The sequence below is a fragment of the Trichosurus vulpecula genome, chromosome 7 (genome assembly GCF_011100635.1).
Source record: "Trichosurus vulpecula isolate mTriVul1 chromosome 7, mTriVul1.pri, whole genome shotgun sequence".
Taxonomy (NCBI): Eukaryota; Metazoa; Chordata; class Mammalia; order Diprotodontia; family Phalangeridae; genus Trichosurus; species Trichosurus vulpecula.
Window position 1 is genome coordinate 136,693,252 of NC_050579.1, and position 117,251 is coordinate 136,810,502.

Sequence of the window (117,251 nt, forward strand, 5' to 3'; positions counted from 1 at the left end):
ATTTAAGATGTGCAAAATAGCTTATTAGATCCTCCTTTGACGTAGACATTGCCAGTATTAGAATTCCTATTTTAAAGATGAAGAAATTGATTTTCGATGAAATTAAGTCACTTGCTGAAGGTCACAAAACAATTAAATGGAAGAGCTGGGACTTGAACTCAAATCTTCCTGACTCCAAGTTCAGGGATATTTCTATCACTGAACTTCCTCATACTTTCAAGTGATCTAGCACGAGGCAAATTTGCTTGGACTGCTTTGGAAAGGGAGAAAAGTTGTAGACAAAGTCAATCCTTGATTAAGTCCCTTCTAAAGAGATTTTCTAAGGTATTACCAAAAATAAAAGTCCATACAATATACAAATAATAAATATGATAATCCATTATTAAGCAAAACACAATGATAGGTTCAGAGCAGGGTTCAACGTTTAGATAAAGTACAGTATCTACCTTCATGGAATTTACAATCTAACAGAATCATAGACGTATATCAGGAAGGTCTCAAGGTCATCTAGTCCAAACCCCTTGTAGAAGTAGCAATATCTATTAGGAAACTCTATCATGTAGACTAAGCTCATTTTTTCCCCTAAAAATCAAAAAGATTGTTGCTGAGATTTTAAATTTTTAAACAATTTTTTATTCATGTCCTTTGTTTTTTTACATCATCATAGTTTTCCCCAGTATCTTTAACTTTTTCTCCCAGAGAGTCACCCCTTATGACAATAACATTTTTAAATGAGAGAGAGAGAGAGAGAGAGAAAGATCAACACAACTAGTCATTAGATTGAAAGTGTATGAAAACATGTGTGATTGTAACACCTATGGACCTCCCACCTCCACGAAGGGGTGGAGTAGGAACATCATCATATATTTTTTTCTTTTAAGTCCTGTTTGTTCTTTAGAATTTTGCAACATTCACTTTTGCTTATGTGTATGCAGTTGTTCTTTCCATTTTCATTGTTGTAGTCATTGTATATATTGTTTTCTTGGCTCTGCTTACTTCCTTTGCATCAGTTCATGTAGATCTTCCTAGGATTCTCTGTATTCATCGTATTCATCATTTCCTATAGCACATTAATATTCCATTACATTCATGTACCACCATTTGTTTATCCCCCAAGGAGTGGTGGAAAACTTTTTTTTTATTCTTTTCTCTTACAAAAAGTGCTCCTAAAAATATTTTGCTGTGTATGGGGATTTTCTTCATATCAATGGCTTTCCTGGAGTATAAAGCCAGGAATAGAATCTCTGGGTCAAAGGGTATGGACATATTCATCACTTTATTTGCATAATTCCAAACTGTTTTCCAAAAAGGTTGCACCAATTCACAATTCTCCCAACAACATAGTAGCGCCTCTATCTTGTCACGACTTCTCCAGCATTGACTATTGACATCTTTTGCCAATTTTTCCAAACAGCAGGGTGTGAAGTGAAATCTCAAGGCTGTTTTGATTTGCATTTTCTTTAATATTAATGACTTGGAGACGGCTTTCATGTGGTTGTGAATATTTTGCAATTCTTCTTTTGAGAAATGTTTGCTCATATTCTTTGACTACTAATCTATTGGAGAAAAGCTTATTCCTGAGATTTGATTGGCCTAGTTGGGGCTAAAGTTCTAGCCATTGATTTGTCTTCCTAATCACCTAAGGGCATAAAAGAAGCTAACCCATAAGGAATCGGTACTTTTCAAACCTGGCATTTCCCACTACCATACAATTCACCACATTCTAACCTGTAGGCCAGATGAGTTTCTGCTTAAAGAAAGGAAGGGCTTCCTCTACCAGTAATCACTCAGTATCCTTTCCATGCTAGGTAAATAATCCTCCTTCTGTTAGATGCAGATAATCTATGAGTGCCTCATTTCATTCCAGTCTCAAGCCTGAAGTATCAGACCAGGCTGAATCAAACCTGACCTACAACACCCCACCCTGATTTTATAGATAAAACTGAGGCTTAAAGAGATTAAGAAACTTGCCCAAGGTCATGCAAGGTAGCAGGTAGCAATGTTGGGACTCGAATCCAAGTCCTCTGCCTAAAACCGTGCTGCCAATACAGGTAACCATAACATACTATATCACATGACGAGTGCCTAGAAGCCATTTTTCAATGGAATTCGAATCCTGTCCATAGTTAAGTCAGGTGTCCCTATCACAAACCAGGACACATAGCACTACCTGCAGTCTCTCAGGAGGTAAATGGGCAAGGAATCAGAGCCACTATCTCCCCTGGAAGTGGTCTTTCCAAGGCGACTCTCAGACATGTGGCAGTCAAAATTATCTCTGTGCCTTCCTGCATATCTTCTGTGGATAGAGTGAGGGCCTCGGTCTCCTGAGCTATCAGTCTAGCACCTCTTCACACATGCCCATGTAATTATGCATCTGATTCTGCATTCCTTCCCAAAGCAAAATTTCTTCTGAAGTGCAAGGCCATTTTGCCTCGGGAAGGATGACAAGATCAGGCCTATAAAAAGGGTTTTGTTAGCACTCTGTATCTTTTTCTCCAGACCAAGGTTTAAAGTGTCATTTCTGTTTTCTTTTTTTTTCCCTTGCGTGGAAAGGCCACTCCCTCCTAGACAAACCAAGAGGGAATGGAGTACCCCAGGAAATCACACACAAAGCTACTGTTGACCCCAGAGGTGACAGATCAACTCCATAGAAAGTGAGCAACATTCTTTCCTGAGGTCTGCACCTCAAAGACCTGAGGACTTCCAGCTAGCTAATGGGAGAATCATGGAGAGGATTTGAAAACTGACAGGAAGTAATTCCACCTTTTGTCCTGCCCTAACCCCCTAAGTCTGTGTGCTAGGAGCTTTGAAACATGTGAAAAGGTTCCTAAGGAAAAAGCATTCTAATTCAATTCTTCCTCACCATAAATATAACCAGTAGGGTTTGGGTTTTTTTTTTTTTTAACTCTCTGACATATATTTTTGTTATATATTTTCTTATATAATTTTCTAATCTTTTATAATAATATTTTTTGTTTTTCAATTGCATCCAACTCTTCATGACCCCATTTGGGGTTTTCTTGGCAAAGATACTGGAGTGGTTTGCCATTTCCTTCTCCAGCTCATTTTACAGATAAAGAAACTGAGACAAACAGGGTTAAGTGACTTGCCCAGAGTGACACAGCTAGTAAGCGTCTGAGGCCCGGTGCTTTGGTCACTGCACCATTTAGCTGCCTCGTAATAATGCTTTAAGTCTATGTAGTGCTTTGTGTGCTTCAATATATTCCCATAAAATTTTCACAGGAGATCCTTCTAGACCGTTTACAGGGTAGGGTAGATATACTTGGGCAGACACTGTGATCTCCATTCTATGGCTAATAAAATAGACCCACTTCATGCTTTATAGCTAAAGAAATATAGCCAAATATAGCTAACAGACACACGAGTCAGTCAGGGCTAGTGTTTCTCAGGCTGTGCTACATGCATCCCAACAATATCATGCTGGTGCCGTAGTCACAATTTCGTCACTTTTGAGTCCTCTCAGATACATGGCACTGAACCAAGAGGTTCAAAAAAAAAAAACCTTACAAAACTCAGAGTACATGTGATAATAAAGGGGAATGAATTCAACCTTCAACAGATCAGGTTGCAAAAGTTGCCGGTTAAGCATAATGCAGAGAGCAGTGGACTTGGAGGGAAGGAAGGAGGTCTGTGTTCAAATCCTCCTCAGACATTTTTTTACTTGCTGGATACACTGGGTAAAATTACTAAATCACTTAAACCACCCCATGCCTTAATTTCTCTTCATCTGTAAAAAGAAGAGATTGGATTCAGTAGTTCTAAGGTTCCTTCCAGCTCTAAGTCCATGATTCTATGACTGGGATTTTAACTTTCAATGATTTGAAGTCAGTAAGCTTTGAAACTTAGATTCAAACCTCAATGCTCTGATTCCAACCCTGGCTTTCTTTCTGATACATCAACTTTGCATTTTGTGTGTATCTGAGAATATAGCTCCTTGGATCTTGGGGACAACTTTCAATATGTATTGCATGCTCTAGGGTGACTTATCTCAAACTTCCTTCCCATTCATATTAGCAGGCTGGACCCCCTGAGTGGGGCTGCATTTTTCCCTAATGTTCCTAAGGGTATCTCTGAAAATTTGGGGAGAGGTGGTTTTCTAATGCTGTTCCTCCACCATAGCACTCCATCTCTTCACTTTGACTGTTTCTACCAGCTGTCTCCCATTCCTGGAATGCTCTCCCTGCTCATCTCTGCCTCCTAGCTGCCCTGGGTTCCTTCAAGGCTGAGCTGAATTCCCATCTTCTGCAAGAAGCCTTTCCCGGTCCCCTTTAATCTTAGTGCCTTCTGTCTGAGACTACCCTAATTTTACACACACACACACACACACACACACACACACATATATATTTATTTTATTTATACATAACTGTATTTTTGTTTCCCCCATTTGACTGTGAGCTCCTTGTGAACAGGGGAAAAGTACCTGGCACAAAGTAAGCGCTTAATAAATGTTTATTCCTTTCTCTTCCCCTCATCTCTTACTTCTAACTTCCCTGACTTCCTTCAAGTCTCAGCTTAAAGCCCCACCTTTTACAAGAAGCCTTTCTTAGTCCTCTTTAATCTTAGTGCCTTCCCTCTGAGACTACTCTAATTTATCATCTCTCTCTCTCTGTGTCTCTCGGTCCCTCTATTTCTCTCTCCCTGTCTCTCTGTCTCTTTCCCTCTCTCTATCCCTATCTATCTAGCTAGCTATCTATCTATCTACCTCTATCTAGTTTGTATATAGCTTTGTGTATTATCTCCCCATTAAAAGGTGAGCTCCTCGTGAACAGGGGCTGGTTTTTGGGCCTTTGTATCCTCCATGCTTAGCACAGTACATGGTACATGCACTAATAGGTGCTCAACAAATGTAAGATGATGATTTGACTTGCTATTGCCCAGAGCCCCCCGGTGTACTTCTCCATGAATTTCAGTTGATATCAATTAACCAGCCAGGTTAAATTTGCTTTTAAAATGAGTATTTGCTATGGCGGTATAGTTAACACAAAATAATCCTCCTTGCCTCCCCTGTCTGCAACAACACGGGTTGCAGGTGAGGGACTCATACAAACTTCCTGGATATATTAGCCTTTTCACACTAAAGGAGGATGCCCAATGGTGGTCTTGAAATTCATTCTTGCCTGAGTGAGAAGAACGAAAGGATACAGCCGTGGATCCAGTGAAGCCAGCACTGTGAGTGGTGATAATGATGTATCTTTTGAACTCACCATCAGCATTCTAAGTACACAAAGAGTTGAAGAGGAAATGGGCTCCAGCTTAGAGCCCATGTGACACAGCTCCTAGAAGTCCTTTTGGCTGAGTCCTCAAGATGTCCTCCTTGGGTATGCTGTAGCTTTTTTGCTGGGCTCCTCATAGAACCATGAATCCACCTTTCCTCATCACCTTCAGTTTTCCCTCTCTTCCTGATACAGACACTTCTGCCAGTTACCCCTGTACCAGGGATACTGCTAAGATGCCAATAAAAAAATCCAAATCCTTCAGTTCTCTGAAGTTCATGAGGTCCTTCTCTGGCCAAGGAGGAACAGATATTCAAATCCTTCCGTTCTAAACTGGCTCAGTAGTTTGTAAACGATCCATAGGGTACGACCAAGTTCTCTCAACCAATTCAAACATATTTCTGGTGCAATATCACTCCAGCTGATGCAACAGCTTTGAAATACATCTAAATCAATCAAGGATTTTTCCCACATAATCTAAAGCCTCTAACTGATTGATTAAATGGAGGTGTCCACACCTCATTCACACCTAGTGAACAATCAAGATGTGTTCTTCCCTACTTAAGGAATGAGAGTACAACATGCTTTAAGTGAGATGGGAACAATTGTCTAGACCATACGACCCTATAACACACCCTTACAAATACATGAAATAGCATTTGAAACATGAAACATTTCTATTTAAAATATAGCAAGGGTGGACAGTTTTCCCCTGATACATTATGGGATATTGTGGTCAGTCTAGACAACGAACCTCCATAGAGGTAGCCCCCGGTTCCTGATTGGTCTTTATGTATCCTTGATTGAGAGCTGTGCCAAAGAAGACTGGTGAATCAGCCAGGGCTATTATAGCTCCAAAAGTAAGTAGCTCAGTATGTCTAGGTCCACAGGAGGTGCTCTGGACCAACCATCAGATCAGGGGTCTCCCCTGTTCACCTCCTGTTACCCAAACATGTCATATGCCATGGGATGATCAAAAAAATTTCATTTTCTGAAAATTTTTTACATTTCAAAATTGTGATCCTTTCACAGGGAATTTTTTAGATGGTTTCCAACAACACTTAACACTCATGGTGCCCTTAATAAAAAGGACAAAAATATACTAGCTTATATTTTTATTTTTACCAGCCTGTTCTTCCCCAAGTCTACAGCATCAATCTTACATAGATAGTGAAATCGATAGAATAACTTTCCTAGTTACTGGCTGGCCTGCTACAGACCATTCCTAGGTACATTGGCAGGAGAATCTCTGTTGGGGAGATTTCTATACAATTTTTATGTGAAATAACTTAAAGTGCATTAGGTAGAACTAATAACAACTTATATTTCACAGATAGATCAATAGAAAAGCTATCATTAGTCTAGGGTCACAATAATACAGTAGAAGTTCTACATTTCTGTAGATAAACACAGGCAACTTGAGAAATTATATATGTTGATTCTATCATCTCCAGCAAATTGAAGTGGAGAACTGCCCAAAAGCCATGGTAAGACAGGTGGTGGGCATGAGGAGACCAAAACACATTACAAATGTGGAACCATGTGGGAGAAATGACATAAAGGATACATATATATATGTATATGTATATATTCAGAGAGACACATGATTAGGGAAAAAGTTGGACCAGTTGTACAGTGAAAGTAAACAAGAGATAATTAATAAAAGAGCTCATGCATTCCATTGGTACCACAAAACGTCAAGATATCTAAAGCGAGGCCCCTAGGACTTAGTGGCAGATTTGCTGAAGACATGGACAAAAGTCAGATAGGAAAGACAAGCAAGGATGGGTGTGATCAGCCTTGTTGGAAGGAATAGCCTCTTTCATGATATCACAGGACAAGCTAAGTGTTGAAGCAAGGTTTTTAAGGATAGCAACACAACAGATCTATTCCTAAACCTTTCCTGTTTCCTCCACATGCCTCTTAAAAGTTTTCATGGCCTTAGAATGCCAGGTATAGAACTAAGAGGCCTAGAAGCATGGAAGAAAGGCAGAGTTATAAGGCCTTTCTTCACAAGGCACAGTGTGCTTAGGAAGGGAGTCTAGATCTTGAGTTAGTTCAACCGTTCCTAACCGTGGAAAAGTGCTCACTTGGGAATCAAGGAGATGTCCCTTCAAATGCTGGCATTACCACTAACTTCCCATGCACCTTTGGGCAAGTGATTTCACCTTTCTCGGCCTCCATTTCATCATTTTTAAAATAAGAGGCCTGCATCTTTAAAGTTTAATCTTTAAGGTTGCTTCCAGCTGGAATATTCTATGATTCTACTTTTCTTTACCACAGCTTTGCTATCCAGAGGGGAAAGGGGAGAAAGAGCAGGAACCAGTGAAATGCCCAAGACAAGTGAATGAGAGGCACCATTGCTCGATGTATACCCTCTCATCAAAGAATCTGGGCAAATCGTGAAATGGGAAACATGAGGGACAATATGGTAGCAACCAGCTTGGAGACTATGGGTAGGGACTTGGGATTTATTACATGACTTTGTAGATTGAATACTTATCATAGGATTAAAGATTAGAGCTGGAAAGAAACTCAGAGGTCATCTCTAGTCCAGGGGTGGATAACCTACAGTCTCAAGGCCACATGTAGCCCTCTAGATCCTCAAGTGCAGTCCTTTGACTGAATCCAAACTTCAAGATTTGTTCTGTGAAGTTTGGATTCAGTCAACGGGCTGCACTTGAGGACCTAGAGGGTCACATGTGGCCTCGAGGACACAGGTTCCCCATCCCTGACCGAATCTAACATTCATTCCCATGTTAGACTTATCCCCATACAGATGGGAAATTTAAGTGACTTACCCAAAATCACACAAGTGGTAATCATTAGAGACAGAATTTGAACCCAAGTCCACTCAAGTCCAAAATCAGGGCTTCTTCCACTGTACCAATCTGCCTCCTTTGCAAAAAATGGCAGCTAATTTGTTCTAATCTGAAGCTTTCATCATATACTCTACTTATAGTTCAGCAAAGTTGCCTTTTCCTTTCATCAGACTCTCACTGGGGTCACGATCATTGCTCTAGAAGGGATCTTAGACCATCAACTTCAGCTCCCTCATTGTATTCATGAGGAGACTGAAGTCTTTGAAAGTGGAGTGACTTGCCCATGTATCCACAGGTCATAAGATCAAAGGTGGGATTTGAACACAGATCCTCTGCACAGAGCCAGTGTTCTTTCCACTGTACCACATTGCCTCCAGTGATAGAAGCCCTCTTCTCCTACTGTGGGACACTAAATAGTAAAAAGAGGTGAAAAAGCAAAATATCTTTTCAAAAGACCTCTGTTGTTTTAAGCCCTGAGCTGTATTTGTATTCCCCAAAGTCAAAGAAAGAAGCTAACAAATAGAGGATTAAGAAATTATATTTTCCTAATTTATTTTGCCTCCAAAGATAAGAACAGTTTGGAGAATTAAATGCCAAGGGACCTCGGCATATCTACTGCCAGGATTTGCTACATGAGATTTTCTACTGGCTAGCTTAATCCAAATTAGTAGGAGCTTCAGAAAAGGCTTTTGGCTGATCCACAGCTGGAAAGGGTTTTGTCATGAACTCTGCCAAGTCCATAAGGATATACAGAAAAAAAAGGAGGAGGGTAAAAGTGAAGAAAGATTGGGGGAAGCAGATTTTGTTCTTTTAGAATAAAATTTTTTAAAAAAAGAATGAAACCTCAGATTTAACTAAAATTCTCTCAATATTTCTGGCCTACCCCACAATTTTTATGTAACTCCCCAAAGTTATTAAATGCTTATTAAACAACAGAAAGAATGGGGAAATATTTTAAATTTTAGAATAATGGGAAAGGAAACAAATACAATTTTGAACTTTTCTTTGTCAACCTCAGGACCAACAATGGCAACCTGTGTTATGTATTTTTGGGGGCTGGGGGGTACTGCAGGGCCAGTCCTGCACCTCGTAAAAGTAGTTTATCAGCTCTTCTGCATATAATTCAGCAGAACACAGCTGGTCTATCATCAGCTGACAGATGTAAGGAACAATGAGAAGCCAACCACCCATCCAATTCAGGAAGATAGGACTGTGTTGTACAACTGGGTTCCTTTCATCTTGAGTAACATTTTAGAGTTGTAAATTGCTTTCAATTAACTTGAAATTATCTAACTGAATCTCATGAGGATTGTGTCATGCCAGACCTCTTTGCCAAAGATTCTTGTGATCTGTGAAAAGGAAACAATATTGCAAAATCAATCCTGGAGCATGACAGTAGATTTCAAATCTGCGTATATCTGCCCTTACAGCCTGGTCTTTCTGTCACCTTCCATTTCCAAATGATCATCAGTTTCAGCTTTAGAATGTCTCTACCCTCTTTTCCATTCCTAAAGCTCCCATGGTACAATGGATTTGGAGTAATAGGACGAGGAGGGTTAAAGTCCCAACTCTGTCACTTACTCCCTGTAGGCAAGTCACTTACCTCTCTAGACCTCAGAGTGTTCTATAAAATCAGGTAGTTGAATGAGATTGCATCAAAGCTCCCATCAGGTCTAAATGTATGATCTTATAATCCACAGTAATTTAGACCCTGAAAGAGCACTCTAATAAGATCATTTAAAACTGGAAGGGACCTTAAAAATCATCATGTCCAACTAACTCCCTCACTTGATTGATGAGGAAATGAGCCCCAGGGAGGGTAAATAGAAGAGCCAGGTCCTCTAACTCCAAATGCAATGCTCTTCCCACCATTCTATCCCCATGTTCATAAATTTTTGATGTTTCCCCACTGCCTATGGGATAAAAAAATCAAATGCCTGAGCCTGGCATTCAAAGCCTTCCACAATCTGACTCCAACCTACCTTTCTTATCTCAGCTATCATGACTCCTCCACACTCAAGCCATACTGGCCTAACCAACAATCCCTATAACATTAACATCTCTACTCTTTTGTACCTGTCATTTTTTTCATGCAGAATACCCCTCCTCTCTACACCTGGAACCAACCAATCATCAATGGTTTAACTCAACTGGCCCCCCCTACAGAGAGTGACCATTCTATTTATTGTCAATACCATTCACTTGGCACTCATATACTACCATATGTTGTCATCCTTTGGTGCATCTGTTTTGCCTGCTCAATCAAATTATAAATCTCTTAAGGGCAGTGACTTTGTCATCCATTTCTTTAGCCACCAAGGGTAACTGCTGACCAATTGCCTGACTCTTTTCCATTAAAAGGGACTAAGCGCTGTCAAAGCAACTCATCTCCAACAGTTTTGTGGATCACTCAACACCAGAGGGCACTCTAGGGTAAAATCAAGCTCTTTTTGGCTCTCAGAGAGTTGACTACCTCCCCATCTGCTCCATCCCTTTGTGGATGGCAACATTTCTCTTAGTAGAGAATAGTAGAGTAAGTATGAACTATTCAATCAGATTCTTAGCTCAGCCCCCATTCTTAGACCAAGAAAACTCCCTACCCTGTGTTCCCTGTTGCATTTTAATTGAGGCTATGTATAAAAGTACAATGTATGTTTATACAGATCTCTAATCATAGTACTATTATATCGCCATTTCTTTTTTCAATTTTTATTGATTTTTAATTTATGAAATAAAACAAACACTTCCATAACAGTCTTATTTAAAAAAAAAAGGTGATTGCACATGAAACTGCAACTCTATTATGTACAATTTGCTATTCCTTTTAAATATACAAACAAGTTATAGTGTAAATTTCTTTTTTTTTCTCTTTTTTCTTCCCTCTCCCCTACCCCCACCCCAGGATTTAAATGATTGAAGAAATATTAATTTTATTGCCATTTCAATTGGCCTATGGGGGCCAGCTCAGGGAATCAACACATAAAACTCCCTTGAAACTTCAAAAGAATCCAGGGACATGGTGAGCCTTTGTGGGATGAACTTTGTGGCTCTTTCTAGACATATGGTGGCCCAGCACTTAAAAGAATTTGACAGTCTGGGTGACATAGGAAATGTGGTGCCCCACTTTCCCCCCCATACCCTACCAGATGACAATGACAAGGTAGAGGAGAAGAGGGGGGACAAAATTAAAAGAAAATACAGCTTTTGTACAGCTCTCTTCCTTTGAATCTCCAGGTGGCATTTCTGAGATTTACAGTGAATGGTGGAAGATGAGCTGACCCTTCCCTACCCCAATATCACAGGGATACTTTTCATATGAGCTAGAGTAAGGGTACTCCATTAGGTAAGCTTGTACCTGGGCCCCTGGACATTTTCTACTATTGTGTTTCTTTTTCTGAGTAGGTGACCAAGCATGGAGCTTGAAGTAGAAACTTCCAGGCTTGGAGGTAACTTCGTGAGTTCCAGAGTCCAGAAGTCCTGGATCCATTAAGTGAGGCTGACTATAGGAAAGGGAAGTTTCTTCATCAGAGAGAATGACCACTGAAAAGAGAACAAGCCCTTGTCCTAGCTTATCATCCAACACAGAGTTTTTGGGGCAGTACCAAGCAGGGGTGAAATATAAAATGCCTAATTAACGGTCCTGCAAACTGCTTAATGTCCTGATTAAGTTTTAAATATCACTTTCCAGCAAACTGTAATGGTAGGATTAAGTTAAGTTACTAAATCTTACTTTAAATTGCTCTATCAGCATTTGCTTTTCATGTTTAGCATTTCTCTTTTTCTGTGTGAAATATATACTTGATCCATACCTGACATATTGGACAGTGAGAACTTTTTTATTTTCCACTTTGGGGAGACCTAGTCATGAGCCAAAATGTCCTCTGAGTGCTGGGATAAGGAGTATATGAGCTGAGGAGTGTGGGAAAAGAGAGCCTAACCCAGGCACTCCTAGGATTGAAACAAGTCAGATCGCCTGCTTGGGTCCGGACCAGAGGGGTCCTTAGTGGAGAAAGGATAGGGATAAATAGCCCTGCCCCTTGTGCTCTGTGGCAATTTTTATTGTTATGTTAGAAATAGAAATATTCAAGCAACCAACAAAGAGCCCACAGTCTTCTCTCACCAGGTGGCCAACCCTCCACCCCCATGCATTTGAGCCAAAAAACAAAAAGCACAAGAAGAATGTTCAGATGGTTAGATTCTGACCTCTTCTTCCCACTGCTACAGAGAGGGAAAGACATTGTTAGCTTCTTAACGTCCCAAGACTAGACGAAACACTAGAGTTCCTGGTTTATCCTGATGAGCTTCTGTTCTTCCTAATTTGCTTCCCATCCAGTTTAACTCTGTTTTCTGCTGGTTATTGATTGCCCTCCTTTAGCCACACCTTTCCCTTCCCCCTTAATTTTAAATGCTATGTACTCTCTGCTCACCCCTGGGCCTGGCTCATACAAAAAGAATATGTGGTTTTCTTATTAAAGTCATATCTCAGGAAATCAACCAATCAACCAATAAGAATTTATTAACAAAATATCCTAGGCAGGGGAGATACAAATCGTGGACAAGGGAATAAGCATTTACATAGCACCTTCTGTGTGCCAGGCACTATGCTGCGACCTTTACAAATATTATCTCTTTGTATATAAAGATACAAATACAAAAATGAAAAAGTCCTTACACTTACATTCTATAAGAGGAAGCAACATGGATACTTAAAAGTATATACAACATATATACAGAGTGAAGAAAATGGTACTTGGGAGAGAGGAGGCATTGGAAGGTGGAAGGATCAGCAAAACCCTTATGTAGGAGGTGGTACTCTAGGTGATTTTTGAAAGAAACTAAAGGTTCTAAGAGGCAGAGATGAGGAAGGAATATATGGGGGGCAAACTGCAAAAGCATGCAGATGAGAAGTGGAATGTAGTGTATGAGGAACAGCAAAAAAAAATGCCATTTGGCTGGAACATAGAGTACGTGTTGGGGAGTAAAGTGTAATAAGTCAGGAAAAGGATGAGATGCAGGTTTCGAAGGACTTCACAATTCAAACAAATAAGTTTGTACTTGATCCCAAAAGTAATAGGAAGCCACTACAACCGCTTACTGAGAGCGGTGACATACTCAAACCTGTGCCTTAGGAATATTAATTTAGCAGCTATGTAGAAGAGACACTGGAGGAGGGAGAGACAAATGAAGAGACCAATTAAGAGGCAACTGCAATAGCCTAGGGCAGGTTCCATGCCAATTCCCATTTTATTTCTGTGTCTTTGCCCCAATTTATATTGATATTAATTGTGATATCAAATTGATACTAAATTGTGAACTCCTTGAAGGCAGGGATAATTTTTTGTCCCTTTCTTTGTATCCCCAGAACGTAGCACAGTGCCTAGCACACAACTTGACTCTGTCCCTCTTCCCCTTGTGAAAACCTCACGCTGCCCCAGCTGATGTGAAGTTCACTTCATTCTTCCCCATGTAGATGAGTGTTTTGTGTACTGTCATCAAGGCTTACCACCTAGGGGAAGGAAACATAACCACACTAATGCAACACATCCACTACCCTTTGTTCAGTCTACAAACATTTGTAAAATACTTACTATGTGTAAGGCAGTTTGGAGTGGTGGATAAAGAGTCAACCCTAAGTTAGGAAAACATGGGCTCTGAGTCCTGCTTCTGTGACATACTGTGTGAGTCAGTGACTAGGTAAGTCACCCAACCTTTGGGTACTCTAAGAAATTCTCTAAAACTCTAAGATGCAGCAAAGGTACCTTCCTCCATTGGTAGAGGGAGTTTCCTCATGTGGGAATTCCCTATACTAATGGAATCACAGGTCCATTTCCAATCTCTCTATATAAGGATCCATGCTGGTGGATAAAATAAATAGGACATAGTTCTTGTTTTTAAAATAGGAACTTGTACTTTGGTCCCCTTCACCTACACAATACATTATACTTACTAGGCATTTTTCTGACAGAAGGATTGGTTAAGGCTAATTGGAGTTCTATGGCTCTGAGGATTTTAATCATAAGGTAATCTTCAACCCTCATCTGCTCATTCACGGGGAATAACCACAGACTTATGACAGGTAATAAAGAATGCTAAATTCACTTGTTTCCCTACATGTCACCCTCTCGTAGAAAGTCAGTTAAGTAGATGTTTTTATACAATTAAGTAATTTTTAATTACACAATTTTCACAAAATTAAATTTTATACAATTGTATAAAAATGTCATACAATTTTTTACACAACTTAAGACGTAATCTGTGTCACACACAGAGGTGGCTTTTGATCTAACAACCAGAGTGACCAAACCTCTAATAAAGTGCTGTGACTTTCCCTCTTGGGTGCCCTGCTCAATGTGCCAACAGGAAAAAGAAAAAAATGGCCCTTTCTCCTCACCACTTTCTCCAACAACAGGTGTTCATTGGACTAAAATGTCTAGCCAGGAAGAAGAGAGAGGAGAAAAGAGGAAAACAAAGAACACACAGTCCTGTTTTACACAAAGCTACTGAAAGAAATAGATTATACATATGTGTGTGTGTATATATATATTTGCTTTATTTTCAGCTATGACTTAGCCCAAAAATGGAGAAGAGACAAGAAACCTCCTCCTTCACCTCCTCCCTTCCTGGGGTAAAAATGATGCCATACAAAACACTAAGAGTCAAGGTGTGACCAGTGCATATTTCCCACTATAAACAAGGACAAAGAGGTAGCGATAACATGGCAGCAATTTGTGAAAGATGTCCAAAATTATGGAGACCTGTTTTTTATCCACACCGTGGCCTGTCATCATTCCACCATACCTTGCTTTCCCAATCCATCATCCTTGCTCTGGCCTTCGTTTTCCTCCCTTCATAATCCTGGCCCCATAGTTAATAAATTTATTTTTATGCTGTGTTTTACCCTTACATCCCTTTTCCCCTTATTGTACCACTGCTCTTCCCTTTCCAAACTCTATCCTGGGTCACCTCCACCTTCTCTGACTCCTACTTGCAGGCTGCCAAATACTGCTGGAGGAAGTCACATAAGTCAAGTCAATAAGTATTTATTATACATAATTATATTGACCAGATGCCCTGCAAATTTATGCCATTTAATCTCAACTCGCTTCTTGTTGCTACATCTAGATCCTTTTACTCTTCCCTGACTAACTCTATCAAAGCTACAACAGTCTATTTAAAATCCTCTCTCAAGTCACCAACACAACTATTCCACTGTCCATCTAAGCAGAGGTCTACTCTTCATACTTTATTAAGAAAAAACAGAGGCCATTCATTCACTGTGAGCTCTCTCTTCTCCCAATCAAATGTTATACCTCAAATCCCATCAACATTATCCCTCCCTAATTCTCTTCTCAGACGTTCCAGTCTCAGTGAAAGAGGTGGCTCTTCTCCTTGCCAAGGTCTACTACTCTATTTATGCCCTGGACCCATCGCCTTCTATCTCCTCTGCGAGATTGACAATCCAATTACTCTCTCTCTCTCCCTCTCCCTCTGTCTCTCATTTTTACTCTTTCTTTTATGCACTGAATCCTTCACTGTTGACTAAGAATATGCCCAGATCTCCCCCATCCTTTAAAAAAAAACCTCCTTCATTTGACCCTAGTTTCTAACTCTAGCACTTGACTGAAATGACTCTCTCCAAAATTGCCAGTGATCTTCTAGTTATGAAATCCAAAGGCCTTCCCTTTGTCCTCATCCTTCTTGATTTCTCTGCATTATCTGACACTGTTAAATACACTCTGCTCTTGGATATTCCCTCCTCCCTGGGTTTACCTGGGACTTTTTCCTGGTGGTGCTCCAGCCTGACTACTCCTCAGTCTCCTTTGCTGGATCTTCATCCATGATGTTTAGCATAAACTTGAGCTCTGTCCTGAGCACTTTTTTCTTTCCTTTCTATACACTCTCACAATGACCTTATGGGTTCACGTTATTTTTATAGATATAATGACTCCTAAGGCTCTCTGCTGTCTTCTGTCTCCTGAGTTCTAGTCTCTTATCTTCAGCTGCCTCCTACTCAATATCTTCACTTGAACGTCCCATAGGTATTACAAACTTCACATTTCCAAATGCTGACACATTCTCCTTCTGCCTAAAGCCAACCTCTTCCTAACTTTCCATTCTTTCCAGGGCACCACCAACCTTCGCCCAGATTTGCAGCCTCAGTCACCCATGACTCTTCACAAGTACTGTTTATTCTATTTCTGCACCATTTCTCATGTGCTTCCCCTTCTCTTCATGCACACAGCCACTACCCAAGTTCAAGCTCCTTTACCACTTTTGATCTGTGATATTACAATAGTTCTCTCTGCTTCCGGTCTCCCTTCATCAACCCATCCTGCACACAACTCCCAAAATGGTTTTCCTAAAACACATACCTGGCCACATCACTCCCCTGAACAAGAAGCTTCAATGGTTCCCCTCCCCAGCCTCTAGAATTAGATACTAACTTCTCCATTTGGCAGTTAAAGTATTTCACAATCAGTTTACATCATCCTTCCAGACTTATTTTCGCATCACTCCTTCACTCATGTTCTATATTCCAGTCCAGGGGTGGGGAACCTGCAGCCTCAAGGCCACATGTGGCCCTCTAGGTCCTCAAGTGTGGCTGATTCAAAGGGCCACACTTGGGGACTTAGAGGATCACATGTGACCTCAAGGTTACAGGTTCCCCGCCCCTGTTCTAGCGAAACTTGCCCACTTTATGTTCCTCATACACAATTAATGAAATTCCTTCTCCTACCTCTCTTTGAAGAGGCTGTCTCTAGCCCCGTATCTGGAAGGCTTTCCTCTCCCCATATCTGCCTCTTGGAGTCTCTAGCTCTCATCAAGGCTTAGCTCCAGTGCTACCTTGTCCATTAGGCCTTTCCTGATGCCCTCCCTAGCTGTTACTGCTCTACACCCCCACCTTGAAGTTATCTTGTATTTACTTATCTGTGTACACATTGCTCCTCCTTTCCCCCACTATCCCAAATAAATTATAAGCTCCTTGAGGATTGAGACCATTTTTTTTGTCTTTGCACACCCAGCACCAAACATAGTACCTTTACACGAATGTGTATTCTTTTAAGAATACTTATTGAATGAATGAATAAATGAAGTACGGCTTGCAAGACTTAGAGGTAGCATCTTCTAGAACTGAGTGTAGCATTTAAATAACAACCTGAGGTCCAGTTCTCAGTTGGATGACACCTGTGAAAGCATGAGCAAATCACAATATTTCTAACCCTCTATTCTCATCAATGAAATGGGGGAAGGTAGTGCTGACACTACCTATTTTGCTCTGTTTTTGTAACTTACCACCCTGAGTCTTTTCAATTCTATTTCTTTCACATAGTCTGCTTTCTTTTAAACCTGAACTAACTTTTGGGATGAGCCCATGATTCCATGCTAAATTGCACTATTGGTACTCTGCCAATATTGAGCTCCCTTCTTAATAATTACCCAGGAGAGTCAGAGAGGATGTTTGAAGGAGAAATTTCTAAATTATTGAGCTCAAAGCAGAGTCCTTTTTTGGCAATTTAAACTCTGGCATTATTGCAATGTGACTGTCTTTGTAAGAACATTCAGATACCAGAAGAAAAATGTACTGAGTACATTCTAATACCCTGTGATGTAGGGCTAAGGGTTTAAAGTTGCATAAAGGCAGCTGGCTCATCTTCACATTCATCTAGCAAAGCCTGATTTTTATCTGGGGCCCAGGTTACCTAAAAGATTGCTGAGACAGTTTAACTTCTATCCCCCTAAGGCCTTATCACGGATAGTACTGATGGAGGGCAAGAGCCAAACGCCAAGTTGGCCTCAGTTACAACAAAATGTCAATTGGCTTACCTAGCTCGGTGAAACAGATGAACATCTTCATGAAGACCCTTACAGAGAGAATAGGGTCAGGTTCCTTAATGAATTATCTCACCCCAGTGTAGACAGGAATGTGCTGCATCTGTGACTCTGTGGCTAGAAATGTTTATCCTTCTACTGCAATACTTGACACTCTAGACCTTCTGTTCCCAGACCACTCTGGTATTAAGGAAGATCTAAAATGTTTTAATGAAGTGCAAACACCCTTAGCTTAAGTTTATTGTGTCCATATATATATATACACATCACGGATTAAGGGATCAGGTTGTGGGTTTTTTGGGAAGTGGGGGGGAGGATATGGGGGAGCAAGGGGTTGGAGAGAAAACTGTAGCACTTGACAAATGACAGAGAAAAATGTCAGTGGAAAAGTCTAAAGTGGAGAGTCTTTCGGGGTGCACCTGGATTCAAATCTATCCTCTAATGTTTAATACCTCTATAATGTTGAACAAGTGACTTAACTGCTCTGGGCCTCAGTCTCCTCACCTGTAAAACGAAGGGGGTGGATAAAATGGTTGGAGGAAAGAACTCTTCCAGTTCTAATTCTATCATCCTATGAAGAGAGGAAACAATCTGCTCGCACAAGTAATTGGCTCTACTTAATTAATTTGTTAAGAGTATTGCCCTACTCTTATCTTCCCTGATGACCCAAGGTACTTAATCTGACACCAGTAATAAAGAAAATCAAGTCCCCAGCTCTTGCCAGCATCAATCTATTATCAGTCAACAGACAAGAAGATACAAAGGCTATGGCTAAGAGGAGGCTGCTGCTGCTGCTGCCGCCACACAATCTTCAGGTCAGAAATCAATTCAACTAACTAAATAAATGTCTAGGTGAAAAGTCCTCCCAAGACTCATCCTGGTGTGCAGCTTTGAGTGTGAGTCCTACCAAATGGGAAAAGCTTCATGACTGTTATATGAGGACTACCCCGGTTAACTTTGGAAAAGTTCATCACAAAAAATCAGGCCTAAGGGTGCTGAATTTTTTTTTTTTAACATAGCATTCACTAAGAGAGAAACAGAGTAGAGTATTGTCTAGACTGTGGGTCACAATCCTATTGGTCACAGTAAAAAGTTTCCGAGTATGCAGCAACCAAAAATTAATTCAAAATCAAATGCGTAATGAATCCAAGGCGTTTCTGGCCCCGCTTGCCCATGTTGCTTTGAGCAACTTCACTGGAGCCTTGGTTCTGAACACAAAGCATGTCCATTTTGCACTGCACATGCCCTTAGGCCACAAACACCACCAACTCAAAAAGAGGTTATGAGTGGGAAAATTTTAAGAAGCCCTGGTCTAGAGGACCAGTGTGAGGGTCAGAAAGAATCAGTTTAAGTCTCATTTCAGAGACCCTAGAAAAGTTATCTAACCTCTCAAGGTCACAGAAGACTCTCTGAAACCATAAGTTACAAATGCATTGTTAATCTTCATCATGGAGGAAATTTCTGGAGGTAAGTAGATAAGGCTGAGTCTTGAAGACTGTGAGAGACAAAAATAAGGAAGAAGTGCATTCCTAGCATGGAGGACAGCGGCAGCTTACCCCAATTTGGGCAGGCAATAGATAGGATGTTGAATTCTGGAACAGTTAGCATTTCTCTCCAATTCTCTCAGCTGACTGCTCCCACTGGCAACCAGATCACTCCATCTTAAAGTCTTATTTCCTGGATTTTAAAAATAACATCCTTGCTTCTTTCATTTACATTTTAATAAGGGTATAAAAAACACATGAGTCAAAAGCTATTTCCATGTCTCCATAAAGCATGTGCTTAGAGACTTTTAAAGCATATTTTTCACCCAATAATATAAACACGTTCACTTTAATGAATCCAATTATGCTACCTCGGGCTGTACTTCCCTCCAAGCACAAAGCTTGGAATAAGATTCTTTTCAGTTGTAATATCCACTCCTCTCAAGTGTATAGAGAATGGCCAACTTTATGAGCGCACATTTCCTTAGTATATTTCCTTAACAAGGAAACTATGATAAGATTGCCTTACCTCCCAGAGCCAGCAAACACTTCGAAAATGTCACATTACTAAATCCCTGTCTTTAGAAGGTTCGTCATGGGTAGGTTGGCCTAATGCAGAAGTCACACCCAGGGTGGGAAGCTTCTGAGAAAATATAGCAGCAAAGAGTTCTTGAACTTTTTGTCTGCTGGTTACTTGGGCAAAAAGACCTTTAAGACCACCTACTCTACTTATTCCTCCTGCTTGCCACCAGACACACACACAAAAATGCTCACCAGAATTAACAAGGGTGTTATTACCTTTGATGAAATATCACTCAGGTGGTCTGGTTTTTATTATATGTAAAATAAATTAATTTATACCAGAAACAAAACTACAGACTTTTTGTCATATTATAAACATTAAAGAGACTGGTCCAGAGACCACCTGGGGGACCCTTACAGACCATATTTTGAATCACAGAGCTCCAGGGCTGTTAAGTGGATTAGTGTTTAGTTAACTGGCTGGGTGATATTCCTGCTGCTAAATACATAAAGAAATGAGCCAGCATCCACACATAAAATTGAAACAACATTCTTTGAAGTGCTGTTGTAATTGCTACAAAATAGTACAAAATATATAATAGGATAAATTATGTATTCCAATGATTGGTTCCCAAGCTGCTGACAAATTAGGAGTTTAAGGGTGGTCCCACTGACAAAAACTCCAAATAAATTCCATGGAGCTTCTGTAGACTCAAAGTTTAATAGACTTTTAAATTACTGATTTTAATAATTAGCTCAATTAAAAGGATAACTTGGAATCTGAAGTTCATTTGTAAGTTATATGGCTTTTATTTTGCTGTTGTTTTAAATGGTGACCAAGTTAAAATTCATTTTTAAATGCTGCAAATCTCTAAACTAAGACTAATTTTTGTTTGCAAGAAGGGAAAAAAAATCACAAGGCTCAAATCTCTCATTCCAAAATTTGCCAGTTAGAAAAATTCAAATTTACTCCTAAACAACCTCCAAATTTTTAAAAAATAAAATACAGAAGTTTATAATAGAAATACTGAGAATAAATCACTGTTGGATACTTTTAGATTTTCCCCTAGTGTACCACAAATCACATCCAGAAGCCCAAACAAAACAATCACTGAAATTTCTGAGACCTTCCTGCTGAGATTCAGAACCATAGCAGAAGAGGACTAACAGAAGACTCCACCGAAGCAGGGAGCCTTCTGCATGGGCTACACTGGTCTTTGGAAACTAATGATCATGGACCCACTAATAAGTGACCACAATTACCAAAGGTAACATTAAACAAACAAACAAACAAAAAACCTTTTAAATCCAGCAGCATCTGGATGGATTGAAAGACTCCACTTTACCACCACCCTGCTGAGGTACATTTGACCACCAAAGGCAATGAAAGCCATTAACATCCTGAATTAATGGGGTTAGTGGTTTGCCAATGAGATACTTTCATGACACAATGTGGATTCAGCAAAGTTTCCCCTTCAAGAAAAATAAAGCTTCAATTTCAAAGAGCACTGATTAGACTTAATACCATTAGGGGACTATTATGGCATTTTTTGTTGTTGTTGTTAACTGTGCTTCAGTTGCTGAACCAAAAATTGTGGGCAATTGTCTTTACCAAAAGTCAAGGTTTAGGAATGTGACAGCAAATCCAAGGTACAGATGAGCTTCAGATGTGAATAGGCTTCAGACAGTTGGAGAGCCTTTTTCAGTTTTAACAGGTCCTAGGGTTTTTATTATCACTACCAGAAGAACAAGAAAACTTCACCAAGAAAATAACAAAAAAAACACTGAATGTGTTACATGATGTTTAAGAAGCTGCTTAAGTTTTATTGGTTGCAATGAATATTTGTTACAAATAAAAATTAAATAGCTAAACAAATCTACTAAAGAAATAATTCTTGATCACCTCCAACAGGTCCTAAAATATACAGGAGACCCCAAATACCAAATACTAAAATACCAATAGAACTATTTCCTTTTGCAAGTTAATGGTAAAAAAATATAACTTTAAAGTCAATCTTCATTAACATTTGAAAATACAAATATAAATTAAATAAGGTTGGCAAAAGACACATACAAAAAATCTGCTATAAACAAGCCCACTTTCAAAAGAATTGCTCAATTTACTTTGTCGTATTTGTTTTGTTTTTCTATTTTTAAAAAAGTTTAAAACAGTACATGTTCTCTGGATCATCCATGAATATCCAGATGTCTTTTGTCTTCAAACCCCAAATCTTCATTTTTAGTTCATTTGTTGCAAACTTAATTTTCACTCCTGGCTGGATTTTTCTTCCTTGGCAATTCTTTTTGTTACCCCACTAAAATACTTTTCACGAAATGAATTAAGACCTTTGTATGGCAGAAACTGATTATCTAATAGGTGGGAATACTGGTCCTGGTCCTGATGGATGAGAAGATAGAGAAAAAAAATACCGTTCATTAAATTGTTTATATATGACATAGCAAAAACTCTATCAAGCAAACTCTTTGTCTCTTTTTTATTCTCTCATTACAGAACATGAATATTAATAAAAGGATTGTGTCCTGAGAGTGCTTCTGCATAAATAACTCAATCAATAAGAATTTATTAAGTGCCCATTATGTGCCAGGTACTAGGGGTGCAAAGTGAAAGATGGAACCAGAGAAGAACGGTCACAAAGGGTTGCACTCATATAATATCCGACAAGTAAATGAAGCTTTTGGTTTACCCCTATATTCAGGCATTAAAGTGGATGGTAGACTACCGCAGTGAGCGCCATTTTAAAGTGGTTAAGTAGGCCAGACTACTGAGAAATGGTGTGCCAAGATGAAATATGTTGTTGCTGTTGTTTAGTAGTTCCGTTGTATCTGACTCTCTGTGACCCCATTTGGGGTTTTCGAGGCAGAAATAGTGAAGTTGTTTGCCATTTCCTTCCCCAGTTCATTTTACAGATATGGAAACTGAGGCCAACAAAGTTTGCCCAGGCTCACAGAGCTAATAAGTGTCTGAAGCCAGATTTGAACTCAAGAAGATGAGTCTTCCTGACTCCAAGCCTAGCACTCTATCCCCTATGACACTTAGCTGCCCAGGATGAGATAAATCTATACCTGACAGTGAACAATGCTGCTAATTCAACTACTTTTCAACTAGACCTAGTCTTGTATAAATCTATGTACCAATCATATAAAAACTGGGGGGAGGGTAACCATTAGGATCCACTTAGAAAAAGGGTCTTACTACCTACTTAAACAGATCTATGTTGATACGCACATGAATTAATGTGTTTTTCATATAGATAAAGAGAATCAACTAGAAAGCAGAAACCTAACCTCTCCACCCTTAATTTTAATATCAAAATGGTAGCTACAAATGCATCTGGAATATATCAGCTGTCAGAATGTTTTCCTATTTCTGCTTATTTCATAAGAAATTAATATCTTTGTCCTACTTCATTGCTAGAGTTTATAAATACCCAGAAGCTTTAGCTAATATGAAATTTCATTTTTTATACTGCTAGCCCATATGTTTTCCTAGGAACCATTTTAGTCACAACTAAATAATCCAAATTGTGCAATAAATATTTCATAGATATGTCTAGCTTTACTATTGCATTAAGCATAAACAGGCAGCTACTTCAATTTTAAGATAACACAGTGTTCATGTGTCCTAGAAGTTTATCAAATTTTCTGAAGAACACCAATGAATAATTCAGTCAATAATACAAAAGCATAATTAACATATCAAAGAGTCAACAACTTCTGGGAATATGCAATCCAAGAAAGATAAGTTTGTTCCTAGCCACTTGGGGGATACTCAATACATAAACATTTTATCTTATTGTTCTCTTCTCCTCACCAAAATAAATAGGACTAATTGAGGCACAAGGTGGGGGTGGGGGGTGGGGGGAGGGATGGATGTGAAGTATGGTGAAGGGACCTGCATGAGGTCGCCTCAAAACTGGAAGGCAGAACTGGATCATAAATATAATAATATGAACGGGAACCTGTGGACGTGTGATTTCATTGGTTTTGGAAATTCCCTGTTAAAGAAACTCCCCCTGTCAATGCAGGTTGGTATCTTTTCTGTAATTTGTAGTCTTAAAACAATGAGAGGTTAAATGACTTGTCCAGGGTAACAAAGCCAGTATGTGTAAAAGGATGCATGCCAACAATACACTCTGAGGTTGCAAATACTTGTCAAATACAGGTGTAATATACAAAATATGGAAAGTGTTCTAAGATAACATTAATAATAGATAACATTTATATAGCATTTTATATTTCACAAAGTGCTTTAGATATATGATCTCACTTGATCTTCACAATAACCCCATGACCTAGGAGCTATTATTATCCCCATTTTCTGATGAGAAAAATGAGGCTGAGAGAGATTACATGACTTGCTTAGAATCACATAGCTAGGAAGTATCTGAGTCAAACCCTACCCACTATGCCAAGCTACCTCCCATATAGTGATTTTCTAAGATGCCAGGCTTCAGCTGACAGTCAATCAATACACATTTTTAAGCATCTACTATGTGCCAGGCACTGGGCTAAGTGCTGGGGATACAAAGAAAGGTAAAAGACAAACCCTGTTCTCTATAAGTCTTCTCTTCATCTCCTATGTACCAGACAGGTATAACTCCATTGGGAAAGGAAGGAACCCAAGTAATATCTTCCTAATTCTCAAGTAACTAGCCCCAGGACCTGAACTGGATGACAGAAAGAGCTACTGACCCATTTTTCTCATCCACTACTGCTGCTGAACCAGTCCTAAAGAGATGGAAAATTTTCCCTTGCACCAGGCCCACTTTGTGGAAAGTAGCTCTGTTCTCTGAGAATGTGTTATTTAAGATATCACTATAGACAACTACCTTAAAAGACAATTAATGAATAATGAAAGTGTTAAAGGCTTATCTTATTTGATATACAGGAGTACCCAGAAGAAAGAAAAGTCTAGTTGAGGAATTTCTGTAAGCCAAGACCACCATAATGCACCAGATGACTGATTACAAATTGGACAATTTCTACCTAAACCTGAAGTGATGAGGTCTTAACAAAAACAAAAAAACTTCCTTTGAGGCTAAAAAGTGACTAAAGGAAATAATGTGGTCTTTAAAATAAGGTGAATTTAAAGAAAGGAACCAGTGACTGAAGGTAAAACAGGGAAATCCCTGAAAATGCAAAAGTAACACTTTCACCCCACGCTAAATGAAGGAACATGAAATTACACGCTATAACTTGCATCCTATGTGTAGTTTATATCCCCAAAATCTCCTTACAAAATCTTAAAATTTGTGCACTACAACATAATGTAATAAGTTTTATACTGACAAGACAGAGAAGGGGGAGGGGTGCTGCTAGACAAGACAAGAAAAACCATTAAGTCACATATAAATGGCAACAACAAATTACATATATGTGTGCCAGTCTATATGAAGAGCTTATAAATTCTAACATTTACATGGTGCTTTAAGGTTTACAGAGTTCTTTCTTTTAACGACAACGCTGTGAGATGGACAATGTTGTTATCCTCATTTTCCAGATCAGGAAACTAGTCCTCGGCAAAGTTAACCCATATCTCTCGACTTCAAGTCTAGCACTCTAGCGCATGTGCGCACACACACACACACACACCTCTATGAAACTATTTATGACAGTAAGAATTTATAGTGCCTCACTTCAGATAAATTCAGTTCTCAATCTTCTGCTCCTCTCCATCTCCTATCTTTTGTTAATGCCAGAGTAAACACTTAAGATGTTGATATTTAACTCTACATATCTTTCAACACCTTCAATGACTCTTCTCTATTCACATTCCCTGTCCATTCTGACCAAGTATATCTGTGGCTTTGTTTCAACTCTCATCAGTTAAACATCTCCAAGACAAAAGTGTTTCCTTTAAAGAGGAGGAGGACACAAACTCCTATCTCTTTCTCCTTGACTCAGGATTGCTATTTGCTTGGACTCTGTATTTTGCTTCTCCAATGTCTTTAATATTCATGAAACTGCCTACAAGCCTAAACTACAATACCATCTCAATATTACGAAGCCTTCATTCAAATTAGCTTCTTCTTCTTTAGGGTCACCAATTTTCAGTGACAAAGGAAAGTGGAGGGAAAATAAAGATACCCAGAAAACTAAAGACTACTAAGAAAGGAAGGGTTATAGAAAAAGATTACATCTGCCCTGGTTTGCTGTTTCGCACTTGGATCTTTTAAGTATTAGATGAACAGGGGCTGAGTAGCAAGAAAGATAATTTGTCAAACTAAGTTCTATTCTCAGAACAGAGAAGCAACATAGTATAGTGAATAAATTCAAAAAGACTTGGGTTCATATCCTGAACACACCGTATGCCCACAATTGCAGACTAGATGATAATTTGCATTGGTGGAAGGAGTTTCCATACTGGTAATTCCTGAAATTAATCCCACCCCACCCTGAAAAAAAAAAAAGCTGACAAGGGAGAGGGGAAAGAGGATAAAACACAAACATAACTATCACACATGTTACATGAGAAATGCATTAGAGATGTATAGGATAAATGCTATATGATTGGTAGGAGGGGTTCACTTCATCATTCTGAGAGGAGCCAACATTTGAAAAGGACTTTAAAGCAATTCAACAGGTAAAGGGAGACAGTGAAACCACTTCAGGCATAGTAAACAGCATGATGATGAATGGCATGGAGGCAGTAGAATACAATGTATATTCATGGGACAAAGCGTAGTCAAGTTTGGCAAGAATAGAGAATACCTGAAGGGAAGCAATAGGAACCAAATCTGTAAATGTAGTCTGGTCCTAGATTGTAGAGGGCCTGTAATGCCAGGCAAAAAAAAAAAAAATGGAAACCTTACTCTTTAGATGACAGAGAAACACTGAAGATTTTTGAACAGAGGCATGACATAGTCAAATCTTGCATAAAAAAGGTTTCTGGCATAAGAAAATTTGCACAAGACTGGAAGAAGTGAAGACGGAGGACAAGAGGTAAGAAAATCTGTTGAGGCTATGTAAGATAATCAGAACATGCAGTAATGAGGACATTTACTAGGATAGAACAGTGAGAATAGAGAGAAGGGGATTAGTGTGTTGTAGATAAGAAATCAATATGAGTTGGCATCTGACTGGGCATGAGTAAGGGAGAGGGAAGAATCTATATAATTCCAAAGTTATGAACAAAGGTGATGAATCAGACAAATTATAACTAGAATGCTTCTAAAAGAAAAAGTATGCTCACCCAAATTACTCCATAATGGAAATGAAAATATCTTAACCTTGCAAATTTGTAGGTAATTTTACATAGCATGGGAAATAAGCCACTTCAGAGTCTATAAAACCAACACAACTGAATAATATTCAATTCCAATCTGTACAAATAATTGCTGGATGGGGTTCTATAAAGAGAGCTAGACTTTGAGTGTGACCTAGGTGACTTTAGGTAAATCATTTCATGTGTCTAGGTCTCAGTTTGCCCATCTTTAAAGTAAGAGTGCTGGACTAGATGATTTCTAAAGTACTAAACTCTAAAGCTGATGAGTATGTGGTTAATTTTTCTAAACAAAAGATTGGTGGGGTTTTCAAAACAAAATAAGATTTAAAATCTATTAAATAGCAAAAAAATCTTAGACCCAAACTTTTAGACAGCATCCTGTTAACACAAGTCAATTTCCTGCACCATCAATATTGCTAATTCCAAACATAACCCATATAGAGAAGTGAAGCACAATCCCTAAAGTAGAAATGGAATTCCAATACTTTTATGTGTACCACTGCCCTCTGCTGGCTAAGATCAGAGAATCCTTCTTTATGCTCCCTTACCCCACAGGTTAGAATAACAGTTTAAACCAGAACTGCCCACATATGCTGGGGCCTAAGACCTAAGGTCAGGAGCTCTTCTGGTCCAAACAATATTTTCCCCACTGGAAGGACCTGTCATTATTCATATCAACTCATTTCTTAAATATACAAATACAGCAATTGCAAGAGATTTCTACTAATCTCCATCTGTGACCAACCAAGAAATGACAAATTCACTTTAAAACAAGAGCAAAGAATGGGCCTCATATACAAATGAATCCTTAACTGTTTATATACCTAACTATCCAGCAAAGAGTAAAATGGGATGTCCAAAATAAAAGGATAAAAGGCACTAAAAAAAACTGACCTCTTCAATTCCCAAGGCATACATACATACATACATACTCCACGATGTAATAAATATTAACATAAAGGTTCATAAATGCCAAATTAAAAGAAACCTCATGGAATATTTTGTGTATATACAATCAAAATAGGCACTTAACCCAGGGCTACTAAAGTTAATTGGTTATTGCTTGAGGATGAGTGTACAGATGCATTTGTCAACCTGAGGATCAGAAACTTCTGCCAATTAGAGAGAGGACTTGGGACAGTGGGGGCTAGAGCAAGAGGTCACAAAGAATAAATCCAAATAACCCCTTTTTAATCATATCTGTTCCTAAAATCTATTACCCACCCCCACCCCTTATCACCTAGTCCTCAGAGAAACAAAGGTGTTTCTACAGTTCTTGACAGTATGGTGATTCTGCCACCTTGCTGTTGTCAGCTAGAGAAAAGTGAAGTGAAGTTATCGGAGTCACTGGTTGAAAAAGTTTGAGAACTCTAGCTTAAGAGAGTGGCTCCACCTCATTTTGATATTAAAATACTGAAATTAAGTGAATTACAAAACAGAAAATTCTGGACTCTAGCTCTTGATCATATTGATATGATCACACACACACACACACACACACACACACACGCCCTCTAAACGCCTTTTCATAAACAAGTGGCACTCTTTAATCAAGCAAGCAATAAATAAGTGTATACTATGTGCAAGATACCAGGTGCTATGAGGAATACACAATAGTTTTATAAAACCTAGTCCATGCATAAACCAATTCCTATCGAACAGCCCTAACTCTTCCTAGTACTTATTTCCTTTTGATTTCACTTCTACTGGATCCCTTGGAACTTCCATTCAAATAGAAACAGACTCCTCTTCACTCTCAGTCTCCTCCTCTTCTAATACAATCTGTTTGCATTAAATTAAACTTGACTTTTTGCCCAAGGACCTCACAGCCCTCTCCATAACTGACCACTCCTCGTTTCGTTCCTCCCCACACCAATTCACTCCACAAACTGGTTGGGGTCAACAGCCTTGTTATCCTCCTTATTCTCTACTACCATTCTGGACTCTTGTCCTGCCACCATCAAACAGTAACCCTCATCCTGGGAAGCCCATGCCACTCTTCGTTCAGCCACACACTTGATGAGGTGGTCATGCTTTATAAGTCACCATTACTTGGAAGAGTTCTATCTCCAAGAACTTCAATTCATAAAAGTCCCTCTAAAACCACAATCTCATCTTTCCACTTCTTCCACATCATCATTTCTAAGCTATCTCATCCTTCTCATCGTGACTACCTATCTCTTGATTCTTCTCTATTTTCTCAGACTATCATCAACATTTTGGCATCAAGAAACTAAAAGTTGGAAGATGCCAGAGAGGTTCTCTGGCCCAACCTATACCTGACTGAATTCCTTATGCCTCACCACAGACAAGTGATCATCCATCCTCTGCCTGGAGAATTCCAATGACAGAGAATACACTGACTACTAAGGTAATGAATTCCATTTCTAAACAGCAATCATTGCTAGGAAATTTTCCCCTTATGACAAGCCTAAAATCTGCCATAACAATTTCCACTCCCTTGCTTCTAGTTGTGTAATCTGGGGCCAAACAAAAAAAAATCCCCATATGACAGTCCTTTAAATACTTTAAGACTGTTATTATGTCTTCCTTCTACTCTCTCTAAGTCTTCTTTACTGCAAGCTAGGTAGGCCCAGTTCCTTCAACCAATCCTCTTATAACAAGAGTTCTTTTCCTTTTTTATACAATGCCACCCTTTGGCAGTCTGGGTAAAGTCTATGGATTCCTCAGAATAATGTTTCAAAATATATGATACATAGGATGACAAAGGAAACCAATCACATTTGATTATCAAGACACTTAAAAAAAAAAAAGCTGCCAGACCCCAAGTTAATAATACCTATTTTACAGCATGGATTCCAGTACTCTTACCATCTTAGTCATAATCAAACCTAAGTCCTTTCTAAAACGTGGCACCTAGAACTGAACAGAATACTCCAGATGCAGTATACCTACAGCTAAAGTTTTCCATTCCTTTTCCTGGACACTATGCCTCTCAAAGTCTCCTTATAGCACTTTGGGCACTGCCGTATATCACCGTTGACTCATGTACTGAGGCTATAGTTCATTAATTTTCCTCTTCCCCTAGTTTATTTTTTCAGGAATCATTATCTAGCTATACTTCTCCCATCCTATACTTGTAAAGTTAATTTTTTTTAACTCAAGTGTAAAACTTTGCATCTATCCCTATTAAATCCCACCTTCCATGATTTGGCTGGTTGTTCTGGGCTATTAACAGCTTTTTGGATCCTGATTTTGTCATTCAACATTCTAGCTATCCCTTCTAGCTTTATGAAATCTGCAAATTTGGTAAGCAAGCCATCTAGGGCCTCATCCAAATTACTTCCCTACCTATGGAGTATTAAATCCAAAGTAGGCCATCTCAACAGTGTTTTATCATAAACCCTTAAATGTTACCTTTTGGCTAAGAGCTTTTTCTATTCCTACTCCCCAAGTACTATGTGTTGCCACCCTAAGTCACAATACCATACTGAATCCTTCTATTCATCTTTTATTGAGTCTCCATCATGTTCAAGAAGTTTGGCAAAGAAAGATGAGATGTTATCAGGTCAAGGCAAGTTTTCTTGTAAGATGAACTGAGCTAAATATTTTTGTAATCAGAGACAGAGGAGCCATCAGAGACTAAAACTGGTTGACATAGGGAATGATTGATGAATCGAGGTCCTGGAGGGAATTGGGAGTGGGATCTGGGGGAAAGGTGTCAAGGCACAAATGGAAGTTATACTTAGCAGTAAGAAGAGGGTAGGTGAAGTGAGAAAGTCATTGAGGAGCAGGAAGGAGTTGGGGGAGCTTGTCACATGCACGTTTGTATTAAGAAAAAAAAAAGTATGGAATTGACCATTGATTGGATATGAAGAAGGAGAGAAAATAAGGAGACAAGAATAACAACTACATTGTGAGCCTAGGGAAGTAGGAGGATGGTAATACCCTCGACAGTAACTGAATCTAATGCCTCCTTTAGGATCATAATGTAAACAGACTGGGTTAAAGCGTATATTACTTCTAGTCTGAACTACTACAACAGCTTCCCAACTGATCCCTTTAACACTGGCCTTTCCGCTCTTCAATCTATTCTTCTAGCCACCACTAGAGTAATATTCCTAAAACAAACATTTAACCATGTCACTTTCATACTTAAAAAAAAAATTAAATGGATATCTACCGCCTGCTGATTTGGTCTTGTAATTCAAGCCCCTCCACAACTGGGCTATAATTTACCTTCCAGGCTTATCACAGATTAATCCTAGTCACAGACTCTATGATCTAGCCAAACTTCCCATTATTCTCCAATCCCATTCTAACCTTTCTTGCCTTGATAATACCTTTAAAAGCCTAATACATACACACAGACACACAGACACAGACACACAGACACACAGACACACAGACACACACACACACACACACACACCTTTGTTCAAAGCTCAGCCCAGGTACCATCTCCTGGACAATGACTTCTTTGATTCCTCCTATTTATAAGTAATCTCCCCCTCCTCAAATGTCTCATAATTCCATTCTATTCAGACCTCTCAGGCATTTCTTGGACACTTATCCTGCATCACACTTACCTTTATATTTATTTTAGTATTATTCCTATTAGTCAATAAATACCTTGAAGTAAGAACTATATACCATTTCATTACTGTATTTCTCTGTGCCTAGTGCAGTATAGTGTAGGCACTTGGTAAGTGACTGTTGAACTGTTAAATGTACAATTTTTTAACAGCATCATCTCATTTAGCCCATGTATAAACTACCTTGATAATTAAGTCTTTTATCAAACTATAAATTCCATGAAGGAACTGCCTCTATTTTAAAATTCATCTCATGGTCCGAAAATGAAATATACTTACTCAACATTTAGTTGTCAAATACTGAAAATTCCTAGATGGCAGATGGCTACACCTATTTAGTTTGCTTTATGTAATTAGCATTTGAAACTGTTTATCCAGTATAATCCTCCCTGAAATTAAAATCCAATCTTTCTGGTAAATTCTCTACTACAAAAACAGAGAACAATGACATTTGTTAATTTTGCCACATAATCATAACATTAGTGACAATTCTCAAGGACAATTTTCAAGTTATAATACGGTTATTTGTAGAGAATAGGTAATTGTCCCAAAAAGGCATCATTTGGGACATGGATAATCAAAGACTCAATGATGCTAACCTAGGTACATCTATAAAGATACTAGAGGAAACCAAATGACTTTTACTTTATTTATGGGTCAGGTTAAAATCGTTTCTTTACTCACTGTCACCCCTTGATAATAAGATAATGATTTCTTCCATGTCACTGGCATAAACTTCAGATCATTTATATTTTCCTAAGTGACAGCAGTTTATATAAAACAGCAGTTTCCACTGCACACTTCTGAATACAAATAGCTTATGAAGCATCTTATGACAAGTGAAAGCCAGTGATGCCGATAGCAAAGTGAAAACCACCTAATGTAATACTTATCTAATTTTGTCAGCTAACATTAAGAAAAGACTCTTTAATTACAATGGAGACTGGAGGTATGTGATATATTCTTAGAGAAATATTAAAGTGAGAGCAACAAGGGGAAAAAAGATGAGGAAGGGAGAGAAGGAAAGCAACAGGTAGTTTTTCTTTTTTAAATTAATAGAGAAATGAAACATAAATGATGTTGTTGAATTCAGTGGGCCTCAGTTCAGCTTCAGGGTAATTACCCATGTCCGGCTTTTGTTTAAAAATCCTGCTACCCTTATCAAAGCTTCCCACTGTTCGACATCTGGTACTGGACAGTAGCTATAGAAACCACTTGTGCTGAAGTTATACAACTATAAACAGCACTAAGCAATTTCCAAACCAAGGACAAGCAGGTCAAAAGTCTGGCACCCAATACTGGTAAATAGAAACTCCCAACATTAATCTTAATGAGAACCTGAATGTCACAAGGTGAGATTGGAAATCTTTATTTAGTAAGCCTAATGCTTATATATTTGCAAATTTGTTCTCTTCAAAAGTTCTTTTTTCAATTGCTCTCACTTATATCTTTTATGGAATTTTTTTTAACATCCTCAGTCCCAGAATACCTTAAGCAATACTCCCAACAAAGTATTAAACTTTAATGCCCGGGACTCTTAGCATCAACTATAGGAATCAACTCTAACAATGACAGCTCATAGTTCTATAGTTCAAGGTTCATTCACAATGAAATTCAGGTACTTCAGGTATTGTCTTAATTTTACTGATCAAAGAATTGAGACTGTGAGAAGTACCCAAGGTCACATGGCTAGTAAGTGCTGGAAGCAAGGTTCAAACCTGGGCCTCTCCATCCTTTTCATTATATCAAGCTGCCTCTCTGAAGAGGCTCCGAATGAGACTTGATAGATTTCTAACGAAAGGCTCTCTACTCCTTGATGTACCATAGGGGCACCCTACTCAGACATCTATAGCTTTACATAAAAACTCAACAATCAAACTTGAGGCCTGAAACAGCACCACGCACGAGTTTACTGCCAACTTAACACACTTGCTAGGATTAAAGTTTAATTTTATCAAAGAAAATGTCTTGCTTACCTTCACTTCAAACCAACAAAATACAGTATATATTTTTAGGCCATATATATTAATAGATTTCAAGAAATTGGAAATACTGACAACCCATATGAATTTTAGGAAATGCCTATATATGCCAACAGAAACAAAGTATTATAAACAGAAATCAGAATTATACTGGATTTTTATGATTCGGGATTTTGTGGGAGTAGCGTGATGGTCCATATACGATTTAAGAAAAATGCTAGGAAGACTATGCTGAATTAAATACTGAATAAGGAACAATAGAAAATGCTACAACACAAAGAAAACATTATTCAAGTAATTATACAGTGGACAAAGTACTGGTATTTCTATTTCAGCTTAGAATGCTTTTGACTACAGGATAATGTTTGTTAAACAGAATTGGAATTCACCTCCATATCCACAATCATGATACTACATATAGTTCTTCAATTTCTCTTGTTCAAAACTCATTTCCATTTCTATTTTATCGAACTATAAGACAGACTCATACCTAGGATTCTACCATCACTGGTCCATGATGAAAGAATATTCTAAAGACTCTTTAAGTAGAAGAGAATATTATTCATAATGACTGACCCTCTATTTCCCTTCAGAGAAACAAATGATCCTATAAATAAGATTGAATAATAACCAAATTATGTCATATATACTGGGATCCAAGTAACTCAAAGGAAAAACAAACTGACCATTAATAAAATAAAAATGGTTGTCACACTTGTCCTTGGCTTGAATAGGAATCAGAGATTATAACCCAATGTAAAGTAATATAAACTATATTCATCTGTATCTCTCTCTGTTACATATATCACATATACGTATACAAATATATTTCTCCTAGGCAAATATCTCCCAAGGAAATTGTACATCGCTCTAAAATGTAATGTTTAATGCAAACTCATCACCATAAGGTTTAATTTACTGCCCTCCAAGACATTCTTAAGTCATCTCTGTCTCAGGGGATGCCGCCATCTTGCAAACACATGACCTCGAGGTCGTCCTTGATCCCTCTCTCTCTTCTCCCGTGTCCAAATAACTGTTACAATCCGGACAGCCCTCTCTCCACAGTTTTAAAATAGGATCCCTTTCTCCAGAGCACAATCCCTCATCATCGGCCACATTCCACTCAGATTTATTACAATCGTCTCCTCACTCTCTCCATTTATGAGAGTCTTCTTCCCAAAGCCAAAATAGAGAAACTAGCAGCTTTTGCTAGTCCATATAATTTTCTTCATCAGGGCCTCTGAACTAGCATATTAACCTATATGTGAGAAGAATCACAACATACTGTACAATACACAGGTAACATTTTTCTGGAATACAGGTAAAAATATTTATAACAAATACAGATGCTTAAAAAAAAGGTAAAGAAATAGATCCCTGCTGAATGATGCTTTTAATGAGCAGGGCATTTTAAAATAATAATTAGCACAGCACACAGAATATAACTGTTCACATTTTCGCGACTTTCTTAGATTTACTAGAAATAAAACTGAGACTAGTACTTTGATATGTGCTAAACAAACTTGTGATGCTTCAGCATTTTCCTCATACTAATTGTAGATGGTGAAGACTACATAAGGAAAGCAAAGTGCTAATCTACTGATAATCATCGCAAAATGAATAGCACTTTAGCTCCAGCATGGAATAATGACGGCACCAGCTCTTCAAAAATAAAAGCATGAATAACCAGAGGCTGTATAAGCTAAGAGAACAAAACTCCTTAATGTCCATTAAGAGCTAACTGAATTTCACTGTGCCCCTGAGACAAAGATATTTACACAGCACCTGAAGTTTTATGCGTTTTCTCCAAGACAAGTATTATTCTCATTTTCCAAATAAGAAACTCGATGTTCAGAGACTGATTCGATTACAGTGATACAACTTAATGTGAAAACTCAAGTCTTTCAACTCCAACTGCTGTTGGTCCTTGCCCATAAAGAGTTCACAATCTAGTTGAGGGAAGCAAGGTAACTACACTGAAAGAAAAGGTAATATAATTTAGAATACAAGTATACAAAATGACAACAGTATGGTAAAGACAAACAACTTTAAGAGAATTAGGATGTGGTCAGTGTAATGACCAACTAGGATTTGAGAAGGCTAATGATGAAACATACTTTTGATAGACTATACATGTTTGTAATAGGGGTTTTGCTTTTCTTCTGTTCTCAACTGGGGAGAGGACGATTGGGGTAGGAGAGTGAGAAGAAAGATTCTTGCTGACTAAAAAAATTTAAAATAATTTCTAAAGGAATATTAGTATATAAGAAAAAATCATAAACCAGATCAATAATCTCCAAGGGCACTTACAAGATTATTCTTGTAGCGACTATCTTTGTAGATCTTTAGTGGGAGAAGATGTGAGAAAATAGATACATTATTAATTTATCATTAAGACATATATCACTGGGGAAGAACAGATTACTCAATATGTTTTTGGATCTGTAATGGACCTTTATTGAGTTATCAAGGAAACACTTTTTACTACTGAGACCCAGTGGTCTAGTATAAATAGTCTATCCAATAACATACCACAAATACATTTTTTATAATCCACATTTTCACCAACTATTAGTTACAATACTAAATCTTCTCAAATTTAAAAACAGAAATTTCGAAAGGGTAAAAGGAACAATTTATATCAACATAACACTCAAGCTGTATTGATGTTAAACATGTCCAACATATTACAACCCAGAAATGGAGAGAAAATACACAAAAGTATAAAAATTTATAATTAATGGCATTCTGTAGCCAAAGTCAATAGCGCTGGACAAGCACAAGTGCAATTTGTTAGAGAAATGAGAACTGTTTGACAGTTTTATGTCATCTCTTGCATTATAAAGGACTAGGACCTTAACAGTTACATACATTCCTCTTTATAAAGTGAAGGTAAAAATAAAGCAATATATTTCCAACTAAGCACCATTACTTAACATAACAAACTAAAGAATAGTCTTAATGAATTGTAGAAGACTCTAAAAGAAGCAATAATGAAAACAGGAAATTCAGTTCTTAGAAAGCAAAGATCATGTTACAGGGGACAGCTACAGGATGCTCCTTGGCAAAATGGCATGAGGCAGCTAACCAATTATTAACGCTAATGCCTATAAAGTACCCTGGAAAGCTTCTCTTTACATCTTTGGTATGTGGTTAAAAAAAAAATTAAAAGGTACCTCAACTTTATCCCCACCTTTTCTTTTTAGTCCCAAATGAATTTGCCCAGAGGGAGATTATAACTTTAAAAAGAGGATGAAATACACTGAAATAAATTAAGTTCCAGAAGGGAAAACAAAGGTAAAAGGTCCACAATGGATCTTATTTCTGCCATAAAAACAGAAATAATGGTCTTATTTTGCTGGTCAACTAGGCTTGAAAAAGTCCTATAAATTATTTCTGTTATGTCTCATTTTCCATTTCTTTGGAACAATGTTTTAAATAACCATCTTCATCCAGAGTTAAGGGACAATTTATATTGTCCAAACAACAACAACAAAAAATGTTCATTTGATTTGTTTTACTTCTAGCACAGTCCTAGCAGTAAGATTACACCTCTGCTCCTCCCCAAAGTACTGTATGTCATTTATACAAATTGTATAGTTAAAAAAAAATCAAACATGCCAAATTTATACATCTAAACAAATGCTGCCCTCTTCAACATAATCACTAAAGGAGAGTATTTGCTTATTCCAATGGTGCTACCATTGCTCAAAACACTTTGGGAGGAACTCCTTGTTTGGAATTGCCTTCAGAGATAGCATCACATTCTTCTGAATATGCTTAATGATAGCAAATATTAACTTTTGACATTAAAAGTCACTTGAAGCCAAGTACAGGTGAGTGATCAAACCAAATAATACTTTGGGAGGCAAAAAAAAAAGGTGATGCAGATAAAGTAATAAGACCAGTAAGTTTGGTTTTTATTTTTTCATGTCTCAAAAAATGACTTTGAAAGTCATCTGTTAGGACAGGCAACCTATGAACATTGTCATGGAGTAGGGTCAGGCTCTATGACACAGGAAATAGAGTATCTCTCACCACACCACGGTGTCCCTCTCATGAATTAAAATCTTAAAGGTTGATGTTCATCAGAAAAAGGCCCCTCAAAAAACAAACTAAACAAACAATAAGTTGGAGAAAGAAAGAATAGGGTGATCTGTGATCACTAAGAGATGACTGATACACAGCAAAACAAAGCCTTTCTCCTTTAAAAGCCCTTCCTTGAATGAGTTATATAGAATGAACAAATCATATATGTGTGTGCCAATAATGAAAGACTAGGTTTCAGAAAAGCCTAAAAGGTTAAAGAATTAAAGAGAGAGTAGAGGCAAATTAACAGTTCTTAGAAAAGGGCATCGCAAATGAGAGTTCAAATTAAAAAGATAGCTCAAGGGAGGGAGTAGGACAATGAGAATTCAGATAATTTCATTATCTGAGCTAGAAGATGGGTAGATAGATAGATGGCCAGATAGACACAGACAAAAAGATATATACGCACACACATACATAAAAAGGAAAAAAGATAGTAACAATTTAAACATACTCAAATAACTTGGGATAGGAAAGGAAAACAAGGCAGAGGAGTAAGTCTATAGGTTAACACCGGGATCAAATTAGTGCAAGCAAAACTAACTGCAAGAAACAAGTGCTGATTTAAGGGAGGAGGGAAACCACTAAGTTGAATGTACTTTTGGAAAAATTAGATTTTAAAGGCCTAACAGTTATGGCATATGAAGAAAATAGAATATTACTGCACTATAATAAAATTTAAAAGGGACAGTTTCAGGGAAAGCTAGAAGGACTTCTATGAACTGATGTAAAGTGAAGTCAGTAGAACTAGGAGAGCAATTTATAGAAAACAATACTGTAAAGAAAAAAAAACTCTGAAAGACATAAAATCTCAGATCAATGCAATGACTATTGGGGGACTAATGATAAAGCTGGCTACGAGAAAGGTGATGGACTCAAGATGCAGAATAAGTTATACATTTTTGGACACATAGAAGGTGCTCATTAATGCTTGCTGAAACAACTAATATGGGAATTTGTTTTGCTTAACTACACATATTTGCTATAAGGAGTTCCCCCCACCCCAGCTATGAGGGTAAGAGCTGGGATAGAGAAATGATCTAGGGATAGGGTAGCCAAAAAAAAAAAAAGAAAAAGAAAAACAAGAGAAAAGAGTTGATGAAGCACATTTTTTAAATGAATGAAAGAAAACAGAAGGCCAGAAAAAAATCACTGACAATCAGAACAACTTTGAAAGTTACATGCTGAATATATTACATATTTTAAAAGATAAACAAGCCTTACATAATATAGATTCACAGTTTCATTTACAATTCTCTTCCACTATGATACTGTGTAGATGTAAATATACTTAGTGTTAGTTAATTTCAGAATAAAAATAAATTTTTCGAAAGAGAAAACTTATGCTCCACTAGGTCTGGCTCTGGGTATACATACACATGGAGATATTGCTTTATTTATCTTCATTCTGTTATTTCTAAATTTATATATTCTTCTTCTCCTTTTAAATATGTCCCAGAAAACACATACACACATACTTACATCATGGTCTGATTGGGAAAATTATAATATAGATATATTTCTTAGTATCCCATAATACCTTTATCAAAACTAATAATGAACCAAAGCCCAAAGTCATTCCCTAGTAGCTAAGTGATCAAAATATATCAAAAAATATGATCAAAAAATAATAGCTAAGTGCTAAAAACTTCCAAAAGAATGGTAAATTATCAAAAATCATAGGAAAGAATGTTCCAAATAACTAGTAAGAGAAATTAAAATGAAAAGAATTCTGAGCTTTCATCTCACAACCCTCAAAGTAGCAAAAATCACAAAAAGACAAAAACAGTCAATGTTGAATAGGGCAGCTAAGTAGCACAATGGATAGAATACTAAGCTTGGAGTCAGGAAGACTTATCTTCCAGAGTTCAAGTCTGGCCTAGTTGTGTGACCCTGGCCAAGTCACTTAACCCTGTTTACCTCAGTTTTCTCATCTATAAAATGAGCTGGAGATGGAAATGGCAAACCACTCCCGCATCTCTGCCAAGAAAACCCCAAAAGGAGTCACAAAGAGCCCCACATGACTGGAACATGACTAATCAACAACAAGTCAGTGTTGAAAGGGCCACAGAGAGGCAGGAGAGTCAATATCCTTGCTAGTGAAACCGAAATGGTTTAGGTGAGAATATGTGAGAAATACGGGAGAAAAGTGACTAAACTATTAAGACTGTCCTGACCCAGTGGGTCCACTACGGAAACTCTCGAAGAGACCAAAAGAGAGGGAAAGGTGTAACATACACCAAAATACTTATGGCAGCATTATTTATGGCAGCAAAAGATGAGAAACTATATGAGTACCTACCCACTGGAAAATGGCTGAACAAATCATAATACTGAAATGTACTTGAATATTATTGCAACACAAGAAATGATGAATGTGAGGAATTCAAAGAAACAAAGGAGAGCTTGTACAAACTTATACAGGGCACAGGAAGCAGAAGTAAGAGAACGACATTCACACTGACTAAGATAATGTTAATAAAAACAATACTAAAGGGCAGCTGAATTCGGCCTAATTGTAATGGCCACTCTTACATCGGGGGGTATGATGATGAAACACCGTTCCCTCCTGACATGGAATATAGCATGCGCTATCAGAAACAATGGTTGCATCATCTGGTTTTACTTAAATGTCTTTCTTTGTTATAAGGGAGGGCTGAATGGGGGAGAGAGTATTTGAGGAGAGATGACTGTGCTATGAAAAAAAAAGTGCAATGATATTACTTTTTAAAAAAATCTATATTTCTTCTGAAAAGACCAGACCTATTTACCTCAAAGTCTTTCACCTTTTCCATTGTTATCAAACGCCTCGCTGTGTGACTGGAAAGCCTCTGCTCACAGTTGCTAATAAGTTTCAGGCAGGGGTGGCGTGGTACTATCTCCTCCATGTATCTGGAAAGAATAAAGCCACTGAAATAAGTTCAGAACATGTGTGCCCCACACTGAAAAATTGGGATTATTCAGCTGTATTTATTTTACATACTCCCACCACAGCCTATACTACTTACTTTCCTAAAGTAGCATATGCTAATTGCTTTCAAAATTCATGACAAAAGTATACACATTTATTTAAAGTAACAGTATTAATAATAATAATACAGAAGATAAACTCAAAAAAACTTATTTGTGATATATAAAGAAAATGGCTTTTTTTATACAAGCACTATAAGATATTCACTGAACCAGAAATATGTAAATAGTAGTTTCTTCATTACAATTTACTTAAAATGGGAAAATGCTTTTAAAAATTTTTAGTTCAGACAATGAGCAAAATATAACTAGCCTCTTGGTAACATTCACTCAGTTCTGATAAAGTACTAGATTGTGAGACAGAAGATCAATGTTTTGACTCTTTTGCTTCACTAACAGCAAAAACTTGGGTAAGTTGCTTAAAAGATCCTTCTATAAAACAAGGCCAAGTTGAACTACATGATGGCTAAGACCCATTCCAGTCCTAACATTCTATGATGCCTTCTTATATGAACCCTTGGCTTCACCGAATGATAAGTCTCCCTACACTTTCTTTATGTAACTTTAACTAGCAATCAGAATTCAACAATACAAAATACACCAAGAATAGTACTATCATGTTCAAATAAATAAAAAGAACAAATGCTGCCAGCGTATTTTTACTTAAGTTGTGCTTAAGTATAAATTTTAAACAACTTAAGTCTCCAAAATTAACTATTCCAAAGTAACTTGGCTAAAATCTATTTCTTCCCCTGCTAGACATCTTTAGAGATAACATAGCATACCTAATTCCAAAGTGGTCATGTTTGGATAAGGTTTACAAGAAAATTATTATATCTTTTAATAAACTGAATAAATTCGAAAAAGTCTAGGTAAAAGACTAAAGATATAGAATCACATATGATTCTATACCTCAGACACAATCACTATCTTGATTTGTATTATCACATGATTTTATTATTTTATATATATATATATATCTGTCATAAAGGAGGATTTTTACTGGGTGGGAAAGAAGGTGGTTAGCTATGTTAGCTATGAGAGGAAAGAGCTTCGATAAAACACCTTTAAAGCTGCACCGAGGGCAGAGAGGAAAAGTGCAAAAAGAGAACAATTTTTTATTACCTGGTTAAACATATACTTTTAAAAAGAAAGCAAAAGGGAGGCAGAGCCAAGATGGAGGCTGGAAAACAGGCACTCGCTTAGGCTCTCCCTCAAATCCCTCCAAACACCTGTGAAAAATGGCTCGGAACAAATTCTAGAGCTGCGAAACCCATGAAATAACAGAAGAAAGCAGGTCTCCAGCCCAGGACAGCATGCATAGTCACTGGGAAGGGTCTATCGCACCATGCTGCGAGCAGAGCGCAACCCAGCATGGGACGAGCCAGGACAGACCAGGGCGGAGGAGATGTGGCAAGCAGGCCTTAGGGCCAGGAATCACTGAGCTGTAGCAGTTCACCAGACTTCTCAACCCATAAACGTCAAAGACCATTTAGCAGATCAGTGGGAAAACTGCTGGATCTGGGTGAGAAGTGCATGGTCCAGCCCTAGCCCCGGGGGCGGTGGAAGTGGTGCAGCAACAAGGGCAGGAAGCTCTGGCAGCTACTTCCAGAGCTCTAGCTGTGGCTGCTTCCAGAGTCCCTGGCCCACCGGTGGGAGTAATTAAGTGGTGGATCAGAGCGGGAGTGCAGGGAGTGCTTTGGTGGCCCTGAGGCAGGGTTCTCTTGCTTTGCCCTGCTTGGATCTGAGTTGCAATCCTGGTTGGCAGTTCTTGGGGGAGGAGGAGCAATGGTGTGGCAGAGCTTGTGGTGGCTTAGAAGTAGCTCTGAAAACAGCAGTACAAGGCCCCTGAAGCTTGGGACAAAGCATTCTCCACTCTGAAAGCAGGCATAACCTGACCAAAAGCACAAGAGTCAAGTAGCTGGCTGGGAACATGAGCAACAGGCAGCATAAAAGGACTCAGACTATAGAATCTTTTTTTGGTGACAAAGGAGATCAAAACATAAAGCCAGAAGTCAACAAAGTCAAAGAGCCTACATCAAAAGTCTCCAAGAAAAATAGGAATTGGTCTCAGGCCATGGAAGAGCTCAAAAAGGATATGGAAAAGCAAGTAAGAGAAGTAGAGGAAAAACTGGGAAGAGAAATGAGAGTGATACAAGAAAATCATGAAAAACAAGTCAATGACTTGCTAAAGGAGATCCAAAAAAATACTGAAGAAAATAACACCTTAAAAAATAGACTAACTCAAATGGCAAAAGAGCTCCAAAAAGCCAATGAGGAGAAGAATGCCTTGAAAGGCAGAATTAGCCAAATGGAAAAGGAGGTCCAAAAGACCACTGAAAAAAAATATTACCTTAAAAATTAGAATGGAGCAAGTGGAAGCTAGTGACTTTATGAGAAATCAAGAAATTATAAAACAGAACCAAAAGAATGAGAAAATGGAAGACAATGTGAAATATCTCACTGGAAAAACCACTAACCTGGAAAAGAGATCCAGGAGAGATAATTTAAAAATTATTGGACTACCTGAAAGCCATGATCAAAAAAAGAGCCTACATATCATCTTTCAAGAAATTATCAAGGAAAATTACCTTGATATTCTAGGGCCAGAGGGTAAAATAGAAATTGAAAGAATCCACTGATCACCTCCTCAAAAAGATCCCAAAAAGAAAACTCCTAGGAATATTGTCACCAAATTCCAGAGATCCCAGACCAAGGAGAAAATATTACAAGCAGCCAGAAAGAAACAATTTCAGTATTGTGGAAACACAATCAGGATAACACAAAATCTAGCAGCTTCTACATTAAGGGATAGAAGGGCTTGGAATATGATATTCCAGAGGTTAAAGGAGCTAGGATTAAAACCAAGAATCACCTACCCAGCAAAACTGAGTATCATGCTCCAAGGCAAAATATGGACTTTTAATAAAATAGAGGACTTCCAAGCTTTCTCAGTGAAAAGACCAGAGCTGAATAGAAAAAATTTGACTTTCAAACACAAGAATCAAGAGAAGCATGAAAAGGTAAACAATAAAGAGAAATCTAAGGGACTTACTAAAGTTTAATTGTCTTCTTTACATTCCTACACAGAAAGATGATATTTGTAACTCACGAAACCTTACTCAGTATTAGGGTAGTTGAAGGGAATATACACATATATAGACAGAGGGCACAGGGTGGGTTGAATATGAAGGGATGATATCTTAAAAAAAAAACAAAATTAAGGGGTGAGAAATGAATATATTGGGAGAAGGAGAAAGGGAGAGATAGAATGGGGTAAACTGGCTCACATAAAAGTGGCAAGAAAAAACAGCTCTATTGAAAGGGAAGAGGGGGCAGGTAAAAGGGAATGAGTGAATCTTGCTCTCAATGGATTTGACTTTAGGAGGGAATAACATACACTGTCAATTTGTTATCTTACCCCAAAGGAAAGTAGGGGCAAAGAGGATAAGAGAGGGGGGATGATAGAAAGGAGGGCAGATTGGGGGAGGTGGTAATCAAAAGTAAACACTTTTGAAATGGGACAGGGTCAAGGGAGAAAACTGAATAAAGAGGGACAGGAATAGGATGCAGGGAAATACAGGTAGTCTTTCACAACATGACTGTCATGGAAGTGTTTTGCATAATGATACATGTGTGACCTATGTTGAATTGCTTGCCTTCTCAAGGAGGGTGGGTGGGGAGGGAAGAAGGGAAAGAATTTGGAACTCAAAGTTCTAAAAACAAATGCTCAAAAAAAGTTGTTTTTATATGAAACTGGGAAATAAGATATACAGGCAATGAGGTATAGAAATCTTTCTTGCCCTACAAAAAAGGGGAAAGAGGATGGGGGGGACTGGGGTGACAGAAGGGAGGGCTGCCTGGGGAAAGGGGCAATCAAAATACATGCCATCTTGGGGTGGGGGCGAAGGTAGAAATGGGGAGAAAATTTGTACCTCAAAATCTCATGGAAATCAACGTTGAAAACTAAAAATATTAAATAATAAAAGATATGAAAAAAAGAAATAGAAAAAAAGAAACAAAATAAACAAGCAAACAAACCTATGTTGTAGAAGTTCACAGTTTCATGTTCATCTTCTTCCCTCTCCTTCATTTCTTGAGATGTGTGTGATTGCTCATGATTGTTAAAATCGCAATAAAACAGAGTACAATAAGATCTAAGTTTCTAAATTTTTGGAGCACTATTTTTTGTAGTAGCAAAGAAAGAGAAGCAAAGTAGATGCCCATCAATACAGGAACAGTTAAAAGAAATGCAAAATACAAATGTAATCAAATATTACTCCACTGTAAGAATCTATGAGAATATGAGAAGTATAGGAAGACACATAAACTGACACAATATTAAGTAATCTACACCAGGAAAACAATTTGTTGTTGTATAGATACACTTTTGTGTACACAGGTATATATGTGTGTGTGTGTGTGTGTGTGTGTATAGATATAGTAGATATATACATTTTCTGTACATAGATACATACCAACACATACACAGAGATACACTTACTTATATACCTATTGGATGAGTGGGTTTGTTTTTGCCTTCATATCCACAGTATTTAGCTCCGGGTTTTTCACATAGTAGGAGCTTAATAAATGCTTGTTGACTTGAATTGCTGAATTCATGCATTCCGTGTTTTAGCCAAAATAGACTACTGTCTGTTCTCCATTCTCATACTGTCCCTGTCCACCTTTAAGTCTTTCATCGGAGAGATGACTGAAATCTACCTCTTCTTTCAAGGCCCATCTGGCAGATCACCTGAACTGAGATCTTGTCTGTATCTTTGAAAGATCTTAGAATGGAAGAAGCATTGTGGGATCAGAGAAAGGCATTTGTCCCTGTTTTTCAAATAAGAAAACAACATGGATTCTGCAGGCTAGAGGCCACTGAGCTTGACCTTACTTTTTGGCAAAACTTTTTTTAAAAAAATGGTTAGTGGACACATCAAAAAGGAAACTGTGATCACAAAGGTTCAGCATGACTTCCTCAAGAGTGGGTCATGCGAGACTGAAGCTCTAGGAAGAGAATGGAAGTGGAGATACAGGATTTGGACAATATCTGCAGACAGGTAATAAGTAAAGCTAAAAGAGCCAGTGAAATCAACCAGAAAACATATAAAGAAGGGGGGAAAAGAAGACAATGAAGAGAGAAGTTACACATATTTAGAAAGGGACACCTTGTCAAAAATTATTAAACTAAGAAGCCTGTAGACAAAAAATATCCAAAATACATCCTTTACTGTCTTGGAAATACTATAAGCAATTAAGACAGCCTCTAGTTTCACTTTTGCAAAGGTGAAAAAAACTAGCATAAGGATTCCAAACTACTGCTTTACCAGACAGAACTTCAAGCATAATTAAATGCTGAAAAATAAACCAAGGAAATGTAGGGTCATGTATTTACTGCTAAAATTTATCCCTATAGAAAAAGACTATATGGATAAAAACTATAGAAAAAAGACATCTAATTCCCTTTTAAAACTCAGTTTGCCTAAGCCAGAAGGAAAACCCTTCCACATACATATGTGCCAATAAGCTCTTTCTCTGACAGATGGTATATACACAAACCCACCTGTCATTTCAGACATCAGCAGACCCCAAGAAATGATTTTGATCTTGAGTCTCTTTGTGTTGCCTATTAGCTACCCAGATACATACTCAGAAAAATAAGATCAGTCTGGACAAGGAAGTCTGTGGTCTCATTAGCTATCACATCAGAAGCTGAGCAAAAATAACTTTCAATAACCTAACCCACTCTAAAAAATTCATTAATCTCAATGTATGTTGCTTCTAATACGTAATGGGCTTCATATGATTCCAACAAAGGCAGACTCCATGCCACTGTTCTCTAAAACCTCGTTTATGATCTTGATTATGAGAGGCATAATATGTGGCAGAGCAAAAAGGGCAACGGACATGGGGTGAGAAGAGCTGACTTTGATTCCCTCCCCCTCCCTCTGCTACACACTTACTAGCTGTATGACCACAGGGTAATGAGTTATCTTTTCAGACACTAAGTTTCCATATCTGCAAAACAGATAATACTTGCATACCTACCTCACAAAGGATTGTTGTGGGAAAAGCACTTTGGAAATATTATAACACCATATAAATGTAAGTGCACAAGTTGACAGGAAAAGAATGATAAGCATTCTAAAATAACAATTATTTCTAGTTCAGTTTGAAAAAATAAACTTCTTTGGTGCTTGAGGTTGATGATGAAAGATGATTCTCATTACTTATACAAACACTTTATTACCTCTAATCATTAACATACATATTATTTTTCTACAAATTATGATTATTTATAAAAGCAAGAAAAGCCCGTAGAACCCTGGGAGAACCCTAGGTACGAAAATCATGGCAGAACACAGACAAAAGTTGAGCAGGATAAAAAGGCACAGATGTATGGCAGTTTGGATTGTTGGAGGGAATACCCACACCGGCAAGATGACAGATCCATCTGAGTACGACTGAACCGATGCTAATGACAAAGTACATAATGAGGGTTTTCACAAATAAAACTCCCATTTCAGTTTTAGCTTTTTTTTTTTTTTCAAAAAGCTTTAATGCACTCAAGACAATGACCAAGATTCTGAGAATACCATCTAAAGAATTCAGCCTGATTGGTACTTTGTAAAGTGACTGACAAGCAGGCTTTGGTAGAGTAAGAAATTAGAACTCTGAAACAAAGTAAAGTGAAAAGGGCCCAAGAGTCAGTGTTTTAATTAGCCTTCACTGGGTACCCAGAGACCTTCCCAAGGGTCTCTGGAATGAAAGCAACCCAAAAAGTAGGAAGTAGTGAACACGAGCAGTAGCGAAGAGGCACTAAGTGTCTCTGGATCTCTAGCAGTAGGATGTACGCTCCTTGATGAGGAGGAAATTTGTTTTGTTGTTGCTTTTGGATCTGCTGAACCTAACACAGCTTCTGTACATCATAAGCACTTAAATGTGCATGGAGTTGAATAGCCACAAACATATCTATGCAAGTCCAGGCTTTCCATGTGAAATTACTTTTGAATTGATGCATTTTATTTTTATATTATAAATATTTACAGATTACTCCCACTTCATGAGAGATCTCTTGTAGCAAAGTAAAACTAATAACACAATGACTTTATCTGAAAGTCCATGCAGCATTTCACATCTGTAACATCACACCCCCCTCTCTTTTTTTAAATTAACTGACATCTATTTTCTCTCCCTCTCATCCCTCACCCCATTAGGAGGGAAAAAAAGAAAAATATTTCTTGTAACAAATACGCATCATTAAGCAAAACAAGGTCTCTCAATGGATGTAAATATATAATTATGCCCTTCAATCAGTTACTTCTCCATAAGAGATAGTATGTTCTATCACTGGTCCTCTGGAATCATGAATGGTAATTGTATTGACCAAAATTCTTACAGCTTTCAAAAATATTTGTTTTTACCATGTTGTTGCTATTGTATAAAACATTCTCCTAGTTCTACTCATTTCATTCTTCATCGGTTTATAAAAGTCCTCAAAATGGCTCATTAAAAATTGAGGGAAGCCACAAAAGAAGGGGGGAAAAGCACAAGGGTGAGAAGGAACATGACAGAGAAGAAAGGGAGTAAGGAAGAAGTAAAGTGAGAAAGGGAAGAAGGGAGAAGTAAAGCTAGAGAAGATGGAAGAAAGCAATGAAAATCAGCAACACCATCAGAAAATAGCAGATTCTAAAAGCAGTAAAGATGAGATCCAGGAACAAAGACAAGAAAAATTACGAGAAGTAACGAGAGAATAGCCTAGATAAGTAGTGCAGTCAGTGGTAGTGATTACAAGTAGTGACAGAGGCAATGAGTACCAGACACTGTGAACCTGGAGAAGGAAGCCTTCTAGACATAGAAGCTACTGCAGCTCTGTAGTTTGCAAATGGCATCAGTGAAACACCTCAAAACTATAGCTTTGAAGGTCAAAAAACTCTCTACTTTATGTGTATCTAGGGAGAGGGGAAGGGAGTACCAGAGCAAATGTTTTCTTATACCTTATCAGTCCCTAAAGCTATAGAAAAGGAATACTAAGTGGCATAGAATTCAGCAGCTAGAGGTATGAATATATTGTATAAACAGTATAGTGACATATTAGGTCATTCAGGTCCATCCCATATCATTTATGGATGCATCTATAGTGAGTTACAGCACAGTACAATAACAAGGTTTACTTGGAGCCACAAGAAAAAGCTCAATTTTGTATGCCATATTTTGAGGGTTATACATTATAGTTCATCCTACAAAATTTCTCTCAGCTACTTAAAGAAACAAAGGCATCCAGAATAATTCCCTCTCTAATAGTTTCAAACAGATAAGAATTTATTGTACTACTAATTAGTGGTTTCCCCAAAAAACAAATCCCTGAGAAATAAAGTACAATATCCATTTTCCTCCTGAGGAAATACATACAGATGTAAAATGTGAATCCAAGTATGACTCTTACAATAAAAAAAAAACTATAATTTGGAAATTTCTGGGTTCCCCTGATAAACTAAAATCACACTATACACTATGTAGTAGGATGAGTTTTTCTTTTAGCTAAAGTACTGAGAGTGATATAAAAATCATCTATCCACCTTGATGTTTTCGCTGATGGAGGTACTAAGGATGTGGGTTGCCTTCTGTGATGTCACCTCCAAAGAATGCACAGTAATCCAAACATCCCTAGCATCCTTTAACTTATTATGGTTCTATCATACAGAAATTTATCAACCCCCTTTCAAAATTTTTATAATTTCAGCCTAGAATATTTCTTAGGCTAAAGAGTTCTATCTGTCACCCACTCTGAGAAGCAGCGTTATCCTTTTATTTGTCCGTCTATCTCTTCCTTTAATCCAGTCTCTGAGAAAGAGTAGCTCCTCTTCTCTCCAAGACCAGGCCTACAGGTACCCTTGATCTCATCCCCTCCTATCTTCTTCAGTAGATTTCCCCCATCACTATCCTGTCTCTCTCTAATCTTTAATCTCCCTCTATATATTAATTCTTTCCCTGATGCCTATAAATATTCCTTAGTCTCTACTGTCTCTGTTAGTCATTTTCCCTTTCTCAACTAAAGTCTTGGGAAAAGTCACCTGCATTGCTTCTCCACTTCCTCTACTCTCACTCTCTTCTAAACCCTCTTCAGTCTGGCATCTGACTTCAGCACTCAGCTGAAACTTTTGTCTCTAAAATTATTGATGACTTTTTGACTGTCAAATCTAGTGTCCTTTTCTCAACCCTCATTCTTTTTACCTATCTGCCACATCTGACACTGTTAACTATCCTCTCCTCCTAGATGCTCTGTCCTGGGCCCTCTTCTCTTTGCTCCCAACATCCTCTGAATTAGGGATCTCAACAGCTCTGATGGTGATGAACTCTATTCTGAGGATTCCAAGATCCATACACTGAACCCTCATCTTTCTCTTGAGCTCCAGTGCCACATCATCGACAGCCCACTGGACATTTTGAACTGGATGTCTGAGAGGAATCTCAAACTCAACATACTCAAAAGAGTACTCATTACCTTTCCCCCAAAACTTACCCTCTTAGAGTTCTCCTATCACTGCTGAGGCACCACCATCTTTCTAGTACCTCAGGTTTGCAGCCTCAGTGTCATCCTTGATTCTTCACTCTCATTGACTCCACAGATACAATCAGTTACCTAATCTTGTCACTCCTATCTCCACATTTCTCATACACATCTTCTACTCTCCACTCAGACCACTACCATTAAGCCAGCTCAGGCCCTCATCACTTTTGGACTGAACAAAACAAGAGCCTCCATATTGCCCTACACGTCCAAGTGTCTCCCCACTCCAATCCATCCAACATACAGCTACCAAAGTGATTTTTCCAAAGTGCAAGTCTGACCATGTCACTCCCCTACTCTGATGGCTCCTTGTTACCTGAAGGATCAAATACAACTCCTGTTTGGCATTTAAAGCTCTTTACAACCTGGCCCTTTCCTAACTTTCCAGTCTTCTTATACACTATTGCCCCTCCTGATTTCCTTCAAAACTCAGCTCAAGTGCCACCTTTTGCTGAAGGCCATTCCTAGACCCCTAATTGCTAGTGCCTCCTCCTATATGGTATCTTGTATATGTATTTTATATGTCTATACATGTACATGTTGTTTCCCCATTAGACTGTGAGCCCAGAGAGGGCAGATCTTCACTTTTGTCTTTGTATCCCCAACACTTAGCACAGTACCTATCATACAGCTGGAGCCTTATAAATGCTTCCTGATTACTTAATTTGTTAAAAATACTCTTTCAGGCAGAGCCAAGATGGCGGCTGGAAAGCAAGGACTTGCTTAAGCTCCCCGCCATGTCCCTCCAAACTCCTATAAAAAATGGCTCTGAACAAATTCCGGAACTGCAGAACCCAAGAAATACCAAAGGGAAGCAGGGCTCCAGCACAGGACAGCCTGGATGGTTGCTGGGAAGGGTCTATCACATGGAGCTGGGAGTAGGGTGGAGCAGAGCCCAGCGTGGGCCACGGCAGGACCAACCAGATTGGGAGCCAGGAAGAACAGGCGTAGAGCCCTGAATCAATGAGCTGTGGCAGTACCAGACTTCTCAACCTACAAATGCCAAAGACAACAGAGAAGGGTAGTGGGAAAAGCTGCTGGAACAGAGTGAAAGGAGTTCGTGGTAGGCCACTGCCCCAGGGGTGGGGGAGGTGGTCCAGCTCTGAGGTTGCTTCCAGAGCTACAGCTGCAGTTGCTTCCAGCCCCAGGCCCACCTGGTGGGAGGAATTAAGCGGCTGATTAGAGTAAGAGTGCAAAGCCTGCTTTGCCCTGCCTGGATCTGGGCTGCAATCCTGGTTGGAAGTTCTTGGGGGAGGAGGAACACCGGCGTGACAAAGCTTGCTGTGTAGAAGTAGCTCTAAAAATAGCAGTGCAGCCCCTCAAACTTGGGACAAAGTGCTCTCTACAAGCAGTCATACCCCGACAAAAAGCTCAAGGGTCAAGTAGTTGGCTGGGAACATGAACAGGCAGCAAAAACAGTCTCAGATTCAGACTCCGACTTTGGAATCTTTCTTAGGTGACAAAGAAGACCAAAACATACAGCCAGAAGAAGTCAACAAAGTCAAAGAGTTTATATCAAAAGCCTCCAAGAAAAATACGAATTTGTCTCAGGCCATGGAAGAGCTCAAAAAGGATTTGGAAAAGCAAGTAAGAGAAGTAGAGGAAAAATTGGGAAGAGAAATGAGAGTGATGTGAGAAAACCATGAAAAACAAGTCAATGACTTGCTAAAGGAGATTCAAAAAAATACTGAAGAAAACAACACCTTAAAAAATAGACTAACTCAAATGGCAAAAGAGCTCCAAAAAGCCAATGAGGAGAAGAATGCCTTGAAAGGCAGAATTAGCCAAATGGAAAAGGAGGGCCAAAAGATCACTGAAAAAATACTACCTTAAAAATTAGATTGGAGCAAGTGGAAGCTAGTGACTTTATGAGAAATCAAGATATTATAAAACAGAACCAAAGGAATGAAAAAATGGAAGATGATGTGAAATATCTCATTGGAAAAATCACTGACCTGGAAAAGAGATCCAGGAGAGATAATTTAAAAATTACTGGACTACCTGAAAGCCATGATCAAAAAAAGAACCTACATATCATCTTTCCAGAAATTATCAAGGAGAACTGCCCTGATATTCTAGAGCCAGAGGGTAAAATAGAAATCGAAAGAATCCACCGATCATCTCCTGAAAAAGATCCCAAAAAGAAAACTCCTAGGAACATTGTCACCAAAATCCAGAGCTCCCAGATCAAGGAGAAGATACTGCAAGCGGCCAGAAAGAAACAATTTCAGCACTGTGGAAACACAATCAGAATAACACAAAATCTAGCAGCTTCCACGTTAAGGGATTGAAGGGATTGGAATATGATATTCCAGAGGTCAAAGGAGTTAGGATTAAAACCAAGAATCACCCACCCAGCAAAACTGAGTATCATGCTCCAAGGCAAAATACGGATTTTCAATAAAATAGAGGACTTTCAAGCTTTCTCAGTGAAAAGACCAGAGCTGAATAGAAAATCTGACTTTCAAACACAAGAATCAAGGGAAGCATGAAAAGGTAAACAAGAAAGAGGAATCATAAGAAACTTACTAAAGTTTAACTGTCTTCTTTACATTCCTACATGGAAAGATGATGTGTATAATTCATGAGACCTCAGTGTTAGGGTAGTTGAAGGGAATATGCATACATACATATATACATATGTGTGTATATATATGTATACATACATATATGTGTGTGTGTGTGTGTATATATACATACATATATATGTGTGTATATGTATACACACACACACACACACACACACACACACACACACACACATATATATATATAGACAGAGGGCACAGGGTGAGTTGAATATGAAGGGATGATATCTAAAGAAAAATAAAATTAAGGGATGAGAGAGGAATATATTAAGAGAGGGAGAAAAGGAGAGAAGAATGGGGTAAATTATCTCACATAAAAGTGGCAAGAAAAAGCAGTTCATTGGAAGGGAACAGGGGGCAGGTGAGGGGGAATGAGTGAATCTTGCTCTCATCAGATTTGACTTGAGGAGGGAATAACATACACACTCAAATGGGTATCTTACCCCACAGGAAAGAAGGAGGAAGGGGATAAAAAAGGGGGGACGATAGAAGGCAGGGCAGATGGGGGAGGAGGTAATCAATAGCAAACACTTTTGAAAAGGGACAGGGTCAAGGGATAAAACTGAACAAAGGGGGACAGGATAGGAGGGAGCAAAATATAGTTAGTCTTTCACAACTTGAGTATTGTGGAAGGGTTTTGCATAATGATACAAGTGTGGCCTATGTTAAATTGCTTGCCTTCTTAGGGAGGGTGGGTGGGGAAGGAAGGAAGAGGGGAGAGAATTTGGAACACAAAGTCTTAAAAGCAGATGTTCAAAAAAAAATAAGTTGTTTTTGCATGCAACTGGAAAATAAGACATACAGGCAATGGGACATAGAAATCTATCTTGCCCTACAAGAAAGTAATGGAAAAGGGGATGGCGGGGAGTGGGGAATGAGGCAATCAGAATATATGCCATCTTGTAGTCGGGGGGAGGGTAGAAATGGGTAGAAAATTCGTAATTCAAAATCTTGTGGAAATCAATGCTGAAAATTAAAAATATTAAATAATAATAAAAAATACTCTTTCAAATCCCAAGTTCTAATATTCTGAAATTTTCACCTTCTGCCCTTTTATCCTTCAGTTTTTCAGACTGAATCTTACTTTTTTTGTTTTTTCTTATATGAAAGCCCCTTCCTCCTTGGGTTCCCTAACTCTGTACCTTTCCAGACCCATTTCATTAGGTGGAGCAAAAAGAAATTTAATTAGTGTTCTATAAATTCCTATAACTTTTATCTAAATACTTTACTATGGACAACAACACACATCTCTTAAAACTGTAGTTTTTTAAGTAATATTAAAAAATAAGCTGAATAACAAAAATAAGTCAAAACAAATAAAACAAAAACAATGGATGCTGAGGATTTATAAAAGAAAATGAAACTTAGGGGCAGCTAGGTGGTGCAGTGAGTAGAGCACCAGCCCTGGAGTCAGGAGGACCTGAGTTCAAATCCAGCCTCAGACACCTGACACACTTACTAGGTGTGTGACTTTGGGCAAGTCACTTAACCCCAATTGCCCTGCCTTCCCCCCTCCAAAAAAAAAAAAAGCCAGAAAATGAAACTTACACAGTAAATACTATGTCCATGTCATTAGTATTTTTAAGAAGCTAATACAAAATAAAGAAGCCTAGTGCTGAAATTAAAATAGTATTGACATGTGTCAGAAGGAAAGTATAAAGAAACAAACAGACGTAACTTTTAGCTTAAAGTATTCTGAGCATGATAGAATACTACACGCTAATCAGGACTACCAAGAAAACAATGCTAAGAGTACTACTGGCTATGGGTTTCAGGAAGAGCGGGCAATGAGAGCAACCCATCTGTTGTAGCTTCTCCCCCAACAACAACGTTCAGTCTAACTGCTCGCACTTGTCTGGCAATCTCTATTTCCTTACGTCATACCTCTACGCTGCCACAATACTTTGTTTTATGCTCCAGAATCCTTCCCGTTTTTAGAAAAAATAACAAGCTCTGTCTTAATAAGTAATTAATAGGGTAATTCTAGGGGCATCTCTTAAGGCTCCAGACTCTCTTCTCTTTGCTCCCTATACTGTATGACTTGGTAATCTCATCAGCTCTGTGTATCCCTGCCCTGGTCTGTGTAATTATTTTTCAATTTTTTTTTCTTTTCAAAAAGACCTCATTTGGGGATATAGCGTATATTCAGAGCAATGATGTATGCAAATGATTAGACAGGCAGGACCCAAAAATAAAAATGTCTGAAGAGCCTAAAATTAAGAGAGAAGCTACAGTGAGTCGCATGCTGCTAAGCTTTGTATAACAAAGCATTCATTCAACAAATATTTATCAAGTCTAAATAAACCAAAGAGCTAGAGAGACAAGGGCCAAATAAACAAGATTGTGCTGTGTATAGAAACTAAAGACTTTCACTCCACTTGAAATACCAAGACTCTTATTCCAGACACAACTAAAATTAAGAAAAAAAAATCAAAAATACAAAATAATCTAAGAACGTAGATATACTAGAAATAGAATAAAAAAACAAGGTTCTCCAAAGGATACATACTCTGGTGTATACACTGGCAGCCAATAGACTAGTCTTCCACCAAGTACAAGAGTTTCTGCAGCAAAATTTAGAAGGTCTACAAACATATCACTCAGATGATAGTTGAAAGAAACAGGGATGTGGCTTTCTGGGCTAAACAAAAAATAACAAAATGATAAACTTAGTGAAATTCTGTGAAGATTTTTTTAAAGATGAAGTTAAATAAAGAAAAGCAACGAGCAACCCAAAGTTGCAAGAGCTTAAATTACATAGTTACCTAAAATTTACTTACCATTTTTCTATTCCTTTTGGTATTTCTTTCTGTGAACCAGTTTTTCTAGTAGATTCTCTGATACCATAGGGAGCTAAGCAGAAAACACAGGTAACACTGACAGCCAGAATTCATCCTTATAATTTCAAAAAACATACCTACATTGAAATAATGATGTCTGGACAATTTTTCTGCACCCGTTAGCAACAGTAATTCATTTAAGTGACTAACTTAAAAAACATTTATTAAACCTCTGTTATGTAGAAAATACTGCTTGATACTGGGAATACCAAGATTTTAAAAGCCTCTTAAGAAGCTTACATTTTATTGGGAGGTGGGGAAGGTGGTAAGGGGGAGAAAGGGTGGTATTATAGCACAGACATAGCTAATTATAATAAAGCTAACAGAATAATTGTGGAAAAAGAGACATCAGTATAATGCTTTCTGAGAACATGTGAGAAAAACATTTCAGTAAGAAACTGAAGGAATGGAAAAAATATGCAAGGCGGCCAATGAATGAAGACTTGATAGGTGCCACAATGAAAAGGCAAATCTGGTTCATTAACTATAACAGTGAAGAATATCACCACTTTCATAACATGGGAAAATGGATTTCCTTCTCTAAGCATGTATTAAGAATCAACTATATGCCAGACAATGTAGTGACTTTGGGAGGGTACAAAGATAGAAGCAAAACAGACTCTGAGCTCAAGAAGTTTATATTCTATGAGGGTAAACAACTTGCATATTAAGTATATACAAAATAAGCAGAAGGAGGTGGGGGGATGGGTAGCTCTAACCACTGGAAGATCAGGAAGATACTCTTTCAGGAAGTTATATGTGAGATGACCTTTGCAGGCAACTAGGGATTTTGAGAAATAGAAGTGAGGAAGGAATGCATTCCAGTAAAGGGAGACAGCATGTACAAAGACATGGCTTCAGAATGAATAAAGGAAAAGGCATTTATTAAGCACTTACTATGTGCCAAGTAATGTATTAAGTACTGGAAGATGGAGCGGTGGCCCTGCCTAAAGTAATTCATAATAAGGATGAGAAGATAGATGAAAAGGTAGAAACAGTTAAAGTGCCAACAGCAGAGCCCGTAATAGGGAGTAAATAGGGAGTAACTAGAGTTTCCATAACAGAGAACTGTGCTCTAGGAATATCACTTTGGCAATTATGTAGAAGGCAGATTGGAGAGGCAAGGAGACTAATTGGAAGATTACGGAAACAGTCCAGGAGAAAGGTGATAAGGGGCAGTAGGCAAGGTAAATTCGAAGAAGGGGATACATGTACATAATGTCATGGGGGCAGAATCAACCAAACCTGTAACTGCTTGAAGGGAAGGGAAGTGACGAGCTGGAGAGAACCAGGGGGTTGCGAACGTTGGGTGAATGGAAGCACAGGGCTTCCCTGGAAAGTTTCTGGGAAGTTCAGAAGAGGGTGGGTTTGGTGGCAGGAGCTAGGTGGTACCTCAGACAGAGTACTGAACTTAGAGTCAGGAAGTTCAAATCCTACCTCAGACACTTGTTAACTGTGTGACCTCTGTGAGCCTCAGCTTCCTCTTATGTAAAATGGGAATAACACCACCTGCCTCCCAGCTTTGTTGTGAGAAACAAATGAAATATCTGTAAAAGGCTTGGTACAGAGCCTGGCACACAGTAGATATTTAATAAATGCTTATTTCCTTCCTTCCTATATCAAAGGACTGTGGTGAAGACCAAACGAGAAAACATATTTAAAGTACTTTGCAAACCTTAAAGCACCATCTAAGTGCTGGTTATTGTAGAAATGCTAGTTATTATTGAGATACTTATGGGTTAGCCAGTTCAAAATATCTACTAAACAATGGGTGATGTATGATTAGAATTCAAGAAAGAGGCTAAGAAGAAAGTAAGAACCAAGGGAATAAGTCCATCAGCATCTATGGTATAATGGAAAGAAAACTGAATCTGGAGTTAGGTGAGGTGGATTCTTTTCCTGGTTTGGCTATTTATTAGATATTCCTAAGAAAGTCACTTAAATTCACTCAGTCTCTACTTCCTCATCTATAAAATGGAGTTAATAATATAAGCCCTAATCACTTCGCAGGATTATGGTGAAGATCGAAGTAGTAAAAAGAAGTAAACCGCTTTATAACAACAATAAACATTTATCATATTCTTATATGTTCCAAGCAGTCCACTGTGTGCTAAGGATACAAAGATAAAAACAAAACAAAACTTCTTCACCTTCGAGAAACTTGTATCCAAATGGAGGCCCCCACACATAAACAGGTAAGTAAATATAAGGTAATCTAAGGAGTAGGAGAACATTAATAACACAGGGGACCAAGGAAAGCTCCCCAAAAGAGGTGAGTCAGATAAAATATTTTTTTTACCTTGCAAATATTTATTCTGTTACACATCAATCTCTTTGCAGCTTTTTTCCCATTTTGTTTATTTCTTTTTTTGTTTTAATAGAATATTTTTATTGCCATCTTCATTTTCACCTAGTCTACATTTCCCCCTGTATCTTTCTCCCTCTGCCTAGGATTATTACTTTTACCAACAGTTGTATCATCAAATTATCCCAGATCTGTGGGAATTTAGTTTTCCTCTAAACTGCATAGCATAAGATATCCTGAGAACTTTTTTTTTTTGGAGGGGGGAAGGCAGGGCAACTGGGATTAAGTGACTTGCCCAAGGTCACACAGCTAGTAAGTGTGTCAAGTGTCTGAGGCCGGATTTGAACTCAGGGTCTCCTGACTCCAGGGCCAGTGCTCTACTCACTGCCCCACCTAATCCCAAATTTCTACCTACTTATGTCTCCATTCAGCATGCATGAAACAACACTTCATCTCCCTCACTGTGCCACCCAGCTGCCCTGAGCACTTTCTTTAGGTCACAATAAGTGCTACAGAAATACAAAGACTTCTATTTAGAAAACATGCAATATTTGCATGTTGTCTTATTAAAAATCTCAGATTATAATTGTAAATGAACATCTTGCCTCTAGTTTTTTCTGAAGACACATGAATTATCCTAACCATGAAAACAAGTGCATATGTACATACCTAGAGCCAAAAAGAAATTAGGCTAAGAGAAATTAGAAACTAAACCATGAATCATGCTGTTAAAGTCTGCAATCCTCTTCAATCAACTACTTGTGCTACTTCCCCGTTTTTCCCCCTCACTACTAAATGAAGAAGTTTGGTAGAAATGTCACTGATAAGTTGCGTACCCTGGTAAATGTTTTCCCCAATACATAAAGACTACTTTGCATAATTCTAATTGTATACCTACTATGGTATAGAAAGATACTTACGATCAGTGATAATTGCATCAAAAAATAATCCCTTCCTCCAGGAAGGCTTAGATGCATCTGCAACGAGGACATCAAGGTAATATTTCTCTAAACCATACTGTCGAAGATTTGCCTTAATATTTTCATCGGGACCTCTCCATTTCTGATTTTTCCTACTAGCCTTTCCTAATGAGTAAAAGGAATGGGAGGAGAAAGAAAATCAAGTGTGACATCAATATTAGCCAAATCATTCCTATTCCTTATCATGTAACTCACAGCAGCACTTTTAATTCTTTGTTCCTCAAAGAAAAGCTACTGATAATTTCATTTACATTTTATTTATCCAAGTAAACAGTTACTTTCATTCAACTTATTATGAAACTACTTCAGTACAATAAGATACATTGTACACTGGGTTCCTGCAATGATTCTATCCTTAGGCAACAAAATACGGAGCCTATTTTCATGCAAAACTGCCTTCCTAGATACTTTTCATACATTAGAAACTAAGTCACTTTGGATAAAGGATAAAACAGGCCAAACCATGAAACAAATCCTGCCCTTTAACACAGTGCACTACAGAACAAAGAAAAAAATTTTAAAGAACTTCTGGGATATTTTCCCTAAAGGAAATCTACCTGCTATATAAAAGAATAAGAAGATAATAATTCACCTGAACACTTTATCTCAGTACTTCAAGAATCTGTAATTTCATTAGCATGGGTATCCCCTCCACAGCACTACTGCTGTGACACAGTAGCCAGTCTTCGAGAGTTGCTGTGGGCTCTTTTTGTAGTACCAAAGAACTAGGAACCAAGGGGGTGACTATCAACTCAGAAAGGGCTAAATAAATCACGGTATATGACTGTAACGGAATACTACTGTGACTTTAGAAAAGATGAAAGGGACAACCTGGAAAAGAGAAACCTGAAAGCACTTATATGAACTGATACAGAATGAAGTGAGCAGAACCAGAACAACTTTGACAAATAATGATAGCATATTAAAGACAAACAATTTGAAAAACTTAAGAACTCTGATCAATGGAATGACCAACAACAATTCCAGAGGACCACTGATGAGTAGTGCCACCCACCTCATGACAGAATGCTGATGAACTTAAGATGTAGAATAAAATGTACATTTCTTGAAATGACCAATGTGAGAATCTATTTGCTTAACTATGCATATTTATTAAATGTTGTGTTTTTCTTTTCTTTTTTCCCCCCAATGTGGGGAGAGGTAGTGAGGAAGAAGAGGAAGCTAATGCTTGTTAATTAAAAAATTAAATTAAATTTAAATTATAAAAAAAAACTTTTGCTATAGTCAAAAAAACTCATTACTCTAAGAACAACCTGATGATAAACCTCTCTGAACTTAGCAAGAGTGATCTTCAGACAAAAGGTATGCTGTCTTTCACCAAGTCTATATTCAGTGGCACTTTTTCTACCCTAAATTTTCCTTATGATTATATCCTTTCTATATTAATAATATATAAACATAAATATGACAATAACATAACAAGAAAAGCTACAAAATCTATTCAATGAAGCAAAAAAGACAAGTTATCAAGTAGGGGCATTTAACTCTGGCTTGCTCTAACAAGAGAAAAAGAAGTGGCATAAGAAAATCTCCTCCCATACATTATACATAAGGCTAACTGACTACCATCCTCTATAATAGACTCCCATTTCTTCACATAACAAAGTAAATCACAAAGAATACCTCTTTCCTAGGAAGTAGTTGATGGAATAACTTGTTTCTCCTTACAAATTGTTGGAGAAACAAAACAAAGACAAAATACTGCTACAATTCATTCTGTCAAATTTACTGTACTGAACAGTTCCTTAAGGCTAGTTCTACATTTAGCGCCTCAATTGAGGAATTTTGGTTTCATTGTAGGAAATGCTTTAATCAACAGCTGCCAACCTTTGACTAGTTGTACTAAATATGCCATGGCAAGATTTATAATACTGCTTCAATCTGTCAAGTAAAAGAAAGCTATGAAGGTCACCTAGGAAAGATGATTATTGTTATATTTATTCATATATGGCATCCCTCTCATGAACATTTGAAAGAAAAAAATCAGGAAGGCTAAGAGTGAGAGAAGGTAAGAGAAAGGAAAAAAATATTTTTCTTGTTGTGGAGTACCTGTCACCTACTTTAGCACTAGTAATATAAAGATGACTATATCACAATAACACCAAGAAATTTCTTTAACATTCTATTACCTACAAAAAGAAACTTTTAACATAATAGTAATGTATATTAAATTATTTGGAACCACAACTTACCCAATCCATGAACTGTATTATAATCTATGTCTGTTCCACATACATAGGCCCCAAAATGAGCAGAGGGTATCAAGAGGCCACCTGAAAATTAAAGAAATGATAACAGTGCATGACTTATTAGGAAGAAAGCTGCCTATTCCCCCCCCTTCCTCTGCTTCACTTAATAAGTTCCAGAGAGCCTTAAAATATAGCTGTATGAAAGGTATGCCAGATTTATTAATCCTTACTAGTAAATTAATCTGAGCTCATCAGAAAGTAGGGTATAAATTAGTATGTTATTATCATTACTGAAAGGTATTGCTGATATGCAATTACTTCTTCAACACTTTTTTTTTGTATTTCCATTCTATTCAAAGGGGCCCCTACAGACACAACCCCCTCATTTCTGAAAAATTAGCTCATAGTTTGCTACACAACCACAGTTGGCATCCTGCCCCCACATAAAAAAGGACTAACTTCTGACATTTGGGCTTAATTCTCAATGAAGTCACAAAACTATAAATAAGCATCAGAGGGCAGAATTTATGCCACTCATGTGCCAACCCTACCAAAACAAGAGGAGACATGTTAGAACAAGTTACAGCTTCTCAAGTAGATCATTATTCAATTTCTCTTCATATTTTAAAATAATTCCATTTTTCAAAGTTAAATATTAGCTCAAAAATCAAAAACAAAAATAAACACAATAAATAAATCTGAAACTTTATATATGTCTCAGCCCAAAGCAGGATAATCTGTCAAACTACACATTTGCCTGGCCTATCAACAATTTGATTTAGGCTATAAAATATACACTGGCTTGGAAAGGAAAAGATATGGATCTTCAGCCCCAGAGCCTTCTCAAATGTGGTCTCTCAAGATAAAATGGGTAGTTCTTCCAGAGAGTCAAAAACATTACGCCTGTACTACATGCATGTATACACATACACACATGCACAGAGAGTTATCCTTTAAACCCTACTTAGAATAAAGTATTATAGGATTTGTACAAAAATACTCTTAAAAAGCAAACACTATTACCACTAAAGAGTCTTGAAAGTAAAGAATGAAGACAAAAGAAGTGCCAAAAGCTATCTGAAAACTAAATCAATCCAAAGTGCATTCATCATGAAAAAAGAGGATTTAAGTGAAAGATAAGGGGATAAAGCCCTGATTAACCTAGTCATAATAACAGAACAATCACATATGAAATGTGAGTATAAAATGTGTCATGCTGGATGACTTGTAATATTCACACTATGACTTGAATTACTGCAATTCTGTCCAAGGACAGAGATACTCACCTACGAGAACTAGTTGCCAAGGGGAAAAGAAAAACTTCTCTGTACTTCCTTAAATACAACCTTATCTATTTGGCTACAATGAGTTCTGAGGAGACAAGACACACTTTATAGCATAGTATACAGCTGAAAGTAGATGAATAATTGGTTTGACTGTTTCTTTCTACTTTTTAGGTTCTTTAAAAAATAAACTGTCTCACTGACTTAGTCATTGGATAATTACTGGTAGCAGGCAACTAAGGTTGAAGTACATTTAGGTACTCCAGAAGTGAAGGTTTATAAGGTTTCCACATCAGGAGGACATACATGACAAGATTCACCTGCTTCTTGCTCTCCTTGCAGAGCCTGGGATGCCATGGCTCCACACTACTTAGTAGGGACATTTTCAAACAAAGGTAACATCTTATACAGAGATTTTAATTTAAAAAACACTACTAAATGTGCTATCCAAGTGTACCCTGGTTACAGCTGATAAATACAAGCTTCCATTTCTGAAGATTTAGATATCAATCACAATATGGAAATGAATAGTTGGACTTTGGTTTATATATAAGAAAAGAGGTAAAATAAAAAAGAAAGGTTGAGTCAATGATGACACTTAAAACATACACACACAATATGAAATGCCATGCATAATTAAACCTATTAAACACCATTAGTCTGAAGGAACAACATCAACAGAATTCAGCAAGATTGAATTACACAACCAGACCAGTTAGCTCAATAAATGTCCACACCTTTCAATCCTTTAGTGAAAATCAGTCCTTTCTTCACAGAGTTTACAATACAAGCAGGCCAATTAGAATTATACCAAATTTGAATTCTGCCAACTTAGAATTTTAATTCCAATTCTATTTAACAGAAACTAGGCAATGGGACAAAGCCAAGTGAATAAGTCAAGGTCACAAGAGTTTAAAATGAGAGTTTCCCACTCTGGGTGCCATGCATCTCATCCTGAAGAGTGAGGAAAGAATCAAGAGAATCTGGCTCAGCACTCATTGCCCATCCTGAATAAAGACTATTCAAAGAGGAGCAACTAAGGGTGTCTCTCATGACTTCATAGCACTGACCCCTGCAGCTCTCTGCAGTGTAAGTGTAGCTACAAACAGAGAATTAGGATTTTCCAAACTGAAACCTTTACTTCCTTACCTTACCTTTTAAAGAAAGAATAACTATAGTTCTAAATAATCCCATGCAAACTTCTGGAAATTAACCACAGAAATGTTGAACTGTACTTCAACAGAAATTGGGTGCATAATAAATTTATTTATTATAACCCTATTGCATCTGGCCTCACTAATAATAATAAGGAAAGTTCAAGATTTCTAAGTGCTTTACTAACATTATCTCAGTTTTATCCTCACAACAACCCTAGAGGGGAAGGTCCTATTATTATTCCCACTTTACAGATGAGGAAACTGCCCAAGATCATAGAGATATTAAAGTTCCTCAGGCCAAATTTGAACTCAAGTCTTCCTGACTCCAGGTCCAGCACTCTATGGAGTACGCTCTATCCACTTCTAAGATCTTAATTAACCTTGACTCAAAATCCATATTATCTCATCCATTTGGTAAAAAGGATAAGAGTACGAGTAATATAATTTATGTAAAGATATATATACAGTTAGTGAAAGTGCAAATAATTCATAAATCTACATTTATAACACAATTCACAAACAAAAAGAAATCAAGAAAATACTTGAAGAGTGAAAATTTACTCTGAGCACATAGCAGGCATTAAAAAAAATACTTTACTGATTGATTAATCTTCCACTAAATTTTGTTCTCCGCATGTGCTTGGGATATTAGAATAATCCTATTTCCTATTGATAGTTACTAAAAGTAATTAATTCATTCCTTAAATAAAAGGAGACATGCATGTTTTTAAAATCCGGAAAAATTTGGTTGCTGAAATGTAGAGGAAAAGTGTTATTCTACACAGCTCATAATGTCATTCTAGAAAACAGTAGCAGATTGTCTAAAAGAACAAGGAAAGTTATTCAAATGAAAAAAGATTAAATCTCTCTCCTTCCAGTTTCCTAGAAGCTTTCTAACCTATCACTCTATAACCTTGAGAAAAACATAGCCTGTGAGTAGAGGCAAGATGCTGGGACTTAAGAAAACCAAGTTCATTTCAATTCTGCTTTTCTATAAATAAGCATTTTTAAAATTAAATGTTGGAAACAAAATAAATGTCAAAGCAAAAAGAACCACAGCTAGTGGAGGTGGAGCAGTGAGGATAGGAAAAAATAATGCCAAATCTATAATCTAACTTTGAGGAAAATGTGACTTCAGAGGCAGGACTATTTCATTTTTCCAATCCTTACTGCCATCTACAAGAAGGCAATAAACTCAGTAACAAACAGGTTACGCTTAAGAATTGTTCCCACAGAAAATGAAACAAACTCAATTTAACTATCACTGAACTAAAATAAGTAAAAATTCTAAAGCTATGCCTGAATTGTAAACACCCTAGTTATGTAAAACTGATCTGTGCAGCAACCACTAGGTTTAACTGCTCATCTCTCTTCCTGATGTCATGGTCCTCTTCAAGAACGAAGGACAAACCACACAACAACCACAACCTTCCACTAATAAGTCTAGGAGAAAGCCAAGAGGCTTTTTTCTATCAATCTTAACACCTCAAAACAACTTTAATATGCACGTCTACTCTCATCCACAATAGTAAAAGCAAGTGAGAATTTTTATTGCCAGAGAAATTAGTTTTTTGTTTATCTGTTTTAACCTATGTAGCCAACAGAAAGGACTTTTTACTATAATACTTGGAAGAATCAGACTTTCTCCTATGTCTGTTTTAATTTAAAACCTAAGCTAATAGGAGTTTTAAAAAAACAAACTATGATACCATGTGCCTGTACTCTCCAAGAATTCCTCCCACTCCACAAAACATTATAAAATTCCCAAGATAGGGACTAAATAGTGGTGAGGATAATGATCAGCAAGGAAAGATGTGGGGTCATAAGGGTAAGGAAAAAATGTATAAGCAATATGGTAGGAATACATTATCTATATAAAGGATAGAAAAGATGGAGGTGTTGGCTAATTGGGTGGGAAGGATACGAATTAGGGCTAATTCATTAACACAAACATAAAATAATTCCCTAAATTATATATCTCGAACTCTTAATATCATTTTATTCTGATATGCTAAAAGGCAGTTTAGCTTACTGAGCCCTGGGTTTAAATTGTAACTCTGATACATACTATTTATGTGAACACAGTGCCATTAGAATGGCCAGAGATTTCACTTCAAGGAACTCTGAGAGGATTATAATAATGAGAAATTGATATTTGGAATTTTCCCTAGTAGCATCCTGGTATCCTTTCTCATTACCATAATCCTGATCAAGCTCATGATGAGGAAATTTCTGGCCCTCCTCATAATGACTAGGGGGCCCAATTCCATAATAACTGAGAAATGGCATTGTGGTCACAGATAGTCTTTTCCCCAAATTATATTCCATCAGTCTCCACCTTTATAGTTTACTTTTCGGCTAACTCAACAGTAAATTATATCTATTTTTTAAACTAATCACTTGATTATCCCTTTGTTAGGTGATCATAATTAGTTGTCTGATCAGGACATACAAATCTTTCTTTCCGAAACAGAGTCCTTGAAGCCCAAAAGATCATCATGTTTCAAGACACTCTGGTCTTTCAAATTTAACTATAGTATTATGTATGAGCTAAAAGCTCCCCCTACTGGTTCATCCAACATTACAAAGGATTAAAAAAGTGACAATATATTCTCTTTACTTTTTAAGAAATTATTATTTCAAAATTATTTTAAATCTTGGACCATTTTCTTTTTGTAGTTTCCATTTTCATATATGTTTCCACTCAAATGGCAAATGAAACTCTTCAAAAGTTCAACTTTTCAAAAATATGTTTAACTTGGTCTCATCTAAAAGAACATCTTTGAAAATGTTTTCTAAAATAATGAAATAAAAATACCTGTTCCAACAAATGGATCAAAGACAATGTCATTTTCTTTCACTTTCCCATGATTAGCCATGATGAATGATAACCCAGCATCCATGCTTGTGTTTCCAATAAAATGTCTCTTTTTTACGCTATATGACTCAATAAGCTCCCTCTGTCCATCTGCAATCTGTGTCAAAAAATACCATAAATTAATATGAAGACCAGCAAAGGACTACTTAAAACAGACAACCCTGGTAAAACCCTCGTGCAAAAACATCTTGATGCTGATCAAAAAATGAATTTCCTAAGTACAAGATGAGGAAGGCATAAGCATGCCTTCAATAAACAGCAGTTTACTGAAAGACATCGGGGTGTTATAATGGATGGATGGCTAGCTCCATATGAGTCAGCATTCTGACTGACAGAAAAAAAAACTAATGCTGACACAAAGAAGTTATAGTACCTTTGTAATATGCCATGGTCAGATCACATCTTAAGTATTAGCTAGAGAGAACAGTGAGAGGACTTGAGGCCATGTCATATGAGGATCAGCTGTAGGAACTAGTAATGTTTAGCCAGAAGAAAAGAATCAGCAGGACATAACAACAGTTTTCAAGTATTTGAAGGGCTGGCCTCTAGAAAAGTGATTAGGCTTATTTTATGTGGTCTCAGGGAACAAGGGTAAGAGCATTGGGTAGAAGTTGTGAAGAAGCAAATTTAGGCTTGATGTCAGGAAAAATTTCTTAACAATAAAAGTTACTCACTCTTTTTGTGGTGGCAAAGAATTGGAAAGTGAGGGGATGCCCATCAACTGAGGAATGGCTAAACAAGCTGTGATATATGAATGTAATGGAATACTATTGTGTGCTAAGAAATGATAAGCAGGTGAATTTCAAAAAAACCTGGAAAGACTTACGTGAACTGATGCTGAGTGAAGTGAGCAGAACCAGGAGAACATTGTAGGCAGAAACAGCAACATTGTGAGTTGATCAGCTCTGACAGACTTAGCTCTTCTCAGCAATATAATGACCCAAGAAAATTCTAAGACTCATGATGAAAAATCCTATCCACATCCAGAGAAATAACTGATGGAGTCTGAATGCAGATCGAAGCACACTATTTTTACTTTACTTTGGTTTGGGTTTTTTTTTTGTTCCGTTTCTTTTACAACATGACTAATGTGGAAATATGTTTTACATGATTGCACATGTATAACCTATATCAGATTGCTTGATGCTTTGGGGAGGGAAGGAAGGGAGGGAGAAAAATTTGGAACTCAAAATCTTTTAAAACATGAATGTTGAAAAATGTCTTGGGGGGCAGAGCCAAGATGGTTGCAGGAAAGCAGGGACTTGCCTAAAGCTCTCCCCCAGGTCCCTCCAAACACCTATAAAAATAGCTCTGAACAAATTCTAGAACTGCAGAACCCATGAAATAGCAGAGGGAAGCAGGGCTCCAGCCCAGGACAGCCTGGATGATTGCTGGGAAGGGTCTATCGCATGGAGCTGGGAGCGGTGTGGAGTAGAGCCCAGCGTGGGCCACGGCAGGACCAACCAGACCAGGAGACGGGCAGAACAGGCCCTAGCACCCTGAATCAGGGAGCTGTGGCAGTTACCAGACTTCTCAACACATAAACACCAAAGACAACAGAGAAGGTTAGAGGGAAAAACCGCAATGACAGAGTGAAAGGAGTTCCCCACAGGCCACCGCCCCAGAAGGCAGCGGAGGTGGTGCAGCTCTGAGGCTGCTTCCAGAGCTACAGCTGCAGTTGCTTCCAGCCCCAGGCCCACCTGATGGGAGGAATTAAGCTGCAGATCAGAGCAGGAGTGCAGAGCCTCCTTGGATCTGAGTCGCAGTCCTGGTTGGCAGTTCTTGGGGGAATAGGAGCTCTGGTGTGGCAGAGCTTGCTGTGTAGAAGTAGCTCTAAAAATAGAAGTGCAGCCCCTCAAGCTTGGGACAAAGTACTCTCTACTTTACAAGCAGTCACACCCCGACAAAAAGCTCAAGGGTCAAGTAGTTGGCTAGGAACTTGAACAGGAAGCGAAAACGGTCTCAGATTCAGACTCAGACTTTGGAATCTTTTATTGGTAACAAAGAAGACCAAAACGTACAGCCAGAAGAAATCAACAAAGTCAAAGAGCCTACATCAAAAGCCTCCGAGAAAAACATGAATTGGTCTCAGGCCATGGAAGAGCTCAAAAAGGATTTGGAAAAGCAAGTAAGAGAAGTAGAAGAAAAATTGGGAAGAGAAACAAGAGGGATGCAAGAAAACCATGAAAAACAAGTCAATGACTTGCTAAAGGAGACCCAAAAAAATACTGAAGAAAATAACACCTTAAAAAAATGGACTAACTCAAATGGCAAAAGAGCTCCAAAAAGCCAAGAGGAGAAGAATGCCTTGAAAGGCAGAATTAGCCAAATGGAAAAGGAGGTCCAAAAGACCCCTGAAGAAAATACTACCTTAAAAATTAGATCGGAGCAAGTGGAAGCTAGTGACTTTATGAGAAATCAAGATATTATAAAACAGAACCAAAGGAATGAAAAAATGAAAGACAATGTGAAATAACTCGTTGGGAAAACCACTGACCTAGAAAAGAGATCCAGGAGAGATAATTTAAAAATTATTGGACTACCTGAAAGCCATGATCAAAAAAAGAGCCTACATATCATCCTTCAAGAAACTATCAAGGAGAACTGCCCTGATATTTTAGAACCAGAGGGTAAAATAGAAATTGAAAGAATCCACTGATCACCTCCTCAAAAAGATCCCAAAAAGAAAACTCCTAGGAACATTGTCACCAAATTCCAGAGCTCCCAGATCAAGGAGAAAATACTGCAAGTGGCCAGAAAGAAACAATTTCAGTATTGTGGAAACACAATCAGGATAACCCAAGATCTAGCAGCTTCTACGTTAAGGGATTGAAGGGCTTGGAATATGATATTCCAGAGGTCAATGGGGCTAGGATTAAAACCAAGAATCACCTACCCAGCAAAACTGAGTATCATGCTCCAAGGCAAAATATGGACTTTCAATAAAATAGAGGACTTTCAAGCCCTCTCAGTGAAAAGACCAGACCTGAATAGAAAACTTGACTTTCAAACACAAGAATCAAGAGAAGCATGAAAAGGCAAACAAGAAAGAGGAATCATAAGGGACCTACTAAAGTGGAACTGTTTTGCTTACATTCCTACATGGAAAGATGGTGTGTGTAACACATGAGACCTTTCTTAGTATTAAGGTAGTTGAAGGGAACATACATATATATAGACAGATGGCATAGAGTGAGTTGAATATGAAGGGATGATATCTAAAAAAAATAATCAAATTAAGGGATAAGAAAGGAATATATTGAGAGACAGAGAAAGGAAGAGATAGAATGGGGTAAATTAACTCGCATGAAAGTGACAAGAAAAAGCAGTTCATTGGAAGGGAAAGGGGGTAGGTGAAAGGGAATGAGTGAATCTTGCTCTCATTGGATTTGACTTGAGGAGGGAATAACATACACACTCAAATGGGTATCTTACCCCACAGGAAAGAAGGAGGAAGGAGAAAAAAAAAGGGGGGACGATAGAAGGGAGGGCAGATGGCGAGGAGGTAATCAAAAGCAAACACTTTCAAAAAGGAACAAGAGTCAAGGGAGAAAATTGAATAGAGAGGGACAGGATAGGAGAGAGCAAAATATAATTAGTCTTTCACAACATGTGTATTGTGGAAGGAGAAAAAAAAGGGGGGACAATAGAAGGGAGGGCAGATACGGGGAGGAGGTAATCAAAAGCAAACACTTTCAAAAAGGGACAGGGTCAAGGGAGAAAATTGAATAGAGAGGGACAGGATAGGAGAGAGCAAAATATAATTAGTCTTTCACATGTGTATCATGGAAGGGTTTTGCATAATGATACACATGTGACCTATATTGAATTGCTTGCCTTCTTTGGGAGAATGGGTGGGGACGGAAGAGGGGAGAGAATTTGGAAGTCAAAGTTTTAAAAGCAAATGTTCAAAAAAAAAAGTTTTTACATGCAACTGAGAAATAAGATATACAGGCAATGAGGCATAGAAATCTATCTTGCCCTACAAGAAAATAAGGAAAAAGGGGATGGGGAGTGGGGTGACAGAAGGGAGGGCTGACTGGGGAATGGGCAATCAGAATATATGCCATCTTGGATGGGGGGGGTAAGAAATGGGGAGAAAACTTGTAATTCAAAATCTTGTGGAAATCAATGCTGAAAACTAAAAATATTAAATTAAAAAAAGAAGAAAAAAATTCAAAAAATAAAATAAAAAATTTTTAAAAGTAAAAAAAAAAATTGTCTTTACATGTAATTGGAAAAAAATAAAATACTATTAAACAGTAAAAGTTGCTGAAAAGCCGAATGGACTGCCCCAGGGTACCTCATTGGACTGGCTGACCTCTTGTCAGATATGGTAAACTGTGGATTCTTTTCTGGTAAATGTTAGACAAGATGGCCCCTAAGGTCTTTTCCAACTCTAACAATTCTGTGATTCCATGACTCAGATTCTCTCTAATTCCCACTGTTTTAATCTTTCCCTTTAGTAAAGGTAATAAAAGTGGTTGTGGAAAAGTTCCTCACCTACAGCATGACATCTTTACATTCCTCTTATTATTCGCAAAACAAAGTCGTATTTGAGTTTAGAATAGAATCAGCATTAATGTCAAAAGTGCATAACCTCCAACCAATCGAAATAATTTACTTTTTCCATATCCATACTCTTCAACAGTAAAGTTATTCAGTTAACACTTGCTATGGAATCCTTCTCATTCATTAGTGATATTAGGATATAAATATAGAATAGAATAACTATCCTTGCATTTTGGATGGAAGAGATAACAAGACATAGTGGAAAGAGAGATAAAGAGCACTGCGCTTATGAGTTCTATCCCCATTTAATAGTTATGTGACCCTGGGCAAGTCACTTCACCTTTATTGACCTCGGGTTCCTCATCTGCAAAAAAAGGGATAATGCTACTTGCACTATCTACTTTACAACATTATTGTAAGGAAAACACTTTGTAAACTATAAAGCATTTTAACTATTATTATGGAAAGCCAATAAAAGAGGTCTCTATAATTGACACAAGAATTCTACCTTTTTATCACTTCCATAGAAATGAAGTATGATAATATTTTTCTTCATGTCTTGTCTTAATTGTTTGTGGGGCTCAATTCATAATTGTGTCTGAGGCACAGAAAACACAATTCTAATAATACCAACCAGTTCTGGTTATATTCAGGTACCTGCTCACCACCCTCTGTCCCACTAGGTTACTCTATTTCTTCTCTGAGTTATGGAAGGAAGAACTTCTCTTGACTTTGTCCTATATATACCTGGATGCTTATCAGAGACTAGGACCTAATTAAAATTCTATCTCCACTTAAGTAAAAACTCTAGACTCTTTTGTACCTTGGGCCTCAAAGGAATGAGACAACCTAGAGAAAGAGCCAGCATCTATTGTTCAGGGTTTTGGATACAGGAGCTTATCCACAGTACCTGAAGTAAGATGGCTTGTCAGATCAACACAGGTATTTCGTAAGGATTGCTCACTTGAAACTTGGGACTAAACTCCAGATACCGTCTCAGTCCAGGTCAAGGAAAGGGGGAACTCTTCCCACAAAATGTTTTCAGCTCTGGATTCATAGGGTACAGATTCATCCTATGGATGGCCTATTGTCAAAGAGGCCTATTACTAAGCTTCTAGCTCAATGTCTCCATTCCAGAGTAAAACTCAAGGGAAAAATCTTTAAAAATTAAAAAAAAAAAAGTGTAGTGGCATACCTATAGTCTTTGCAGCTGGGGAGGCTAAGGCTGATGGAGAGCCTGAGTTCAAGAGTCCTCAGATGCAGAACAGCTAAAACTGATCAAGTGTCTGCAAGAAGTCCCCCATCAATTCAGCAAGCCCCAGAAAGCAGGGGTCCACAAAGCTGCCTAAAGAGGTGTGAATCAGCCAGCTTCCATGCCAGTAAGTATTAGGATGGGGCCCAAGAGTGGCTGCTGTACTTCCAGCTTGGGTGGTGACAGTCAGAAAGAAAAAAAAGGAAAAAGAAATATTTTTGGCAACAATACTTCTTCCTGTTTACTTCTCCTAAGTCTGAATCTCTCCCTCCCCCTACTTACTGTTTATACCTGGAAAAGTGTGGACTACATCATTCAATTTTTTAGCAGCAATAGTTTAGTTCTTTTAAGTTTTCAATAAAAAGGAAGCAAATTTATAGTGCTATTTTTTCCTAAAGATAAACAGAAAGGTAAAGAAGTAATGCTACTTACCCATCTACCAAAATAAATATTAAGTGGTTTCTCTGGGATATGGTTTGGATCCAAGCCATAATCTTCCAGGATAGAAAATACATGCTGTGGATCTTTTAAATTAACCTTTCCTTCAAATGGCAGAAATTCAAGTGCCTAAAATTAAAAAAATAATAACTCTAACATCCTAGTAAATAATTTAAATTTAATATTTATTATTTTATTATGTATAATTTTATTACATAATTTATAACACTTATATAATATTAATAATAAAAGTTTTAAAATAAATTAAAATAAAATGTCATTAAATATTTCAATAATTGTTATGCTGAGTTAAAATTAGATAATTTTAAAGTCTACTTACATCTATTCGCTTTACTTTTTCTTCTTGTGTTAATGTTTTGTTAAATGTGTGAATCTTTATTTTATATGTAGTGTCTGAATGTAGAAATGGAGCCTAAAATAAAACAGATAATTTTCTTTTAGCATCTGGAATTCTACCTCAACTATATGGATTCTTATACAAGACGAAATTAATACATACCATCTTTTCCATGGGATAACTTTTTAGAGAATTGTACAGTTCTTCTGGAGATTTTCCATGACCCCATAGTTCAAATATAGACCTGGAAATTTCATGATTGAAGTTATTTTCAACTTGAAAAATTTCTCATCAAAAACATAACACTGATTTTACTCATTTTAATTAAGCAATTGTTTCCTTCTCTTTCATTACTGTCCATTTAAATAAGAGACTTGGGTCCTAAAGCTACATATAATTCTGCTTCTCCAACATCCAGATTTGGAGACTGAATTGTCATCAGCTTAAATAGGGAAGTTATCTGAAGATATACATAGCAGGAAGGAAAGACCCTTCTCGAGTCAACCAAGTATTTTTAAATCACTTATTGTGTGACAGGCATAATACTAATATCTAGAGATGCAAACAGAAAGCAAAAACAAACCCTGCCCTTAAGGAGTTCATAGTCTAATGGGAAAGAGAGCATATACAAAACCCAGCACATATACACCTGATGAATACAGATGAAAGGTAGCCTTGAGAGGAAGGCACTACTGCTGGAGGGAAAGTGAAAGAGGAGGGATTTTCTCACCTCTACCCCTCCAAAGGATGTACTCCTGAATCTTCAAAGCCAGAATGAGAAAATCAGGCTGGCTATGGCACAAAAAATATTTTCCCCCCAGTTTCAACCCAGTTTTTGGTCCTTGTTCCCCTAAGCTATATAGAAAGTATCCCTCTTACTAATGTAAATTTTCTCTGATGGGCTCATCAATCTACATGGTACCTAGTATTATATTCAAAATCATAATCTTGCCAATAATTCAGAATGATTGAAATATAGGCACACAACAACAATTCATACACAATCTAGATCAAATTACAACAAACTTTAAGAGGTATTCAAATGACCTCAATTTGTGGACTATACCTAACACTTCTAAAAATTTACTGGGCTTTAAAAATGTTTTTTGTCAGCATGGCACTCAGAGTAGCAACATTTTACCCTTCATCCTTTTCTCTTTCTTTTTACAGATATGCAAGATATTGAGAAAAAATTAGTGAATACATTTATCTACCTTTTTTATTATCTAAAGAATAAAGCAGTGTGATACTGTAGTGAGAATACAAGACAAAGTCTAGAAGACCTCTGTTCCAATCCAGCCTCAAATACTTACTAGCTGTGTGGCACATTATTTAACCTCTGGGTGCCAAAGTTTCCTAATTCGTGGAACCTTAGGGACTGGATCTGAGATTTCATTGATTCAGAGAAGTCCCAGAAGAAGAAACTGCAGCTCTGAAACTTACAGTCTTACACAGTCGCCAAAAGTGATTTGCTCACAGTCACACAGCCAATATGAGTCTGAAGCAGTATTCAAACCCAGGTCTTCCCGTCTTCAAGACCAGCTCTCTATCTTCTATAGCACACTGCCTCTTACTTAAAAGGGGGATAATAGGAGCACTTATCTCACAGGGTCATTGTTATTAATTGTTAATAATAATAATACATGTATCAAGATATTATGACATCACTAATAGATAGTCTCAGAGTCATGGAAACCTAAGTTCAAGTATGTAGCCTCTTTATTCCCTGTTGTGAAAATTATAAGGGAAATTTGGTTTATCCTTCATATTGAACTTATTACATTTCAATTAATACTACTACAGATTGAGAAGTTCAATATTTCTTCTCTAAAAGTCTCTGACAATGCTGTTCATGTGATCCTGGGCATGTCACTCAATCCCATCAGAACAGCTTCCAAACCACACTTGTAGAAGGAATTCCCCAAGGAAACCATAGGTCCAACTCAAAAACTACATATGCAATTGTTTTAATGCAAAAAAAAAATGGCAACTTAAAATATTCCTTCTCCTAAGTAGCCCAAATGTTCTTTTGGAATTAACTCCCATTTCACAATACTACACTTGTAGAGTACTTTGCTGTTTACAAAATTTTTTCGCATGTAGTGTTTGTCCTTCATTCTCAAAGAGGACCATGGCATCAGGGAAATGATGATATGACTTGCAGTTGACTTTGATTTGAGTGAGGAAGGGCTGTGCAAGGTCACCAGCCTCACTTTCTCCTCCTGAGCCCTCTGGGTCCAGTGGCCGGATATTCATCAGGATGAGCAGAGATGGCCCAGGATGCATTGGGGGACCCTGGCCCTTTCAGGGTAAGGTCTTTTCAGGTTCTCACTTTGAGTCGAGGTAAGGCCCATTCAGTGAATAGGGCAGTTTAAGAACTTATTGGGGGGGGAGGGGCGCAGAGCCAAGATGGCAGCTGGAAAGCAGGGACTAGCGTGAACTCCCCACCGAATCCCTCCAAAAACCTATAAAAAATGGCTCTGAACCAATTCTAGAACCGCAGAACCCACAAAACAGCAGAGGGAAGCAGGGCTCCAGCCCAGGACAGCCTGGATGGTCTCTGGGTGAGGTCTATCCCGCACAGAGCTAGGAGCAGAGCAGAGCCCAGCCCTGCGTGGGCGGCATGGGCCACCAGACCAGGAGCCAGGCGGAGCGGGCCCTAGCGCCCTGAATCAGTGAGCTGCGGCAGTTACCAGACTTCTCAAGCCACAAACACCAAAGACAACAGAGAAGGTTTGTGGGAAAAGCTACAGGAGTGGAAGGAGTTCGCTGTTCGGCTACCGCCCCGGGGGCAGCAGAGGTGATGCAGTTACAGAAGTACAGCTGCAGTTGCTTCCGGCCCAAGGCCCACCTGGTGGGAGGAACTAAGTGGCAGATCAGAGTAGGAGTGCACAGCCTGCTGAAGATCTAAGTCCAGTCTGGGTTGGGGGTTCTTGGGGAAGGAGCAGAGCTGGTGTGGCAGAGCTGGTGCATCCCCCCAAGCGTGGAACATAGTTCTCTTAACTCCACAAGCAGTCATACCCTGCTGAAAAACTCAAGGGTCAAGTTAGTTGGTTGGGAATATGGCCAGGCAGCAAAAACACACACAGATTCAGTCTCAGACACTGGAATCTTTCTTTGGTGACAAAGAAGACCAAAACATACAGTCAGAAGAAGTTAACAAAGTCAAAGAGCCTACAACAAAAGCCTCCAAGAAAAACATGAACTGGTCCCAGGCCATGGAAGAGCTCAAAAAGGTTTTGGAGAAGCAGGTTAGAGAAGTAGAGGAAAAATTGGGAAGAGAAATGAGAAGGATGCAAGAAAACCATGAAAAACAAGTCAATGACTTGCTAAAGGAGACCCAAAAAAATACTGAAAAATACACTGAAGAAAACAACACCTTAAAAAATAGACTAACTCAAATGGTAAAAGAGCTCCAAAAAGCCAATGAGGAGAAGAATGCCTTGAAAGGCAGAATTAGACAAATGGAAAAGGAGGTCCAAAAGACCACTGAAGAAAATACTACCTTAAAAATTAGATTGGAGCAAGTGGAAGCTAGGAATGAAAAAATGGAAGACAATGTGAAATATCTCATTGGAAAAACCACTGACCTAGAAAATAGATCCAGGAAAGATAATTTAAAAATTATTGGACTACCTGAAAGCCATGATCAAAAAAAGAACCTACATATCATCCTTCAAGAAATTATCAAGGAGAACTGCCCTGATATTCTAGAGCCAGAGGGTAAAATAGAAATTGAAAGAATCCACCAATCCCCTCCTGAAAAAGATCCCAAAAAGAAATCTCCTAGGAATATTGTCGCCAAATTCCAGAGCTCCCAGATCAAGGAGAAAATACTGCAAGCAGCCAGAAAGAAACAATTTGAGTATTGTGGAAACCCAATCAGAATAACCCAAGATCTGGCAGCTTCTACATTAAGAGATCGAAGGGCTTGGAATGCGATATTCCAGAGGTTGATGGAGCTAGGATTAAAACAAAGAATCACCTACCCAGCAAAACTGAGTATCATGCTCCAAGGCAAAATATGGACTTTCAATAAAACAGAGGACTTTCAAGCTTTCTCAGTGAAAAGACCAGAGCTGAATAGAAAATTTGACTTTCAAACACAAGAATCAAGAGAAGCATGAAAAGGTAATCAAGAAAAAGAAGAAGAAAAAAGAAATTCAAGGGACTTACTAAAGTTGAACTGTTTTGTTTACATTCCTACATGGAAAGATGATGTGTATGATTCATGAGACCTCAGTATGAAGGTAGCTGAAGGGAATATGCATATATATATATATATATATGTGTGTGTGTGTGTGTGTGTGTGTGTGTTTATATATATATACATGTAGGTGAATATATGTATATGTGTGTGTGTGTGTGTGTGTGTATATATATATATATATATATATATACACAGAGAGAGAGAGAGAGAGAGAGGACACAGGGTGAGCTGAAGATGAAGGGAAGATATCTAAAAGAAATAAAATCAAATTAAGGGATGAGAGAGGAATATATTGAGAGAGGGAGATAGGGACAGATAGAATGGGGTGGATTATCTCGCATAAAGGTGTCAAGAGGAAGCAGTTCTGTGGGAGGAGGGGAGAGGGCAGGTGAGGGGGGAATGAGTGAATCTTGCTCTCATCAGATTTGGCCTGAGGAGGGAATACCATACATACTCAATTGGGTATCTCACCCCTCAGGAAAGAAGAGGGAAGAAGATAAAAAAAGGTGGGATGATGGAGGGGAGGGTAGATGGGGGTGGAGGTAATCAAAAACACTTTCGAAAGGGGACAGGGTCAAGTGAGAAAATTCAATAAAGGGAGATGGGTTGGGAAGGAGCAAAATATAGTTAGTCTTTCACAACATGAGTATTGTGGAAGGGTTATACAGAATGATACACATGTGGCCTATGTTGAATTGCTTGACTTCTTAGGGAGGGTGAGTGGGAAGGGAAGAGGGGAGAGAATTTGGAACTGAAAGTTTTAAAAACAGATGTTCAAAACCAAAAAAAAAAAGTTTTTGCATGCAACTAGAAAATAAGATACACAGGCAATGGGGCATAGAAATTTATCTTGCCCTACAAGAGAGGAGTGGAAAAGGGGATGGGAGGGGAGTGGGGTGACAGAAGGGAGGGCTGACTGGGGAAAAGGGCAACCAGAATATACGCCATCTTGGAGTGGCAGGGAGGGTAGAAATGGGGAGAAAATTTGTAATTCAAACTCTTGTGAAGATCAATGCTGAAAACTAAATATATTAAATAAATTTTAAAAAAAGAAGTTAATCAAGATATGGCCCCTTTAATCAAACTCAAAAAAAAATAAAATCAAACTGGGATGGGAAGACCCTCAGGTTTCCTGGCCAAAAGGGAAACAGTTACTATTTAGTATCTACATTCACTCTGTGCTAGTAGGGCAGGGACCTATTGTCCAATCTATGAGCTCCAGAGTGAACTAGGTTTAAGGCTTGGTTTTGAGAATGAAATCTAGCCAGTAAACCCAAAGGTAAGGAGGCAGTGAGGGAGAAGAAGCAGGAGCCAGAGCGGGAGCTAGAAAGGGAGAGAAAAAATCCATGTGCCTTTTTTTTTTTTTTAAGCGACAACAGGGATAAGTGACTTGCCCGGGGTCACATAGCCAGTAAGTGTCTGAGGCCACATTTGAACTCAGGTCCTCTTGACTCCAGGGCCAGTGCCTATCCACCATACCACCTAGCCGCCCCCATAAATTTTTTTTCACATATAATAATACAATAGAAAGATGATGATTTTGGAGTCAAAGGACTTGGGTTCAAATCAAATTCTTAACTAGTTTCATGACTCTGGACAAGACATTAACCTCTAGGCCAGAATTTCCTCATCTGCAAAATAAGGGATTCGTACTACATGGGTTCTAATGCCCCTCATAGCTTTAAATCTATGACCTTGTAAGCTCTAGAACAATCCCCAAAAGTTGGCAAAGCAGGCATTATTATCAAAATTTTACAAATGTGAACATTGAGGGCTACAGTGAGTTAACTAACATGCCCATGGTCACACAGCAAGTATCAACAAGAGACCGAAATCCAGGCCTTCTGACTCAAAAGTGTCCTCCCTTTTATACTACACTGGGCTCCTTTTTTAATAATAATAATCTCATACATTTGTACTGTGTCCATCTTCTCTGCATGAGTAGTTAAAACAACAAAGAATTCTATCAGGAAATTCAACAATGTGAAATATATAGGCTGCTCTAAAGAGCCTTTTTCCTCATTCAGGGTGATTTTTCACAAATGAGCCTTAAAATCACTATATTTGGACATTACTTAAAATTTATTAAATGTTGTATATAGATTTTCTAACTACCTTAACAAACAAAATTAATAGTAAGCTATCACTTATTTTTAAAACTATATTACTAAACCTTTTGAAAAGGATCAGTCTTCAAAAGGCACTTATTAATCCAGTTCAAGATGGAAAAAGGCTATCAACCTCACAAAGCAAAAGGTTTGTCATTTGATTACTAAGTTCAATTATCTGAACAGTAACTGAAACCTGAATTAATTCTGAAAAAGAAAAACAGTTTTAGGACAGTGTTTCACTGTCTGTGGTTTCAAAACATCCTAACTCCTGAGTAACCTATAACTTCTATAACTTCTAAATAGTTCTATAAAAAGTCTAAACCACGGGCTGCCCATCTTTGAGCCTAGGAGGCACATGAACTTAAATATTCACCTAGTATTGCCATTTTCTCACATTCTTTTCTTCCGGTTAGTGGATATTAATAATACAACTATATGGGAAGTTTGCAAAATATTTTAACATTTTAGAAAAGATCTTCATATCCCCCCAAAAAAGGTTAAGCATTATTGCAGAACAGAATTGAACATAGACCAAAAGTTACTACTTTACCTTTAAGTTAGTTCAGTAAATTTTCAAAGATCCCTACATGTATATGCAACAAAACACTTTGAATATCAGTGCTTGTTCTTCCATTGAACTTATTCAGGAAGGAGACAGACAGTAATGCCTCACTTATATGTTAACTTCAAAGTATCTAGAACTTCTTTGAGGGCCAGTAAGTAAGCAAATAACATCTCTGAGCAGTCCTTAGGCAAAGCTTTCAGACCTCACTTTCCTCATCCTTAAAAACTCTAAAAAGGGTTGGACATTCTCACTCTAAGATCTACAAATAATTATGAAAAAACAGGTATTACCTGTATGTGTGTACGTGTACACACACACATCTTTTAAGCTGTTTGGTTTAAGAAGTTTGGTTATCTGGTTTTCAGGGCTATCACAAATTAAAAGATTAAAGTTATAAAGGAAAGGTGGATAACTAAATACAGGTACAAGAAAAAAAGTGACAGTTAAGAGCAAAAGAGGAGAGAAAAATATATAAACAGCTGACAAAGACTTAAAGAAAGTGAGGCTATTCTGAGGTTATTCAGTATAGACTATTCAACAATCTTACATAGCTCTATCAACCCCTAATGATCATGATGATGACCCTGAATCAGAAAGGAACAAACTATGTCATATTAGCTGTTTACAAACCCAGAAAAGTATATCCTGTATTTTCAAAAACTTGTCATTTTTTTAAAAGTTTGAACAAAATGTCTGAATACTAATGGGAAAACTACATATGTGTATATGTGTGTATGTACGTATGTGTGTGTGTATGTATACGTATAGACATACACACACACACACACACAAAAGCTCACTTATAAAGCTAATACTTTCCTTTTCCATTGAACTTATTGAGGGAGGGGCTAGATGATAACACCTCATTTATCTGGTAATATGAAAGAATCATTCCTGTGCAACACTTTTTTCCCCAAAATTGCCAAATAACAGAATTATCACTTCACATAGGTATAATGTAAAAAATAAACAGATCTAAAACATGTGACTGATAGTAGCAGTACATGTAATCTGGCTAACAGAGACAATTTTGGAATCCATTCCCCTGAATTCCAAATTTACCACAGAAGAATATAAGGTGAATGGTAAATCCGCAACTAAAGATGCACATTCTGTCACACCATTAATGCATCCACGTTCCAATATGCACCACGAGTTAAAAGCTTTTATGTCTAAGAATTCTCAGCCTCAAAACAGAAAAAATCATACCTAACAAATCACATGGCTTTAGAACATTTAATATTGAAATAGTGACAACTTGCAAAGTAATTTTATCAGAGAAATGTGTTCATAGAAATGTGACATATTAAACAAAAATGACTCATATAGGGAAAGAGGGCTTTCTAATAAAAACACGTCAAAAGAATTAGTCTGGGAGGTTTCAGTACTTTTTATATGAATACCATTCAATATCACAGCATTTGGACACAATAACAAAAATAATATGTATGACACTTTAAGGCTTAAAAAGTAAATGTATCTCACATCATATATATGAGAAATTCACCAAAGTTAAAATTAGATAGTCTGTAAAGATATATTCACCCTGCAATGCTAAACAGTAGAATCTTAGACTAAAGAGAAACCTTTGAGCAATTTGCTGAAATATTCCACCCAAAACCTCAAGAATATCACAAAATGTTCAAGTTTCAAAAGGCTATATAATGCTTTGACTTAAGAAAATGTAATTCATTAAACATTTCTGCTGTTGTGCAGTCATTTTTCAGTCATGTCTGACTGTTTGTGACCCCATTTGGGGTTTTTTTTTGGCAACATTACTGGTTTGGTTTACCATTTCCTTCTCCAGCTCATTTTACAGATGAGGAACTCAGGTAAAAAGAGTTAAGTGATTTGCTCAGGGTCACACGGCTAATAAGTGTCTGAAGTCAGGTTTGAACTCAGGAAGATGAGTCTTTGCGACTCTAGGCCTGGCACTCTATCCACCACACCACCTAGCTTCTATTGCACATATTATTACTGTTATTATGTTTATTAATACTGTTTGTTTAATTTTCAAAAATAAAGACATTCCTTTACCAAAATAATCTGTGGCAATAATTAGATGTAATGGCATTTATATTCGCTATACAGGCAATTATACCACCACACTGTTAATTAATGGTAAGACAATACAATTTGGCTTGCTGAGTATTTTACTACTGAAAATTCTTATAAATAAAGAATTAGCTTTGACTTAGGAATTCATTTCCCTAACAAATAAAGTTGGCAGAACAAATATATTCAGGCAGTCCCCACTTTTCCCTTACTTGTATTTTGCTGACATGCTCATTCAACAGTACTTCACTTTTTTGCCCACTTCATCCATTCATTTATCAGCTTCAGGATCTGACTATCCACCTTTCACAGACTACTCCCTTCTCATCCCCACATAAACTTGCCTTTCTCGTGCAGAATACCATCTAGTTATGACAGCAAGTAGCTGCTACTAATGTAGCCTACAGAATAAAAATGTTATCTATTTCTTCCTTCTGTTTCAGAGTGTTTTCCAGAAAAGCACTGTTACAAAAAAAAAAGAAGCAGGGATTGCCTATAATTACCCAGAGGACATTGTAGGTGGATGCACAAATGAAAGAAGAAAATTACACCTTTTCAGACTTGCTCTTACTTTGCACATACTGTCCGTTTCATTAAATTTCTGGCAATATCTTCTGAGGGAATGCTAAGAATCCAAAACGGGGACTGAAACAGAAACAATAAAAACAGTAAGATAACTTTGGCTCTATGTGGCTTTTTGGTACTGAAGAAGAAGAAGAGAAGTTCTCATCTGCCACTTCTATGAGGAAAACACAAAAGCCTACTCCATGGTCTATAAGGAGCAAAACAACCAACACCAAATATAAGACGGCAGCATCGGAGAGTCAGCCCAAATAATGTTAAAGATTTCATTAAGATTCTTTCTCATTCACTCTTTATGCAGAAGCATCCACTTCTTAAAAACTTAATTGTAAACAGTGCCCTGGAATATAAATTTCCTCTTGAGTTATCATGGAAGTTAAGATAATAAGTCACATTTATTATTAAGGTTTGCAAAGCACTTAATAGCTTTGGAGAAAGCTTACGTCATGTAACGAACAAATTTTTGAGGCAGGATTTGAAAACCAGGTCTCCCTGACTCTAAATGCAGCACTTCATTCACTGTACCATGCTACCTCTCAGGTGAATATTTAAATGACAATCATTTGCCACTTTCTAATCCTTACAATTTTACTTTGGACTGTGCTTAAAGCACTGATCCTCCAATAATATCCCACCCTGTTGCTTCACTGGGGCATGGAGTTGGCCCTGGATTCTAGAAGAGCATACCAGTAGAAAGCACACTCTAGCTAACCAACTTGAAAAAGCTTTGAGAATGGAACTAGTGACAGAGTTTACTTCTGTCACTGAAGGACTCTCCTAGTTAAGTTCAGAGAGACTACCCTCAGTCACAGCATCTCATATAAATACTGGTGACAAATGCTTAGAAAACCTTTAATGTGAAATGGTACAAGAAATCCCTACAAATTACAGATCCATGAAATGTTGCAATAAAGTTTTAAGTAATTAAATATTTGTTGTTGTGTGATCCCATCTGGAGTTTTCTTGGCAGAGATACTGGAGTGATTTGCCATTTCCTTCTCTAGTTTGTTTTATAGATGAGGAAACTGAGACAGAGTTAAGTGACCTGCCCAGGATCACACAGTTATTGTATGTATTATTACTTTACTTCTTGAATAATGGCATACATTAAATTTAAAAATAAATTGCAAAAAGAAGTTTGCAGTCCAGTAGTTAATAATATTCATTCTAGTTCTTTAAAATCATAGTAAGTCAGAAGATAGAATTATGTTCAATAGAAAGACACTGTGTAAGAATTAAAATCTTCTATAAGAAATGGAAATTTAAGTGAAAATAAGTCCAGAAGTAAAAAAAAAGAAGGCATTTTTTAAAAAAGGTATTTACCAAGGGTTCTTAATCTGGGGTCCATGATCTTGTGGTATTGTTTTTTTAATTATTTTGATAACTGCATTTCGATATAATTAGTTTCATTCATAATCCTATATATTTTGTGAATTTAAGTAAAAATAATATTCTGAGAAGGGGTCCCCATTAGATTGCCAAAAGGGACCAGGCCACAAAAAAACCTTAAAAACACCTGGTCTATACTAAGGTTTTCAAAACTGTAAAATGCTTTTTCAGAATATGCTTTATCATCTAAAAACACCTAAACTTTTAAAATGCTCTCACAAATATAAAGTGTTCCCAAGAAAACATAATTTGTTCCATTAAAAGGCTAGCATTGATACATATTATATGTGTGAAAAAAAAAAAACTCAACTTACTTTTCCATGAATTTCCTGATGGCTGCTGAATCGACCTCCAAAAAGTGAAAGTAAAGACTTTATTTCCTGTTGTGAAAATTATAGAGGAAATTCAATTTATTCTTCATATTAAACTTGTTACAACTTCAATTACTATTTCTAGAGATTATGAAGAATTTCAATGTTTTTCCTCTAAAAATACAAACAGAATCTTGCAATACACGTACGAATATGTCTGTGTGGAGACAGAGAAAGAGATGTACAACAGGGTGATGAGGGAATTGTGGGAATTGAGTGAACCACATCGATTCCATCTTGTGACTCAATTCTGGATTACGGGTCTAGCCCAATTTCTATCTTATAAGAAACCTTTACTCAATTATGGGAATTCTGGGAAAACTTTATTGCATTATTTGTGGGGCTGGGAAGCTGGACCACATCCACCTGTTGCTTAGAGACCCTTAACTAAGGACCAAGGTTATGCTGACCAGAAACCCAGTCAGATCCAAAGATTAATGAGAGGACTTTTCTCACAATTATACATCTCAAGCAACTCATATGTCTTATCTGAAAACTGGCCTTGGACTGGTCAACCAGTTACTGTTTCTACGTTCCTTTGATTGAAAACAGACACTGTGAGGAAGTGAAACACCTCTTTTTTTTTTTAATTTCAGGGAATTGTACCTGTTCAGTCTTCCCCTCCCAACATGGAAAGCCCCTAATCTTTCTTCCAATTAGAAATCAGATTACCTAATAATACATCCTATTTTGTATCTTGCTTATTTCAATGTATAAAATCTGTGTCCTCCTGCATTTGGGGTCCAATGCCAATCTGAGGAAGGCCTGGTCCCAATTTGTTATGAAATTTGTATGTATTGCTTAATAAATTGAAATGCTCCAAAGCTCAAATCTGTTTCCTCAATTACTCATTCACAGGCCACAGTAAGAGGTAGAGCTGCATGTGGATAGAACTGCCCTTGGAGTCAGGAATGCCAGGTTCAAGTGCCACCTCTGACACAGATGGGCTACGTTATTATGGATAAATTTCTAATCTTTCAGTGACTCAGGAAGCTTATGAATATTACAAATTGCAGATATATTGCTGATTAACATTAGAAAAAGGAATTTATACACCAGGAGTTCCCAACAAAAATGAAATTAAAGATCTAGAAAAAACAAAAGTAACGGGGGATAATGTAATGATTGGGCAAATTGCTTAACCTAAGTAAACATCACCACCACTCAATCTCTTCACTCCTACTCAACAGCTGCTATGTCACTGGAAAAAAGTACACGCAGTCAAGATGGTTTCACTCAACATATATATAAAACAATAAAAGCTAACATTTATATAGTGCTCACTGTGCGCCAGGCACCGCACTAAGCATTTTACAATGATCACCTCATTTGGCCCTCACAACAAACTTGGAAGGTGGGTACTGTTACTTTTCCCATTTTACAGATGAGGAAACTGAACCAACAGAAGTTAAGTGACTTGCCCAGGGTCAGTCACACAGCTAGTAAGTATCTGAAACTAAATTTGAACTTGGGTCTTTCTGACTCCAAACCCAGAGTTGTATCCACTGCACCCCCCCAGTTACACAACTTCAGAGGATCCTTGCTCTAACTCTACCTTAACCACTCCCCATCTCATTCCAGACAGTAACCATTATAAATGCTCTCACAAACTCACCTCCCTAAAACCTCTACAGCAGATGACTGGGCATATTTCTTTGAAAAGGTGGAAGTCATTTGGTATATACTCCATCAATTCAGTTCAATCCAACAAACATTTACAAAGTTCCTATTATGACCAACGATGAAGCATGTTACCCACATCCTGGCAAGCTGATGATGGACCCAAGATGCAAAATAAAGTACATATTCTCAGATTTGACCAATGTGGGAATTTGTTTTGCTGGACTCTTCACACTTGTAACTATAATTTATTTTGTATATGGGGAGTGGCAGAGAGGGGATGAGGGTGGGCCAAAAAGGAAAACAAAACCCAGTCACTATCACTTTTTTTCAATGCACAGAAGAGCATGCCTATAATCCCTTCTAGAGGGTAGACTTAGGTTGATACAGCTTGTGAACTCACCGTTTTGAGCTGCAGTAAACTAAGCCAAATGGGTGTCTGCACCAAATTCAGGATTAATATGTTGGGGCTTAGAGGGAGGTGGTAATGCAGAGAGGGCAGAACCATAGCCTAAGGAGGAGTAAACACACTTACATGTGGAAAAAGTAGCTCAGCTGATTGGAGTGGGAGAGTGTGACTAGGCCTGTGAGCAGTCTATGCAATTCCTGTTTGGGTGAAATAGGGAGATTCAGTCTTTAAATTTAAAAAAAAAAAAAAAAGAATCCCCAGAAGAGAAGAGAAAGCCAGAAAGAATCACTGACAAGTGTTGCACACTGAACTTATTATAAATTTTCAAAGAAAAAAAGGCTGTACATAACAGAAATTCACAGTTTCACATCCATCCCCTTTTCCTTTGCTACTGGGTAATTTCCTACTATGCAGGCAATGATCATTTTACTCAATATCTAAATTCAGAATACTTTTTAAAGAGGCTTATTATGTGTAAAACACTATGCCAGGTGCTAGGTATATAAAAAACAAAAAAAGGCAACATTCCCAGGCCTAAATTCTTCTAGACAATACATTGTATTTCTAAATGATGTGATAGGCATCCTGGTGGGAAGACAAGGTAAAAGATTGGATGCCTCATCCAAGGAACAGCCATTAGGCCACTCTAGCCAGAGAACAGAGTGCATGGAGGAGAGTAATATGAAACAAATCTGGTTAAGTCAGATAGTGATTTTTATTATTAATTATTAGTTATGTAAATCACTTTCCTAAATTGAATCATCCTTACATTTTCACACTGGGAACTCAGCTCTAAGAACAGTAATCAACAGTAATCAAATTACACTACCAATCCTAAAAAGGATTTGCTCTAAGGACTCAATCACCATTCTCACTTACTTCCAGATCCAAAATACCTTCCACTCTTCCTGGTCCAACACTCCTCTATGACTATTAACTTCCCCTATCAGAATGTAAGGATGGACCGTCCAGACCAGGGGTGGGAAACCTGAGGCCTCAAGGCCGCAAGTTTGGATTCAGTCAAAGGGCTGCACTTGAGGACCTAGAGGGCCACATGTGGCCTGGAAGCTTCAGGTTCCCCACCCCTGGTCCAGACTATCTGTATTAGACTCTCAAGCTCTTAATATGCAGGCTGGCCCATGGTGAACACTAATCATTCACTCATTCCTGATATGATTCCACCCTGGTCATAGTAAAAAATATGTAATGCTGTGCTACAGCCATTTTGCTAATATTTAATTTAATATTTTGTATCAACTAGTATTATTGGTCTCTATTTTCTCTGTTCAAAACCACACTGATCATCATAAATGAATCAAATAAAAGGTGACTTTCTTACCTATTTTTCAAACAAACCGCTTTACCCTGGAAGTTTCAATACATCCTTGGATGTCTCACATTGAGTATTTTCTATTCCTGCATCATCCTCCTCCTGTTTGGCTGGTTCTTCCTAGAACCTCCATTTTAACGAGGAGGCCCAGACATCTCCAAGACGCAGATCTCTAAACTTTGTCTTCAACTCCTCTCCCCTTCCCTTTTGTTTTTTTGGGGGGGGCTTTTTTCTCTCATTAGAATTTAAGCTCCTGAGGGCAGGGACTGTCTTTCTGATTGTTTAGCACAATGCCTGACACCAGTTAGTAGGAACTTAATAAATACTTGTTGGCTTGACTTTAGGGAACAAGGATACATATATATTTAATGTTCAATGCAATTCACTTTAAAATTGATCTAAGCAAGTAATTTTTAACCCCTTTGAAGTTGCTTGTTCAATTTCTGAGATTGGATTGTTTAGATTCTGTTTCCTACATTTTTTTAAATAGGAGTATATCATATTTGTGCAAATGTTCAACCATTTCAATTAAATCTTTGCTTTTGTTGGACTATGACTGCATCTAAGTTTCTGACAATGTATTTCCTCTTTGAATCAGAATGCAGCCTGCTTTAAATGCCTTACTGATGGACCTGCATTTTATCCTAGACACAATCCTAGGACTCATTAAAGATTTTTTAAGAAGGGAAGTGAAGTGGTCAGATATATAAAAAAGATTAATTCTGGTACATATATAGAGGATTGACTAGAGGGTAAAGAGATTGGAAGCAAAGGAACTGATTAGGAAGCTATTGGAATAATCCGGGCAAGTGAAGATCAGGACCTGAACTAGGGTGGTAGTTTAAAAAAAAAAAGAAAGATAACTGATAAGTGATATGGTGGAAGTAAAACTAATGAGATCTGGCAACTGATTGGATATAGAGGCTGAGTATATGTCTTCTATAAATTAACAGAAGAAAATGTCCCTTGCATATAAAAGGCAAATATTTATTGAAATGAACTTTACATTTTGCTGATGACGACTCTGAGAAGAAATGAGGAACTCTTCTCTCCCAAACCTGGCCCTCCTACAAATTGTCCATCCGAGTCACCCGCACTCAAAATCTCAGGGTCATCCTTGACTCTTCCCTCTGCCTCAGCCCCCATTTCCAATACTTTTGCCTGGCATTCAAGGTCCTCTGTGATCTTAGACACCCTATCATTCTCATCCTCGACCATCTACACATTCTAGCAAAAATGGAGTACCCAAACACACTTCCCTCCGTGCTTTGGTGCCTTTACTCATACTGTTCCTTATGCATAGAATACTGTCTCTCTGTCCAGTTCACCTACAGAATTCCTGACCATCTATTAAATCTCAACTCAAATGTTAATTTTTCCATGAAAGCTGGGATTAAAACACAGGTCCTCTGATATCAAAGGTAATAACATTTTCCCCACACCATGTGGCTACTTTCTGGTCCTTCACTGAAGAATCCAGAAGCCTTGTAGACCTGAATTGGATAATGAGGAGGTAATGTCATCTTTTTGAATATGTATCTGAGACATAATATATAATCAATGCTTATCAAAGTCACCAAGTAGGTCAATTACCCACTTCTATTGATACACATCGATAAGTCAAACACCTATGATGTCATTAGGGCAGGACCATCCAATGTGAAAATTTCCTCCACTGATCTAGATCAAAACCCAGCTATAATTTATAGTCTTAGGCAATTGTTTATACATGCTGCCTGAAGCTTTAAAGAGAAAAGTAGATTTGTCCATGGTCAAAAACTTGTAGATGTAATGGCTGGAATTTAAACCCAAGTGTTTTCTGACTTCACATTCAGCCTTCTATCCGTTATGCCTAGCTGTTTCTCCACTGCTGAAGAAGTGAGAATAATACTACCCAAATAAGCCTGGATTGTAGCTTTCGTGAATGAAATCCCAGGGATTGGAAACTAGATGACTTAGAGGAATGAGTGATATTTTCATTTCACCTTTAGACAATGATTTTCCAGGAACAAAAAAGGGGGGAGGAAGGGGGCTGGGAACATAAGAAGTGAAAAACTAGCTATATGGACAGTGTTACTATGAGTAAAATGCATCTATAAACTGAAGGGTATTTCCTTTGCTCTCTCTGAAGATACCATTCTGTTGCCCTTGAGGTCATCCCCATGTTCCCCTCTTTTATTCCAGTCTTTGATTTAAAGCCCTTCTCCTGCCCAAGGACAACCCTTTTACATGACCCTTTGACCCCATTCCCTCCTATCTTCTCCAGATTGCCCCCATTATCATTCCCCATCCCTCTAACCTTCAGTCTTCACTACTGCTTCTTCCCTGTTGCCTATACACACCCAAGTTTTCCCCAAACATTAAAGACTCTCACTAGATCCTACCAACACCAATACCTATTGTCCTATATGTATCCTTTCTTTCTCAAAATTCTTGAAATAGCTATTTATTCTTGTAATTGTCTTTTAAACACTACAATCTGGGCTCCAAACTTATAGTTCAGCTGAAATAAATTCATATATTCATACATAAAAAACACACAGCAGAAACAAGATAACCTCAGGGAGAATGCACTAGCAGCTAAGTGACCCAGAAAAAGCCTCATCCAGAGGATGGCACTTGAGCTTACCAAAATTATCAGTGACTTCTTCATTGACAATTGTAATGGTCTTTTCCTAACCTTTATCCTTGACTTCTCTGCAGCATGTGACGCTGTTGACCACCCTCTCCTCTAGGATATACTCTCTTCTCTAGGGTTGTGTGACTGCTTCTTCCTGTTTCTCTTCCTACCTGTCTGACTGCTCCTCCTTCAGATCCTTTGCAGGATCAGCAACAACTAAGGGACTGTGGACATGTCTCAAGGCTCTGGCATGGGCCCCCTCCTCTTTTCTCTCTTCACTCTCTCACTTGATGACCTCATCAGCTCCTATGGGTTACATGAAAATCTCTGTGCAGAAGACTCCCAGATTCATATACCTTGCCCTGATCTCTCCTGGGCTCCAGTTCCACATCATCCACTGCCTATTGGACACTTTGTGCCATATATCCCAGAAGTCTCTTTCTCAATAATCCAAGAGAGAACTCATCATCTTTCTCCTCAAACCCATTCCTCTTCCAGACTTCCCTATTACTGTTGAAAACACCACTCTCTTTCCAGTCAGCCTTTTTACAACCTTGGTGTCATTCTAAACACCTCTCTCTCACCTCGCATATTCAATCAGTCGCCAGACCTTTTCCATCTCCACACCAGTTTTCTCATACTCAAAAAGTCACCACTCCTGCTCAGGCCTTCAGTCCCTCTCCCCTACTTCTCACTGGTACCCTCCCTACTCTAATTCATCCCCCACAAGGCTGTGAAAGTGATTCTTCTAACTTGCCAATCTGACTATGTCTCTCTCTAAGCTTCAGTGGCTCTATATTACTTCTAGGATCAAATGTGAACTCCTGTTGGGCATTTAAAATTTTGACTCTTACCTTTCTGGACCCCATCCTACCTTTCCAGCCTTCCCAAACATCACTCCTCATCACATACTCTATAGTCTAGCCATACCGGCTTTCCAGATCTTATACAAAAGGCTTCATTTCCTCTGTGCTTGACTTTGCACTAACTGTTCACCATGCCTGGAACACTTCCCTTCCTCACCTCACCTCTTGCAATACTTGGCTGGCTTCAAAACTCGGCTCAAGTGCCAGCCTCTGCGTAAGGCTTTTTCTGGGTCACTTAGCTGCTAGTACATTCTCCCCCCAGGTTCCCTTGTTTCTGCTATCTGTTCTATATATACCTACGTAAGAGCATCACGTCTCCCTCCTTAGGCTGTAAACTCCTTTAAGGGTAGACACTGTTTGTCAGGTACTATCTTGGGATTTCATCTTCAGAATGTCTCTGACATTGATACCCTCCCTTTCAATTCTCACTATCTCCATGGCTCGCTGGGAGTTCATCCTCGCCAAGAAGTTCAGGGCTTTATTAACCTATCAAAAGGCACATCACAAGTATTGTCAATGTGTTGCACCTTAGAAAGAGCAGTGGATTTAGAGCCGGTGAATACGGTTCAAACTCTGGCTCTGCTACTCACAATGTGGTCCTGCTACCCCTAAGTGACCCTGGGCAAGTCACTTCCCTTATAGGTTTCCTCCTCAGTAAAATGAATGGATTGAACTAGGTATTCTTCCAAGTCCCTCCCACCCTTAATTCTACGCACTGTAGCTAAGATTGAAAAAAGAGGGCCTGGCATAATTAGAATACTGGCAATCTGAAGAAGGCTCAGGTGCTCTAGCTCTACTGAACTGTGCCATCTTAGGTGAACAGAACCTTTCTAGATCTCAGTTTTCTCCAATGAGTAAAATGAGGAAGTCTGGTCAAGAAGCACAAATGGGATAATGGATTAAAATATGCCGAAAATCTTTGAGCACTATGAAAATGCAAATTATCGGTCAATAGTCTAGCCCATAGATTTAGAGCTGGAAGGGACTTCAGAGATCCAATACTTAGTAATAGCTATCCAGGTGCTGCAGTGGACAGGCCTGGAATCAGGAAGACCTGAGTTCAAGTCCAACCTACAGCACTTAGCAGTTGTGTGACCCTGGGCAAGTCACTTCATCCTGTTTGCCTCAGTTTCCTCATCTGTAAAATAAGCTGGAGAAGGAAATGGCAAATCACTCCAGTATCTTTGCCAAGAAAACCCCAAATGGAGTCATGAAGAGTGGACAAGACCTAACAACAATACAGCACTTTAAGGCTTGCAAAGTTCTTTTCACACTATCTCATTTAATCCTCACAACAAGCCAGATGAGGAAACCAGGGCTTAGAGAGATTAAGTGACATAGCTAGTGAAGGTCTGAGTCTGCATTTGAACTCAGGTGTTCCTAACACAAGCCCCCACACCCCTGCCACCCACCTGTCCCAATGCATTTTGAAAATGAAGAAACTGAGGCTTAATGAGGTGAAGCCACTTGCCCAGAGTTCTAAAGGCCACTAATGTCAGGGGTAGGAAATGAACTACAAATCCGGCATTCCTCCCTCCTGCACCACGCGGCCTCCCATCTTTGCATCTCTCAGTACCAAGCACTGTGCCCTACACACAGTAAGAGCTTAATAAATGCTTGACAGACGAAGAGAAAGAAGAGAACGGTAGATGGGCTTGGAACTGTTCCCCTGACAGCCTCGGGACCTGGAATTAAGGGGCCCCGCGGTTTTGGCTGTTGACACGTGGGGAGTGCACTATCCAGAGGCTTCAATTAAGCCGCCGGAGGCATACCGGGAGGACGAAGGTAGGAGGCGCCGGCCGGCCCGCGCATGCGCGGTCCCTCTTCCTCCCCATCTTCCCCGCACTCCTCCCTACGAGCCCCGCCTCCGCGACCACCCACCCACCCACACTCCCCTCCCGCGCAACAGGGCTGCACGCGCCGCCCCTCCTCTCCAACCTCCCACTGTCAAACAACACGGGGAGGAAGCGCGGCACTGACCGGCAGCCGGAACTCCAGATGCTCCTGCGCCAACAGCAGCAAGTATCGGTTCAGCCTGCTGGGAAGCGCCATGTTCCGTCGCTGCCACTGCCGCCGCCGCCGCCGCAGCAGCCACCTCCTCGGACCGCTCTTTGCGCATGTGCGGGGAGTGGGGGGTGGGGCGTCTGTGGGGGCGGGGCTTTAGGCGTGGTCGTAGCATGAGAGGCCACGCCTTGCGTTGGGAGGGTTTGTTAACACCGTGAGCAAGAAGCAGTCCTGGAAGAGTCTGAGCCCAGAATATATTCCAGTAGCACCCACTTCCCTTTAACAAACGTTTATGTTTAAAAGCTTTTTAGTGACGTTTTGTTTTTGTATCTCCTAGTTTCCCCCCGTATCTCTCTTCCCTCCTCGCAGAGAGCCATTCCTAATGGTAAAGAATTAAAAGAAAAAAATCAGCTAAACCAATGAATCTGGCTTTTTTTTTTTTTGCAGTGTTCCATACCCATGCACCACCCTCCTTGCAAGGGGAAGGGGGAGGAATTTTCTCATCTCTCTTTTGGGGGCAGGGGGAGCTTTGAACCAGAATTAATTAAGCCCAAAGTGTACTGAAGCCCGCTGAAGCCAATTGTTAATTCAGCTTCAGCATTTACACCTGGAATTGCACAGTCCTACAAATCAGGACCTGATTGTCTAGGTTTTTAAAAGTGTTAATAATGCAGATCAAACTTAAAGTGTTTGTGCTTACATTTCCCCCACTCCCCAATCCTCCTTAAACATTTACCAGCATGCTCCTGTTTTTCTCTATAAACATTGCTTAAGCTTAGCAGGAGTGCCCAAGTGTAGTGAATCAGCTGACTAGAGGCCTGGTGACTACAGCTTAATAAGAATAATGAATTGCACTTATATAGCGCTTTAAGATCTGCGTAGCGTTTTACATCCATTATCTCATTGGAGCTTCACAACACTAGTGATTAAGCCTATCAAATACCTTGTTAGGTCATGAGGTACAGAGACAAAAATCAACAATCCTTGCCTTCAAGAAGCTTGGTCTGAGGAAGAGGTGGGGAGATAGGAATGGTCAAATTACATTTGCTCAGCAAACAGTTAATTATTTAGATAACGTTTCAGGCCAGGAGAGGAGTGGACAAAAAAAGTAAGTGACTAAGGCTACTTATTACCTAAGTGACATTAGCAAAGTCATCAAAATGAGGTTGATGAACTAGATAACGATCAAGGTCCCATCCGCCTCTAAACTTAGGCTTCTATGGTGATGACAAGAAATGGGGAAGTTGGAAGGAAGAACCAGTTTGAGATTAGGGACCTGTGAAGTTTGAGGTGACCACAGGACTTGGAGCTGTGTGAAGGATGAGGTCAGGATCTTGTCCTTCCCTATGGCTTCAGGTGCTATGGAGGGAGTGCTAGGTCTAGAGTCAGAATACTTTGGTTTAAAACCTCATACATCTGTGACTTTGGGCAAATCATTCAATCTCTCTGGGTTTCAGTTTCTTCAGTAATATGGGGGGCAGGATTAAACGAGGTGACCCAAGGCCCCTGTCAGTTCTTAAATCTATGACCCTATGACCTTTATATAAGTGGCTGCCAAACTTATGTTTTTAATTATGATGACCTCTCTCTAATGCTCTGATCCCAAATTTCCTTTTTTTTTGTAGGGGGGAAGGCAGGGCAATTGGGGTTAAGTGACTTGCCCAAGATCACACAGCTAGTAAGTGTGTCAAGTGTCTGAAGTCGCATTTGAACTCAGGTCCTCCTGACTCCAGGGCCAGTGCTTTACTCACTGTGCCACCTGATCCCAAATTTCTACCTACTTACATCTCCATTCGACATGCATGAAACAACACTTCATCTCCCTCACCTCTCTCCACCCTTAAACCACTTCCTCCCAATTTCCCTATTTCTACTGTCACCACCAATCATTTTTAACTCATTCTGTAAAGGTCCAAGCATTTCAGGCATTCCAACATCTTGGGTAAACTAGCAATATTGAGACAAAATAATCAAGGATTAAAAATGAATTAAAAAAGAACTAGATAAAATCCATCTGTAGTTTACCAAGCAAGTAGAGTATAGTCTGCAGCATATATTTTCACCCCTTTGCAGTAAATCTTGTTCCTTGAATAGATACAAAGAATTATAGAATGTTAGAGCTGGAAGGAACCTTAGACATAATCTAGTATCTACTCCCTCCCTTTACAGATAAGGAAACTGGCTACTCTGTAGTGATTAATTGTGCAACCAAAGAACTAAATTGCTTGCTGAGATACAGAAGGAAAACAAAGGAGTCTGCAAAACATATACTAAACTATCAAATAATTAGTAGTCATAATAGTTATTACTAAAGGGCTTTATAATAATTAACAGAAATATGAGGATGTTTATATACTGAAAATTTGCTTTCCAGTACCTGGCCCACAGTAGACACTTAATACATATTTGTTAATTGATTAATCAACAGGTAAGACTGGAGAAAGAAACAAGCTTAATCTAATAAAGACAGAACAGTAAGAACTTACTCTCAACTTCTGTATTTATTTATTGTATTTTTACAATACAATTGTATTGTAAATTTACAAATACAATTGTATTTTTACTTTCACAGGTAAAAATCTTGATGCATGTTAATAACTGATATAATAATAGATTAAATACAAGAGCTCAAACACAATAGGTCCTTGGCCTCAATGAGTTCATAATCTACAAAATAATAATATCTCCCCTACCCCCCTTTAAAGACAGCTCCAAAGATATCAAACCTAGGAATTTATTTCATTTGTCTAAGACAGGAATTCTTATCCTGGATAGATTTTGAAGGTCCATGAACTTGAATAGGAAAAAAAATACTATATATATATTTTCACTAATCTTTAACTGAAATTTAGCGTTTCTTTCATTTTTAAAAAAATAAAATGTTACTCTGAAAAGAGATCCTTTGGTTTTACTAGATTTCACGAAGCAATTTTTTTTGTCCTGCTTAAGAGGCATCTTACATTTCATCTTGGCTCTACACTGTCCAAACAATTCCCCCCAAGGCCATGTCATGTAGCAATCTGGGCCTCATCTGTAACTCCTCTTATCAGTGGTCATCCTATACAATCCTAGAGCTCCTGAAATGCTATTCAGCTCTAATGGAGGAACCCAGAAGTTCCAGTTTCCTAAATTTATGAGGCTGCTTCCAAGACTGGAAATACCCATCTGAGAATCACCTATGCTCAGGAAGGAAATCAAGCAGAAAAGAGAGCCGGGGATGTTCATCTCACCTAGCCTAGTTCCTACTCTAGCTGCCCTGAACTTGCAGATGATAAGCTGCTGGGGTAGAGGGAAGGGCAGTCACCGTCCCCACTTCTATTCCCCTTCCATTCTCCTCTCTCAGGAAGCCTAAGAAAAGAAAGGCTCTTGACAAAGGCTGATGGACTGTTTGGAGAAGTGCTTTAGGAATAGGCATTAATGCCTACTGTGATATGCATGAATGTCATACTATTTTCCTACTTAAAAAAAAACCCAAATATTATGGGAGAGGATAGAGTGTTTTTAGTGGTGTAGATTTATCTTATCAACCAATCAACAAGCATTTATTAAGAACCAGGAACTGGAGACCCAGATATAAAGAATGAAGCAGTTCCTCCTCTCAGGGAATTTATATTCTAACAAAAGAAATAAAAAGTATATTTATAAGTACATACAGGACAAATATAAAGATAATAAATACAAGTAAATACAAAAGTTAAATACGAGGTAGTTTGAGAGGGAGGATACCAGCAGTTGGGAGAAGGAGAGAAATGAGAGAAGGTTTTGTATAGAAGATGGTGTTTGAGCTACCTAATGAAGGAACAGGGATTCTGTGAAGTAGGGAGAAAGGGGTGTATCCCAGGCACCAGAAATGGCCAATGGAAAGGAACTGAGATAAGAGATAGAGTGAGGTATGTGAGAAGCAAAGAAGGCCAGTTAGTTTGGATCCCAAAGTTCAGGAGAGATAGTAAGGTACAATGGGGCTGGAAAGATAGATTGGAGCAAGGTTGTTTGAAAGCTAAAGAGCTGAGTTTACATTTTATCTTAGAGGTGATAGGGAACCTTACTGAGTAGGAGGAATTACATGGTCAATTTGGCATTTGAGGAAAATTCTTCTGGCAGCTATGTGGAAGATGGCTTGAAACAGATAAAGACTTGAGGCAGAGGAGATCAATTAGGAGGCTGTTGCTATTGCAGATAGGTGAGAAGGTCCTAAGCTATGGTGGTGACTGTGCAAGTAGAGAAGAATAAGACATGAGAGATATTGGAGAGATAGAAATAGTAAGATTTGATAACTTCTTGAAATGTAAAGTGAGGGAAAGTAAAGAGTCAAGAATAACCTCTGGGTTATGAACCTGAATCACTAAAAAAAAAAAAATGATGGTGCCTTCAACAGAAATAGGGAAATTTTTAAAAGGGAAGTTAAATAATGCCCTCTTTTATGGACATGTAATTTTGATGTCTCTGGGACATCCAGTTTTAAATATCCAATAGGCAGTTAGTGATGTGGGACTTAAGCTCAGAGGAGAAATGGGAACTGTATGTATATTTTATATATATATATATATATATATATATGCACACATACATACATACACACACGCATACACACACACACACACACACACACACATATATATATATATATATATATATATATATATTTGGCTAACTTCTGCAAAGAGATAATTAAAGCCATTAACAATAAATACTTGTTGATTTAGTGTTCCACCTGAGTTCTAGTACCAGCACTAGCTGTATAACCTTGGATGAAGTATTTCACTAGAACTAATAGTTTCCTCTTCTGTAAAATACTGGGCTTAGGCTTAATAAAAGGATTTGTCCTGTAAAACTTGGACTCAGTCAAAAGGCTGCACCCAAGGACCTAGGAGGCCACATGTGGCCTCGAGACTGCAGGTCCCCAACCCCTAGGCTAGAAGATGATCTTGGAGCTTCTTTCCAGCTCTGAAATTCTATAATGCTTCAATGTAACAAAAAAAATTCAAGGTAAAAGAAGCTCTATTTTTGTTTATGAATCCTCTCTTACAGTCTTCCCCTCTCAAATTCTGCGTTACCTTCTCATGGCTCCTCTCTCATGTATTTTTTAAACTATTTGCTACAATCTAAACCACAAACACCAAGTAACAGAGCTCTCTCTAAAAACGTTTTCTATTCAAGTCTTTTGAACTGTGTTGAGCTTCATCCACCTTAAAAAATGAAGGAGGATATAGAAATCCCACCTTATTTTGGTCACTGATGTGTTGCTCTATAAGGATTGGTCAGTTCTACTGTCCATCTAAAATTAGATCTGCTGCATTGAGAAGAGATGCCAGGATGAGGAAAGATTACAGACTCTAATCTCTACTGCTGAAATGAACAAACAAAAGAATATGGCTTAACTGAAGACATTCAAAGGTAAGTGCTTTTCTAAAAACATATCCAATGTAATAGGTTCGTGTGTAATTTATTATGATTACCTCACTTAGGAGTTGGGGAATCAGGAAGGTAAAAAACCCAACCCTCTTGGCAACAGACACAACATTTATCACACCGTTTATGGTTTTTCTGGGTTAACTAATGTTGTTCTATGACTAGAATGCCTATCAGGAGAGTCCTAAAGGAATTGTAAAGAATTTTTTTCCTTCTCAGTGTTCATTAGAAAAGGCTGATGCAGGCACCGTGGTATGTACAGAGGAATGTGTGTATAATACAATCCAAAAATTTTTTTAAGAGGAAAAAAAATCTAGAAACATGTGTAAGGTTTTCTTTTCATGCTTATATTTTTATCATGCTCAGGAAAGAAATCAAGCAGAAAGGGTAGCCACGGGTGTTCATCTTACCTAGCCAAGTTCCTACTTTAGCTGCCCTGAACTTGCAGGTGACAAGCTGCTGGGGTGGAGGGAAGGGCAGTCACCCTCCCACCTTGTACTCCCCTTCCATCCTCCTCTCTCAGGAAGCCTAAGGAAAAAGAGAGAGAAAGAAGGATGTATACAAATGATAGTGTACTTAACTTTTGGTTCTGAAAGCTTTCAACTATCTAATAGAAAAAGAGAGCCAAGACTATTAGGACCCAACAAATATCTTAGCAGTAGATGCAACATAAGAAGGAAAATTATTTTTCCAGTGAAACAGCAATTGAGACATTTTCCATCTCTCCCCCCCCCCATCCTGGAAAGGTGAAGATTGAATTTTCGGAAACCAGAGTGGCTACAGATAGGACAGCTGCAGTGAAGGAATGGAAACATGCAGTACTTGTTTCCATCCTGGCAGTGTGGCAGAGGGAGGGCTCTTCAGCAAATTTTAGAGTCAACTTTCTGAAACTGATCTTTGGTTCTGCTTAGCACACCTTAGCACACCATCACATCACGATGACTCTATTTGAGTTCAGTCTTCACAATCAATCAGTCAACGAGTATCTATTGAGCATCTGCTATGTACTGAATAGTGTTCTAGAATTACAAGACATGATATCTTTCCTCACGAAGCTTATGATGTAATTGAGCAGGTAAGATACCACACATGAAAGAAACAGAGTTCAGAGGCAAGGGAGATCAATGATCAATGAGCGTTATAGTAGCCAGAGAAGACTTCATGGAAAACGTAGGAAAGGAGAAAACTTTGAAGAATGGGCCAAATTTGGATAGATGGGAGGGATAGAGCAAGATAAACAAAAGCATGGAATGAGGAAGAAGTGAGCACATCAGAATCCTAAGGCATTGAAGAAATTAGCCAAATTAGAACAGGGGGGACATGTTCTCTCTCCTCTATCATTCTACTTCACCTGCTTCCTCAAGAGTGATCAAGATTTCCTAATAGCTATGGCAAAACAACTAGTGTATTACCCCAGGCCACAGAAATCACAGGGTACTGGCAGCCCTTGCAGTCTTTCAGCAGAGATTGGCACCTAGTTAAGAAGAACAATAAATTAAAATATAAAATTCCCAAGTGACAGCTGGAGTGAGCTCTTTCTTTGAACTTATGATATGGCCCCTTCTTAGAGGCCTCCTTCAAGAATGAGCTTCATGCCAGTCTCATGCCAACGCCCCAGGGTCTCTGTCTGTTACCTTGGTAGTAGTTGCTCCCTTTGTCCTTTTCCTCTGACTGACTGCCACTTCCTTAAAAGCATACATTTATAGCAAAGTAGATTTTATCGGTTTGGTTGTCTGCTCACAAGGCTATTTGGGTTTTATTACAGCTTTTTTTTGGTCAAGTTTCAAATCAAGGAGTTGCCAAATGTTTGTCCAGAACCTTTCAAGAGATGGATAAAAATAAAGAACATGGGATCCACTCTGCCACAACCTCAACGAATGCTGTGGATGACCTCAGAAAAAACTGGCAGGGTTGGATCAAAAACCATGCCGATTATCAGAAATGTAATCCATTCAGCAATGATGCCAGGGCCATAGCTTTCAAGAAAGGAGACCCCACTTATGGGAGACCTCCTGCAGGTTCTAAAACAGAGCAAAGAGGAAAAGATGCCCATGTCCATGTAGAGAAAGAGCTAGAAGAACTCTGCTGGATAATGAGAAACAGTGGAGAAAAAGGAGGAGATGGAAGCAGCAGAATGACATTCAAACAGCTCTTTGAAAGGTATGCTACCATTTCCAATAAGGTTGTGGGACTTCTTCTAAGAGCCAGAAAGCGTGGGATGGTTCATTTTGAAGGAGAAATGCTTTGGCAAGGACGAGATGATGATGTAGTTATAACATTACTCAAATAAAATGGCTTTGTGTAAAATAACCCCTTTTGGAGGCAGCTAAGTCAGGAAGACCTGAGTTCAAATCCAGCCTCAGACACATACTAGCTATATGACCCAGGGCAAGTCACTTAACCTTGGTAAGCCACTGGAGAAGGAAATGGCAAACTACTCCAGTATCTTTGCCAAGAAAACCCATGGACAGTATTGGCGTGCTATGGTCCAGAGAGTGATGAAGAGTTGGACATGACTGAATGACTGAACAACAACAAGCCCCCTCATTGCACTCAGGGATCTAGAACCTGCTTTGGCATTCATATCTACTCAAATGAATGCTTCAAGCGCTTAGTCCCTTTGAACTTCTTTCCAAATCAGCAACTACAAATCACATGCTATCACAAGGTAAAAAGGGACAACTTACTTTAAAATACAGGAAAATGCATTAAAAATTTTTTTAACCACCTATGATCCAAACTTAGGCATCTCCCTTAGAATAGAAGATGGTGAGTCCAGCCAGGGCCTAGACTCTGCCCTCTGTTGCTGCTGCTCTCAGCCTGGTTCTCCCTCCAGGAGAACAGGACTCGATGAGTTAATACTTTGTCTCTTGGGTGACTATAGAAGATACTGCCTCTTGATGTTGGCTAGCTACTACAGATAACCATAGGAACACCAAGTCTAAGAATCGGCAGCCACCGCAGCCAGCACTGAAAGTATGATGTCTGTGCTCAGTGAGCAACAAGGGACCATATCTGACTAAAATCCAGCATCACAAGATGGAGAGGAGAAACCTCTTCCCACAACCACATGTTCCACTAATTTCCTTCAACTCTTTTCCAAACTCCCACCTTGGAGGTGCTCCTTTGCTGCATGCCCACAGTGGTCACCCTGGTTTCACAGCCTTTGGCAACAAGGCAAATGTCCAGATAGTCTCTCTTTACATGTGAATCAGTAAATGTTTCTACATTATATTCTCTTTTGAAAAGTCGGAAGGACCAATCATAAAGAAATACAGACACTAAACTGTCAAGTGAAGCATACCAAAAAGAGTAAGGGTTCTTAGGTCTAAGTTGTTTTTTTTTTGTTTGTTTGTTGGGTTTTTTTGTAAATATTTACCTCACAATAGTGTGTTCTCTGATAAATTTAGGAAATGTAATGTTCAGGCTTGCAAAGTTTGGAGCTTTGATGATAAGGTTTTATAATCAGAAATCATGCATTTCTCTTAAATCTGTTAACCATTTTTGGACATATTTTGAGAGTCACCATTGAATTTCCAAAGTCTAATTCTTAATGAAAATACCAATAGTGCTAAATTCTACTTAGCTAATATTGGTAAGAGGGAGTTTAGTGTAATGCGGTGATGTCAAATTCAAATAGAAATAGATCCTTGGAGCCTGCATATTGACTTAGAAACAAACCATAAGTTTAAATTATCTATGTTTTATTGTATTTTCATTTATTTTGTTAAACATTTCCCAATTACATTTTAATTTGGTTCTGGTCTTGAGGTTTTGCTGGCACGTGGGGCCAATAGCCCTTGGGTTTGACACCTCTGTCAGTCTCAGAGCCTGGAAGACCTGGGTTCAGTTCCCACGTGTGAAAAATAGTCTGTGTGACCCTGGACAAGTCACTTAGCCTCTGAGTGTCTCCGGCAACTCTAAAATTGTAAGTCACAGGGCAGGTGGCAGTCTGCACCGGTAGAGAGAGTTTCATCACTGGAAGTTCCCTCCCTATAACAACGAAAGCACAGTACCAATAAAATCTTAATGATGGACTGAGATGAACCAGTCACTTGAAGATGGATGAAGGATGACAAGTAGAAAACATGGTATCCACCTTCTGTCAGGAGAAAGTACAGAAAGCTGTCAACATTTTGGCTGAACCCCCTGTGCTAAGCTTATCTAGGCAGCCTAGTGCTAAAGATGGAAGGGACCTCAGAGACCGTTTAGTCCAATTCCTTCGTATGACAGATGAGAAAATCGGGACCAGGAAAGGTAAGTGATTTGCCTAAGGTCACACAGGTAAAGGTCAGAGGTAGGATTTAAACCTATGTCCTTTGACTCCTGAATAGCACAGAATGGACAGGCATGGATGGGTTGCCATTTGTATCACCAGAGTGACTATCTACATCAATGAAATCAAAGATCCAGGTGAGCCTCTGAGTATTAATCTTAGTGTCACAGAAGACACTGAGGTGAAACCACCTTTCCTACCTATCTGCCTCACCTACCTCACAGTGTTATTGTGAAGATCAAATAACCTAACATAGGTGAAATCTGCATAACACTATGCAAACGTAAGTTATTTTTGTGAATCATCCTCTTCACCTCTTGCTTACCATAGGGGGAGAAAAGTGCCTTTGCAAATTGTCGTTAGCATCTTCACCACTAAGACACTAGAGAGACGGCTACTATGAAGTGCCCTATCAAGAATCGGGATAAATTTTAAATGGCCTTTCCTCATAGAATAAAAAACAAATCAGATTTTATGGTTATAAAGAAGAGAATGCTGGAAAAAATTCCTTTTCCTTGACTAGGACGTACTTGCATCATGCTCTTACATATGGAAATTTCTCAAGCTCCCTCTCTTCCTAAGTTTTGTCGTATGCTACTAGGTCACTTTCAAAAAGATTCCACTAATTTACAATTCCACTAGAATCAATAAATGTACCCATTTACCCATAATCTTATTCACATTGAATTTCCTTGCTTTTTATTACTTTGGTCAATTTGATGGGTATGAAGTGTTACCTCAAAGTTGTTTTAATTTGCATCAGTTTGATAGGTGGAGCATTTTCAAGTGATTATTAACAATTTGTACTTCCTCTTTTTAAATCATTCTTATCCTTTGACCATTTGATTCATAGTTGACTGGGAGGGACCTTTATGATTTTTGGAACAATTCCTTCCATCATATTTCTATCACACCTGGAAAGGACATTGCGATTGATTGTCATATGGTTCTCCACCATTCTGGTGACTTCCCAAACAAAAATTTCCTTCAGTGTCCCTCTGTGTGCTGTTATCCCATATCAGAATGCAAGCTCTTTGAGGGCAAGCATTATCCCTTGGATTTGTATCCTTAGCATTTAGCACAGTGCCTGGCATTTAGTAGGCACTCAATAAATGCCTCTTCATTCATTCATTCAAATATTTTGTTCCATTCTCTTATTCTCTTTTTAATTTTAATTTTATTTTTGTTGTGTATTTTTTGTCTTTGTATAAGCAAATATTAATCTCTTAACCTCTAATAACTTCTCCTTTCTAATAGATTAAAAAGCCTCCCTTTGACAAATGAGATAAGCAAATTATTCTATTTACTTCCATTTTCTTACTCCATCTTTGTATCCACATCAGGCAACTTGTTGCCCTGTACTATGTAATAAATGCTTGCTTAATTAAACTAACCTTGACAAAAATGCAAAGATCAGGTCTCTCCATAGCGAAAAATGTTATAAATCAGAGATCTATTCCAAGCTGGCTATATTTCCAAATTGCAAAAGCTTAAAATAAGAGAAGAGAGAAGGGAAATCAAAAAGGAAACAGTAAGAGGGGGAAAATAAAATAGAGGAAAGGGGGTATTATACAGTATTTATCTACACACTTCCTTCTCCTTCCTTTTCTTCCTACCTCTTTTTCTGCCTTTTCTGGAAGCCCACATCCACCTACAAACCATTTTCTTATTGCATGGACTTACTCCACAAATCAGAGCATGGAGGCATTCCCTGAGAACATGTGAGGAACCCAACATGATTAGAAACATGACAGTGATGTTTTCTAAGTGACAGCAAAATTTTGTTATAATAATTCACATTTACATGGCACTTTATGGTTTATTAATCCCATTCCTCACTTGATGATAAACCTTTGTATTTCTTTTTTCATCTGAACCTGTGATTTCATCCATAGGGGACTTGACTATACCAAGCTGCCTTTCAAGATAGTATTACTGTCCCCATTTTATAAGTGAGGAAACAGGCTCCAAGAGGTTGATTTACCTTCAGTCACATGATGTGTTAATGAAGTCTATGAATGAAGTTATTGCCAAATGACACTAAATGTGGAAATGTTGTACAAAGAATCCCTTCTTTCTCTTGTATCTCCCATAGCACCTAACACCATACCAAACGCAGAGTAAGCAATGCAGCCAATGGTGTTAACTACAAATGTGTTGTGATTACTTGCCTGTGCATTTCAAAATAACTGCTAGAAATTATATAAATGAATCAGGGTCTTTAAGTTAAAAAAAACATTACTCTATCACAGGACAGAAAGCTGTAGATCACTGAGTTTATTTTTTTAAAAGTTTACTAGAGATAGGAATCTTCAATCATCAACCTTCAACCTTCTACTTACTCCTCTAGATTTTTCGCCTTGCTAGCTTAATTATGTTCTCTTTACTCAACATTTACAGGAAAGGACATGAAACCTCTCATGCAATAGCTAACAGGCTTTTTTCACATATTGAAAGACCCCTAGAGATGAAATTTGTGGTGGTTAGTATGTGGTAGAACCTTGTCTTTCACCAGATATACATTGGAAAATTCTCCATGGATAGGGAAATATCAATAATATTAAACTTTATTGTAGTAAAAAATTAAAAAGTAGAAAGGAAGAGATGGAAGACATGTACATGTCTATGTTTCCACTGCTCTGTCTCCTTTTTGTCTTTCTTTTTTCACATAATACGGGGATTAGATAAGATGACACTGGACAAAACTGGAGAGGTCTGATGGAATTATACGGACTGAACTGGATTGACTGAACTGATGTGCAGGAAGCTAAGTTTTGCAGACTTCTAAAATAACATTGATATCTTAGCTCAAGTACTGACTTACTTAGTAGCACTCAGGAAGGTGATAGGAGTTGTGATTAAGATCAAGAGGAGGAGAAAGGGAAGGAATTTTGAAATCAGAGGCTTGGTTGGGGTGGTAGACTTTGAATACTTCAGGTACAACATAAGATCACTGAAAGGCAGAGGAAAGAGGTAGAAGAGATTAGAAGGGAAAATGGGAGGGATCCTAGATATAGACGTAGAAGGGACCTAGAAGGGAGGAAAGGAGAAAGGGAGGGAGGAAGGGAGGAAGGAAACAAACATGTATTAAGCACCTAGTATTATGTTCAATTCTGGGAATCACATTTTAGGCAGGACGCTGATAAATTGAAAAGGAATCAGGAGACTGAAGGGATTCAACATCATGCTATTTACACATCAGTAGAAGTAACCAAAGATGTTTAGCCCAGAGAAGAGAAGACTTAGGGAGGACATGATAGCTTTCTTCAAATATTTAAAGGGTTATTACATAGAAAAGGGATTGGAAGGCCCTGGAAGGAAGAATTAGAAACAATGAGAAGAAGTTATAATTTGGTGAAGAAAAAAGTCTTCTAACAATTAGAGCTATCCAAAAGTTGAATGAACAGTCATACATAGTAATGAGTTATTTCTCACAAGAGGTCTTCAAGCAAAGGCTAAATGACCATTTGGGGGTGTGTTGATGAGGGGATTCTTGCTTAGAAATAGGTTGAAGTATATGGCCTCAGAGGTCCCCTCCCACTCTGAAATTCTGTGACATTACAAAGCTTTATACTTTCTAAGTGATTACTGAATGGAAGTGGATTCTCAAAACTAGACTTGAGTGAGAAAAAAGTGTAGTAGGACTCCTATAACATGCCTCATCTACAGCATGTTATTTATATAAATAGTGGGGGTGTGGGAATCAACGTTTTCAGTTATTGAAATCTATCCTCTCCCAAAATCCTACTTAAACAGAAATTTTCATGGAAAGTGTTTCATACTACAACTATATGAGGCAAATCCCCAGCAGGGAGACAAAGGAAATGAGCCTCTAATCCAAAACCATTTAAATGAGAACATGTAGTTAGTTCCTTTCCTTGTTGAGGAAATAGTCTCTCTTTTAATAAATCAGAGATGGATCAGTCAACAAAACAGAACAAGGATTCTTTCTGTGGGGGAAAAATATTAGTTCATATTAGTTGGTTAAAACAAAGCTTTTATGTACTTTTCTTTCTCTAACAATAAGGAACCACTATGGAGTCCACAGGGACTGAAGTACTCTGTCATTCAGTCCTGGTGAAGCATGACCCTCTTATGAAAGAGACGTGAGGCATCCTGTTTTCCCAGTCTTTTGGCTTATTAAACCCCCACCCTGGAGACTTGAGGAAATTTTAACATATATCATGGGTTATGGCTCACATCTATGATTTCCTCAAAAAAAGACTAAAAAAGTACTCAATGCACAAAATAAATAGTATGAAATGTAGGTAATTTATTCCCACACACAACTAAACATGTTAAGTCTCACAGGGTGCATCAACAGACTTAAAATAGAATTTATTAAATTAATTTATAACTACAGTTCTAATCTGCTGAGAGGCCAATACTTAAAACATTAAAAAAAATAAAAGTTTTCCAGACTACTAATTAAGAATTTTACATTTTACCTCGGCTCTTCACTGTCCAAATCTAGTTTCTAGTGAAACAGTCTCAGGCTTATTCTAATCCTTTTCTTGTCAGTATCTACCTCTTTAAAAAACTGGAGTAGTTGTCAGGGACTCTTCTGCTAATGCCATTTAGCTCCAACTAGATGAGACCCAAAGTCTCCACCTTTCAAACTCACAAGGTCAATTCCAGCTCCAATCTGAGTATACCTGAGTTTGATCATCTACTCAGGAAAGAAAACATAAAGCTGAAATGGCAGCCGTGTTCCCAGATACAAGTTTACCTAGCAGTTTCCGTGCTTGTACGAGAGTAGCAGTGGAGAAGAGGGAAAGATTGCAGGCCATCCACTCACCCTTTTCATGGGGAATCTGGGAAAAGAGTGCACCACTGGCCACATGGGAGAGTTGAATGAAGCAAGAGGCCAAGGCAGAAACTGTTTCTTCTCATAATTGATGCAGCATACTACACCCCAGCCAATTTCACAGGACAGGGCTCCACTTATGCCTCACCACATCACACCAAAATGTCAAGGCCTCTCAGAATTGGGACACTACAAGGCTGGAAGCAGGATCTAAAGCTCCCATGTAGTAAACCAGTACCAAGAAGCTAACTCCAAGTATGCTACTTAGGAGGGCAGCTAGGTGATGCGGTGGCTGGAGTCAGGAAGACCAGAGTTCAAATCCGACTTTAGGTACTTACTAGCTGTGTAACCCTGAGCAAGTCACTTAACCTCAGTTTCCTCATCTGTAGAATAATTTGGAGAAGGAAATGGTGAACTACTCAGTATTTTTGGCAAATGGGATTATGAAGAGTCAGACACAGTTGAAATGACTGAACAACATACTCCATGGATGGTCCCTACTACACTTGGAATGAAAGAAAATGAACACTGAATGGTCATTGAACGTATTCCCTTTACTTTAGGCAGGATGATAGTTAATTCTTGATCAACTTTAGTGTTTGATTTGCTTGATACCTAATTCTTAGGGAACCACATATATGGTAGAAGGTTTTGCCTGAATTGTCTAGTTAATTAGTTCTGTACCAGAGATTTCCCACTCTGCCCTGGAAGTCCCTACTTTACAGGCAAGTTCAATAAGGTGAAAGATAAATCTATTCTTTGTTCAGTATTTAACGTAGGCTACATGTAAGGATGAGACAAATGATTATAAGTCAAATAATAAAGTATTTAATAATAGCTCATATTTATGCAGTATATTGCAGTTTGCAAAGTACTTTCTACACATTTTCACATTTGATCCTCCCAATAACCCTGTGGTGCTATTAGTTTACTCATGTTACAGATGACGAAACTGATTCCAGAGAAGTTAAGTGACTTGCCCATGAACACACAGTAAGTGCCTGAGGCAGGATTTGAATCCATTTTCGTGACTCTAAATCCAGCACTATAACCCTTATAAAATATAACAGGAAGAACCAAGCAAAAACAATTGTTATTAAATGTTCATAAAGCAATAAAAACAATTCCAATCCCTCCTCCCCTTTCCCCAAGATTCCTGTGCCAGTGAGTAAAAGACAAATGAGAGAAGAAAGACGCTCAATGTTTCAAAGACACTGGATGGAAGGCTGCCTTGAGTTGCTATAGCAACAGCTCTCCAGGCCAATTCTTGCCTCCCCAGCAGTCACTGGGCAAGACCTTTGTCTCCTACATCCACATCCACAGCAATAACTCCATCCCAAAGACACTACACTCACTGCAGGTGGCTTTGGTGCTTCAGGTAAGTATTATTTTAACTCTAGAACTCCCAGCTCTGATTGATAGCTAGGAGCTGATGATTCAATGCTCTTTTAGACTCAGACTGTCTGGACCTCAGCTTGGGGGCTCTTCATCCCACCTTTCATGTGTTTCATAGCTCAGCCTGAGTGTCAGCATAATGGCTCCTTCAACAGATATTAGGAGACCCTTCCTTGGTCCTCTCCACTGGGAATCTCCAGGCTGTAGGAATCTTGTCTTCACTTCTTACTGCAATTTCAGAAATCCAGAGACAAATACACTCAAATTTTCCCCTTATGTTGGTCCTTATAACTCCCATCATTCCCTGCCATGTAAGATAGACCTTTTATAAGCCTCAGTGATAATGTTGTCATTGTTCAATTCTCTGTCCAACTCTTCATGTCATGGAGTTCAACTGTCCATGGGGTTTTCTTTGCAAAGATGCGGGAATGGTTTGTCATTTCCTTCTCCAGTTTTATGCCTGCAGCGGTTAAGTGATTTGCCCAGGGTCATACAGCTAGTGTTGGAGGCAGGATTTGACTCCCAAATCAGGCATACTGCATAAACATAAAAAAGGTGAGATGGAGGGGTGTGAGCAGTGAGCCCTTTGCTGACATTCTTTCTGTTACAACAAAGCCTTTACATTGCTCTCACCCATATTTCAATTTCCCATTTTATTTGTCTGTGCTAGCAGTTATCACACGGTGATGGACCCCTGGAAGTACTGATTACCTTAACATTAGTGTACAAGAAAAATAAAAGATTTTTTCTTAAAAACATTGTGCTGCAAGTGGATATAAATCTTTGAATTTTTTTTAAAGTATATAGTTGCTATATAAAGAAACTTCCTCCTTGAAATCAGCATATGGTATAGGTGCAAGATGGAAAGTGAATAGAGGGATGGAAATTTAATAAGAAAACACAGATCTTGGTTGTCTCTGAGTAAGTAAAGAAGCAAATAGTAAAACCAATGTTCAGACCCTTTCTTGTGGATCAGTTTACCTTCCAACAACCATCCAATAGAATGGAAATACAAGCAAACTTTAAAGTACATATCTCTCAAAAATTCCCTTGATTTTCCTAGTTTTAAATGTACAAAAAATGATATAAAAAAGAATCATCTAGACTTATTAACAGACGTAAACCAGTGGTTCTCAGCCAGATTAAAAGAGAATACCAACCAGTATGTTGGAAATTTTTCCTTACTGTCAACTCTTAACCCAGTATTGCTCATACTAATTCATGTGGGGAGCCCTGCTTCATGGATAAAAGGGGCAGTCTCTACCTTCTTTGCCTATTCTCTCTAGTCAATCAGTTTATCAGTAAATAAGGATTTGTTAAATACCTATTAAGCGTTAGGCACTGTGCTAGGTGCAAGGGATTCAAAAACAAAAATGAAAGTCTTTTCTCTCAAAGTGCTAACATTCCAATGGGAGAAACATGTATATATGTAGGTATATACAAGGTACATACAAAGTAACCTTACAAAGGAAGGCACAAGCACTTGGGCTGATCCAGAAAGACCCCATGCAGAAGATGGACTTGAAGCTGGGGCTTGAAGGAAACCAGGGATTCCAATAGGCAGAGCTGAGTAGGGATAGCATTCCAGGTCAGGGGAACAGCCACTGCAAAGGCAAGAAGGGAGATAGAACAAGGTGTTGAAGGAACAGCAAGTAAGTCAGTATGGTTGAACTCAGAGTGAATGGTAAGAAGTATTATGTAAGACTATAAAAGGCAGAAATGGGCCAGGATGTAAAATTCTGATGCCAAGCAGGGGAATTCATACTTGATTACAGAAGTATTAGGGATCCACTAGAGTTTATTGAATAGAGAGCCAATCTGATCAGACCTATGCATTTGGAAAATCACTTTGGCCACTATTTAAAGGATCTATTGATGTAGAGAAAGACTTGAGGCAAGGATATCAAATAGATGCTATTGAAACAGTCTAGGCAAGAGGCAATAGAATACTGAACTACTGTGGTGGGTGTACGAGGCAATAGAATACTGAACTACTGTGGTGGGTGTACGTAAAGAGAAGGGAACTTACATGAGAGGTGTTGTAGAGATAGAAATGATTTCGTAAATGACAGAAAAGATTTGGCAAATGATTGCTTATATAGGGTCAGTGTTAGGATTGTGAAATTGTGAACCTGAATGACTACAGATGGTTGTACCCTCAGTAGGAATAGGGATTTTCTGGATGGGTGTGACTGCAAAGCAGAGGTGAAGATAAGTTCTGTTTCGGATATATTGAGTTTGAGATGCCAATGAGACATTTAGTTCAGAATGTCCAACAGGCAGTTGTGATAGGGGAGTGGAGCTCAGGAGAGAGAATGAGGCTGAATATCTAGATCTGGGAGCCATCTACACAGAGATGATAATTGAACCCACGGGAACTAATGAAGTCAACAAATGGGTAGAGAGAGAATGAGAGGATCCAAAATAGAATCTTGGGATATATTAAGTTAGTGGAAATGATATCAAGGAAGATCCATCAAAGGAGACTGGGGAGGACAGGTCAGATAGGTATTAGAACCTATACAGAGAAATGTCATGAAAACCCAGAGAGGAGAGAGTATTCAGAAGAAGAGAATAGTCACAAGTGTCAAATTCTGCAGAGGTCAAGAAGGATGGGGATTGAGAAAAGGTCACTAGATCTGGCAATGAAAAAGATCACTGAAAACTTTGGAGACAACAGTCTCGGTTGAGTTATGAGGTCAGAAGCCAGACTGCAAAGAGTTTAGAAGAGATTGAGAAGAAAAAATGGAAAACAAGAGTGTAGATGTGTTGGGTTGGGTTTTTTTGGTTTATTAGGCTTTTTTCCCCAAGCTTACCTGGAGGGAGGAGGTTTTTAAGTCTTGGGAAGCAGAACATGTTATGTTTGTAAACAGCAAGGAAAGAACCAGTATGTCCTGTCTCTGCTGGGTCTGCTTAAGAGTTGGGGGTGGGGAGCAGAGGTACCACTGCTTGATGGTAAGAGGGGACAGGAGTCCTGATAAGCTTATTAGAGAATGCCAAAGTATTAGGAAAGATCTCTCTAGCTGCACTGGGAGCTCCCAGAGTAGGGGGGACAAAAGTCACTACACACTACCTAAGAGACTGAAGATTAAAGATCAACAAAGAAGGGATGATAAAAGGGGCAAAACCTGTTGGAGAAAACAGGTAGGGATGGGATCAAAGATGTATGGATACAAAAGCTTTGAAGAAACAAAATTGATCTCTCACCCCCAAGTAGCTTTCAAGTGAGGAGGAAGAGATGCTATACCCTGGGTAGGGAAATAAGGTTTCCACATTAGCTCCAGCAGGTGCCATTTCTGTTAATTAGCCAGTTCCCTTACAGCCATATAAACGTGAAATATTATTGTAGTATAAATTCATAGAATAGGATCAAATAAAGCTGTTAAAAACAAAGACACACACACACACACACACAGAGTACAGAGATATTTGAGAATCCTACTAAATTTTTCTATCTAGTACAGTATATATGTCAGGAATTATCAATAAGTCAAATTTTGTGTTGAGACATTTTAAAGAGTTTTTAATTACACAAACTAAAAAGATGACAGTCTATCTTTTATTTTTGAAAACAAACACTTGTTCTCATTGATGAGGGGCTGAATATTTATCATTTAGATAACTGCTGAGCTGACAGGGAAATAGAATTAGAATAGAGGGAAATACAGCACTTTGAGAACAAGGAGGTCTCCTTGAAACTATTGCATTAATTTCAGCTATTAAGATCATCAAGGATCTACCAAAATACATTAAGCGCTTGGAATCACAGAATACTGGAATGAAAAAAGGAATTGGAGGTTATTTCATTTAGGCAGATTGAACAGAGGGCTGGACTAGGAGTCAGGATGACCTAAGTTCAAATTCTGCCTGATACTTTAGCTGTGTGACACAGGGCTAGTCACTTAACCTCTCTGTACTTCAGTTTCTTTGTCTGTAAAATGAGGATAATGACATCACCTACCTCCTAGTTGTTGTGAGGATCGGATGAGGTAGCATATATAAAATGCTTTGCAAATCTTAAAGTACCATATGAATGCTCACTATTACTATTCCTAACAGGTTCAGCTTCCTGTTGAACATTTCTAGAGACTTCTAGATGGAGCAGTACGTTTCACTGTTGGAAAAATAACTCATTTTACTATCTTCCAGGTCCAGCACCTCTTTTGATAAATTTTCTCAAGACTAATAATTAAATCTCCAGAGTAAAGTGGAATTTACAACTGTTAGATACTTATGTAATCTGTTTTTAATCTTTATCTTGAAAATAATTTTCATCATCTTATGATCTTCCCCAGTCAGAAGTACCAGAAGCAACGCACAAAAACCACAGGGGCGGATTTTTGGCTCCATTAAAAACAAGAACAAAAACTAACTTAAAATTGTCCAGAAGTTGAATGAGCTGCTTCCATGGTCTCATCACAGGAAGTCTTTCTGAGGGAAGACTCCATGGGACACATGGGAAAACTTGCCCAGGAATGTTGTAGAAAAGACAGTTTCTCAGACACAAGTTAGCCTCTTTAGCTCTGAGATTCCATAATTCATTTTCCCTACTTTAGCTATATGATCATTGAATACTATGTTAACATGTTTAGTGCTTGGCTGTCTGATAATGCGCACACTTTATCTTTTTAGTAACCCACTTTGATTCAGTTAGAGATCACAGAGCATGTAATTGTACAGTCAGAAATATCATTTAGTCTAACTCGCTCATTTCACAGATTAGTAAATGAGGCTAAGTAATTTGCCTAACATTCTCACAGCAAGCCAATGGCAGAGCTGAGATTAGAACACAAGTCTCTAAAGGATCCAGTCCTATATACTTAAGAGCTCTGTGCAAATTGAGACTTTCTTTTGGACATGGCCAATGCAGAGGCATATTTGTTACAAGGTTTCATTTTCTTTTTAAATGGGAAGGAGAGAAGGAAGAAATTCATCAATTGAAAAAAAATTAATTAAAAAAAGAAAAGAAAAAGCTCTGTTAGTTTGGATTGGTCACAACACAATTTAGGCAGGGGAAGAACAAGGCATCCTCTTTTTTTTCCTGTCCCTGTCATTTTTCCAGTTCCTGGTCCTTCACCATTGAAGCTATGCACCCCACTCTCCAGGACAAACACACGCAGTCATAGGTTTTCTATAGAAAAGAAAAGCATATGAAACAGACCAGACAAGGAAGAGTCAGAAATAACTCAGATAAAAAACTCAGTGCTCAATAAACTTGAAATCGCCTAGAAAAGAACTCCCTATTTGACAAGAACAGTAGGGAAAAGTGGAAAGCTATGTACTTGAAATCGCCTAGAAAAGAACTCCCTATTTGATAAGAACAGTAGGGAAAAGTGGAAAGCTATCTGGCCGTAATAAGGATTAGGTCAGCATCTTACACCATATCCATAAATTCACATACATACGTGATCTCAATGTTAAAGATCATACCGTTAAAAGAAAAATTAAAAGATGAGCAGATCATGTTCCTTTCACATATAGACCAATGCTCATCCAAACAAGGCTCGGATGAAATAGCACCTACCTCGAAAGGCTCTTGTGATAAAAGATGATCTGGATTGCATGAAATCAAAAAGCTTCTACACAAAAAACTAAGGCAGGTCAGATTTTTCTTAACGTATGGGCTAGTTTAGCTGAACTGTTTCGTTTTTTTCCTCTCTCTGAGAGAAGAAAGCATTATACATTGGAAAATGTAGCTGATGTAAAAACAAAAGACACAAGTAGCACTTTATTTTTTATTACAAAAACTTATTGGTTTGTTACTTTTTCAAACTATTTCTTCATACTCAATCCACATTCAAAGATGCATGAAACAAGTATTTCTTTTTGAAATTGCTTCTCATTCACAGTAATGTTTTTAAAAAATGTCTTATTGATGCTCTTCTTTTTCGTACATTGCTGTTACACTTCCCAATGACTTCCTTTTTCTCCCCAATTCTACCATCTCTTGTATCAAATAAATGCAAACAAAACAAATGAACACATTGGCCATATCTGAAAATATTTATTTCATCCCATACCTATACTCCTCTCACTGACAGACTAGAAGCAATCTTTACCACCGATCTTCTGAAATCATGATTAATCCCTATACTTATCAAAGTCTATCTGTATTTTTTAAAATTACATATTTTTTAATCATTTTAATTTTTTAAAATTTAAAATTTAAATTTAAAATTTAAAAATTAAAATTTAATTTTAATTTTTTAAACCATCTTTTCTCTCTCTCCTATCCCAACTCCATTCCCAACTGAGAATGTAAAAAACAAACCCCTCGTTAAAAACATGCGTAGTCAAGCAAAACAAATTTCTGCATTGGCACTGTCCAAAAGAAAATCTCATTCCTCTCTATTAGGACGTAGGTAGCATGTTTTATCATTAGTCTTCTGGAGTGGAGTCAGTCATTACATTGGTCAGAATTCCTAATTCTTTGAAAGTTGTTTGTCATTACCATATTGTCATTGTATAAATTGTTCTCCTGGTTTTGTTCACTTCATTCTGCAACAATTCATACAATTCTTCCCAGCTTTCTCTGAAACCATCCCCTTTACCATTTCTTATAGCACTATAATATTCTGTCACATTTATATGCCACAACTTATTCAGCCATTCCTCAATTTACACCCCTCCCCAGATTCCACTCTTTATCACTCAAAAAGAGCTATAAATGTTGGTAGGTCCTCAGTTTATTTCGCCTAGGACTAATCCCTCCCTTAACCTAACCTCTCTCCAATTCCCCTATTTCTTTTCTCTTTTGCTATTTTCCTGTTTAGCAAAAGATATTTCTGTGTGCATGTGTGTGTGTGATTGGAGCCTTCCCAATTCTGACCAGTTCCTGTGAGAGGTAAGTTCATGTGTTGGCCACTTTATCCTCTCATCCTTATTTGTATAGATATCTACTTGTACATCCTGATTATGTGAGATAATTTCCCCTTAACTTCCTTTACTTTCCTATCCACCTTACTGCCCTAGTGCACCCATTTTCCTTCTAATGCTTCATAATTAATGTAGTTCTTATACTATTTCATTGTAAAAAAAATCAATGCTTTATTGCTTTGTAGAAAGAGGACCCTATTAAGAATTTTTTTTTGTAATGTAGATCTTTGATTTTCATGGCTCATAGATTTTAAACCATAAGACACCTCAGACTGAAAACGAAGAACCAAAGAGGAGAGATGAATGATTTACTCAAGATCATACAGACAGTATATAGGAAAACCAAGACTTGACCTTAGGTCACTTGGTTACAAAACTAAAGTGTTTGCTGGTATACTACACTGCTCATATTTTACTTTTTCACAAATTAAGCAATCCTAGTCACGGTATAAACTTATCTCTTGAAAGTATAGTAGTAACAAAGATAATCAAAGTAATTCAATGTTGTCCAAGAAAACTTACACCATAACATTACGTGAATTTAGTGAACATGGGTTTCTTTTTTTTAGATTAATTTATTTTTAGTTTTCAACAATTATTTCCACAAGATTTTAGTTACAAATTTTCTCCCCATCTCTCCCCTTCCCCCCCACCCCAAGATGGCATGTATTCCAATTGCCCCTTCCCCCATCTGCCCTCCCTTCCATCACACCACTACCCCCCCGCCCCGCCACCATCCCCTTCCCCCTTACTTTCTTGTAGGGCAAGATAGATTTTTATACCCCATTGCCTGTATATCTTATTTCCCAGTTGCATGTAAAAACAATTTTTAACATTTGCTTTTAGAACTTGAACCTATTAAATTTTAAGACCCTCTTTGCTTGCACCTCATCCTAAATGTGTGACATGCATAGTACAAAATGATAAATATTAACTAACTCCCAAATATCACCAGGATCCTAGACAGTCTGGATTCGGGGATCTTCACTTCCCTTTCCCTACTTTCTATTTTTCTCTTAAGACATTAACAGAACCATTCTCACATCTTGTCTAATTAGACTCTATGACCCCTGATGATGGCACAGTTCAGGAGACATATATCATTACCCCATATTTGAATTAAGTAATTTATTCTAGTTTAGTTCCTTATGACTGCTCCTTAGTATCTCCTTTTTATGTTTCTCCTAACTTCTGAATGTTTGAACTTCAAAGTTTCTACATAGCTCTGGTCCTTCATCA

At 38.2% G+C, this 117,251-nt stretch overlaps 1 protein-coding gene across 4 annotated transcripts; it reads right to left on the bottom strand.

Annotated features, from left to right (window-relative positions):
- Nucleotides 1–21,699: 21,699 nt before the first annotated feature.
- Nucleotides 21,700–93,305, bottom strand: TRMT11 (tRNA methyltransferase 11 homolog). 4 transcript variants are annotated; one of them, XM_036767330.1, is made up of 14 exons: nucleotides 93,226–93,305; nucleotides 86,556–86,626; nucleotides 84,344–84,409; nucleotides 82,630–82,703; nucleotides 73,280–73,361; nucleotides 73,100–73,192; nucleotides 72,754–72,888; nucleotides 66,498–66,654; nucleotides 61,243–61,323; nucleotides 58,970–59,134; nucleotides 55,685–55,757; nucleotides 55,414–55,545; nucleotides 40,541–40,661; nucleotides 21,700–22,294 (listed from the first exon to the last, which is right to left on the bottom strand). In XM_036767330.1, the coding sequence occupies exons 4-14, from the start codon at nucleotides 82,650–82,652 to the stop codon at nucleotides 22,163–22,165; spliced, it is 1,194 nt and encodes a 397-aa protein (XP_036623225.1). In that variant the 5' UTR covers nucleotides 82,653–82,703; nucleotides 84,344–84,409; nucleotides 86,556–86,626; nucleotides 93,226–93,305; the 3' UTR covers nucleotides 21,700–22,162. The 4 variants fall into 4 exon arrangements, with proteins under 4 accessions (XP_036623225.1, XP_036623224.1, XP_036623226.1 ...); XM_036767329.1 differs by lacking the exon at nucleotides 86,556–86,626 and having other exon boundaries at nucleotides 93,226–93,302; XM_036767331.1 differs by lacking the exons at nucleotides 82,630–82,703; nucleotides 84,344–84,409; nucleotides 93,226–93,305 and having other exon boundaries at nucleotides 86,556–86,565.
- Nucleotides 93,306–117,251: the final 23,946 nt, after the last annotated feature.

Bases quoted from the DNA above. Each gene is read 5' to 3' on its own strand.
- TRMT11 (XM_036767329.1), bottom strand. From the start codon at position 93,297: ATGGCGCTTCCCAGCAGGCTGAACCGATACTTGCTGCTGTTGGCGCAG. The intron at 73,362-82,629 runs GTAAGAGCAAGT...TGAAATTTCCAG, and splicing joins AAACGGACAGTATGTGCAAA to GTCTATATTTGAACTATGGG. The intron at 59,135-61,242 runs GTAAGTTGTGGT...TTTACTCATTAG, and splicing joins TAATACAGTTCATGGATTGG to GAAAGGCTAGTAGGAAAAAT.